The sequence below is a fragment of the Dipodomys merriami genome, unplaced genomic scaffold (genome assembly GCF_024711535.1).
Source record: "Dipodomys merriami isolate MVZ:Mamm:240054 unplaced genomic scaffold, mDipMer1.0.p SCAF_28, whole genome shotgun sequence".
NCBI classification, from domain to species: Eukaryota; Metazoa; Chordata; class Mammalia; order Rodentia; family Heteromyidae; genus Dipodomys; species Dipodomys merriami.
In genome coordinates, this window is record NW_027204270.1 from 10,858,623 (window position 1) to 10,975,287 (window position 116,665).

A 116,665-nucleotide genomic window follows, 5' to 3' on the forward strand; every position below is an offset into this window, starting at 1 on the left:
CTCAAGGGTAGTGTTCTACCACTTGAGCTACAGCGTCACTTCCGGTTTTCTGGTAGTTTATTGGAGATAAGGGTCACAGACTTTCTTGCCTGGGCTGGCTTTGAACCGTGATCCTCAGACCTCAGCCTCCTGAGTAGTTAGGATTACAGGCTTGAGCCACCAGCACCCGGCTTTTTTGAGAGTCTTATCTTCAATTAACCAGTGAAATGCCAGTCTGGAGCTGTTACTTAGGTGGTCCAGTATCAGCCTCAATCAAAAAACCAAACAGAAAAAAAGAAACAAAACCCAAACAGAAAGCTCAAAGCCTGGAGTTCAAGCCCTAGTACCAGAACAAAAACAAATAACAACATGTAGTGGAAAGAAGTATTCAGAAGTATATCATGCAGTTAATATACAAATTTTTTTCTGTGTTTTTAATTTGTATTTGTTATATATATATATAAAATATATATTATATATAAAAAATGGCTCCTTTTTCTCCCTTTTAAAAAGATCTGATGCTGCATTTGCATTTTAAAAACTTTTCTTTTCTTTTTTTTGGTTGGTTGTGGGGCTTGAACTCTGGGATGGGCGCTATCCCTCAGCTCTTCAAATCAAGGCTAGCACTCTACCGCTAGAGCCACAGCACCACTTCCGGTTTCCTAGTGGTTTTATTGGAGATGAGAGTCTCACGGACATTCCTACCCTGGCTGGCTTTGAACCATGATCCTCAGATCTCACTGAGTAGCTAGGATTACAGGCGTGAGCCACCAGCGCCCGGCAGTGTTTTTCTTAAAGTGGACCCTTCAAGTTAAATAAACTTCAGGTCTCCACAAAGCCTATATGTAATCTTGCTTTTTGCCCAGTTAGGTTGTAATTTAAAATTTGTGACTGAGTGGTAGAGTGCTTTGCTAGCATGCATAAGCCCTGGGTTCAGTACCACAGAAAGAAAAAAAGCCGGAAGTGATGCTGTGGCAAAATAAACCCAGGGACAGTGCCCAGGCCCCCAGTTCAAGCCCCAGGCCTGGCCAAAAAAAAAAAAAAAAAGTGAACTAAACCAAAAGATAATCTTGGGCAAGCCTCCCTAGTGTCTTCCAAAATTTTTCTACCATTTTTTCCTTTGTTTTTCCAAAAATTTCCAAATGCATGCACCATTTCTCCTCACATTCCTTAAGGGAGATGGGAATTGCATACTTAAACCACCTTGAAAAACGAGGGTGGTTAAGATTCTTTTTTTTTTAATTGTGAAAATACTGTACAGAGAGGTTACAAAACAGAGGGCAAGATAATGAGTACATTTCTTATCAAGCATTGTAAGCCTCCTCCTTTGTTTCCCCTTCCTATCCCTTCCCATCCCAACCCCCCACGCAATCCTCCCCCCCCACCAAAGTTGTAAAGTTCTTTTTCGACATAAGGACTTGTACATCTCGTTGTTGCAATGGGTACACCTGTATCCCTATTTAAACGATTTGTTTTTTTCCCTTCCCCTCCACAAATTATACCAACATCAAATACAGTGAAAGCAGGGGTTATACTGTGGGGGAGGGACATACAAAGCAACAAAGAAATAATCTTATAAATGTGCTAGAAACAATCACCTGAAAGAAAAAAAAAAACATTTGAATACATATCTTAGGGTTAATTTCCCTAACATCAACTTATCTGATCTTTTCTGCTTGACTCACACATATGCTAGTTATTGCAAGTAAGGGAAACCATGGGACCTATGTTTCTTTGGGCCTGGCTTACTTCACTTAATAGAATTTTTTCCAAGACTTTCCATTTCCTAACAAATGGGGCAATGTCATTCTTTCTGATGGAGGCATAGAATTCCATTGTGTATATATACCACATTTTCTTGATCCATTCATGTACTGAGGGGCATCTGGGTTGGTTCCATATCTTTCTTAGCTATAGTAAATAAGGCTGCAATAAACATAGTCGTGTTGGTAGTTTTAGTGTGGTCTTGTTTGTGAACTTTTGGGTAAATGTCCAAAAGTGGGATTGCTGGGTCATAGGGGAGCTCTATGTGGAGCCTTTTTTTTTTTTTTTGGTCCGGTCGTGGGGCCTGAACTCTGGGCCTGGGCGCTGTCCCTCAGCTCTTCAGCTCAAGGCGAGCGCTCTACCACTTGAGCCCCAGCGCCACTTCCGGCTTTTTTCTTTTTGCTTCTGTGGTGCTGAGGGCCTCATGCATGCAAGGCAAGTGCTCTACTACTGAGCCACCTTCCCAGCCCCTATGTGGAGTCTTTTGAGGAACTTCCATACTGTGGGTGGTAAGATTGTTATCTGGACAGTGGCACCAATACTCAGAGGTACTGAACGGGGCGTGGTCTAGGGCGTGGCCTACCGGCGCTAAGGAGTGGGCGTGGCTTAGACACTTCCCTGACACCACCCTCTCCCCCTCCACCCCGGCCCTACCCCGCCACAGGCTGACGCATGCGCTCAGACCATTCTGGAGGAAGGAGGCGTGGATCGTGAGGTGACCCTGGCCTCCAACTTCCGGTTCCTAGGGATGCACATCCGGGTCGTAGAAACGCCGCGGTTTCCTCCGCTCTGTTGGTTTCGCCGTGGGTCCAGACGGTTCCCCAGGGGTTTGGAGTCCGGAATTTGCGGCTTTCGGGTGAGTCCCCGCCTCGGACAGACCGGGCCTGAGCACGGCCGGTCGGGTACAGGCTGTGGGAGCTGAGTCTTAGGCAGTGGGGGTCCCTGCGCTGGGGGTCTGCCTGCAGCCCTCCTTCACTCGCCCCGCTCCAGCCCCGCGCTCTTGCCTTTTGCCTAGCCGCCGCCTCTCCATTTTCCTTCCTGCTCTCATGGTTTAACCCTCCCTTTCCTTCGATCCCCGGAGCTGTGTGTGGGGGGGGGCTCCGGGCTTCTCGGGTCGACCCACCTCGCCCTCTTTCCCTGCGAACCTGGGCCGCTCTGACGCCCACGAGCGCGTCCTCCAGCCTCGCCCCTCCGACCCCTCCCCGCTCCCGGGCCGGCCCCCGACGGGCGCCGCCGGGGCTTCGCTGCAGCGGGGCTGGCTTGGCCCAAAGCCTGTCGAGGAAGACTTCCTCGGCCCCGGGCAACTTTGGCTGTAGGCGTTGGGGTTTGGCTGAACCCTGCCAGCTTCTGTGGTTAGAGAACAACAAAGGCTCTCCCAGTTCTTCCGTGGGGCTGTTTGGGGGCTCTGTCCCCGGCGGCTAACAGGTGGCCGGGCCAGTGGGTGGCTGCACTCGTGTGGACACGTCCATTGACAGGTCAGGAAGACGACCTGTCATTTTCACGTTGTCTGTCCCAGGAGAATGGATGTGCACAGCTGTGTCAAAATGCGAAGGTTCTGGGACGTAAGCTCTGCGTTCTGCATGGGCTCTGCTGACAGGACAGTTGCCATGATCCAGGATGGCCTTTTTTGGGAAAGAATTAACCTCAGGTCGTGTGTGTGTGCGTGTGTGTGTGTGTGTGTGTGTGTGTGTGTGTGTGTGTGTGAGCGCGCGCGCGCGCCCGCGCAGTCCTGGGTCTTGAACTCAAGGCCTGGGTGCTGTCCTTGAGCTTTGTTGCAAATTGGAGGAAAGTGTCTCATGGATTTTCCAGCCCTCCTGGGTTGGCTTCAAAGCGAGATTCTCAGATCTCAGCTTCCTAAGTAGCTAGGATTGTGGGTGTGAGCCACCAGGGCACCCGGTTTAGCACAAGGTTTACCAAGTGTTTCCTTAAGCATTTTAGAGTGCTGATACAGAAATGTTTTCACCTACAGTTCACTAGTGAAACTTGAAAGTGTTTAGTTAGTTGAATGCAATAGGCAGGTGTGCAGCTCCGTTCTTGCCTTGTAAACTTTTTGTTTCTGTGCCATTTCTGGGGCTTGAATTCAGGGTCTAGTTGCTGTCCCTGAGTGTGGTTTTCCCCCCCCCCCCCCTCAAGGCTAAATTCTACCCCTTGAGCCCCACTCTGGCTATTTTTTTTTTTTTTGGTCGATCCTGGGGCTTGAACTCTGGGCCTGGGCGCTGTCCCTCAGCTCTTCAGCGCAAGGTGAGCGCTCTACCGCTTGATCCACAGCACCACTTCTGGTTTTCTGCTGGTTTACTGGAGATAAGAGTCTCACTTTCCTGCTGGGGCTGGCTTTGAACAGCGATCGTGAGATCTCAGTCTCCTGAGTGGCTAAGATTACCTGAGTGAGTCACCAGCGCCCGGCAAACTTCTGGCTATCTTTAGGTGATTAATTGAAGCCCTGACTGGCTTCAAACGTTGATTCTCAGAACTCAGCCTCTGAGTAGCTAGGCTTGCAGGCATGAGCACCCTCTACCCTGTGCACTCTAACTTAAAAAAAAAAAAAGCTTATTATTGTTGTCATCTTGATCCTGAAGCCATCTTACGGCTTTTTTTGTTTGTTTTTGGTCCCAGACACAGTTTCAAGATTTTTTTGGGGGGTGAGGGGTCAATCCTGAGGCTTAAACTTGTGGCCACAGAGCCACTTCTTGTTTTCTGGTAAGAGTCTCACTGACTTTCCTGCCAGGGCTGGCTCCAACAGTGATCCTCAGATCTCATCTTCCTGAGTAGCCAGGATAACAGGTGTGAGCCTCTGGGATTGAACTTTTGATCTGTCATTCATTGGCTCATTCGCTGACATTCTACCATCTGAGCCACACCTCTAATCCCTGAAAGCCATCTTTTTTTTTTCTCATTTGGGACTTAGAACATCTTTTAAAAATACCTTGGGAGAGTAATGTACAACATATAGAGACTAGGTTCATAATGGTAGTGCCCTAGTCAACGAATGTTGTGGTCCAAGATATCTTTTGAGGTATAGTGTTGGATCATTTTTCTCCCTTAGGTTTATGTTGTATGTGTAGCATTTGATTGCAAATGTTTTTGTATGATCCCTGCCTACAAACATGTAAGCTGTGCTCTAAAATTTAGTACTTAATGTGAAGAGAAGAAATACAGCTTTTCGTGTCTGTTTTTCCTTTGGCTGAGTTCTCCCTCGTATGATATATATGCATATGAGGTTATAGCTTAAGCCCTGGCTTATTCCAAAATTGGGCTGCTCTCTTTACCTATTTTTAGCTAAGGACTTTGGAGCTTGGCCGCATTGGTCCTAGATACCACAGATAAAGACCCTTCTGGCTGGCTTTAGGACTTTGACTAAGTGTTGAGGGAAGTCTCTTTGAAAGTTTCTTATCTGTATCTCCTCTCAGCACCTATACTGGAAACTAGCTTTTCTGTTCAATCTGACTTCATCATTTCTCCTCTTTAAAAAAGCTCAAGGACTGGGAATGTGGCTTAGTGGTAGAGTGCTTTCCTAGCATGTATGAAGCCCTGGGTTCAATTCCTCAGTACCATTTAAACAGAAGAAGTCAGAAGTGGTGCTGTGGCTCAAGTGGTAGAGTGCTAGCCTTGAGCAAATGAAGCTCAGGGACAGTGCCCAGGCTCTGGCCCCAGGACTGGCCAAAAACAAAAAAAACAAAAACTAAGCCCAAATGGTTGACTTTGGTTACTTCCTTACTTCTGTGTTACTCAAAGTTTTTTTTTTTTTTTTAAAGCTTTTGGCATTCCATACATAGACCTGTTTGGGTTGATGCAGGACAGTCATTCCATTTCATTCATTTTTAAGTCTCCATCTGTATGTAGGCATTTACATTTTGTAGTTGGAGGGAATCAAAGTTCAAAATAGGGATCATCATAAGGAAACCAGGACTTTTTTTTTTTTTTTTTTTGCTGGTCATGGGGCCTGAACTCTGAGCCTGGGTGCTGTCCCTCAGCTCTTCAGCTCAAGGCTAGCACTCTACCACTTGAGCCACAGCACCACTTCCAGCTTTTTCTGTTTATGTGGTGCTAAGGAATCGAACCCACGGTCTCATGCATGCTAGGCAATCACTCTGCCACTGAGCCACCTTCCCAGTCCCCAGTCATTTTTTTTTTTTAATATAAAGAAATTCCGCAAACATTGGGGGCACCACCTGCAATCTGAGCACTCAGGTGGCTGAGGTAAGAGAATTGAGAATTTAAAGCTAGCCTGGACTACCTAATAAGTTCAAAGCTAGCCTAGGCTACATATCGAGACCTTGTCTCAAAAAACAAACCAGCAAAAATGTACAAAGTCCTACACATGTACTTAGTGTAGTGAGTTTTAGTTCCGTCAAAGATATAGGCCTTTAGTGGGTCATTTGAATATATATTTTGGTCATAAGAATTACATAGGTTCAGGGGCTAGGAAGGTGGCTCAGTGGTAGAGTGCTTGCCTTGCATGCATGAGGCCCTAGGTTCGATTCCTCAGCACCACATAAACAGAAAAAGCACCCAGGTCCAGAGTTCAAGCCCAAAGAAAAAGAAAAGAAAGAAAAAAAATAACCGGGTAAAAGGATGAATGCAAAATTGCTTTATTAACAGTGTTTAAGTATAATTAGTGTTAAGATTAGGGTTAGGATTCACCATAAAGTTAGAGTTAAAGTTTGGAAAATAATAAGCTTTAGGATAAAATTAATACTTATGCTTTCTTGTTTTTGTTTTTGATATTTGGATCCGGTCGTGGGGCCTGAACTCTGGGCCTGGGCGCTGTCCCTCTCAGCTCTTCAGCTCAAGGCTAGCGCTCTACCACTTGAGCCACAGTGCCACTTCCGGCTTTTTTCTTTTTGCTTCTGTGGTGCTGAGGAATCGAACCCAGGGCCTCAGGCATGCAAGGTAAGCGCTCTACCACTGAGCCACCTTCCCAGCTCCACTTATGCTTTCTTACTTTTTTTTTTTCTTTTGGTACCTGTTGGGGGACTTGAACTCAGGAACGGAGCTCTGTCACACAGCTTTTTTAGTTCAAGGCTAGTAGTTGGGCTTTTTGTTGGCTAATTGAAGTTAAGAGTCTGAAGAATTTTTTCTCCCTGGTCTGGCTTCAAACCTTCATCCTTAAACCTCAGCCATGAGGATTCAGGTATAATTGGGGTTAGGGTAAGGAGTAGGTTATGTTAGGGTTTGGAAAAAGGTAATATTGAGGGCCAAACTGAAAGTGTGTTGAAGAGTTAAAAGTGGAGTAAAAGGATGCATGCCAGTTGGAGTATTTGCACTAGCATTAGTAGTCCAGTCTGGTTAGGGTTCGGGTTTGGGGTAGGTTTTTGATGAGGGTTAGGGTTGGCAGAAAGATAAGGTCTAGGGTCAAACTGAAACCCATTTTATAACTTGCCAGGCGACTCTGCACGCTAAAGTCCCTTAAGGGGGGCTTCTGGAAGCAGTGGGCTCCCTGGAGGTGGGGTCCGGCTGCTTGGGGGGACTGGCTACAGGCCGTATCCGGCCCTGACCCAGTGCTTTGCCATGTCCAACTTCCAGCAGAGTGAGAACGGCAGCCGTGGTCTTCGCAGCCCCGCTCTGCCCCACTCTTAATCGCTCCTGGTGCTTCACACTCGAGGGCCTCTGCTTCAAGGACACCAGTCAGTGTTCCCCAGCTGGGCCAACTGCGAGGACAAGCACGACCTCAATTACATCTGTGGCTCCTCCGCACAGGCGCTGGTTCGAGGACACCCAGCAGGAGTACCGCCCGCTGACCTCTGCAAAGTGGGCAGGGGTAGGCCCCAAGACCCTGCTCAGGAGCTAAGCCGGAGTTGGGCACCCAAGTGAGCGCCTGTAATCCTAGCTACTCAGGAAGCTGAGATCTGAGGATCACGGTTCAGAGCCAGCCCAGGCAGGAAAGATCATGAGACTCTTATCTCCAATAAACCACTCAGAAAACCAGACATGGCGCTGTGGCTCAAGTGGTAGAGTGCTAGCCTTGAGCTGAAGAGCTGAGGGACAGCACCCAGGCCCAGAGTTCAGGCCCCATGACCAGACCACTCCCCTCCCCCAAATGTGAATGATAGCCATTTAAAATACTATTAATCATTTTACTTTTATGTCTTTTTTATTCCCAAATAAATTTAATTATATATGGGAAAGAAGGAGGTGAATAAATTAGTTTTCTGAATATTTTGAAAACAGTTGCAAATCATGGAATCTGGTAACAAATGAAGTATTATTACCTGTAAGAATTGTCACTTGGGGGCTGGGAAGGTGGCTCAGTGGTGGAGCGCTTGCCTTGCATGCATGAGGCCCTGGGTTCGATTCCTCAGCACCACAGAAGCAAAAAGAAAAAAGCCGGAAGTGGCGCTGTGGCTCAAGTGGTAGAGCGCTAGCCTTGAGCTGAAGAGCTGAGGGACAGCGCCCAGGCCCAGAGTTCAGGCCCCACGACCGGACCCAAAAGCAAAAACAAAATATGGCTTAGGACAATTGAGAAAATGCAGTCATTCTGCACCATTACAATTTCTGTCTTCTAGATACATGATTTTAAAAATGGTAGTAGCTTAGAATCATGAGCTTGAAAATTCTTGTTCTTATACAGAGCTCTATCTTTTGAATACTTTTCTAGTTCTCATCTCTCAGTCAAAGTTTCGGGCCATTCAGTTGCCTTTCAAAAAGATTGCTTCTGTTCTTGGCATTTAGCCAAAAGTTTACAGTGCTGATTTATTCTACTGTTCTTCTGGCCTCACTCCAGGCTTTGTAAACCAAGAAAAAAGGACCGAGAAATGAGGCCGTTTGCTCATATTTGTATGTCAGGTGAATGTAACATCACAACTAAGAAATCATTAGGGTTGGGGCTGGGAAGGTGGCTCAGTGGTAGAGTGCTTGCCTTGCATGCATGAGGCCCTGGGTTCGATTCCTCAGCACCACATAAGCAGAAAAAGCTGGAAGTGGTGCTGTGGCTCAAGTGGTAGAGCACTAGCCTTGAGCTGAAGAGCTGAGGGACAGTGCCCAGGCCCAGAGTTCAGGCATCATGACTGGCAAAAAAAAAAAAAAAAGAAATCATTAGGGTTTATGATAGTAGACTGCATTTATTTATTGTCCTAGTTCAGGTTTTGTAAATATGTAAATATAACCATTTTCAGCCTGTCCTAACCATCAGAGTAAGACAGAGTCGGCCAGCATACTCTCTCTCCTATTCTTACCAATACCACCTCTTAACATAGAGTAACCATTTCCTATGTGGCTGGCACTATTTAAAGCATTTCACTTAGCTGGGTGCTGGTGGTTCACATCTGTAATCCTAGATACTTAGGAGACTGAGATCTGAGAATTGTGATTCAAAGTCAGCCCTGACAGAAAAGTCCATGAGACTCCTATTTCCAGTTAACCACCAAAAAGCAAGAAGTAGAGCTGTTGCTTAAGTGGTAGAATGTCAGCCTTGAGGGAAAAAAAAAGCCCTAAGGAAGTTGGCCCTGAGTTCTAGACCCTGAGTTTATGCCCCATTGCAAGCATAAATAAATAAATAGAGGGAAGGAGGAAGGGAAGAAAAGGAAGGAAAATAGAAGGTAGGTTGCATTAATTTATACTCACATGGAAGGCCCAAGAGAAGAATGAGAAAAGGATTTATCCCCAAACCCCGCCCCTCCCCCCCATTACTGCTAGAGAACCTAGGGCCTGGTTCATGCTAGACCACCTTTCTACCATTTGAACCAGCCAGCCCAGAAAACCTGCCTTCTTGTTACCTGGTCTATGAATTCTGGCTATTGGTGGCTATAGCAGTACATAAAATACAGTTTTACCTTGCCCAATTTGAAAGCCATTGGCATTGTAATGTTCTGTTGTGGGGCATTTAGCTGTGCTTTGTGAGCTCAGGCTATGGGGCCAGCTTGCTTGAGTTAGTCATTTACTAGATTAAGTCACCTTGGGCAAGAGGAACTTTTGGCAAGTTATTCTCTCTGCCTTAGTTTTCTGTCTATTACATGATGAAGAGAATAAATACTGCTTCTCAGATGTATGTTGAAAGAATTAGTGTATTAGAAGTACCAAGGCCAGGGACTGGGAAGGTGGCTCAGTGGTAGAGCACTTGCCTTGCATGCCTGAGGCCCTGGGTTTGATTCCTCAGCACCATATAAGCAAAAAGAAAAAAGCTGGAAGTGGCGCTGTGGCTCAAGTGGTAGAGCGCTAGCCTTGAGCTGAGGGACAGCGCCCAGGCCTACAGTTCAGGCCCCACGACTGGACCCAAAAAAAAAAAAAGAAGTACCAAGGCCAAGCACCAGTGACTCACACCTGTAATCCTAGCTACTCAGGAGGCTGAGATCTGAGGATGAGGTTTGAAACCAGCCCAGGCAGGAAAGGTCATGAGCCTCTTATCTTCAGTGAACCATTCTAAAACTGAGAGTAGAGCTGTGGATCAAAGTGGTTGTGCGCTAGCCTAGAGCAAAAGAGCTAAATACAGTGCAAAGGCCCTGAGTTCAAGCCTCATGACCAACCAAAAATAAATAAAAATAGAAGTACCAAGAACAGTCCTGACGTATAAAAAACATTCCATAAATGTTAGCTATTAGTACTGTCGATGCACATTTGGATCTCCTGGGAATATTCTTGACTACATTGAGTTCTTTATATTTGCTGAATAATAGGACATGATTGACACACAGTGTCTTAGATTGCCAAAAAGCTTGAAAACATCTTTTATTGAGGACTTTATAGAAACTTATTGTGTAGAATTTTAGGAGCAAAACCAAGTAAACGTTATCAGAACTATAGGTTCAACTCATTTCATCTCTCTCTCTCTCTCTCTCTCTCTCTCTCTCTCTCTCTCTCTGTATTTCTCTCTCTCCACTCTCCCCCACCTCACCTCTCTCTCTTTCCCCAGTCCTGGGCTTGAACTCAGGGTCTGAGCACTGTCCCTGAGCTTCTAGTGCTCAAGGCTAGCACTCTACCACTTGAGCCACAGCACCACTTCTGGTCTTTTCTGTTTATGTGGTACTGAGGAGTTGAACCAAGGGCTTCATGCATGCTAGGCAAGCACTCTACCACTAAGCCACATTCCCAGCCCTGTTTCATCTCTCATAGGAATATCTTGTTATTTGGATTTGAGAGTTTAGGGCTGGGAATAAGTGATTATACAAGTGTAATCCTAGCTACTCTAGAGGCTGAGGTCCCTCCCTCCCTCCCTCCCTCCCTCCCTCCCTCCCTCCCTCCCTCCCTCCCTCCCTCCCTCCCTTCCTTCCTTCCTTCCTCTTTCTTGCTTTCTGCCTGTATTGGGGCTTGATCTCAGGGCTTCGCTTGTCTTTTATGCTCAGGGTAGGTATTCTACTTCTTGAGTCACAGCTCCACTTATTTCTTTTTCTTGAATAAATACATTATTTATTATGTGCTAGGCACCGTTTTAAGAGCTTTGCGGGTATTAACACATTTAATCCTTACAACAAGTTCTGTGAAAGTCACTATTATTCACGTTTTGTAGAAGTGATTGAGACCTGGGAAAGTTAAATCTTTTGTCTAAGATTTCACACCACTCATTAGTAGTTAAAGCTCATATTTGAACCTAAGTAGTCTTGTTCCAGAGTTTATACTCCAAAAATACCTTATACTTGCCAAATCTGCTTTATCTGGACATGAGTCTTGTTGAAATGGGTAAAATAATGGGTTTTTTAACTTGCTTCTTTCTTTTTCTTCCTCTTTTATTTTTTCTTCTTTTGGCTGAAATAACAGCACTGAAATGATGAGGGATGATATTATTATCTTGCAGATTTTTTGGTAAGGGCAGTGCAGGGCTCTTAAGGGCTCTTAAGTGCAGGGCTTGCTATTCTGCAGCTCTAACATGTAAGCCATTCCCGTAGCCCTCTCTGCAGATTTTTGAAGAAGTGGATAAATTTGAAGAAATAAAACACTAATAAAAGAACTGAACAACTTAGGTTTTATCGTTCTTTTGACAGCTAACATATAGATGTATACATATATATATATACATATACATACATATGTATATATACGCACATATATACATATATATACACACATATTTCAAAAGATGTAATTTTATTTATTTATTTTTTTAAATTTTTTTTGGGTTTGGTTGTGGGGCCTGAAGTCTGGGCCTGGACGTTGTCCCTCAGCTCTTCAGCTCAAGGCTAGTGCTCTACCACTTGAGCCACAGCGCCACTTCCGGTTTTTTTCTTTTTGCTTATGTGGTGCTGAGGAATCGAATCCAGGGCCTCAGGCATGCAAGGCAAGCGCTCTACCACTGAGCCACCTTCCCAGCCCACAGATAAAGGAATTCTGAAGATTAAAGTTTGGAATTTTAGGGCTGGGAAGGTGGCAGGAAAGTCCATGAAACTCTAATCTCCAATAGATCATCAGAAAAAAGCCAGAAGTGGCGCTGTGGCTCAAGTGGTAGAGCACTAGCCTGAGCTGAAGAGCTGAGGGACAGTGCCCAGGCCCAGAATTCAAGCACCACAACTGACCAACAAAAAGTTGATCAGACTAGCTGGATGCCAGTGGCTTGCTCCTGTAATGTTGCCATTCAGGAGGCTGAGAACTGAGGATCACTATTCAAAGTCAGGCCTGGCAGGAAAGTCTGAGACTTTTATCTCCAATTAACCACCAAAAAGACATAAGTGGAGCTATGGTTTAAGTGGTAGAGTGCTAGCCTTGAGCAAAAAAACACTCAGGGACAAGCGCCCAGGCCCTTAGTTCAAACTCCAATACTGGCACCAAAAATATAAAAAATAAATTAAAGCACATTTATCTAATCTTTGTTACATCCTCCCTGCCTTCCTATGTCCAGACATGGGTTTGTAACCTTTCCCCACTGGGGCCAGGTACCCTCTCCAAATCCCTTGCCTAGAATGTAGTAACTAGAGACCACGGTTTTTGTAGATAAGAATTTGTTACACAAAACATTCAACAAATAGTAAATGAAGACATTATACTTTATTTCTATTTTGCTCTTTTTTTTTTTTTGGTCATGGGGCCTGACCTCTGGGCCTGGCCACTGCCCCTCACCTCTACCACTTGAGCCACAGTACCACTTCCAGCCTTTTCTACTTATGAGGAATCGAACCTAGGGCCTCATGCATGGAAGGCACGCACTATACCTCTTCCCAGCCCTATTTTGCTCTTCTTTTGTGAGTTGAAATTACATATGTTCATACTGTACATTTAGATAATACCATAATCCCATGAAAGCAAAGACATTTCAACTTAAGTAATATAGATACAAACAGGTCAAACAGGAACGTTTCACTTTCCACAATTACGAATCAGTTTCACGGTCACATGGATTATATTCTTCTGAGTTGAGGAAAACAAGCCCAGGGAAGAGAGCTGCCATGAGCTTCTGTGCGTCATGTAGTGGGAGAGAGAATGTGGCTTCTGCGGCTCTGCACATGAGCCGCACACAGATGCCCTGAGCACCAAGTGCTTCTGCCTTTACACTTTTCCCTGTGTCATCTGGACCAAGGTTGTGCCGTCTCCCCCCTGCCCCCATTACTCTATTGTTGTTTTAGAGGTGATATACAGCCGGGTTACCTTTACATATGTCAGTAATAATTACATTTCCTTCTGTATAGTATCATTGTTCCCTCATTCTCTCCATCTCCACCCATGAGTTGTAAAGTTCACTTTCATCAGTGTCCAGTGCGCTCCACTGCTGCACTTTTTCACCCTTTCTCCTCTGATTCTGTGCCCTCCCACTGATGTGCACTGGATACACCATATATAAAATAAAGAATACAGGGCTGGGAAGGTGGCTCAGTGGTAGAGCACTTGCCTTGCAAGCCTGAGGCCCTGGCTTCGATTCCTCAGCATCATATAAGCAAAAAGAAAAATGCCAGAAGTGGCGCTGTGGCTCAAGTGGTAGAGAGTGCTAGCCTTGAGCTGAAGAGCTGAGGGACAGTGCCCAGGCCCAGAGTTCAGGCCCCACGACTGGACCCTCCTCCCCCGCAAAAAAAATAAAGAATACAGAGTCATCAGATAAAAGAAGAAAACAATTTAAGAAAAAAGTCCTTTGTTTCCATATCTTTGGAGTTTGTTTTGTTATGTGTATTTTATATGCATATGAAGAGGTGCTTGGGTATTATACCTTTGTGATTTTCTCCTAAGACTATCCTCTTTTGGTCTTTCTGTATATGACTATCTAGGATGTTGTGTGTTTTATCATGTCCGTTGTGTTTTAGCTCTAACTTCCACAAATCAGGGAGAACCTGTGCTGTTTGTCTCTCTGATATTGACTTATCTCACTTAACATGATTTCTTCTAGTATCATCCATTTTCCTGCAAATGACATTATTCTTTCTAATGGGTATGTAAAATATAGGTACCACATTTTTTGGATCCACTCATCTATTGTGGGACATCCCGGTTGTTTCTATATCTTGGTACTTGTGAATAGTACAGCAGTAAACATGGTTGTGCAGATGTCCTTACCATATCTTGGTTTATGATGCTCAGGTAGAAGCCTAGGAGTCGTATGACTGAGTCAGAGGGAAGGTTTATGTTTAGTTTTTTGAGGAGCCGCCAGACTGCTTTCAAGAGTGGTTGTACATTCCCACCAGCAATTCAGTAGGGTTCCTTTTTCCCCACATCCCTGCCAGCATTTGTTGTTGGCAGAATTCAAAATGTTGGCCAGTCTAACTGGGGTAAGATTGTATTTCATGGTTCCTTTATGGCCAGGGATGATGAACATTTCCTCATGTGTTTCTTTGCCATTCTTACCTCTTCTGAGAAGTCTCTTTATTTCCCTTGCCCATTTAATACTTGGTGTATTAAGTTTGGGAGGGGTTAGTTTCTTGAGCTCCTTGTATATATTGGATATTAGGCCTTTGTCTGATGTATTGCTGGTAAAGACCTTTTCCCAATTAGTTTGCTGTCTTTCTAGTTTGGTCACTGTGTCCTTAGCTGTGTAGAAACTTCTTATTTTAATATAGTTCCACTTGTTGCGTCTCTCTCCTATCTTTTGTACTCCTGGGACTCTATTCAGAAAGTTTCTGCTGGGGCTGGGAAGGTGGCTCAGTGGTAGAGCGCTTGCCTTGCATGCCTGAGGCCCTGGATTCGATTCCTCAGCACCACATAAGCAAAAAGAAAAAAGCCAGAAGTGGCGTTGTGGCTCAAGTGGTAGAGCACTAGCCTTGAGCTGAAGAGCTGAGGGACAGCGCCCAGGCCCAGAGTTCAGGCCCCACGACCTGACCCCCACCCCAAAAAATAAATAAACAGAAAGTTTCTGCCTATACTTTTAAGTTCTGATGTCTCTCTTCTCCCTTGCAGTTGTTTTGGGTCTGATGTTGAGGTCTTTGATCTACTTTGAGTTGATGGTACATGGTGACAAGCAGGGATCCACTTGAAGTTTTCTGCATATGGTTGCCCAGTTTTCCCAGTAGCGATTGTTGAAGAGACTTTTACTGGGCTGTGCCATCTTATTGTCAGAGATTCTCATCCAGGTGTATCCCTTACTCATTCCTCTTTTTTTCCTGTTCTTATGTGTGCCCTCCACATGGATTGAATTGAACCAAAGCAGTGGTGCCACTGCACTGCTGCGGCTTTTCATTTTCTTACAGCACTCATTTGTTTCCATTGTTTCTTCAGGAAAATTCTGTAGCTTAGGTTAAACTGGGTACAGTAGTTGGGAGAATAAATGAAACAGTGGGACTTTAAAAACATAAGTTCTGGGCACTGGTGGCTCACACCTATAATCCTAGCTACTCAGGAGGCTGAGATCTGAGGATCGCAGTTCAAAGCCAGCCAAGGCAGAAAAGTTCCCATGAGGCTCTTATTTCCAGTTAACCACTCAAAAACCAGATATGAAGCTATGGCTAGTCTTGAGCAAAAAGATGCTAAGGGACAGTGCTCAGGCCCCCAGTTAAAGTCCCACGAATGACCCAAAGAAAAGGTAATATGGGAAGTTAAGGATATAGAGACGTTTTCTTCATACATTTTTCTTTTTCTTTTTCTTTTTGTGTGTGTGTTGGTTGTGGGACTTGAACTCAGATCCTGGGCATTATCCCTGAGCTTTTTTGCTCAAGGCTAGAAGTCTGCCACTTCCAGTTTTTTGAGTGGTTAATTGGAGGTAAAAGTCTCATGGGGACTTTTCTGCCCAGGCTAGCTTTGAACTATCATCCTCAGGAGATCTCAGCCTCCTGAGTAGCTAGGATTATAGGCATGAGCCATGGGTACCTGGCTCCTGGCTCCATAAGACTTATCTCCAAAAGGCTGAAAGTGGAGTTGTGACTCTAGTGGTAGGTTGCTAGCCTTAAGCAAGAAAGCTCCAAGAGGGGCTGGGAAGGTGGCTCAGTGGTAGAGCACTTGCCTTGCATGCATGAGGCCCTGGGTTCGATTCCTCAGCACCACGTAAGCAAAAAGAAAAAAGCCGGAAGTGGTGCTGTGGCTCAAGTGGTAGAGCACTAGCCTCGAGCTGAAGAGCTGAGGGACAGCGCCCAGGCCCAGAGTTCAGGCCCCACGACTGGACCCCCAAAAAAAAAAAAAAAAAGCTCCAAGACAGAATTTAGGCCCTGAGTTTAAGCCCCAGAGCTGGCACCCCCCCACTCCAAAAAAAAAAAAAAAAAAAAAGACTTGCACTATATTTAGTGAAGCTCATTTCAGAATTAAATTGGGTCCTAGTTTTACATGATTATTTTTCTTTGAGTATAACATTTAAAGCTTTACTGTACTTGTCTTTATTATTCAGGTCCAGAATTCCATTTTCCTTTAAGTTGATTTCAAGTAGACAGACTACATATGTATTTAACACACATGCCAGTTTGTCCTTTTTAAAGTGACTCAGTGTGTCAGCGTTGACAGTTATGTAAATGTTCTACATTAAAGCAGGTTAGATGCTATCGCCACTTACTGACTTGCTAGGCCAATTTGTATCATTTTAAATGTAACGCTAATCCTTAAAAAAAAAAAGTCTTATTATCTGCACATGGCTGTTGTTGTAAGATGTTGAATGCATCGGGCCCCATAGTAACCAACAGAAGTGGTTCCACGTGCTGGCTCTTGTAAGCTATTAGAAAAGTCATTGTGTATAACTCTCTTGACTTGGTGCAGCATGTCAGTTTTGAAAAGCCACGTGCAAGTGAGAGATTTGGAGATTGGAACTAACGTAGAAAGCCGGGAGTAGCAAAATATTAAAAAATTATTCTCTGATGGCCTCAATGATAACACTTTTAACAGTATAAAGGCTTTGAATCCCCCTCTTTTTTTCAAAAACAGACTGTGAAGACTGCAGAAAGAGGTTTGTAATCCCGTCGAATAAGCATAATAAAGAAATATTAGTCCTCATGGAAGAAGAGCAAGATTTACCAGAGCAACCAGTAAGTACTTTCTTTAACAATTGTAAGTTGATTGTAGAAAGGCTAACCTGAAGACAACTATTATTGAATAAGACTTAGAAGTACCAAATTAGAAATGAAAATAAGGAAAATGTTCCTTTAATAGTTTCTCTTTACAACAACATTGTTTCATGTTGTTTTGTGACAGAATTGTTTATGTAGTTCTGACTGGCCTTGAACTCTAAATTCTCCTGCCTCAGCCTCCCCATTGTTGGGATTACATTACAGGTGCACGTTGCATGTTCTTAAACTCCTATTTAACTAAGTTAATGCTAAGGAGTCTGTTTTTAAAAATCTGCAGTATGAAGTGACTATTGAAATCTGGAAATGGCATTTAAAAAAATTAGTGGCTAGTTACAGTTTTTAGAAAACAAAGCAGGACATTTGTTTACTAGATGTATATAACCATTTCTACTAGAAAAATGTTTTATTTTTAATCTAAGATTTTCTAAATGCTTTCAGTTTCTAAAGAGTAATAGTATTGAGTTAAGGCCGGGAAGTAAGGGCTTGGTATAGAAGAGTTGGGTAAAGAAAGTTGCAGAGTATAAATTTTATGCTAGTGTTGTTATGCTAGTGTTGAGGCTTGAACTTAGTACTGGGCTTGCTTGCTTACTCATGGCTGTTCTACCATTTGAATTTTGCCCTCAGCTCAGCTTTTTGCTAGTTAATCAGAGGTTAATCAATGAGCTTTTTTTTTTTTTTTTGCCTTGGTTGGCTTTGAACTGCCCTCAGGGGTAACAATGCTTGATAGGAAATGTACTCGTTACCTTACCCATGTAACTGTAACCCCTCTGTACAGTATCTTTACAATTAAAAAAAAAAAAAAGGAAAAGGAAAAAAAAAGGCCTGGATAAAGAGAGAAAAAAATTAAAAGATAATTTTATTGGGTTTTCTTTTTTCTTTTTGTCAGTTGTGGGGCCTAACTTGGCCTGGGCACTGTCCCTGGGCTCTTCAGCTCAAGGCTAGTCCTCTACCACTTGAGCCACAGCACCACTTCCAGTTTTCTGGTGGTTTATTGGAGATAAGAGTCTCACGGACTTTCCTGTTCTGGCTGTCTTTGAACCTCGATTCTCAGATCTCAGCCTCCTTAGTAATAGGATTACAGGTGTGAGCCACTGGCGCCCGGCTAATTTTATTGTTATTATTAAGGTGTTGTATGGAGGGTTTGCCCTTTTGTAAGTCAGGTAATGAGTACATTTCTTTTTTTTTTTTTTTTTTTTTGTCGGTCGTGGGGCTTGAACTCTGGGCATGGGCGCTGTCCCTCAGCTCTTCAGCTCAAGGCGAGCGCTCTACCACTTGAGCTACAGCGCCACTTCCGGTTTTCTGGTGGTTTATTGGAGATAGGAGTCTCACGGTCTCCCCTGCCCGGGCTGGCTTTGAACCGCGATCCTCAGATCTCAGCCTCCTGAGTAGCTAGGATTACAGGCGTGAGCCACCAGCGCCCGGCTACATTTCTTTTTTTGACAGTGTCACCCCTTCCTTTGCTTTCCTCCAATTTCCCCCTCCCATCCCTGCCTACAATTTACATAGTTCATTTCCCACACAGTGTATACTGAATAACATGATTGCATTTGAAGATAGCAAGAGAAATTAGGTGCCAGAAACTACCAACTAGTGCTAGTTATTGATTGATGGCTACATTTTAAGATTATTGAAAAGTCCTTTCTGTATACTTAGGAAAAAAATGTCTGTTAATTGATGGATGCCAGCACCTATTAATTGATGGTTAAAAGTTTTAAGATATAATTGGTTAAAGTGTCTGTGGTACTGGAAAGCTGGAAAAATTGTTAAGTAGCAAGAACTAATGTTACCTCTTCAGTGACTCTCACTAAGTAAGTTGCAGTCCCTCTCAGCAAGCAAGACTCTTTATCACTGAGCAGCATCCTCAGCCTCTGGGTATTTCTTATTCTTGCTCCAGTCTGCTCTTCATATTCTTTTAACATAGAGGCTGTGCAGTCAGAAGGCAGAGGGAAGATTCCTGACTTATAGAGACCATTTTTGCATTTTTTGGAAGGTCACTTATGAGAATATAAATGAAGTCTTGTTAGTGTTACTTGCTAGGAGTGCCTTTTCCTGCCAAATCTAGGTACTAACCATTTGATCTTCTGTCCTTGTGATGTGCTGTAACTAATGTATGCTGTTTGGGGCCTGAGGGCATGACTCGAGTAGTAAAATGCCAGCCTAGGAAGCTCTAGGCTGAATTCAAACTTAGCTACCACGGTGAGGGGTGGGGAGTGCATGCTGTTTATATCCTGTGTATATAAGGAATAAAATCAACGTAATAGCCTTCAGTCAATATGAAGTATTTTGTGTATGTGGGTGGATTTTTGTTGTTGTTGTTGTTTGGCTTTCTGTTCTATTTTGTTTTGTTGCTGCTATGGTTGAACCCTGGCTCCTGTTCATCCTAGGCAAGTGCTCTACCACTTGGGCTGTGCCACAAATATGTTCCTCTTTTTTTTTTTTTTTTAAAGTACTGCTGTTTGAACTTAAGGCCTTAAACTGGCAAGGCAGGCCCGTCAGCCATTCCCCTTCCTCTCCCCCCTGTTTTTAGTTGGTTTGTAAGACTGGCTCTCAATTTTGCCAAGCTACCCTGAAATTTTTGCTCCTCTTGCCTTAGTCTCCTAAGTGGCTAGAATTACAAAAATTCATTACCACATCAGGCCCAATGTCTCTTTAGCTGCACAAGTAATAAAGTACTTTGTGTATGTGTGTGCCAGTCATGGTGCTTTTACTCATGGCTTAGGTGCTGTCATGAGCTTTTTTGCTTGAGTTACTGCCCCACTTCCAGCTTTTTGGTGGTTAATTGGAGAGAAGAGTCTCACTATTGTCTGGGAAGGTAGCTCAGTGGTAGAGTGCTTGTCTTGCATGCAAGAGGCCCTGGGTTCAATTCCTCAGCACCATGTAAGCAGAAAAAGCCGGAAATGGCACTGTGGCTCAAGTGGTAGAGCACTAGCCTTGAGCTAAAGAGCTGAGGGACAGCGCCCAGGCCCAGAGTTCAGGCCCCACAACCAACCGGAAAAAAAAAAAAAAGAAAAAAAAAGAAAGAGTCTCACAATTTACCTGCCCAGACTGGCTTCAAACCTTGATCCTCAGATCTTAGCTTACTGAGTAGCTAGGATTACAGGTGTGAGCCACCAGTGCTCGGCAGTAATAAAGTCTTAGTAAAGTGTCTAGGATGTAAGTGCTTCCTATGAACAGCCAAAATCAAAATGATTAAGTAGATAATATCTTGGCTTGTTATCAGATTTTCAGTGAGTAGAAATATATATGGCTATACGCATATGGCATTATATGTGCATCTGTGTTTGTATTTCATGGACACTTAAATTTATCAATTCTCCCCCCAGTTCCTGGAAAGAAGGAAGTCATGTGATCTGTATGCAAATAGTGAAACTGGAGATTGTCATAAGTGAAATAAGTCACATTTGGAAAGATAAATACTCTTTTATTTCATATGTGAAATCTAGATTAAAAGAAAAAAATACATGAAAGTAGAAGAGAGACTATTTAGAAAGAGTAAAGAGACCAATGGGAGGGGACAAAGAAGGTATTGGAAGTGAATGTGACCAAAGGTGAAGATGTCATAATGAAACCAATCACTTTGTATACTATAAACTAGAAAGAGTGCTTTTGCAAAAACGAAAGGATGAGATGGGTGTAGGTGTCTTAACTGCTCAGGAGGCTGAGATCTGAGGATCACAGTTCAAAGCCAGCCCAGGCAGGAAAGTGCATGAAACTCTTTTTTTTTTTTTTTGGGTCCTGTTGTGGGGCCTGAACTCTGGGCCTGGGCGCTGTCCCTCAGCTCTTCAGCTCAAGACTAACACTCTACCAACTTGAGCCACAGTGCCACATCCGGCTTTTTTCTTTTAGCTTATATGGTGCTGAGGAATCGAACCCAGGGCCTCAGGCATGCAAGGCAAGCGCTCTACCACTGAGCCACCTTCCCAGCCCCATGAAAACTCTTATTAAGTTAACTAACCAGAAAGCTGTAGCTGTGGATCAAATGTTGGAGCACTAGCTTAGGAAGCGAGAGAGGGAGGGAAGGAAGGAGAGAGGGAGGAAGGGAGGAAAAGAAACAGTTATCCTTTTTTTTTGGTTGGTCGTGGGGCTTGAACTCTGGGCTTGGGCGCTGTCCCTGCACTCTTCAGCTCAAGGCGAGCACTCTACCACTTGAGCCACAGCGCCACTTCTGGTTTTCTAGTGGTTTATTGGAGATAAGAGTCTCAGGGACTTTCCTGCCTGGGCTGGCTTTGAACCTCGATCCTCAGATCTCAGCCTCCTGACTAGCTTAGGATTACAGGCGTGAGCCACCAGCGCCCGGCTTAGTTATCCTTATTTGTTAGTATGTATTAGTATGTTTTAGTCAGCCCTCTGTATCTGTGGTCCTTACCTGCAGATTTATTCATCTGTAGGCCAAAGATATTGGGCAAAAGATTTGCATTGCTATTAAACATGTACATATCTTTTCCTTCTCATATTCCCTGAACAATGCAGTATAATAAATTCCATACATTTTTACATTGTATGACAAATTATAAGGAATCTAGAGATGATTTCAAGTGTATATAAAGATGTATAAGGCTATGTGTAAATATGGTATCATTTTATATAACATCCACAGACTTTGTTATGGGTGAGGGTTCCTGAACCCAATCTCCCACATATACTGAAGGCCAACTGCATTTGAGTAACTAGATTTTAAAGACAGGTTACTGTATTGGTTCCTTCATATTTTATGTTTGCAGGTAAAAAAGGCCAAGATGCAGGAACCAGGAGAACAACCATTAAGGTATGTAAAGTTGGATTTTTTTTTTAATGATGCATTTAACTTTTTTTTCTTGTGCTCATTCGTGTGTAGGCATGGTTTGAGTTGACTAGTTATATATTTAGAAATTATTGTAGTTTATTTTCTTTCCAAATAGGATCACTTGTTTTAGAGCATGGGTCAAAGTAGTGGAGTACTTGCCTACCAAAATAGAATTGCTTGAGGCCAGGAGTTCAAGACCAGGCTAGGCAGGGCAATATAGTGAATATAGCAATATGATGGAACACTATCTTCAAAAACTAAAATTTAAAAATTTCCTTCAAGCCAGACACTGGTGTCTCACGCCTGTAATCCTAGCTACTGAGGAGGCTGAGATCTGAGGATCACAGTTCAAAGCCAGCCAGAGCAGGAAAGTCTGTGAGACTCATATCTCCAATAAACCACCAGAAAACTGGAAGTGGTGCTGTGGCTCAAGTGGTAGAGTGCTAGCCTTGAGCTGAAGAGCTGAGGGACAGCGCCCAGGCCCAGAGTTTAAGCCCCACGATGACGACGACCACCACCAAATTCTACCAAAATAGCCTTTTTTTTTTTTTGCCAGTCCTGGAGCTTGAACTCAGGCCTAACCACTGTCCCTGAGCTTTTTTAGTTCAAGGCTAGCACTTGAGCCATATCACCACCACTCCCAGCTTTTTCTGTGTATTGAGGAATCGAACCCAGGGCTTGATGCATTCTAGGCAAGCGCTGTACTGCTAAGCCATGTTCCCAGTCCCCAAACTAGCTTTTCCTCAGAATACATGGGCTGATATTTTTTCTCATGCATTCATTATTTGTTTAATGATATGTAATGAACTAATTTTGTATATCAGGCACTGTACTATATAGGGAAGATTGAGTGGTAAAAATAAAAAAGGCTTTTTTTTTTTTTTCTGTTACTAGGGCTTGGATTCAGGGCCTAGGTGCTACCCCTTAACCGTTTCATTTTTCATTCTACCACTTGAGCCCTATTTCCATTTCTACCACTTGAGCCCTATTTCCATTTCTGACTTTTTTTTCCCCTTCCTGGGCTGGCTTTGACCTGCAGCTTTCAGATCCAAACCTCCTGAGTAGCTAGGATTACAAGCATGAGCCTCTAATACCTTGTTCAAAAAATGCTAATTTCTTCAGCCAAACCTATAGTCCACAAAATAGTAAACATAAACCAAAACGTGGAAATGCAAAGAATTCTACATTTATTGCATAAAGGCATTTGGGACTCCTTAGTCATAAGCTCCACTCCTCTCCAGAAAGGAGACAGCTTCTTTTTCTCATGTGCTCTACCTTCCTTGACACCATGTTTTTTTAACCTTTCCATAGTTCTGAGCTCCTTTAAGGTGCTACCAACTAAATAAGCTAGTAACTGCATCACACGTTAACTTTAAGAATGCTCCGCCAAGGGTTGGGAAGGTGGCTCAGCCTTATATGCATGAGGCCCTGGGTTTCATTCCTCAGCACCACATAAGCAGAAAAAGGCAGAAGTGGCACTGTGGCTCAAGTGGTAGAGCACTATCCTTGAGCTGAAGAGCTGAGGGACAGCTTACAGGCCCAGAGTTCAGGCCCAACAACTGGGGGAGGGGAGAGGGGGAGAATGCTATACCAAGCTAGGTGCCAGTTGCCCTCACTTGTAATCCTACTACTCAGGAGATTAAGATCTGAGGATCATGGTTCAAAGCTAGCCTGAATAAGAAAGTCCTTGAAATGCTTATCTCTAATTAACCATCAAAAACCCAGAAGTAGATCTGTGAGTCAAGTGGTAGATCTCAAGCCTTGAGTAAAAACAACAACAAAAACTCAGAGACAGCCCTAGGCCCTAGGTTCTGGGCCCAGGACCAGCATGGGGGGGGGGGGGGTGAGGGGACGTGGAGGGGTATAGCCCAGGGACAGTGTCCAGGCCCTGAGTTCAAGCCTTAGGTCTGGAGCTTGCACACAGGAAAACACACACACACACACACACGCTCTATATGATGTCTTGCACACAGGAAAACACACACACACACACACACACATACACACACACGCACGCTCTATATGATGTCTCACACCCAGGCCCTGAGTTCAAGCCTTAGGTCTGGAGCTTGCACACAGGAAAACACACACACACGCGCGCACACACACACACACACGCTCTATATGATGTCTCACACACTTCCAGTTGAATGATATGTCATGTTTTTCTATCTCCCCCTCATCCTTTCCTCAGAAAGGACTTCAGGAATCTGCCATCACACCCCTTGCAAGCATTCTTGATTTCTTCCTCTCTTTTCAAACAATGTCATACTTGCTTATTAGCCTTATATGCTTTTTATGTAATATTATCTTCATAGCAACTGTATGAAATAGGTTCTATATCCTCATTGACAAAGAAACAGGCAAGATGAACTCCACAGACTTCTCTAGAGTCATAGAGCTAGTTGGCAGGGTGGAATATTAACTAAGCCACCCTGGCTCTATAGTTGTGCTCTTAACCACTATGCTATTCTGGTAAGAAAATGGAGAGTGGGACGTAGGAATCTCAGTGGCATGGCCCTACTATTATAGTATCTAATATAAAGGCTTGTCTTTGACATTGCTTACCTTTCAGAATTTATCTTAATTTCTGAAAGAAAGAGAGAGAGAGAGAAAGGAAGGACGGAAGGAAGGAAGGAAGGGAAGAAGGAAGGAAGGAAAAGAAGGAAAGAAGAGAGGAATAAAGAAACAAAAGAACTAAGAGCTAAGGCTGTAGTAGTTCCATGGTAGAGTACTTGCCTAGCCCTCTGTGGGTCAATTTCTGGAGGGGGCAGGGGAAAAAAGCTTTCTCAATGCTAGGTATAAAAGACTTTTAAGTGCAGGAGAAGAGTAAATTGAACCATTATTTGGGTTCAGAACCCCTGCTTAGAAGAATCACATATATAATTTTTTTTTGCGGGGGGGTGGGTCCAGTCGTGGGGACTGAACTCTGGGCCTGGGCACTGTCCCTCAGCTCTTCAGCTCAAGGCTAGCGCTCTACCACTTGAGCCACAGTGCCACTTCTGGCTTTTTTTTCTTTTTGCTTATGTGGTGCTGAGGAATCGAACTCAGGGCCTCAGGCATGCAAGGCAAGCGCTCTACCACTGAGCCATTTTCCCAGCCCCACATATATAATTTTTTAAAACTTTTTTAACAATAATTTTTATTGAGATTGATTACATAAATTTCACAAATTTCACAGAATTGTGAGATAGTGATACTTAAAGTCACAAACACATTTTAACCTTTACAAGGCAAATTGTCATTATCATTGTCTCTAATACTTGTGAATTCTATGAGCTTTGACAATATAACTATTTCTTCTACATCCGGGGATACATACATTTCTTTCCTTTTGCTTAGTGTAAGCTGTTCCCTCTTTCTCTCTTCATTCCCTCCGTCCCATTGCTGCCCTTGAGTTGCTTAGTTCGTTTTCATCCATATCCAGCAGCTGATGGGCCCCTCTGTTGTATTCCCTCTGATTCTGTGGCCTCTTATATAACCTAGCAAAAAATGGGTTTGAGCTCAGCATTTTTTGTATTGTACAAGTCTATCAGGCACTAATATGTTATTTTGCTTCTCCTAGTCAAGCAAGCAACACAGATGTCAATGATCAGAAACCAGAAACATCAAGCCTTGCTTCAAACCTTCCCATGTCAGAGGAAAGTAAGTATTGTATGCTGTGTGTGATGAAAGAGGTTTTCCTATGGCCAGGTGTTGTTCTTTTTGTGTTATTGGGATTCCGGAAGAGGTGTGTGTGTGTGTGTGTGTGTGTGTGTGTGTGTGTGTGTGTGTGTGTGTGTGTGTGTGTGTGTGTGTGTGTGTGTGTGTGTGTGTGTGTGTGTGTGTGTGTGTGTGTGTGTGTGTGTGTGTGTGTGTGTGTGTGTGTGTGTGTGTGTGTGTGTGTGTGTGTAAGGGGTGTGTGTGTGTGTGTTATTGGGATTCCGGAAGGGTGTGTGTGTGTGTGTGTGTGTGTGTGTGTATGTGTTAATATTTGTGCTCTTCTATAATAAGCTTTATTGACATAACAGCTGAAGAAAAAATTCAGATGGAATCTGCTTATCCGAGCAGTCACACATGGTGATTTTATTTTTGTTTCACAGTCAGATGTTCCAAAGGTAGTAATGCCTTACTCAAATTCAGAAAATACTTGACTACTTCTCTGGAACACCTGATATTTTTCTGCCTTTCTAATAGAACAAAGTAATCCCACGTATCAGTTTTGGCCAAGAAAGAAAAGCATTCCCTTGAGCCCAAGATTGATATTGGGCCCTGAGGGGGATTAGCTCAGGAAATTAAATTTCCATATACCACTGCCACTCTCCTGTAAAACGCTATATTTATCCATTAAACAAAAAATTGATTTTAAGCCGGGTGCCAGTGGCTCATGCCTGTAATCCTAGCTACTCATGAGACTGATATCTGAGGTTGGAGGTTCAAAGCCAGCTGGGGCAGGAAAGTCCGTGAGATTCTTATCTCCAATTAACCACCAGAAAACTAGAAGTGGCACTGTGGCTCAAGTGGTAGAGTACTTGCTTTGAGCTGAAGAGCTGAGGGACAGTGCCCAGGCCCAGAGCTTAAGTCCCACAACTGACCCCCCACCCCCCACCCCCCACCCCCCCCCAAAAAAAGGTTTTGTATTTTCTTCTTCTTTTTTTTTGGTCGGTTGTGGGGCCTGAACTCTGGGCCTAGGCGCTGTCCCTCAGCTCTTCAGCTCAAGGCTAACACTTTACCACTTGAGCCTCTGTGCCACTTCCAGGTTTTTTCTGCTTATGTGGTGCTGAGGAATCGAATCCAGTGCCTCATGCATGCAAGGCAAGCGCTCTACCACTGAGCCACCTTCTCAGCCCCTGTATTTTCTTCTTGAAGAAACATACACTTGGTATAATGTATCCACTTATTTCCTTAAATTGCTTCCACAGGACAAGTAGTCTTCCTTTAATTAAATAACTACACCTTTGTGTAGTTTATCAAACACTTTTTTTTGGGGGGAGGGTGACCATAAACTCAAAGCTTTTCACTATCACTTAGTTTTTTGTTGTTGTTGTTGTTGATTGTGGGGCTTGAATTCTGGGCCTGGGCGCTGTTCCTGAGCTCTTCAGCTCAATGCTAGTGCTCGATCACTTGAGCCACAGTGCCACCTCCGGTTTTCTAGTGGTTTATTGGAGGTAAGAGTCTCACAGACTTTCCTACCTAGGCTGGATTTGAACTGTGATCCTTAGATCTCCTGAGTAGCTAGGATTACAAGCATGAGCCACTGGTACCTGGCTCACTTAGCATTTTTTAATCAAAGCTGATACTGGGGCTTAAACTCAGAGCCTGGGTTGTTATCCTTTAGCTTTTTCATTCAAGTCTTATGCTCTCCCACTTGAGCAACAGTTCCACTTCTGGCTTTTTGATGTTTAATTGGAGATAAGAGTCTCGTGGAGGGGCTGGGAAGTTGGCTCAGTGGTAGAGCGCTTGCCTTGCATGCCTGAGGCCCTGGGTTCGATTCCTCAGCACCACATAAGCAAAAAGAAAAATGCCAGAAGTGGCGCTGTGGCTCAAGTAGTAGAGTGCTAGCCTTGAGCTGAAGAGCTGAGGGACAGCACTCAGGCCCAGAGTTCAGGCCCCACGACTGGACCCAAAAAAAAACCAAAAAACAAAAAAAAAGAGTCTCGTGGACTTGGCTTTGAACTTCAATCCTTAGATCTCAGCAACTTAATAACTAGGATTACATATGCGAGCCACCAGTGCCTGGCTTCACTTCTAGCGCTTTTCTGGTTAGTTGAAGATAAGAATCCCTTGGCCTCTGTACATCTTCTTTATAATAACAGTTGAAATTTTTTAAAAAATCCATTGGATTTGTCTACCTGGGCTGGTTTTGAACTTCAGTCCTCAGATCCTAAGCAGCTAGGATTACAGATATAAGCCTGCTTGGCTTGTGATAAGCCAAGAATAATTGAAAGAATAAATAACAGATATGTCTTGAATTCCATATATTATTTCCTAAGGTGACTTTATTCTAGAGGTTCTCATGCTTTTTGCCTAAGATACAAGAATTATCTGACATGCTTGTTAGTAATGTAGAATTCTAGCCCAACTTTGGAGATTGTTGCTTAGTACATCTTATATGGATGGGGACCTGCACTTTCTAGGAGCTATTAGGTAAGTCCTTAAACATACATAATACTGTTCATAATTGGGAAACTGCTCTAATGAATGAAATGTGTCCTGTAATTCCTTGGTTATTCCATTCAACCTCAATAAAAACATCTATTCACTAAAGTCTCATAACTTTAAATACTTCAAGATGAAGAAGTAAGTTCAGTTTTCCCAACTCCCTCGAAATACTTTTCCTTCAAAAACCCTAGTTCCCTTGATATTTATGAGTATACCTTCCCTTCCTTTCTTTTCTACATTAGTTTTGTTTTTAGACCCTGTTTTCTTCTCCATCCATACTTATTACTATTTGTGATTTTAACATTCTCAGCCTATATTATCCAGTATCTTTATAAGTCATTGCCTTATAAACTTCAAAAGTTTGTCACAAGTGTGTGTGTGTGTGTGTGTGTGTGTGTGTGTGTGTGTGTAGTTTTTGGCCAGTCTGGGGCTTGAACTCAGGGCCTGGGCACTGTCCCTGAGCTTCTTTTGCTCAAGGCTAGCACTTGAGCCACAGTGCCACCTCCAACTTTTTCTGTTTATGTGGTACTGAGGAATAAAACCCAGGATTTCAGGCATGCTAGGCCTAAGCCACATTTCCAGCCCTACTTGTAAATATTTTTGTGTGCCAGTATTGGAAATTGGACTCAACGCCTGGATGTTATCCCTTATTTTTTCCTCAAGGCTGGTGCTCTATTTGAGCCACAGCTTTACTTCTGGCTTCTTGGTGGTTAATTGGCAATAAGTCTGGGCTGGCTTTGAACCTCGATCTACTCCATCTACTTGGAAACATTTGAATTCCTTGATGAGTTTGCCTGTTAATATTTCACACCACCTGTCATGATGCTTCTGTATTGGTGCTTTCAGAAGCATTTACTAACCTTACCTCTACTATTTGAGCCACAGCTCTACTTCTGGCTTTTTGGTGGTTAGTTGGCAATAAGTTTGGGCTGGCTTTGAACCTCGATCTACTCCATTTACTTGGAAACATTTGAATTCATTGATGAGTTTGCCTGTTAATATTTCATACCACCTGTCATGGTGCTTCTGTATTGGTGCTTTCAGAAGTACTTGCTAACTTTTCCTCACTTTAAGTACTTGCCAGCAGAAAAGGAACTAACACAAAAAATTTGAATGAATTTACCTTATATTCTGTGTGGACTTCAGATCTAATTATGATCACCAGTTGTCAAAATGAATGTAGATAAATGTGATCTTCAAGTTTCCAGTGATTATTTTTAAATACATCCAACAATGGCATTAAGTAAGATTTTCTATAATTAAATAATCAGTGTTGATGTGATACTCATGAGCATGAACTGGTCCTTCATCTGCCCTAGACCAGAGTTCCCCTTTTGAATCAGGCATTCTCTCAGGGAATCTACCTAAATAAAAGATCAGTTGGTAGCTGGGCACCGATGGCTTAAGCCTGTAATCCTAGCTACTCAGAAGGCTGAGATCTGAGGAATCTGGTTCAGAGACAGCCTAGGCAGGAAAATCCATGAGACTCTTATCTCATGGATAAATGGTAGAGCACTAGCCTTGAGCTGAAAAGCTGAGGGACAGTGCCCAGGCCTAGAGTTCAAGCCCCATGATTGACAATAATTATAATAATAATAATAATAATATTTTTTTAAAGTTCTGTCCTAGTCCCTATTTACAATAGGATGGCTGCATTTATCTCTGTTGGACAAAGCATGGTGTAAGCATGTCATAATGTAACTGTTTTTACAACATGGATTGAAATAGTGCCTAGTGAGTGAGATTTAGCTAGCTGACAAACTGGAGTTTACAATATTTACCCCTGCCATAATCATGAGGATCCAACCTGTATAGCAGCTCTTCCCAGATAAAGTTCTGAAGGGTAAAGAAGTTGGAGAAGGCATTTTACTTGATGGTTCGTCAGAACCTCACATCATTTTCACAAGTCTGTCTCTTGCTTTGCCAAATTTAAAGTCTTTATATTATAAAGTAGAAAAAATAGTGTAGAAGCGTACTTGTACCTGTTCTGCCATTGGTCATACACATGGTAGCAACAGTTTTTTAGTAGGACTAGGTATGCTCCCCAAATCTGTGTATTACCTTTCACTAGAATATAGTAAGCATCTAGAGTATGAAGAAGCAGAATGTGCTTTTCTGATCTTGCTTTCTTTCTAAGTTTGCTAGTAAACACACCTGAGAGCTTAGGTTGTTGCTTCATCTATAGTTCAGATCAGTGAAAAGAGAAGATAAAAATCACTTGTTACCACCTTTCAACTCTTTCCATTTGCTCCCACCCACCATTCTTGCTTCTTTTACCATTTCCTGTAGTCTTTAACAAATCCATAAACATAAAGGTGAGGTGTTTTCTGCTACATAATCTTTTTTACTTTCTAGTATCCAAGCTGTTTTGTGTTATTTACTTTGAAAGACTATATAGTTAGATACATAATATTCCCATTTCATTTTTGACATGTTCTAACTTTTTTACTTGGTGATATTATCTTTCTTTCAGTTATGACATGCACCGATTACATCCCTCGCTCATCCAATGATTATACCTCACAAATGTATTCTGCAAAGTAAGTTGAATAATTATATCCTCTATTTTTCTCTAGGTTCATTACAAAGATATTTATTTTCACTTTTCTTTTTCTGTGTGTCCTTACTCCAGTTTTTTTATTCCCTTTAAATATAGTTTATGTTATTCTTTTAACTATATATGGTTGCCTAGAACAGATCACTGTTACAAAGGTCATTCTAAATGCATAGGCAATGGAAATGAAAAATAGTGATCAATCCTATTATAGATGGGCCTCTGATCATTCTCTTTCTCTTATCTTGACATACAAATAAATAAAAACAGCTCAAGCTGATCTCAGACTGAAATTTAGTCTATACAGTGTTCAGTTTCTTTCTTTCTTTTTTTTGTCAGTTGTGGGGCCTGAGCACTGTTGCTGAGCTCTTTGCTCAAGGTTAGCACTCTTACCACTTTGAACCACAGCTCCACTTCTCATTTTTTGATAGTTAATTGTTAAGTAAGAGTCTCATAGACTTTCCTGTCCAGGCTGGCTTTGAACTACAATCCTCAGATCTCAGCCTCCTCAGTAGCTAGGATTACAGACATGAACCACTAGCGCCTGGCTGTATTCAGTTTCTTGTTAAAGGAATGTCCTCAAAGTAGAATTGGACTTAAAAGTAGACAGACTTGGTAGGTTGAAGTCACAAAGGGGTATGTTTAAGTCTTTCAGGGTAACATCAGCATTTAAGACTAAAGGAGGTGGTTACCTCTGAGTCAGGTGCAGAACACTGTGATCCACATTTCTGCTTGTGCATTAACAAAGAGTGAGCCCATCCACACACAGACACACACAGGTGCATTCATTAGGCCAGGATATATTCTTAGGTACTTGCAAATGGAAGAGACACAAAGAAATTCGTGAGAGATACGTTATATAAAATACACTGGCATGTTTTTTTGGGTCCGGTCATGGGGCCTGAACTCTGGGCCTGGGTGCTGTCCCTCAGCTCTTCAGCTCAAGGCTAGCACTCTACCACTTGAGCCACAGTGCCACTTCCGGCTTTTTTCTTATGTGGTGCTGAGGAATCGAACCCAGGGCCTCGAGTATGCAAGGCAAGTGCTCTACCACTGAGCCACCTTCCCAGCCCCATGTTTTCTCTTTTAGTGCCCATTTATGCCTTTTGAATTTGCATTACTTAAAAAAATAAACTAATCAAGAAGTCATCACAATGAATTTTTCAAGTTCTGATGTTAACCTTGTGCCATTCTGTGTAATTTTCTTTTATGAAGTGTCTGACCTTATTATCTGGGAAGATTTTTTTTTTTTTGGATCCGGTCATGGGGCCTGAACTCTGGGCCTGTGGTGCTGAGGAATCGAACCCAGGGCCTCATGCATGCAAGGCAAGCGCTCTACCACTGAGCCACCTTCCCAGCCCCATGGGAAGATTCTTAGGTAGAAAGGTGAAACGCATGAGTGTTCCAAGCCATGTTGTGTCATTTAGTTTGAAAGCCTATTCAGTCAGGTACCCAGTTTTTTCCATTTCATTTTTGGAATGTTCTCACATTTTTGCCTAGTGATATTATCTATAAAGGTATATGGAAAAGAAGATAATAGTCTTCAGCATATCTGGATATTGGGCCATCTGAGGTCACTACTAGTTTAAATTACTCTTTTTGTTTGTTGGTCATGGGGCTTGAACTCAGGACCTAGTAGGCATTGGCCCTGAGCTTTTTCGCTGAAGGCTAGCACTCTACCATTTTGACCCAAGTGTCTCTTCCGGTTTTCTGGTGGTTAACTGGAGATAAGAGTCTCATGGAGCCGGGTGCCCGTGGCTCACGCCTGTAATCCTAGCTAAGCAGGAGGCTGAGATTTGAGGATCTTGGTTCAAAGCCCACCCGGGCAGGAAAGACCATGAGACTCCTATCTCCAATAAACCACCAGAAAATTGGAAGTGGTACTGTAGCTCAAGTGGTAGCGTGTTCTCCTTGAGCTGAAGAGCTGAGGGACAGCAGTCAGGCCCAGAGTTCAAGCCCCATGACCAAAAAAAGAAAGTCTCATGGATCTTCCTGCCCTGGCTGGCTTCAAACCATGATTCTCAGATCTCAGCCTCCTGAGTAGCTAGGATTACAGGCATGAGCTAGCAGCGTCCTTCTTTAGTTCAAATTATTAATTAATTAATTAATGTATTTATTTATTTTGGCCATTCCTGGGGCTGGAACTCAGGGTCTGGGCCCTGTCCCTGAACTTCTTTTTTTTTTTTTGGGTCCGGTCGTGGGGCCTGAACTCTGGGCCTGGGCATGTCCCTCAGCTCTAGGTTAGTGCTCTACCACTTGAACCACAGCGCCACTTCCGGCTTTTTTCTTTTTGCTTATGTGGTGCTGAGGAATCAAACCCAGGGCCTCATGCATGCAAGGCAAGTGCTCTCCCACTGAGCCACCTTCCCAGCTCCCTGAGCTTCTTTTGCTCAAGGCTATTACTTTAGTATACAGTACCACTTCCAACTTTTTCTGTTTATGTGATACTGGAGAATTGAACCCAGGGCAAGCACTATACCACTAAGCCACATTCCCAGCCCCTCAAATTATTCTTGTATAGCTTGCATAACAACTATAACCTGAACTGTTTCCCCAGATCTGGCTAATACAATCTCTGAGAATCTACTGAGATGTGAATATGTTACCTATTCCAAATTTATTTATAGTATATTTGCATACCTGGTACATTTAAGACACTTAATTATACCTTCTCTCTTAATTCAAACCCCATTATCACTTTGCATTATAATTATAATTATAGAACCATTGAGTTATAATTATTTTTTTATTTTTATTTTTTGGTCTGAACTCTTGGCCTGGGTGCTGTTCCTGAGCTTTTCAGCTCAAGATGAGAGCTCTACCACTTGAGCCACAGCACCACTCTGGTTTTCTGGTCATTAATTGGAGATAAGAGTCTCACTGACTTTCCTGCCTTGGCTGGCTTTGAGCCATGATCCTCAGATCTCAGTCTCCTAAGTAGGTAGGATTACAGGTGTGAGCCACCACCTCCTGGCTTGAATTATAATAGTTTTTTTTTTGTTTTTTGTTTTTTTTTTGTCGGTCATGGGGCTTGAACTCCAGGCCTGGGCGCTGTCCCTCAGCTCTTCAGCTCAAGGCGAGCGCTCTACCACTTGAGCTACAGCGCCACTTCCGGTTTTCTGGTGGTTTATTGGAGATAGGAGTCTCATGGTCTCTCCTGCCCGGGCTGGCTTTGAACCGCGATCCTCAGATCTCAGCCTCCTGAGTAGCTAGGATTACAGGCGTGAGCCACCAGCGCCCGGCTTATAATAGTTTTTTAACTTGGCCTTCATTTCAATTTCACCCCCTTATAATCCAGTTAAGTGCGCAATATCACATTAATCTTTATTAAGAATAGCTCTATTCTTTGGTCAGCAATCTCATTGCCCCCAGTTGTTTCGCATTTGTCTGAACTGTTTCAGCCTGACGTTCAAGGTCTTTGCTGTGCTTCTACCTCGGCTTGCTGCTTCCCTTCTCTTTAATACACTTCACTTGATATGATGTTTGCTTCTTGGCGTCCGAAGCCCTTTTTCTGTACTTTTTCCAAGGCTTTTTTCTTGTTTTAGAACTTCCTTTTCTCTCCTACTTATGTCCTTCCTATCCACTCAGTATTGTTCCTTTATTGTTCTCATTGCGCAAGATTGGAAAATAAAAACAAAAACAACCTTTTCCCATGTAAAACGCAACCCTCTATATTTTATTAGAATTTTTTTTCTTTTGTCACGGCACCACTTTGAGCTTTTTCTGTGTATATGTTACTAAGGAATCAAACCCAGGACTTTATACATGTCAGGCCAGCACTTTACCACTAAGCCACATTCTAGCCCTTTATTAGGGTTTTTATAGTACTTATAGTACCCTGTTTTTATTTTTGGTGCCATTATCTAAGTCTTAAGTACAGTACAGCATAATATACCAAATAAAATAACTGGTATATAAACATTCAGTGCAGTAAATGGACAAAACAATCAAGTTAGCTACTCTACTGTAGAGTTCCAGGGCTTCACTGCTAAATTCTAGACCTTACCTGTCTCTGAGGTGGCTGACAGTATGCTCAGACTTATTTGTTGGTTAACCTGTCTCAATTTGAAGACCTTGAGACCCACCTTACCTATGTTTTCTAGTGAGTTTGCTGCTGGCCTTTTCTCCACCAAATTCACCCTCTTTTCCAAATCCTGACGTTGAGTTAAGGGGCCCAGGAACCTGGGTGAAGGATGAGAGCCAATTGCCAAGCTTGTTCCAACCTGTTTTCTGTTACTTTAGCATTTTATTCTATATGTGGACGTAGGGCACAAATAAGTATAATAATTTATTTTATTTTGTTTTTTGTTGGTTGTGGGCACAAATAAGTATAATAATTTATTTTATTTTGTTTTTTGTTGGTTGTGGGTCTTGAACTCTGGCTCTGGGTCTGGGCACTCTCCCTGAGCTCTTCAGCTCAAGGCAAGCATTCTACCACCTGAGCCACAGGCACCACTTCTGGTTTTCTGGTGATTAATTGGAGATAAGAGTCCCATGGACTTCCCTGCTAGGCTGGCTTTGAACTGGGATCCTCAGATCTCAGCCTCCTGAATAGTTAGGATTACAGGCGTGAGCCACCAGTGCCCAGCATAAGTGTGATTTTTTTTTTTGTGGGTCGTGGGGCTTGAACTCTGGGCCTGAGCGCTGTCCCTCAGCTCTTCAGCTCAAGGCAAGCGCTCTACCACTTGAGCTACAGCACCACTTCCGATTTTCTGGTGGTTTATTGGAGATAGGAGTCTCAAGGTCTCTCCTGCCCGGGCTGGCTTTGAACCGCGATCCTCATATCTCAGCCTCCTGAGTAGCTAGGATTACAGGCGTGAGCCACCAGCGCCCGGCAAGTGTGATAATTTTTGGCTCCTGTAGTATCTTGCATATAGCCCATCACAGATGCTTGTAGGTCAATTAATGGAGGATGTTTAAGAATATTACATTCTCCATAAACTTATTCTTTAGTTGGATGACTGTAGGACCTGATCGGGAACAAAGTGTTGTACTTCCTGCCCTTGAGTTATTGGAGTGAGGGTTTATTTTGGTGGCATGAGCTACTTCACTGTTTTTTTCACTATTAAGATGCATGAAAATTTTTGTTTTCTTGAATTTTTCCAGAACTTATGCACATATCCTCTCAGTTCCTGTTTCGGAAACAGCTTACCCTGGGCAGACTCAATACCAGACTCTCCAGCAGTCTCAACCCTACACTGTCTACCCTCAGGCGACACAAACATATGGACTACCTCCTTTTGGTAAGGAATCCTATCTTGAGCAATTTTTAAGAATGTTGGTTTTATCCTCTGGAAACTTTTCTTTCCCCAGAAAGCAAACATGGCTGATAAGGATGTGTCACCCTTCACAGAGTAACAGTGGTTACTAGGTGTGTGGGAGTTTGGTACGTATCTTCCCAGCTGTGTCTTTGGTGTGTGTGATACAAAATCAGAGTTTTCTAGTACTCATTGTTCACCCAACAAAATTTAGCTATTCCAGGTACTAACTTTGAAGCTTGGTATATCTGAGTATCTGGTAAAAAAAAAAAAAAAACTTTCATTTTTATTTTTATTTTTTTTTTGGGTCCGGTCGTGGGGCCTGAACTCTGGGCCTGGGTGCTGTCCCTCAGCTCTTCAGCTCAAGGCTAGCACTCTACCACTTGAGCCACAGCGCCACTTCTGGCTTTTTTCTTTTTGCTTATGTGGTGCTGAGGAATCGAACCCAGGGCCTCAGGCATGCAAGGCAAGCGCTCTACCACTGAGCCATCTTCCCAGCCCCAAAACTTTCATTTTTGACTTGACTTACTTTGCATATGACCTGGTATTATGGTCAGGTAAACATAAAAAATATAACTGAAGGTGACCAATTTCTGCAAAAACGAAGTCTTTTAAATGTCCAGATTAAAATGCCTCATAGTTTACTCCATGTTTTTTTGGGGAGGTTCGTTCTTTGTTTTGATTAATTTTTTTCCCTTCCCTCCCTCCTCTTACACCCCAAGTTGAACAAATACAAGCTTAACCTATAAACTTACCATATGCATAGGGAGTTCTTTTCATTCATTCAGTCATCTCATTCATTCTTTTTATTCCTTTTTAAATGTAGGAACTGTAAAATCAGTGAGTTACTGGAAGTTAGTTTGAGATTCTCTGGAAATTGAATATCTTTGCTAATGTTTATATAAGTGTGTAAGTTGAGAATATATGCCACCTACTTTATTGCCCTTCTCTGTTCTCCTAGAACTAGTATCAGAAAACTGAGGATATTATTTTAAAATATACACTATATTAATAACATTTTATAGATTTTGTAGATTTTGTTTAAGCAAGTTAGGAATTAGAAAACTTTTCCAGAGAAATTACATAGATTCTGGATGTGTGAGTATTGCCTGCTTTTGGTTTCTACATTTCTGCTTTTTCTGACCCTCTTGGCTAGTACTTTAATGTTAGTGACGGCTTTCTTGCTCTTAGGTTTGTAAGTATTCTTTGACTCCTGATTGCTGTCAAAAACAAAAATTGAGGATTTTCACCCACCTCTAGTGCTGGGTGAATTGGAGATGGATCTTGGGGATTTGTTATGTCTGAACTCAGTTTATAGAATACCTAACATAATATCTCAATACCTAAGTATTATGATGTCTTTTATGATTATTCCTTTGTATTAAAAAGGAAAGGAGGGGCTGGGAAGGTGGCTCAATGGTAGAGTGCTTGCCTTGCATGCATGAGGCCCTGGGTTCGATTCCTCAGCACCACATAAGCAAAAAGAAAAAAGCTCGAAGTGGCACTGTGGCTCAAGTGGTAGAGTGCTAGCCTTGAGCTGAAGAGCTGAGGGACAGCGCCCAGGCCCAGAGTTCAGGCCCCATGACCGGACCCCCCCCAAAAAAAAAAAAAAAAAGGAAATCTTGTACAGTAAATTGATCTCTTCAAAAATTGTAGGAAACATTGTTTATATTATAAAGAAAAAAATTAAGACTTTTTTTTATCAGTTGCAGGGCCTGAACTCTGGGCCTGGGCACTGTCCCTCAGCTCTTCAGCTTAAGGCTAGCACTCTATCACTTGAGCCATAGCGCAGCTTCCAGCTTTTTCTACTTATGTGGTGCTGAGGAATCAAACCCAGGGTCTCATACATGCAAGGCAAGTGCTCTACCACTGAGCTGCCTTCCCAGCCCCAAACTAAGACTTCTTTCATCTGCTGTTGTTTAATATTTGTGGGCAAGAGAGATTTCTTCTATATCATTTGTTTGCAATTGAAATATAAACAATCACTGCCTAATTTGATTTTAAGTAATATATGAGATTTGCAATGAGAGATATATAATAAAGTAATGCATTTTTCTAGAGAAGTTATAAAAGATACTTGTAATACTTTCTAAAGTTGTTACATTTTAAGAATCTTTTTTTTTTTAGTCCTGGGGCTTGAACTCAGGGCCTGGGCATTGTCCTTGAGCTGCTTTTGCTCAAGGCTAGCACTCTACCACTTGAGTAACGGCACCACTTCCGGCTCTTTCTGCTTATGTGGTACTGAGGAATTGAACCCAGGGCCTCATGCATGCAAGGCAAGCACTCTACCACTGAGCCAACTTCCCAGCCCAAGAAAAATTTCTTTACATGTGGATTTTTTTTTTTGGGTGATATGTTCATTTAGATGTATAAAAACCCATTTCTAGCCGGGTGCTGGTGGCTCACGCCTGTAATCCTAGCTACTCTGGAGGCTGAGATCTGAGGATTGAGGTTCAAAGCCAGCCCGGGCAGGAGAGACCGTGAGACTCCTATCTCCAATAAACCACCAGAAAACTGGAAGTGGCGCTGTAGCTCAAGTGGTAGAGCGCTCGCCTTAGCTGAAGAGCTGAGGGACAGCGCCCAGGCCCATAGTTCAAGCCCCATGACCGACAAAAAAAAAAAAAAAAAAACATTTCTTGAGCCAGGTGCTGGTGGCTCACCCCTGTAATCCTAACTGCCCAGGAGGCTGAGATCTGAGGATCGCAGTTCAAAGCCAGCCCGGGCAGGAAAGTCCATGAGACTTTTATTTCCAATAAAAAACCACCAGAAAACAAAACTGGAAGTGGTGCTATGGCTCAAGTGGTAGAGCCTTGAGCTGAAGAGCTGAGGGACAGTGCCCAGGCCCAGAGTTCAAGCCCCATGACTGACAAAAAAAACCATTTCTTTGAACTCACAGCCTTGTACTTGCCAGGGAGGTGCTCATCCCACTTGAGTCATGTCCCCAACCCTCCTTTTTTTTCCCAGTCCTGAGACTTGAACTCAGGGCTGGTGCTCTACCATTTGAGCCACTTCTGACTTTGGTGGGTAATTGGAAGAGTCTCATGGACTTACCTGTCAGGCCTATGTTTGAACCACCAACGTCAGATCTCAGCACAAGTAGTGAAGATTACAGGTGTGAGTTACCAGCACTTAAGTCTTCTTTTTGAACTCAAGAATTTAGTACATTTTGTTATCTTAGTGCAGTCTACTTTCAGATTAGTCTGTTATTCAGATATAATTAGGGCTTTGAGAAAATCTCATAACTTTTTGAAGCAAGTGCACTAGTTTTTAAGTACTTCAAAGTTCATGTTACTGTCTTATTTAATCTACCAAATAGTACTTAGAGGTAAGTAATAGCATTAATCCTTTTTACAGATGTGAAATTGAGGCTAGATTAAATTAGTAGTACAAAGTCATGGTTAGTAAATATCTTGAATTAGAATCAAGCCTGGATCTGTTTATTTTCAGAGTGGTTTATAAATTTAGGTCTGCTAGCAGGGAGGCAGAACACCTTACATTGTGGTGTACAGGAAGCAGTTCAGAGCTGTAACAGAAAACCACCAAGGAAAGCGACAGCACCAAGTATCGACCCTCTACCCACTGATGTCCTTCAATGAGGGCCCTACCTTCTTCACTTCTCCTCTCTCAGTAATCCATTCATATCTTCAGTCCTACAGTGGGTTCAAGCTTGCTATTCGTCTGGGAATGTGACTTAGTGGTAGAGTGCCTAGAATGCATGAAGCCCTGGGTTCGATTCCTCAGTACAACATAAACAGAAAAAGCCAGAAGTGGCACTGTGGCTCAAGTGGTAGAGTGCTAGCCTTGAGCAAAAGTAGCTCAGGGACAGTGCCCAGGCCCTGAGTTCAAGCCCCAGGTCTGGCAAAAATAAAAAATAAAGCTTGCTACCTAGACATACGCTTTACTAATCCCTAGTCATCTTTCAATTCAATCAAGCTGATAAGAAAAATTAATAATTACAGATGGTCTCAGAATTGAATCTGAAATGTAAACACTGCCTTTTCTTAAAGATAGGGAAAAGGAAAAACAAAAGGGGGAGGAATCTAAGAAGGCTGTTAGAACTAGTCTTTATCAGAAAAGCTTATTTTTTAGAGCTTTATAATGAGCCAGGCAATGGTGGCTCAGCCCATAATCCTAGCTACTCAGGAGGCTGAGATCTAAGGATAGTTAGATGCCACCCAGGCCAGAAAATCAATGAAACACTTATCTCCAATAAACCACCAGAAAACCAGAAATGGTGCTGTGATTCAAAGGGAAAGAACACTAGCCTTGAGCAAAAAAGCTCAGGGACAGTACCCAAGCCTGAGTTCAAGCCCCACAACCAACCAAAAAAGAAAGAAAGAAAGAAAGAAAGAAAGAAAAAAAGAAAGAGTGGAGTGTGGGAAAGGTGATCTGAAAAAAATAAGTGTGAGGGAACAGGGGCTTATTTGTCTTCAGGGGTTCATATAATGTGCCCTAAGCTTCCAGTGTTCTGATTTGTTGGGTTTTGTTGGTTTGTTTTTGTTTTTGCTGGTCTTGCCATTGAACTCTGGGTCTTGGCGTTGTCCCTAAGCTCCTTTTGCTCAAGGCTAGCACTCTACCACTTGAGCTACAGCATTACTTCCAGCTTTTTCTGTGATTAATTGGAGCTAGGAGTCTCATGGACTTTCCTGCCTTGGCCGGCTTTGAACCTCGATCTTCAGCTCTCCACATTCCTGAGTAGCTAGAATTATCTGTGTGAGCCACCAGTGCCCAGCTCTGATTTGTTTTAAAATAACTTCAAGATATTATGATATGAATTAAGAATCATAAGGATCATTCCATTTCTCTGAATAATTTCACTTCTGCAAACTGATTATAGATTAAAAAAAATTACTTATCAAGATAAGCTTTGAGTTGTTATCTAAAATAGCAGAAGATTGGAACAACCTGCATATGGAATTGAAAGACATGTGTTAATTGGCAGTGGACTATAGAATGGGAAACTGGCCATTCCATTATTTTCTTTCTTTCTTTCTTTCTTTCTTTCTTTCTTTCTTTCTTTCTTTCTTTCTTTCTTTCTTTCTTTCTTTCTTTTCTTTCTTTTCTTTCTTCTTTCTCTTTCCTTCCTTCCTTCCTTCCTTCCTTCCTTCCTTCCTTTCTTTTTTTCTTTCTTTCTTTTTGATATAGGGAAATTTTTATTAGTTATCTTTTCTAAGATTTTTTTTTTGGTCAGTCTTGGGGCTTGTACTCGGCCTGAGTGTTGTCTCTGAGCTCTTCAGCTCAAGGCTAGCGCTCTACCACTTGAGCCACAGTGCCCCTTCCAGTTTTCTGGTGTTTTATTTGAGATAAGAGTTTCATGGCTTTTCCTGCCTGGTCTGGCTTTGAACCTTGATCCTCAGATCTCAGCCTCCTGAATATCTAGGATTACAGGCGTGAGACACTGGCACTCGGCTCTAAGACACTTTTGGGGGGTGGTCAGTCATGGGGTTTGAACTCTAGGCCTGGGCACTGTCCCTGAGCTCTTCAGCTCAAGGCAAGTACTCTACCAATTTGAGCCACAGCACCATTTTGGTTTTTGGTGGTTAATTGGAGATAAGAGTCTCACAGACTTTCCTGCCCAGGCTGGCTTTAAACTGCTATATCTCAGCCTCTTAATAGCTAAGATTACAGGTGTGAACCACTGGCACCTGTTTTTTGTTTTGTTTTATTTTTTTGCCAATCCTGGGGCTTGAACTCAAGGCCTGAGTGCTGTCTCTGAGCCTCTTGTTGTTCAAGGCTAGTATTCTACCACTTGAGCCACTTTACACTTCCAGTATTACTGTTTTTGTGTGTGTTCCAGTACTAGGGCTTGAACTCTCTAGATCAGTGTTTTTGCTCAAGGATGGTGCTCTACCACTTGAACCACAACTTTACCTCCGTCTTTTTTGGTGATTAATTGGAAACCAAAGTCTTAGAGACTTTTCTGTCTGGGCTGGGTTCAGATCTGGATCCTCAGATCTCATACTCCTGTGTAGCTAGGATTACAGGCATGAGCCACCGGCACCCTGCAAAAATGTGGATTTTTAACAATAGAGATGTGATCTCAGTTACCACTGAACTGCTTGCAAAGCAAAGTTTCAATATGTATAGGTTTCAGTTAACATTCTTATGCAAAAGTGAAAATTGCCTGTATATTTTCTGTTTGGAGAGACTGATTCCTCCCCCTCCCTTCTCACCCCCTCTCCCTCCCTCCCCGCCTCCAGTCCTAGGGCTTGACCTCTGGGCCTGGGCACTGTCCCTGAGGTTTTTTTTTTTTTAGTAAGTTTTTTGTGTGTGTGTGAAAATACCGTACAGAGGGGTTACAATTACATGAGCAAGGTAATGAGTACATTTCTTATCAAGCACTGTTGCCTCCTCCTTTGTTTCCCCTTGTCCCTGAGCTTTTGCTCAAGTCAAACGCTCTACCACTTGAGCCACAGTACTATGCTGGCTTTTTATTTTTTTATTTTATTTATTAATTTTTTTTGGGGGGTGGGGTCCAGTTGTGGGGCCTGAACTCTGGGCCTGGGCGCTGTTCCTCATCTCTTCAGCTCAAGGCTAGCGCTCTACCACTTGAGCCACAGCGCCACTTCTGGCTTTTTCCTTTTTGTTTATGTGGTGCTGAGGAATCCAACCCAGGGCCTCATGCATGCAAGGCCAAGCACTCTACCACTGAGCCACCTTCCCAGCCCCTATGCTGGCTTTTTAAGGTAGTTTTTTGGAGACAAGAGTGCCATGGTTTTTCCTGTTCTGTCTAGCTTCAAACCACAGTCCTCAGATCTCAACCTTCTGAGTAGCTAGGATTACAGGCATATAAGCCACCTGTGCCCAGCTGATTTTCTTTCTTTCTTTTTTTTTTTTTTTGTGTCGGGTCCTGGGTGCTGTCCTTCAGTTCTTCAACTCAAGGCTAGTGTTCTACTACTTGAGCCACAGCGCCACTTCCGGCTTTTTCTGCTTAGTGGTGCTGAGGAATCAAACCCAGGGCCTCATGCATGCAAGGCAAGCACTCTACTACTGAGCCATCTTCCCAGCCCTTTTTTTTTTTTTAAATCAAGAAAATAATTCAGAGTCAAAGGCAAAGGAAGCTGAGATTGGAGGATCTCAGCTCAAAGCCAGCCTGGCAAGAAAGTTTATGAGACTTTTATCTCTAAATTAACCACCAAAATGCAAGAAGTGGAGCCATGGCTTAATTGGTAGAAACTAGTCTTGAGCAGAAAAAAGCTCAAAGATTATACCCAGGCCCTGAGTTTAAGTCCCAGGGCTGGCACCGCCCCCCCCCCCCAAAAAAAAAATTCAGATTAAGTTACTTAGCATATATGTATGATATCTCATGTATTGAATAAACAAACCCAAGATATTTCTTCACATCTTTTTCTTTTTTGTCAGTCGTGGGGCTTGAACTCTGGACCTGTGTGCTGTCCCTGAGCTCTTCCTTTTAAGGCTAGCACTCTACCACAGTGCCACTTCCGGCTTCTTCTGTTTATGTGGTATTGAGGAATTGAACCCAGGGCTTCATGCATGATAGGCAAGCACTTTACCACTGAGCTACCTTCCCAGCCCCTTCACATTTTTATCTAGTAATCTAGAAAACTAGTACATCTAGTAAACTAATTTCTATAAAGATCCACACTATTCTGGTAAGTATTACTATAAATTGAGTGATCAGATTAATTTGGGTAGAGTTTCTGGTAAAAACAATATCCTGGGGCTGTAGGACGACAACACTCAAGAATAGATTTCCTTTCCTATTGGAAGACCAAGTATTTGCTCCATAGCAGAATTGGTGCTTAAAAGAGTTCAAGAACTAGCTGTGATAATACATGTCTTAAATCTCAGCACTGAGAGGACCAAGGCAAGAGAATCTTGAGTTCAGTGCCAGGTTGGGCTACATAGCAAGACCGTATCTCAAAAAACTACTAGAGAAGTTTTGTATTTGCAGGCATAGAGCCATGGACTAAGTCAAGAAAATCAAGATTTGACTTCCTTGTTTGCTGTGGTCAGTCCTGCTTTAGAGTCATATTATTTGGCAGCTGTTATTCCAGACAGGGTACCTTTAGAAGATATTTACATGCAGGGCCACAGTGATGCTAGACAAGGTGTTCATGCTGCCTTCTGCTCCTGTAGTCCTCATAAAATAGGTGCATGTTAAATATTTGTGTTTCTGGCCAGAAGAAATCTTCAAAACTAGCTAGTCTCTTGTTTATCTTGATAATTATATGCTTTTAAGAGAGACCTTAAGTTTTGGCCTTGTATGAGTAAAAAATAAATATGAACCGACACAGTGATGTATTTGAAGGTAGCCTGGGCTACATAGTGAGACTCCTAAATTAATGAATCATAAATGTTAAAAAATAAAACTAAACATTCTCACCTGATGTGTTATTAATGAGATATGGCTTTAATATAATGTAACAATAAACATGTTCACAAAATTAATACATCAGGATCAAAACCTACTTAGGAAAATAAGCCACATTGATGACAATGAATCTGTAAGTTTTTGTAACATGAAATGGTAATTTACTTGGATGTGGGGAAGTAATGCAGAACTGCCCAAGTTATGGCATTAATAGTCAATTTTTTTTTTTTGGTCCATCATAGGGCTTGAACTCTGGGCCTGGGCGATGTCCCTCAGCTCTTCAGCTCAAGGCGAGCGCTCTACCACTTGAGCTACAGCGCCACTTCCGGTTTTCTGGTGGTTTATTGGAGATAGGAGTCTCACGGTCTCTCCTGCCCGGGCTGGCTTTGAACCGCGATCCTCAGATCTCAGCCTCCTGAGTAGCTAGGATTACAGGCGTGAGCCACCAGCGCCCGGCTTTAGTCAATTTTTTTTTATCATAGATATTTAAAAATGAATATTCTCAGCTTGGTTGTTTTTTTTTTTTGGGGGGGGGTGCAGTCGAGGGGCTTGAATTCTGGGCCTGGGTGCCGTCCCTCAGCTCTTCAGCTCAAGGCTAGCGCTCCATCACTTGAGCCACAGCGCCACTTCTGGCTTTTTTCTTTTTGCTTATGTGGTGCTGAGGAATCGAACACAGGGCCTCAGGCATGCAAGGCAAGCGCTCTACCACTGAGCCACCTTCCCAGCCTATTCTCAGTTTTTTATTGTTGAAAATCAAACATAGCAAGTACCTTAGTGCTAGCTAAACTGAGTTAATCATTTAGCACACACACATTTTATTTATTTATTTATTTATTTTTGGTGATGGGGCTTGAACTCTAGGCCTGGGCGCTGTCCCTCAGTTCTTCAGCTCAAGGAGAGCACTCTGCCACTTGAGCTACAGCGCCACTTCTGGTTTTCTGGTGCATAATTGGAGATAAGAGTCTCATAGGTTTTTCTGCTCTGGCTGTCTTTGAACTGTGATCCTCAGATCTCAGCCTCCCGAGTAGCTAGGATTACAGGTATGAGCCACCGGTGCCCAGCTCTGGACTGACATTCAACCTCGATACTCAGATCTAAAAGTGGCTAGAATTACAGGCATGAGCCAGGAACTGGCCTCTTACCCAGTTCTTTTTTTTTTTTTTTCCCTGTCGGTCATGTGGCTTGAACTCTGGGCCTGAGCGCTGTCCCTCAGCTCTTCAGCTCAAGGCTGCCATTCTACCACTTGAGCTACAGTGCACTTACAGTTTTCTGGTGGTTTATTGGAGATAAGAGTCTCCTGACTTTCCTACCTAGGCTGGCTTTGAACTGCGATCCTCAGATCTCAGCCTCCTGAGTAGCTAGGTTTACAAGCATAATCCTGGCACCTGGCTTCATTTAACATATTTAAGTTATCATGAACTTCACAGAAGAGCAACTTCTTAACTCATAACATGTTATTATTCCTCCACCTCTACAAATAACTTATTTTATGTGTTTAATAGAATATGTTTAAAAGAATATGATAATTCCTTTCTTATGCACCATAGCCCATGGTCAGCCTAAGATTTTAAATCTCCCTTTACTCTTCTTAGATTCACTTAACAACAGATGTGGCAAATGTTGCATTGCACCAAGATACCCTACCCAGATGTAAGGAGGCAGAGGTTCTCATTATCAATGTGTTATATATTTTTACTGCATATATTCAGTGACCATAGATTTTTTTTTAACAGAAGAGTAAGGAAAATTAATGTTAAATTTGAAGCCATGTTTAACATTAATGTTGATTCTGTGGAACGTGTTTGATGGATGAACCTTATTGTATATAATAATCAGCTTTAGCTACACTGATCCAGCAAATAGGCACACAGAATGCAGTATAGAAGTAGAAAATAAAGGATTCTAAAACCTTGACTTTTGCATAGTTAAAACTGTAACAAAAACTATTCTGGTGTATATAGCTCATGCTTATAATTCTAGTTACTCAGGAGGCTGAGATCTGAGAATCATAGTTCACGTTCTAGCCTAGGTAGACAAATCTGTAAGGCTTTATATCTCCCAAGAGCTGGGGGGGAAGAGGGGAGCGGGCGTTGGGGAGTTGGATATAAAGGCAAGGCTCAGCCATGAGGGAAAAAGCTGACTGAGAACAAGAGGACCTAAGCTCAAGTCCCTGACTGAGTTCAAGCCCCAGTACTGCGCGCGCGCGCACACACACACACACACACACACACACAAAATTATGCATTCATAAATATTTCACTCAAAGGATATCCTTAAGTTCTTGTACAAAAGCACAATCTTTGTTTAAACTTTCCTACTTTCTTGAAAATTAATAGGGAACTACACTTAGAGGTGGGAAAATGTGAGGAAGTGACATCACAGAGAAAGAAAAGTGATCTAGGAATCTAAAAATCGCAACTATAATTCAGTTCTGTTTAGTACTGAGCAGATGTCTTTATAAATCATAGTATCTTTTTTTTTTTTTTTTTTTTTTGTCGGTCGTGGGGCTTGAACTCTGGGCCTGGGCGCTGTCCCTCAGCTCTTCAGCTCAAGGCGAGCGCTCTACCACTTGAGCTACAGCGCCACTTCCATAAATCATAGTATCTTCTATAGCTGTGTCTGTAATATATACCACAGCATTGTTGATCTTTGAAACAATAATTCTGAGATGTAAAGATCTATTCACTATTTCCTTCCTCCTAAGCAGGTGGGAAAGGATATAAATACATTTGGGGAAGACTGTCACTCAGGAGCATTATGATAAAATAAAAAGTGAACAACTAGGATGTTTATCAGTGTGAGATAGATTTGTGTTCTGACATGCAAAGATACTTCTTAGCTGTACTATGTAGAAAAGCAAATTATGAATAGTTTGTGAATTTCATGTTTTTATTACAAAGAAGGATCAGTAAATATGTAGAAATCTGGATGACTTATGAAAACCACTAATAGTAGTTAACTCTGGATGGTAGAATTATATATAACTATCTTTTCTAAGCTATGTAGTTTTACAATATAAGCAGGAATTTCTTTCCTAATCAGAAGCAACAAAGACTATAAGGTAAATCACCTTAAGAAAACAGAAGTATTTAATACATTTTAGAAAACTATGGGGCTGGGAAGGTGGCTCAGTAGTAGAGTGCTTGCCTTGCATGCCTGAGGCCCTCGGTTCGATTCCTCAGCACCATATAAGCAAAAAGAAAAAAGCCGGAAGTGGTACTGTGGCTCAAGTGGTAGAGCGCTAGCCTTGAGCTAAACAGCTGAGGGACAGCGCCCAGGCCAAGAGTGCAGGCCCCACGACCAGACACCCCAAAAAAAGAGAAAACTATGGTACCAATTTATGGTAAGTGTCTTATGAACTATTGTGGACTGTGTTCAACCATGTCAGGTTGGATGGACACTTTGTCACTGTACATGAGCACCACACACTCTCTGGGACACATTCTCCAGTGTGGTGAAAATAATCTTTCTGAATCCTAGTCTTTCATTCCGACCACTGAAATGAACTTCATATATGCCACTATTGGAGTTCTTAGTCAAGATTTTTGTTTCTATAGCCCCATTTCCTAATTGAAAATGTATTTGCTTGTGATGCATTATAATTGGGAGAATCAATAATTTTCTCTTACAAGCAATATTTAGATTTTAACCCTACTGGCTGATATTTGAAAGCATAACCATGCTCCTCAGTCCCAGTGTGTTGTTTGTAATTGGTCCAATTTATCTGATTCAGGTGCATTGTGGCCAGGTATGAAACCTGAAAGTGGTTTAATTCAGACTCCATCTCCAAGCCAGCACAGTGTTCTTACCTGCACTACAGGGTTAACCACAAGCCAGCCAAGCCCAGCACATTATTCTTATCCCATTCAAGGTAAATAGGCATGGTTGTGTGTGTGTTTTAATTATTACTGGGTTTTTTTGTTTTTAATCGACCTGTATCTCCAAACAAATTGGATAATACAGGAGCTCTGACTGCTAAAATAGAAAGGGGCCATGATATGCATTTGTGCATGCCTTTTGTGTTAGGCAAACCAGAATCAAAGGGTATGTTTTATAAGTCATTCTGGCTTTGAATGTGAGCTGTTTAATAGATTTGAAGCCTTTCCTTTTGCATGTTGGTTTCCAGAAAAGCTCTTTGCTTTTTGTGCTGGTCAGCTCTCAGTGGAATTCTGTCCTATAAATGAGCAGACTCCATGGGTCAGAATTGTGCTGACTTCTTTTATGTGAATTATTGGAGTGGCATGTGAGATGTGATGCTTTTCTGCTGTGGTTTTGTCATACCTGCCGCCGTTCATTTACTACTTTCTGTTGAGAGCATTTGTTTCTCTTGCTCAAAAAGTTCATTGCTTTTTTAGCCTGGTGGCTCATGCCTGTAATCCTAGCTACTCAGGAGTTTGAGATCTGAGGATCACAGTTCAAAGCCAGCTCAGACAGGAAATTCTGGGAGACTCTTACCTCCAACTAACCATTAAAAAAAAAAAAAAAAAGCCAGATCTGTGGCTCACGTAGTAGAGTGCTAGCTTTAGCAGAAAAGCTCAAGGACAATACTGAGGCCCTGAATTCAAGCCTCTGGACCTATAACAACAAAAATAAATAAAGGTTCATTATTTTTAAAAAGTTTATTATTAAGCTATGGCTATGGAAGAGTACTTGCCTCAAAACAGTAACAACAACAAAAAGGTTGTGGTTGTTTCTATTTCATGACGAAAAGCAAATTTAGTGCAGTGTCTATAGAAACTGAGAAGTAGCGTCTGTGTGCCTGAATTCTTGTGTGCCCCCCTCTCATTTTTTTGTTTGTTTGTTTGTTTTGTTTTGTTTTGTCGGTCATGGGGCTTGAACTCTGGGCCTAGGAGCTGTCCCTCAGCTCTTCAGCTCAAGGCGAGCGCTCTACCACTTGAGCTACAGCGCCATTTCCGGTTTTCTAGTGGTTTATTGGAGATAGGAGTTTCACGGTCTTTCCTGCCCGGGCTGGCTTTGAACTGCGATTCTCAGATCTCAGCCTCCTGAGTAGCTAGGATTGTTTTGTTTTTTTGTTGGTTGTGGGGCTTGAACTCTGGGCCTGGGAACTATACCTGAGCTTTTCAGCTTAAGACTAGCGCTCTACCACTTGAGCCACAGCCACTTCTGGCTTTTTCTGCTTATGTGGTGCTGAGGAATTGAACCCAGGGCCTCATGCATGCAAGGCAAGCACTCTACTACTGAGCCACCTTCCTAGCCCCTCTCCTTTTTTTTTTTTTTTTTTTTACAGTATTTAAGCATTAATTTTTAGAGAACAGACACTAGAGTATGAATATAGACACCTAAAACTTGTATCTTAAGATACAAACTTCTTTGATGTAAATTAAAAGATTTTGTTTTTGATCCACTGAAAACATAAATGCTTACTTTGTTCTTATGACTTGGATCTGAGCTTGCTTTACTTCCCCTTTTGTTATATTCTTTCTGGGTCCCCTCCCTCTTCTCTCTTTCTAAAATGAGAACAAACCAGGAGGGAAAAACCCTCTCCCTCTCCCTCTCCCTCTCCCTCTCCCTCTCCCTCTCCCTCTCCCTCTCCCTCTCCCTCTCCCTCTCCCTCTCCCTCTCCCTCTCCCTCTCCCTCTCCGTCTCCGTCTCCCTCTCCCTCTCCCTCTCCCTCTCCCTCTTCCTCTCCCTCTCCCCCTCCCTCTCCCTCTCCCTCTCCCTCTCCCTCTCCCTCTCCCTCTCCCTCTCCCTTTCCCTCTCCCTCTCCCCCTCCCTCTCCTCTCTCTCCTTTCTTTTCTCCCCTCTCTCCTCTCCCTCTTCTCCCTGCCCTGCCCTTTTCTCCCTCCCCCTCTCTCTCTCTTCCCCCCCTCTCTCTGGGGTGGGGGGAAAGATAGGTCTTACTCGCTTAACTTAGGCAGACCTTGAACTCATGAATTCTTCTACCTCAAACCACCTGAAAAGCTAGTCAGTAGGTGCATGCCCCCATTCCTGGCTTTCCTTTCATTGTTATAAAGTATTTCTTATGGTTAATCAGCTTACAGGTGGAACCACAAGCAGTGTATTAGGCAGGTGTGTCCTTGATGACTCTGCCTAGGTTGTAAGAAGAGAAAGGATTCTCTTCTTTCTTAGTAATAACCTTCACTATGGTATCCATCTACTCAGGCTCTTGCACTACTGTGTGTGTGTGTGTGTGTGCGCGCATCTGTGTGCATGTGTGCGTGCATGTGCATGCACATGCGTGCATGTTCTAGGACTTAAACTCAGGGACTCGCACTCTTGCTCTGCTTTTTCCATTCTCAGCTGACACCATATGTAAGGTAAAGTCTATCTCAATAAGTTGTTGTGTTTAAGAAAGTAAGCCCCTAGAATTCTCTTAATACTTCTGGAGTAGAGTACCATAGAAAAGAAAGTCCATGGGGATGGGAATATGGCTCAGTGGTAGAGTGCTTGCCTAGCATGCATGAAGCCCTAGGTTGGATTCCTCAGTACCATATACACAGAAAAAATTGGAAGTGACGCTGTGGATCAAGTGGTAGAGCACTTTCCTTGAGCACAGAGAGGCTCAAGGACAGTGCCCAGGCCCTGAGTTCAAGCCCCAGGACTGACCAAAAAAAAAAAAAAAGAAGAAGGAAGGAAGGAAGGAAGGAAGGAAGGAAGGAAGGAAGGAAAAGTCCTCGAGGATGGTCAAGAAATTAGTTTCTTAGCTCAGCCACTGATTGGAGGGAAGGGCACTGATGAAGAATTGGCAGGTGCAAGTTGTCATCTGTATCATCCTCTGCTAGCTTCCTGATTCTGAACAAGCTACTTTAAGTCTTCCATGCTCCAAGGTTCTTCCTCAGAAATCTGGGGCTGTAGTAACAGCAGTAACAGCTTCCCTATGACGTCTCCTAAGCATCATACCCTTGGGGAAAGGATGAAACCTTCTTTCTCTGATTTTTCCCAGGACACTTTGTGCTGTAGTTTTTTTCCCTAGTCCTGTACTCAGGCAGGTTTTCTTACTGTCTTTGCCTGTGGAAGACTTGTTGCTGATGGAATAGGTAATCTGTTACATCTCCCTAATGGTGAATGCTGTAGGTGTATATGGCTGCAGACTGCAGTAGGGACCATGTCTAAGTCTGTTTATAATAAGAAAAAAAATGTCTTATAATATTACATGTTCCACCTGAAAACAAAGTCCTTGTGGTATTTACTGTCATTGAGGGTTTGGGTAAAACCCTTGTGATACTATGGTAGTTCAAGGGGCTGGGAAGGTGGCTCAGTGGTAGAGTGTTTGCCTTGCATGCATGAGGCCCTGGGTTCGATTCCTTTGCACCACATAAGCAAAAAGAAAAAAGCTGGAAGTGGTGCTGTGGCTCAAGTGGTAGAGCGCTGAAGAGCTGAACTGCTGAGGGACAGCGCCCAGGCCCAGAGTTCAGGCTCCATGACCGGACCCAAAAAAACAAAAAAACAAACTATGGTAGTTCAAGAGGACAGAGGCATGGCTCAGGTGATAGAGCACTAGCCAGTGAGCAAAAGCATCAGCTACTGAATTTGACTCCTGGTCTCAGACAGAGAGAGAAAGCAGTTAAAGTAGCTTACAACGTACGTTTTTAGCTAACCATACTGTATTTCATATTTAATATTTTCTGAGCTTTGTATATATGTGTGTACGCATGTGTATGCACATGTACCAATATCATGTCTTAAAACTCAGGAACTCCCTCTCTTGCTCAGCTTGCTTGCTCATGGCTGGTGAGCCACACCTCCAGTCCAGCATTTTTCAGGTTAATTAGAGATAGAGTCTTTAGGACTTTTCTGCCTGCACTGGCTTTGAACCTCAATCCTCCAATGTCAGCCTTCTTTGTAGCCAGGATTAGAAGTACAGACTTGACCACTGGTGCCAACCAGCTATCTGTGTTTTTGATCTACATTAATAATCTATTTGAGTATAGACCAAGAAGTAATTCTAAGAACTTTAGAATTTGGAGAACTATGTGCTAATTACATCAGAAAAGGCATAATTTGGGGCAATAAACAGTATGACAGTGTAGGATTTGCCAGAGCTCTACTAATTGTTGCCAGGTCACTCTGCAGGTGAGTGGTTTTCAACTTCTAGGGTAGATAAGGGATAAATTTGATTTAGTTCTGACTTCATTATCATGGTTAGAATGAGCTGTGAGAGTTTCTTTTAGGACTTGAGTAGGAAGGGCTGAAAACAGCAAGATATTTGAAGTGTTTTGTTTCTAATCAAGTCTTAGTTGAAGTAATTATTTCTTTTACTGATGTTGCTTATCTCCTTGAAGACATATTCATCTAAAACTATTCATTTTCAGTTTTTAAGCCTTTTACGTAGTGTCTTTAACTAATATCTGTCAATATTCTCAATCTTGTAGCTTCAAGCCCAAATGCCAGCCTGATTTCCACTTCACCCACAATTGCCAATGTTCCAGCAGCAGCAGTTGCCAGCATCTCAAACCAGGTATTCAGTTCATCCTGTTTGGTATGGGTCATCTGGCTTCTTGCTCTCTTCTTGCCATGGTCAGTTTGTCCATCTGAGAAGCAACCAGGAATAATATGGAACATGAAGGCTGCTCTCAGTACTAGGACCTCAGATAGCTTCTTTGGCAGCCACTCCGTTTCTTTGTTCTCTGCTAAGCTTGCTTACCCCTATCTGCCACTTACCTACTATGTTTACCTCCTGCTCTGCCCCCACTAGAGTGTTCACTCCATGGACGGTAAGGAGGTAGTCTTTATTTTGTTCACTTACAGAGCTCAGAAAAACATCAGGCTCTTTCATAGACCACTCTATAAACATTCATGGAATAAGTAAATATTACTTTTTTTTATTGTGAGCATACTGTACAGAGGGGTTACAATTACATGGGCAAGATAATGAGTACATTTCTTATCAAGCATTGTGGCCTCCTTGGTTTCCTCTTCCCATCCATTCCCATCCCCCCACCCCCCCTGTGCGCCACCCCCCCCCCATCCTCCCCGCCCTAAATATTACTTCTACTTTAAATCCATTCATTCCTATGTGATTTCTTTGTTGTTGTTGTTTTTTGTCTTTTGTTTTTTTGCTTGGTTGTGGGACTTGAACTCTGGGCCTGGGCGCTGTCCTTCAGCTCTTCAGCTCAAGGCTAGCATTCTACCACTTGAGCCACAGCACCACTTCCAGTTTTTCTAGTGGTTTATTGGAGATAAGAGTCTCACGGACTTTCCTGTCCAGGCTGGCTTTGAACTGCGATCCTCAGATCTCAGCCTCCTGAGTAACTAGGATTACAGGCGTGAGCCAGATTTCTCTGTGGTCTGTTTTTGGTGGTGGTGGTGAGGTGGTTTGGAAGTTTGAACTTTTGGTGGTGGTGGTGAGGTGGTTTGGAAGTTTGAACTGAGGACCTTGCACTTGTGAGGCAGTCTCCTTTCCACTTGCGTTGTGGTTACACTTATCTAGTCTGGTCCTGATCACTGCTCTCTTAACTCTGTGCTATTTACATAAGTTCAACATATCTAAAATCAGACTTCTTTTTTTTTTTTTTTTATTTGGTGCCTGTATTAGGGCTTGAACTCTGGTACTGGGCACTGTCCCTCAGCTCTTCAGCTCAAGGCTAGCGCTCTACCACTTGAGCCACAGCACCACTTCCAGCTTTTTTTTCTTTTTGCTTATGTGGTGCTGAGGAATCAAACACAGGACCTCATGCGCATGCAAGACAAGCACTCTACCACTGAGCCACCTTCCCAGCCCCATTTTTTTTTAACCTAGAGCAATCATCTTTCTTATATCTTTACCCTTTTTACTTTTGCTCTCATTTCCCATATCATGATTTTCCCCCTTTTAATCTTGAATTAAATAGTTAACAGTACATGTCATCTCTTTTTCTACCTGTGTTTGTCCATTCTTTAAAGCATTATCTGGTTACCTTTTTTGTTTTTTTCTTTTTGTCCGTTGTGGGGCTTGAACTCAGGGCCTGGCTTCTGTCTCCTAGATTTTTCTTTTCTTTTTTTTTTTTTTTTTTTGGGTCCGGTCGTGGGGCCTGAACTCTGGGCCTGGGCACTGTCCCTCAGCTCTTCAGCTCAAGGCTAGCACTCTACCACTTGAGCCACAGCGCCACTTCCGGCTTTTTTCTTATGTGGTGCTGAAGAATCGAACCCAGGGCCTCAAGCATGCAAGGCAAGTGCTCTACCACTGAGCCACCTTCCCAGCCCTGTCTCCTAGATTTTTCACTCAAGACTAGCACTCTACTACATTGAGCCACAGCACCACTTCCAGTTTTCTGCTGGTTAACTGAAGATAAGAGTCTCACAGACTTTCTTTCCCATGCTGGCTTCAAACTATGATCCTCAGATCTCAGCCTCCTGAGTAGCTAGGGTTATATAAGTGAGCCACCGGTGCCCAACTTGTAAATGTTATATCTTATCAAGCCATTTGTCTGTTCAGAATCTTTTACTGTTTTTATTTGTTGATTTGAACTTGAGAATCCCTGTTTACACACACACACACACACACACACGCACCCACAATTGCCTAGAGAACTCCATTCATAGTACTTAACCATTTATTCTGTCCTGTAGAGGTGGTTTGTTTTATCTGCAGCCTTACTGTGAAACCTTTGCAGGGTCACTCATGTTCATCCTCCTCTGCCTGTTAACCCCCAGTCTGTGAGGATGTCTTCCCCAGTTGTCTTCCAGTGTTTTTCACTCATTCCACACATAATTTGTTGGAAATCATTTTATCTTCTTTCCTGCTAGATGTTTAGCTCGTTGAGTTTTGCTAATGTGGCTATTCTTTTCTTCAATAGTTTCTCCTGTCTGCACACAATTACACACACTATGCGTTATATTGATAATAGATGCTCAATGATTATTTATAAAAAATGGTTCTACTGCCAGGCACTGGTGGCTCACTCCTGTAATCCTAGCTACTCAGGAGGCTAAGATCTGAGGATCGCTGTTCAAAGCCAGCCCAGGCAGGAAAGTCTGTGAGACTTTTTTTTTTTTTTTGGTCCAGTCGTGGGGCCTGAACTCTGGGCCTGGGCGCTGTCCCTCAGCTCTTCAGCTCAAGGCTAGCACTCTACCACTTGAGCCACAGCGCCACTTCTGGCTTTTTTCTTTCTGCTTATGTGGTGCTGAGGAATCAAACCCAGGGCCTGGAGCATGCAAGGCAAGCACTCTACCACTGAGCCACCTTCCCAGCCCCTCCGTGAGACTCTTATCTCCAATAAACCACTAGAAAACCGGAAGTCGCACTGTGGCTCAAGAGGTAGAGCACTTGCCTTGAGCTAAAGAGCACAGGGACAGCACCCAGGCCCAAAGTTCAAGCCCCATGACCGACCCCGCCCCCCCCCCCCCAAAAAAAAAATGGTTCTAGGTTGGGCACTGGTGGCTCATGCCTGTAATCCTAACTACTCAGGAGGCTGAGATCTGAGAATTGGCGTTCAAAGCCAGCCTGGGCAGGAAAGTCCATGAGACTCTTATCTTCAATTAGCCACCAGAAAATCAGAAGTGGCACTGTAGCTCAAGTGGTAGAGTGCTCACCTTGAGCTAAGAGCTAAGGGACTGCGCCCAGGCCCAAAGTTCAGGCCCCATGACTGGCCAAAAAAAACAATGTTTCTAGACCACAAGCATCTGCCTACATGTCACTAATATCAAGTGCATATTGTTCTGTGTGGCATGCTCACTTCTAGCATTATTAAGGTTCGATTAACAGATCAGCTGCACAGAGTGTACACATTGAACGTTTGGATAAATTTTAGCGTATATGTACTTGTGAAACTACCAAAAGTTTCCTTCCAATATCTTAGGGAAACTTTAATTTTGAATAAAATTTGGTTATTCTTTAAAAAAATCACTTTGTCAACTTGGAAACTTTAATGCAGTATATGGGTTTTTTGTTGTTTTATTTGATTTTTGAGATTGGGTCTTGCTTATAGCCAAGATTGACTTGAATTCAGTGTGTAGCTCAGTCTCCCTCCCAACTCCTGATCCTCCTGCCTTCTCTAGATTCATCCCGCTATAGCCCAGGAGGATATGTACTTTTTTCTTTTACATATAAGTTCACTTGTTCTTAGAAGCGCTACCCTCAAATGTCAAGTACAGAAGCTTTACTTCAAAACCTGCAGAAACTTAATACTAAGATTGGTGGTAGGGCAGGGAGCTGATAGACTAGGAGACAGGACACTGGATGTGTGCGTGACTGGACACAGGACTCTTCGTAGCCTTTCCCTCATCCCAAAGACAGCTGAGATATCTCCTCTGGACCCAGGTTTCCACAGACTGCATTTTGAAAAGCATTATGTTTATTGGATCACTATTATATAGGTAGATGAGAAGCCATATTACTATTTTAGGAAAATAATCCTTGATTAGAAGGAAAAGAAACCTTCTGAGTTGAAATTATGCTTGTTCTTCTCTCTCAGAATCTTGTTTTCCTCCCTTATTCCCTTTGGCCTACAGGACTATCCCACCTACACTATCCTTGGTCAGAATCAGTACCAGACCTGCTACCCCAGCTCCAGCTTTGGAGTTACGGGTCAGACTAACAGTGATGTTGAGAGTACCACATACCAGGCAGAGAAGCCTAGTGTCATGGTACCTGCCCCAGCAGCACAGAGACTATCCTCCGGTAAGTACTGCAGCTCAGAAAACAATGTGTCCAGTTAATGGTGAAGATGATTTTGTTCTAGTATAAGTCACCGTGACCACGCTGTTGGCTTTTTCCTCCTGTGTAAAGGGCATTGAAATGTTGGACACAGGCTCTCATGAGTCACTAATGATGGATATCTACCTGATGCTGAGAACAGAGAAGTACTAACAATGAAAAGATTGATTGCATTTCTCATCCCTGCCCTGCCCTCCCTGTAGAGGTAACATGCTTATCACAAGGAGTTTCAGAATTTGGGCATATTTTCTAAAAGTCAAAGGATTCTAGTCTTAGTCCAGGCATGTTAACAGCAATAAATTATGATGTCCATATTAAAAATCTCTGATATACGGCCGGGAAGGTGGCTCAGTGGTAGAGCGCTTGCCTTGCATGCCTGAGGCCCTGGGTTTGATTCCTCAGCACCACATAAGCAAAAAGAAAAAAGCCAGAAGTGGCACTGTGGCTCAAGTTGTAGAGCGCTAGCCTTGAGCTGAAGAGCTGAGGAACAGCACCCAGGCCCAGAGTTCAGGCCCCACGACTGGACCCAAAAAAAATCTCTGATTTATACACAAATTGACTAAATGTATAAACATACTTTTTTTTTCTTGCTGGTCCTGGGGCTTGAACTCTTGGCCTGGGCACTCTCTAAGCTGCTTTTGTTCAAGGCTAGCGCTCTACCATTTTAGCTACAGCACCACTCCCAGATTTTTCTTAGTAGTTTGTTCAAGATAAGAGTCTTAGGGACTTTGCTACCTGGACTGGCTTCAGACTCAGGCCTCAGATCTCAGCCACCTGAGTAGCTAGGATTACAGGCGTGAGCCACTGGCACCTGGCATACTTTTTTTTTTTTCCTTTTTTCTTTTTCTGCTTTTTTGTCGGTTGTGGGGCTTGACCTCTGGGCTGGGCACTGTCCCTCAGCTCAAGGTGAGCTCTACCACTTGAGCCACAGCTCCACTTCCAGTTTTCTGGTGGTTTATTAGAGATGAGTCTGACAGACTTTCCTGCTCAGGCTGGCTTTGGACTGTGATCCTCAGATCTCAGCTTCCTTAGTAGCTAGGATTATAGGCATGAGCCACGGACACCTAGCCCAGTATACCTTTAATACCTATATTTAATGACAAGTTGGTGGTTTAGCCATGCATTGTGGTACCTTCCTGTAATCCTTATACTCAGGAGACTGACGTAGGAAGATCAAGAATTAAAGCTGTCATGTTGGGCACTGATGGCTCACATCTGTAATCCTAGTAACTCAGGAGGCTGAGATCTGAGGATCTTGGTTCAAAACCAGCCCAGGAAGGAAAGTTCATGAGACTTTGTTTGTTTGTTTGTTTTTTAATCAGTAGTGGGGCTTGAATTCTGGGCCTAGGCACTGTCCCTAAGCTCTTGAGCTCAAGGTGAGTGCTCTACTACTTGAGCCACAGTGCCACTTCCAGTTTTCTGGTGGTTTTTTGGAGATAAGGCTGGCTTTGTACAGCGATCCTCAAATCTCAGCCTCCTGAGTAGCTAGGATTACAGGCATGAGCCACCAGTGCCCAGCTTAAGTTATCTCCAATTAACTACCAGAAAGTGGTGCTGTGGCTCAAGTGGTAGAGCACTTGCCTAGAGCTGAAGAGCTCAGGGACAGTGCCCAGGCCCAGAGTTCAAGCCCCATGACCAACCAGGAAAAAAAAAAATTCAAGCTGTCATAAAATTAAAGAGAAAGCAACAACAACAAAAAAATCCCTTTGGGAAGTGGCGCTGTGGCACAAGTGGTACAGCGCTAGCCTTGAGCTGAAGAGCTGAGGGACAACGCCTGTGCCGAGTTCAAGCCCCAGGACCGACCCAAAAAAAAAAATCCCTTTGTACATGTAGTGACAGTAATAGGATGTTAGCCACTGCTGGTGCTCAATACTTACATTTACATTCCCAAATTGTTTACAGTGAGTTTACTTTTCCACACTGTATCCTCTTCCTGCTGTGCTCCTCATAGCCAGTGAATGTTTATAACATATATGTCACTTTTCTTTTCAGGAGACCCCTCCACAAGCCCAGCTTTGGCCCAGAACACACCAAGTAAAGATGCTGATGATCAATCCAGGAAAAACATGACTGGCAAAAACCGAGGCAAGAGGAAAGCTGATACCAGCTCTTCTCAGGACAGTGAGCTAGAAGTATGGAAAGAAACCCATTTGGGTTACCTACTTTGTTTTTCTTCACTTCTTAAGTTGATCAGACATGAGTTTGTAAAACTCATGGAGATAATGTGGATCTGTGTTTTATCACCTTTCATTCCTAAACAAAAGAAAACAGAAGCTGGGTACTGGTGGCTCACACCTGTAATCCTAGCTACTCAGGACGCTGAGTTCTGAGGGTAATTGTTTAAAGCCAGCCTGGGCAGAAAAGTCCCTGTGAGACTTTTTTTTTTTTCCTGTGAGATTTTTATCTCCAATTAACCACTCAAAAACAGGAAATGACACTGTGGCTCAAAGTGGTAGATTTCTGGCCTTGAGCAAAAGAGCTCAAGGACAGTGCCCAGGCCCTGAGTTCAAGCTCAAACAAACAAAACAAAACCTGAATTGAGCCAGGCACTGGTGGCTCACTCCTATAATCCTACCTACTCAGGAGGCTGAGAGCTGAGTATCTCAGTTCAAAGCCAGCCCGGTCAGGAAAGTTTGTGAGACTTATCTCCAATTAACCACCAGAAAAAAAAAAAAAAAAAAAGTCTCATGGACATTCCTGCCCAGGCTGGCACCAAATTACAATCCTCAGATCTCAGCCTCCTGAGTAATTAAGATTACACATGTGAGCGACCAGAACACAGTTCCCATATTCTTTTTTGATATCTATCACCAAAACATTGAAAAAGTTTTGCTGAATTTCAGTATTTTAACAGAAAGAACCAACTATTCTCTATAGTTAAGAAAATAGGAAAGAGGGGGCTGGGAAGGTGGCCCAGTGGTAGACTACGTGACTTGCATGCATGAGGCCCTGGGTTCGATTCCTCAGCACCACATAAGCAAAAAGAAAAAAGCCGGAAGTGGAGCTGTAGCTCAAGTGGTAGAGCTCTGGCCTTGAGCTGAAGAGCTGAGGGACAGCGCCCAGGCCCAGAGTTCAGGCCCCACAACCAGACCCCCTCCCCCCCCAAAAAAAAGAGAGAGAATAGAAAGACAGCAGAGGGAGCCACTCCATTTAGAAATCTAAAAGGAAAATGGAAAATGCAATGACTAGAATATACCCAGCATTCTGGATACTTCTTTTTTTTTTTTTTTTTTTTTTTTGGGGGGGGGTCCGGTCATGGGGCCTGAACTCTGGGCTTGGGCGCTGTCCATCAGCTCTTTAGCTCAAGGTGAGCACTTTACCACTTGAGCCACAGTGCCACTTCCAGCTTTTTTCTTTTTGCTTATGTGGTGCTGAGAAATCAAACCCAGGGCCTCAGGCATGCAAGGCAAGCGCTCTATCACTGAGCCACCTTCCCAGCCCTCTAGATACTTCTTAAGTAGATGGGCACTGATTTATTCTGTCCTTTAAGCACTATGGGAATTTATAATAGATGTACACTGACTTCATTTTTTCGGGGGGAGGGGGTAGTCATGGAGCCTGAACTCTGGGCCTGGGCACTGTACCTCTGCTCTTCAGCTCTCTAGCACTCTACCACTTGAGCCACAGCACCACTTCTGGCTTTTTCTGCTTATGTGGTGCTAAGGAATGGAACCCAGGGCCTCATGCATGCAAGTCACGCAGTCTACCACTGGGCCACCTTCCCAGCCTTCTGATTTCATTATTTAAAAGACTAACAAGACAAAAAAATTCTAGTACTATATAATATATATTAGCCTTTTATATTTTTCATTTTTGATAATATTTATAAAAGGAAAAAAATTTTAATTGAGTGTACTGGGCTGGGAATGTGGCTTAGAGGTAGAGTGTTTGCCTTGCATGCATGAAGTCCTGAGTTCAATTCCTCAGTTCCTCAGTACCACATAAACAGAAAAAGCCAGAAATGGGGCTGTGGCTCAAGTGGCAGAGTGTTAGCCTTAAGCAAAAGAAGCTCAGACACAGTGCCAGGCCCTGAGTTCAAGCCCCAGGACTGGCAAAAAAATAAAAATAAAAATGAGTGTACTTGGGGCTAGGAAGGTGGCTCAGTGGTAGAGCGCTTGCCTTGCATGCATGAGCAAAAAGAAAAAAAGCCGGAAATGGTGCTGTGGCTCAAATGGTAGAGCACTAGCCTTGAGCTGAAGAGCTGAGGGACAGCGCCCAGGCCCAGAGTTCAGGCCCTATGACCGGACCAAAAAAAAAAAGAGTACTTAGATATGGGTAAATTAAAACTGTGTCTACAGCTTTTCTTCTCCACCCCCTTTTTTTTTGAGTTGGTCCTGGGGCTTGAACTTAGGGCCTAGTTGCTGTCCCTGAGCTTTTTCACTCAAGGCTAGCACTCAATCACTTGAGCCATAGCTCCACTTCTAGGTTTTTTAGTGGTTAATTGGAGATAAGAATCTTACGAACTTCCTGCCAAGACTGGCTTTGAACCACAGTCCTGTTTATAGCCTGAGTAGCTAGGATTACATGTTGGAGATAAGAGTCTCACATGGGCTGGGAATGTAATGGTAGAGTGCTTGCTTAGCATGCATGAAGCCCTGGGTTCCATTCCTTAGTACCACATAGACAGAAAAAGGCAGAAGTGGTGCTGTGGCTCAAGTGGTAGAGTGGTAGCCTTGAATTGAATTGCAGAGGGATGGGTGCCCAAGCCCAAAGTTCAAGCCCCAGGACTGACAGGGGAAAAAAAAAAAAAGATATTTTCTTTCTTTCTCTCCCCCCAACCCCCCGGCTCCCCCCAATTTGGTGTTGGTGCTGAGGGTTGAACTCAGGAACTTTTACTCCTGTTTGGCTTTTTCCCTCAAGACTTGCATTTTACCACTCATATCAAGATATTTTCTAATTTTATTTGTGATTTGTTCTTTGATCTATTGGTTATTTAATATTGACTTGCTTAACTCCCACATTTGTGAATTTTTCAGTTTTCCTTCTATTTCTGGCTTCCTATTTCATTGTGCTTGGAGGATACTCATTATTTTTTGTTTTTCTCTCTCAGCGGGTATTTCTTTGGGACTTGGACGAAACCATCATCATCTTCCATTCCCTACTTACTGGATCCTACGCCCAGAAATATGGAAAGGTAATCTCAGTCTTCTTCATTGTAACTGTGTTTCCACTTGATGCCCTGTGAAAAGACTAGTTTTTAGAAATGAAAGTCTTGAACATTTTAAGTGTTCATATAATCTTTGGGATAATCCTAGATTCTTATTAATACAAGTACGATTACAATAATAGTTGCATTATTGTGGATCATTGTTACTTTGACTTAGAACCAAAGTAATTTTGAAATTTTTGAAAATCAGAAAACTAATGCTAAGTATCAAATTCAAGCAGTTTTCTCTTTTACTGTCTTTTAGGACCCAACAGTAGTGATTGGCTCAGGTTTAACAATGGAAGAAATGATTTTTGAAGTGGCTGATACACATCTGTTTTTCAATGACTTAGAGGTAAGCCCTTTAAATTGTTTCAGTGATTCAGTGAGGTGTGTTGCTCAGGTACTATTTAGACCTATGCTTATAAGATAAGACCTGGTTAGACCAGATAGGGATTGAAAGACTAGTGGCCACAAGTGTGTAAGATCCTGGAAGATAGTGTCCCAGCCTGATCACCATAGCCTGAGGGCTTAGTTTTCTCCAGAATTTGTTTTTAATTAGCTTATTTGGAAGTGATGTAGCATTAGAAGAAATAGAAACCCATCAATGTTTTGCATGTTTTTATATATATATATATATATATATATATATATATATATATATATACACACACATACATATATATATGTTTTAATATATGTAAAATGTTTTTTGATATATTTACATATTTGATAATATAGAGAATGTTTTGATATATATCAATGGAATCAATATTCCAATTTATTATGATATTAAATAACATTTGAAGGGTTTGGTTATTGGTACCGTTAATTATATTTTAACTATTCTTTGGTTTTACCTTCTTTAAAGTTTGTCCTTTGATTTGTCCAGTCGGTAAACAATTGTTCTAACTTGTTGTTTTCATTGGTGTTTTGGAGGTGAAGTCCGATGTATCCTAGTCTGGCCTTCAATTCAACATCCTCCTGTGTCAGCTTACACACACACACACACACACACACACACACACACACACACACTCTCTCTCTCTCACACACACACTCTCACACACACACACACACACACTCTCTCTCTCTCTCTCTCTCTCTCTCTCTTTCTCTCTCTCATTTTTTTTCTCTCTCTCTCGTTTTTTGGTATCATTCCTGGGGTTGAACTCAGGTCTTCAGTGCTGTACCTGAGCTTTTGTGCTCAAGGTTAATTTTCTGCCACTTGAGCCACTTCCAGCTTTTTGGTTGTTAATTGAGGTAAGTCTCACAGACTCAAATCCCAGGCTTGCTTTGAACCTCAATCTTCAGATCTCAGCCTCCTGAATAGGTAGGATTATAGGTGTGAGCACCAGCACCCAGGTCTCAGTGTATTTTTTTACTTATTTTCCATGTATAAGGACTTGATAATGCAGAATTGTTTTAAAAGACAGATGCAATGAAAATCAAGAAACACTAAGAACTTCTTGCTGAAAACTTTTGGCTGTGACATTTGGGTTCACCTTCAAGTTGAACAGGGTACTGTGGAAGGAACGCGTGTCCAGAGTCAGAAGACCAGTGTTGAGTCTCAAGTTTGGAAAGTGATGTTCATCCTGGGCCTAAGTTAAATGGTCATTTGGGCAGGAAACAAGTACAATATCAGTTATTATGAGCCGGGTGCTGGTGGCTCACACCTGTAATCCTAGCTACTCAGGAGGCTGAGATCTGAGGATCACGGTTCAAAGCCAGCCCGGGCAGAAGTGACCGTGAGACTCCTATCTCCAATAAACCACCAGAAAACCAGAAGTGGCACTGTAGCTCAAGTGGTAGAGCGCTCGCCTTGAGCTGAAGAGCTGAGGGACAGCACCCAGGCCCAGAGTTCAAGCCCCACGACCAACAAAAAAAAAAAAAAATCAGTTATTCTGGTTGGGGAATGGTTTGCTAGAAAGTATGAGGGCAGATTTCACTTCATCTCTTTAAATGCTGAACTGTGTACTGTATGTATTAACTAGCTTTTAAAAATAGTCAAGATTGCCAGACATTGGTGGCTCATGCCTGTAATCCTAGCTACTCAGGAGACTAATATCTGAGGATCACAGTTCAAAGCTAGCACGAGCAGGAAAGTCTATGAGACTCTTACCTCCCATTAACCACCAGAAAGCCAAATGTGGTGCTGAGGCTCAATTGGTAGAACGCTCGCCTTGAGCTGAAGAACTGAGGGACAGTGCCCAGGCCCAGAGTTTAAGCCCCACGACTGACCAAAAATAAGTCAAGATTTTAGTTATGGGCATGGCTGAAGTGGTAGTGCACTTACAACTTAGCAAGGACAAAGTGCCAAGTTCAAACTCCACTACCATCAAATAAACAAAATAACACACAAAGCAATCCTCTTTCTCTTTAAATACACTCTTATTCCCCTCAAAAGACATTTCTTCAGAAAATTTAATTAATAAGACTATATACTCCAGTGTTTTCTAAACTCTTTAATGCTTTATTACCTCAACTTCATATGTTGATGAATTAAGATGGCTTAACTTTAATTCAACAAATATTTACTAAAATCTACTCTGCACCAGTAATTACTGCCAAATTATATTTGTAATGATTTTTTAGACATAGTCCTCACTGAAGACTAAAAGCTCTGTGAAGAATTTCACCTGAATGTATTTACTCCTCACCCCACCCTGAGGTCAGTGGTTCTTAACTTCAGAGGGCATAAGAGTCACCTGAGGAGCTGCTTAAAAATGGATCCTCTAAGCTGGGTGCTGGTGGCTCACGCCTGTAATCCTAGCTACTCAGGAGGCTGAGATCTGAGTATCACAGTTCAAAGCCAGCCCGGGCAGGAAAGGCCATGAGACTCTTATCTCCAATTAACTACCAGAAAACTGGATGTGGTGCTGTGGCTCAAGTGGTAGAGCACCAGCCTTGAGCTGAGGAGCTGAGAGACAGTGCCCAGGCCCAGAGTTCAAGCCCCACAACCTACAAAAAAAAAAAAAGCATCCTCTAGAACTTGACTCACAGAGGTTCTGATTCATGTAGCTCTGGGATTGACTCAGGAATATTCGGTCTTTATAAACTCCCTCAGAGGATTTTGATGCAAATGCCCAGTGGAGTACCCAAAGGAGTACTTCCATTAGAGTTAGGCAGTGGTGGCATTTTATGTAGTGAGCCCTTGGTAGAAAAAGCTTTGGATTCAAAGCAGAAGACATAAGTTTATTGTAGTCTCTTCCTGCCACTTACTAATTGTATGATCTAAGGAAATCACTTTACCTCCCTTTGAGGACATGAGGAGATTGACTTAGGTAAGCTCCTCTCCCATTTCTCAGTTTCAGTGCAGGCATTTCTATTTTAATCACTCTCAGTTGTAATACTATATTCTGCCAACATCTATTTCATCTACAAAAACTAACTGTACATACTATGTGAGGACACTAGACTAGACTAGAAGGACACAGAGGAGACCTATGATATGGGTCCTGCTCTAAGAGTCTACAATGTAGTAAGGTTTACATCCTAGTATACGACAAGAACATATCTGCAGTATAAGAGAGGTCTCTTCCCCAAGTGCTGTTTACATAAGACAAGAATTCAGAGAGGACCTAATTTTAAAAGGTTTCATGAGGACTTTAGGGTGTGGACCAGGCTTAAAGGAAGTTGGACAACAGTGGGGTGATAGTGAATGATCCACACACAGGAGAGACTGGAAGGTATTCCATTGTGCTGTTATTATGGCCATTTTGCAATATGTCATTTTGATGACCACAAACACTTCTCCCTGGACTAAAATGGTAGTTTTTCTTTTAACAGGAGTGTGACCAGGTACATGTGGAAGATGTGGCTTCTGATGATAATGGCCAGGATTTGAGGTGATAAACACAACAGTCTCTTGAACATCTACCTGTTATATGCAATATACTGCCTGGGTTCAAAGGAAAGGAAAGATGAAGAAGCTCACAGCCTATTAGAGGAGGCAGAAACCCTTAACCATGACATAGGGTGTGAGGTGATGATGGGGAAGAGAGAAGAAAGCGTTCTGCGGGTAATGGACAGGTGGTGCCACCACTGGAGAGGCTGTGTCTGTGGAATAGCATGTGAGTCAGGCCTCAAGAACACAGCATGGTAGAGTGAGCACACGTCATTCCCAAGTAAAAGATCTGCTGGTTTCTCTTTAGACAGACTTTTTTCACTAAGAGAAAATGTGTTTCTAACTATGTAGTTTATTATTATTCGTTTATTCGTGATACTGGGCTTGAATTCAGGGCCTCACATTTGCTCTATCATTTGAACCACACCTTTTTGTTGTTGTTGTTGCTGTTGTCAGTTGTAGGGCTTTGAACTTGGGGCCTTTCTCACTCAGGGCTGGCAGTCTACCACTTTGATCTGTGGCTCCACTTCCAGTTTTCTGGTGGTTAACAAGTCTCAGGGACTTTCTTTCTGGGCTGGCTTTAAACCAGATCTCAGACCTCAGCCTCTGTGTAGCTAGGATTATAGGTGTAAGCCACCAGTGTCCAGCATAAGAGCACTACTTTTATGAGACTTTATAGGAAAATGTCTAGTGTAAAGCAGTTTATAATGCATTCTGAACCCCAGTTTGTTTTATTTTCTCACCTGTTTTGTGTTTAGCAATTTTGTTGAGAATCTCACAGTGTGTTGAGCTCAGACTTTATTGCATCAAGTTGTCTCTCTAGCTTTATTAATACTTAAAAACTATTCCCAACTAACTATATTAGTTACCTGCTGAACAACAAATTACCTCCAAAATTAGTAGCTTAAAACTATTAAAATATTTCTTATCTCAGTTTCTCTAGATTAGGAACTTTGAAAGCAGCTTAGTTAGGTAGGTCTCTGGAGTGAAGTCAAGTTGACTGGAGCTCAACTTAAATGGAGTCTAGAGGCAGGAGGACTTGTTTCCATCCCCTCACCTGCGACTGAGCACAGGAGGCTCAGTTCATTACCAGCTGTACCTCTCATTGGGTGTGTCCTCAAGTGATAGCTCCAGAGACAGCAACAGAAGCCTACCACTGTCACTTTTGCCACATTGTGTTTATATTCTAAAGGTAGCTAATTCCAAAGGGGAACAGATATATATATATATATTTTTTTTTGATTGGTTGGTTGTGGCGCTTGAACTCTGGGCCTGGGCACTGTCCATCAGCTCTTCAGCTCAAGCCTAGTGCTCTACCACTTGAGCCACAGCGACACTTCAGGCTTTTTCTGTTTATGTGGTGCTGAGGAATCGAACCTAAGGCCTCATGCATGCAAGGCAAGCACTCTACCACTGAGCTACCACCTGCCCAGCCCTTGTGGACATATTTTGAAGTAAATAGTTATTAGCTACCCATAAGCCTGATAAACTAGTCAACAGATAACTGAAGAAATACATCTGTGGGGTGGGTAGTGCACTGCCCTGGCACTTGTGAGGCCCTGGGTTCAATCCACAGTGCCAAAAACAAAAAAAAGGAGGAAAATAAGAAAAAGAAAACATGTGGCATTATCTGGCCATTATTAGCATTTGGGATTATTTTCTTCCATTACTTTATTTTAACATTTCTCCTTTTCATGAAGTTGTAACCATCAACTTTATATTCTGCCTTTTTTCATTGTACTGCTGTCTGGCATTAATGAAAAGAAATCAACCTAGGGGATTCTGGGACTTAAATTATTTCTACTTCCCTTCCTCCCAAGTCCTTTCTTTCTCTTTTATTTTTCTGTTTCTGTTTCATTCCTTAGTGCTAGTGGCTGAACCCAGGGTTTCATGAGTGCTAGGCAGATCTACCCCACATGCCCCTTTCTTTCTTTGATGGAAGTAATAGGGGTGAAATAAGAGGACTAATTAGAGAAAACTCTGACATACAAAGATTAGGTAGAAGACTCTTAAAATCATTCACCTTGTTTATCAAATACAAGGATCAGGACTAAGAGAATCTCAGGAACATTCAATAAAAACTTCATGAGCGCTGGGAATGTGGCTTAGTGGTAGAATGCTAGTCTTGAGCAAACGAAGGATAAGGACGGGCCCTGAGCCCCAGGACTGACAAACAAAAAACCCTCATGATTTTAATTTCCTTATTTCCTCTCTCCCCAGCAACTATAGTTTCTCCACAGATGGTTTCAGTGGCTCAGGAGGCAGTGGTAGCCATGGTTCCTCTGTGGGTGTTCAGGGAGGTGTGGACTGGATGAGGAAACTGGCTTTCCGCTACCGAAAAGTGAGAGAAATCTATGATAAGCATAAAAGCAACGTGGGTGGTAAGTGCCACAGGACCAGTGGAATTCTCTGTTGTCTTCCTAAATTTTTGCTTGTTTCCCAGTGCATCTGTAGATTCCTGCCAGCAACTGCATGTGGAATTATGCCATAGTAACATATTATTAACTCTATTTAAAAAAAAAAAAAAAAAGCCGGGCACTGGTAGCTCACACTTACAATCCTAGCTACCCAGGAGCCTGAGATCTGAGGATCACCATTCAAAGCCAGCCCGGGCAAGAAAATCCAGGAGACTATTATCTCCAGTTAACCACTCAGAAAACCAGAAGTGGCACTGTGGCTCAAGTGGTAGAGTGCTAGTCTTGAGCTGAAGAGCTCAAGGACAGCACCCAGGCCCAGAGATCAAGTCCCATGACCGACAGGGGGCTGGGGGGGTGGGGAACAGAGCTGGGAAGGTGGCTTAGTGGTAGAGTGCTTGCCTAGCATGCATGAAGCCCTGGGTTTGATTCCTCAGTACCACATAAACAGAAAAGGCCAGAAGTGGTGCTGTGGCTCATACGGTAGGGTGATAGCCTTGAGTGAAAGAAGCTCAGTGATAGTGCCCAAGCCCTGAGTCAAGCCAAGCCCAAGGACTGGCCAAAAACAAAAACAAAAAACATAGGGACCTGATCAAAACCCTTCTGGGAAAAAGTTCTGCACTTTTGGTAAACAGTAGAACAGAGTAGTGGGAGCTCTGCATTACCCATCGCTCTTAGCATGACTTTGGAAAGCTTTCTTGCTCTATTGAGACAAATACCATTTTTCTTTTCTTTTCTTTTTTTCTTTTTTGGTGCAGTTACCCAGGCTAGAACCCTTGGCTTTTGTTTTTTGCTCACAACTGGCACTCTGCCACCATAGCCATGCCTCCACTTAGAGATAAGAGTCTAGAGGAAGAAGCTGAGCTATGGCTTAAGTGGTTGAACTCTAGCCTTGAACAAGAGCAAAACAACCTAAGGGACAGCACCCAGCCCGAAGTTAAAGCTCCAAGACTGGCACCAAAAGGAAAACAAGAGGATTTGTCTCTCCATGATTCTCAGATCTCAGCCACCTGAGTAGCTAGGATTATAAGAGGAAGCCTTGACCCCTGTGACATATTCTTTTTTTGGTCAGTTGTGGGGTTTGAACTTAAGGCCTCAGTGCTGTCCCTGAGCTCCTTTGCTCAAGGCTAGCTAGCACTCTTCCACTTGGAGCCATAGCTCCACTTGCAGTTTTCTGGTGGTTACTTGGAAATAGAGCCTCATGAACTTTCCTGCCCAGGCTGGCTTTGAACCTCAATCTTCAGATCTCTGCCTCCTGAGTAGCTAGGATTACAGGAGTGAGCCACCAGTGGCCAGCTTCTTTAGAAAGAGATTACCAACTCAGAAGTCTCCCAGCTGTAACCCATATTTCTTCCTGTGGGTTTCTAAGGTGGTGCTGCTCAAGTGTGGTCCAGCAGTATGCAAAGAACACTTGTTGGTGGGGAAAGGAGGAGCTTCGACCAGTCACATTACATTGTATATACTAGCTTATCTCCTTGTTACCATGTTATTACCATGCCTCTACACAACATTTTTGGTGAAGAAAATCAAAATGACATTAGAGTAACACTACTCAAAGGTTTCCCCAGGAAGAGGAATTAACTCAGGGACTAAGGTTATTAATAAATTGAATTTGTAAATTGCTTCCTAGATATCAGCAAGTATAATGTTGCCAAATGATACATGTCTGCTTTTAATCCCAAAGGCCTCCTCAGTCCCCAGAGAAAGGAAGCCCTGCAGAGATTAAGAGCAGAAATTGAAGTTTTGACCGATTCCTGGTTAGGAACTGCACTAAAATCCTTGCTTCTCATTCAGTCCAGGTATGGCAGTGGTTCTGTGGACTCTCATCCTCTCAGAGACACACTCTTTCCTGTCCTAGTCCAGGCTAGGCTGGTTGGCTGCACAGTAAGGTTTGAGAGTAAAGGTATGAGGTGTTTAAGTGATTCATGGAATATATAGATTAGGTCATGTTAACAGCACACCTTAGAGTTTTAAGACAATATTTAATCATTTGAGCCCCTCTTTCTCTCCTCTTTTTACTCTCAAACTAAACTTAATAACCCATAATCTCTAGCCCAGGAGATAGAGAATCAAAGAAAAAGTGAGCAATGTAACTACAGAAAGCTCTAAGAATGTAACTAGAACAGTCAGGAAGGCAAAAATCAAAAGAAAAGGAGTAGGAAGTTAAAGGGGAAAATGGTAAGCTGGGCGCCAGTAACTCACACCTAATCCTAGCTACTCAGGAGGCTGAGATCTGAGGATTGCAGTTCAAGGCCAGCCTGGGCAGGAAAGTCCATGAGATTCTTACCTCTAATAAACCACCAGAAAACCAGATGTGGCTCTGTGGCTCAAGTGTAGAGCACTAGCCTTGAGCTAAAGAGCTGTGGGACAGCGCCCAAGCCTAGAGTTCAAGCCCCATGACTCTCCTTAAGATGCATTGTATGCATAAATAGACATATGCAATTAATTGGTGCTAATTTTTATTTTAAAAAGATAAGGAGATTTCAGCTTGACTCTTAGGCTAGAAAATAAATGCAGCCATATTTGTAATTGCTTCCCCCCCCCCCCCAAGCATGAATTCCATGTCTACAATCTGATCAGAAATAAAACTGAAGGGCTGGGAAGGTGGCTCAGTGGTAGAGCACTTACCTTGCATGCTCAAGGCCCTGGGTTCGATTCCTCAGCACCACATAAGAAAAAAGCTGGAAGTGGCGCTGTGGCTCAAGTGGTAGAGTGCTAGCCTTGAGCTGAAGAGCTGAGGGACAGCGCCCAGGCCCAGAGTTCAGGCCCCACGACCGGACCCAAAAAAAGAAGAAAATAAATAAAACTGAAGCTGGGCACCAGTGGCTCACACCTGTAATCCTAGCTACTCAGGAGCCTGAGATCTGAGGATTGAGGTTCAAAGACAGCTGGGGCAGCAAAGTCCATGAGACTCTTATCTCCAGAAAACTGGAAGTGGCACTGTGGCTGAAATGGTAGAGCACTGGCCTTGACTGAAGAGCTGAGGGACAGCACCTGCCCAGAGTTCAAGCCCCATGACTGACCAAAAAAAAAAAAAAGAAAGAAAACTGACACTGAAGGTAGATACCTTGTACAGAAAAGGACTTGGACAATTAATGAATCTTATAGAATGATTGTTATTATGTGAAGAACCCAGAGAACCTAAATTAAATCTCAGCTAAAGGCTGAATTGCATTTCCATTAACTAGAATATTTTTCCCGTAACAAAGAACTCTTCATTTTTATTTGCTAATAAATTGCATAGTCAGAAGGAAGTAAGGCATGAGTTTAAGTGGTTGCTATGTGTCCACAGAGCAGGATATCTGCCCTGGTATAGAAAACAAAACTCAGTAGTAAAACTAATAACTGAACATTGGGACTGAACAACAATACCAGGTTCTTTGTGCTTAATTTTAGTAATTAGATCCCAAGAGTGGGCCAATTTGATTTCTATCTCTTAGGTTGATTCAGTTTCACATTTTTTTTCCCTTTCCTTCTAGGAAGAACTGTGTGAATGTTCTTATCACTACCACCCAGCTAGTTCCAGCCCTGGCCAAAGTTCTCCTGTATGGGCTAGGAGAAATATTTCCTATTGAAAACATCTATAGCGCTACCAAAATTGGTATGGATTCTTTATTTTTCTTCTCCTCCTCCCTCCTTGTCTCTCTTCCTTCCTTTCCTCTCCTCCCCACCCCCTATTTTTTTTGTTGGTAGTGGGGGTTGAACTCTGGGTCTGGGTCTGGGTGCTGGTCCTGAGCTCTTTTTACTCAAGGCTAATGCTGTACCACTTTGAGCCACAGCGACACTTCCAGTTTTCTGGTGGTTAATTGGAGATAAGGATCACATGGACTTTCCTGCCTGGGCTGGCTTTGAACCCCAATCCTCAGATCTCAGCCTCCTGAGTACTTAGGATTGTAGGTGTAAGCCACTGGCACCTGGCTCCAAAATCAGTCCACTCCTCATCACTATTACAGTAAAACTGTAGTCAGACATGTGTCCTTGCCAGCTTTGCTGTTACACAGTTTATGGCTATACCATTTGGCCAACATGATATTTCTGATGAAAGAGCTAGAAGAACATATTTCTAGCTTAAACATCTATTTTTGACTCGTTTCTAGTTTTTTCTTTTCTCAGAGAGTTTGTAGTGTGATAGCACTATACACCTACAAGCCCAGCACTTGGGAGGCAGAGGCAGGAAGATCTCAGGTTCAAGGCGTATCAGTCTGGGCTATATAGCTTAGGCCAGTCTGAGCTATGTAGCATGACCATGTCCTTTTTTTTTTTTTTTTTTTTTTTTTTTTTTACTTACCTATACCTGTTAGGATGCTAATATTTAAGATACTAAACTTTAAAATAACAAAAAATTAGGTCAAGCGGTATAGCGCTCACCTTGAACTGAGCTGAAGAGCACAAGGACAGCGCCCAAGCCCAGAGTGTAGCCCCATATCTGACAAAAAGAAAAAAGTAGACCAGCATATAACCCAGCAGTCCCACTTCTGGGTATATATCCAGAAGAATTGGTTTCCAAATTTTTGAGTCATATCCTGCTACTCAGAACAGAGTCTCAAAGAGGTAATTACACATCCGTGCTCACAGCAGCCTTACAATAGCCAAGAGATGGGAGAAGCCCAAGTGTGTGTCAGTAGATGAACATGGGATCCATCTAGGGAACTCTGCCTACAAAAAGGAAAGAAATCCTCTCACTTGCTACCACACAGATGAACCCTGAACCTTATGCCAAGCTAAATGAGACCGCGCCAAAAAAAAATAAGATCATATGAGGCTACTTATGAAAGGTCCCTGGAGTGGTGAAATATATAGAAACAGAAATAGAATGGTGGTTACCAGGAAGTGGGACAGGGTTATTAGGTACAGGATTTCAATTTCCCAAGAAGAAAAAGTTCTGGAGGTCTATTTTGTAACCATTTCCACAAAAAGTATAAGAGGCCAGAGCAAGAATATGTAAGGAGAGTAGAACAGTAAGAATCAGGGTTAGAGAGGCTAAAGGAGGTGGTGGGAGACCCTGGGGGCCTCACAGAATGAAAGACTTTTGTAAGGTTTTGATTGGAAGATCGGCATGATCTGATCCAAACCTTCAATGGATCAGTTTCATGGCATGTGCTATCTTGAGGACAGTTAGGAGGCATTGTAATACTTTAGCTGGGGGAACTATGAACGCAGAGCTGACAAGAGCTACCTTTACAGAAGCTATGGCCCAGGCAGGAGGTAGGATACAGCCGAGACAAAATCCTGGCATGGAACCTACCTTCAGGCAGTGGTCCAGGACAGGTGCATTGTCCAGTGGAAGGGAAGCAGAAGTGTACATTCCAGATATCAGGAAAAGCAAAATTTGAATTCTCAAAATAAAACACAGGAGTGTCTATAATTTTCAATATCTTTGTACAAGACATAGATGATTTTTTTTTTATTTTTTTTTTTTTTTGCCGGTCATGAGGCCTGAACTGTGGGCCTGGGCGCTGTCCCTCAGCTCTTCAGCTCAAGGCTAGCGCTCTACCACTTGAGCCACAGCGCCACTTCTGGCTTTTTTTTCTTTTTGCTTATGTGGTGCTGAAGAATCTAACCCAGGGCCTCATGCATGCAAGGCAATCGCTCTACCACTGAGCCACCTTCCCAGCCCCAGAAGATATTTTTTTAAAAAAAGAATAGTCATTGGGTTTGGTAAACTGCTTGTGTCCTCCTGAGAAGGAGTGCTTACAGTGACAGTTGACAACTGATAACTGCTGATAACTCTCTCAGCCTCTTCACACTCGCAGAAGAGATGCTCCAGAACACAATAAGTCACTATTAGCTGAGTTACTTCATGTTTGAACTAAATTAGGTTTCATTTGTGAGACTGATGTGAATTTACCCAGCAATAGCAATTAAATGTGCCAGAGAAATGCAATGCATGACTGCTATTACAAATATCAGCACTGAAGCACCCGTATGCATCCAAGTCCAGCCTTTTATTTATTTATTTATTTATTTATTTATTTATTTATTTTTCCAGTCCTGGGCTTGAACTCGGGGCCTGGGCACTGTCCCTGAGCTTCTTTTTTTTCTTTCTTTTTTCTTTTTTTTTTTTTTTTTTTGGGGGGGGGGTCTGGTCGTGGGGCCTGAACTCAGGGCCTGGGCGCTGTCCCTCAGCTCTTCAGCTCAAGGCTAGCGCTCTACCACTTGAACTACAGTGCCACTTCCGGCTTTTTTCTTTTTGCTTATGTGGTACTGAGGAATTGAACCCAGGGCCTCATGCATGCAAGGCAAGTGCTCTACCACTGAGCCACCTTCCCAGCCCTCCCTGAGCTTCTTTTGCTCAAAGCTAGCTCTCTAAGCACTTGAGCCACAGTGCCACTTCTGGCTTTTTTTCTGTTTATGTAGTACCAAGGAACCGAACCCAGGGCTTCATGCATGCTAGGTAAGCACTTTACCACTAAACCACATTCCCAGTATGAGCCTTTTATTTAAAAGGACCAGAATGACTTTCACTCATCTGGTCAAATCACTACTAAATAACCCCATGCTACTGATCACATATATGGCATATATATGCACACTGGAGGGAAACCAGGAGGACCACAGAACTAGAGAGAACCAGGGAAAAACATACAACAGCGGGACCCATCAGCTGCACTGGACATTGATCAAAATGAACCAAGCAACTCAATGGCAGCGATGGGAGGGAGGGAACAAGTAGGAAAGAGGGAAGAGCTGATGCTGCAAAACAAAAGAAATGTACATACCACCCAATGTGGAAGAAAGAACTGTATTGCAAAGCTCATGGAACTCAAATGTTATAGACCACGATAGACAATTTGCCCCATGAAAATTAGAATGTGTTTGTGACTAAGCATCACTATCCCACAATACTATGAAATTTGGGAAATTATGTAATCAGTTAATCACAATAAAGAATTTGAAAAAAATAAAAAATGATTGGACCAGAATGGACAGTGTCTGGTCCAGGAGACAGTCACGGGGCCCATGAGCTAGGATGTAGGAGAGGTAGAGCTATTCAGATATGCCTAGAGGATGAATGATGTTTAGAGATGAATGCTGAGATGGAGGTGTTTGTCATTTACGGTCTGTCTTTGTACATAGTAAGTACCACCACCTTCCACCAGATGGCAGTCAGGCATCTTGAGAAAAGCACCCTGGTGCTAAGTCATTGGATCTGGCAAGAAGAAAGAGAAGGTTAAAGTAGCAGGAAGAAGAGGAACTAAATTAGGAATCTGCCTAACTGAAGACACAGGGAAATAAATGCCAAAATGGTAGCTCAGGAACAGTTCCCAGACCCAGGCCCTGAGTTCAAGCCCCAGGACTGACAAAAAAAAAAAAAGATGGTTCACACCTGTTATCCTAGCTACTCAGGAGGCTAAGATCTGAGGATCACATTCAAAGCCAGCCCAGGCAGGAAAGTCTGTAAGATTCTTATCTCCAATTAACCACTAGAAAACCTTAAGTGGAGCTGTGGCTCAAGTAGTAGAGTGCTAGCTTTGAGCAGAAAAGCTCAGAAACAGCACCGAGGCCCTGATCAGATTCAAGCCCCTTGACTCACCAAAACAAAAATGGAAATGGTGAAGAAACAGCAAGGATGCAATTTCCTTTTATTTATGCAAATAATACTTTCCTACAGAGAGATGCTCTGAGCATGTTTTAGATACTTGAATTTGATAGCCTGGCATGTTTCTCAGAACTGTGATGGACTTACATCACTCATTTCCCAAGGCCAGTTTTAATGCTGCAATCTCTCAGTTCAGTAAATGTGGAAATTCCAGATGAGACAATTACTGTATCTGTTGGCCAGATTTTTTTGCTTGTGCTCTGGAGTTCCCCCTACCACTTTCTATTGCTCCACCAAGAAAAAGATATACAAGGCTTGTGCCCAAAACCATTGCTAGAAAATCATGAGTTATAGACATGGCTTTTTTCCATATTTTCTTTTTTTTTTCTTTTTTGTCAGTCCTGAGGCTTGAACTTAGGGTCTGGGCGCTGTCCCTGAGCTGCTTATGCTTAAGGCTAGACTCTACCACATGAACCACAATGCCACTTCCAGCTTTTTATGTGTACATAGTACTGAGGAATCGAACCCAGGGCTTCATGCAAGCTAGGCAAGCACTCTACCACTAAGCCACATTCTCAGCCCTCCATATTTTATTTCTAATAAGAAACTGGGGCCCTATGCTTCCACTTCTTCCCATTTTAAAACATTTCACACCATGAAGGGCTGGGAAGAAAAAGCCAGAAGTGGCGCTGTGGCTCAAGCGCTAGAGCACTAGCCTTGAGCCGAAGAGCTGAGGGACAGAGCCCAGGCCCAGAGTTCAGGCCCCACGACCGACAAAAAAAAAAAAAAAAAAATTTTTCCCCCGTGAAAACCATTCTTCATAGCACAATGGTCAGGGCCCCAGGTCAAATCTCGCTGCTGGCTTGCTTGTGACCTGAGGCAAGCCACTAAACCTATGCAGTCCACTGTCCTCTGTAAAGAGGGGAATGGTATCTGTCTCATGAATTATTTTGAGAATTAAGTGAGGGAGTAAATAAGAAAACGCTTTGTGGATGCACAGGAAGAGAGAGGTGCCATTGACTGCTCACACAGCCTCAGCCCCATGACCTCCCATTTTGAAATTCCCTCACACCATTTGGAGACTTCACCTGGACTGAAGGTTAAAATAAATTATAGTGGCTAGGAATGTGTCTTACTGGTAGAGTGCTTGCCTAGCCTGCCTGAAGCCTTAGTTTCGATTCCTCAGTACCACATACACAGAAAAAGCCAGAAGTAGAGCTGTGGCTCAAGTGGTAGAGCGCTAGCCTTGAGCAAAAGCAGCTCAGGGACAGTGCCCAGGTCTTGAGTTCCAGTCCCAGGACTGGCAAAGTAAAAAATAAAAACAGTCATAATGGCACACATTCACTTGCTCTGCCCAAGCCTATTAGCTCCAATAGGATCTCTGACTCCTGCCCAGAACTCCCTACCAGACTGCGTGGTCTGCCACTTGTTTCCGTCCAAGCACGGGTAGATGAATTCAGCAGCAGTCTGCATCTTTGGTGTTGAAAAACAGTAGGGAAGAAACTGCTAATAACAAATTTCTTCTCCTCAGGTAAAGAGAGCTGCTTTGAGAGAATTGTGTCACGATTTGGAAAGAAAGTCACATATGTAGTGATTGGAGATGGACGAGATGAAGAAATTGCAGCCAAACAGGTAACCGTGGTGAAGAAAAGAGTATGTGCGCTGTGAGCAATTCAAAAAACAGTAAAACAAAATGGTAAAACTCAGTTTGTTGTGCAACTCAGATGTTTGGGCAACTGTAGTGTTTTCTTTCCTTCACTTCCTTTTCTTCTCCCATTCTTTCATTTTTTTTTCTTTCTTCTTTTTTTTTTTTTTTTTTTTTTTTTTGTGCAGTCCTGTGGCTTCAATTCACCGTTCCCTAGGTTTTGTGCTCAAGACTAGCATTCTGCACTTTGAGCCACAACTCCACTTCCAGGCTTCCAGCATTTTTGGAAGCTAATTGGAGATAAGGTTCTTACGTGCTTTCCTGCTCAAGCTGGCTTCAAACTGCAATCCTCAGATCATAGTTTCTGGGTAGCTAGGATTACAAGCATGAGCCTGGGTCCCATTTTTTGCTTTTTGTTTTTGTCAGTCATAGGGCTTGAACTCAAGACCTGGGCACTATCCCTAAGCTTTTGCTCAAGGTTAGTGCTCTACCACTTTGAGCTACAACACCACTTACAATTTTCTGGTGGTTAATTGGAGATAAGAGTCTCATGGACTTTCCTGCCCTGACTCACTGAACTGCAGTCCTCAGATTTCAGCCTCCTGAACAGTTAGGATTACAGACATGAGCCACCAATGCCCAGCTCTGTTTTTCTTTAAGGAATGAGAAAGGTAATTTTCCCCTCAGATGCAGCTTTCCCAGTACAAAGTTAGCTCCTCTCCTAGCCCCTCCTTCCTGCCACTCAGGAATCTTCAAAGCATCCCTCCTAGTTACATGGATTTCATCTTTAATCCTGATGTGGGCTCCGCCATTGCCTTTATTCAAGGTGACCATCAAGAGCGTAAGGCTTGATTACGGAAAGGAATCATTCTTTTCTGGGCTTCAGACTAGAAGTGGTAATGGGGAGGATATCAATGGAGAGTTTTTTTGTTTGTTTTGGTTTTGGTTTTGGTTGGTCATGGGGCCTGAACTCGGCCTGGGCGCTGTCCCTCTAGCCCTCTACCACTTTAGCCATAGCGCCATTTCTGGCTTTTTTCTGCTTATGTGGTGCTGAGGAATTGAACCCAGGGCCTCATGCATGCAAGGCAAGCACTCTACCGTTGAGCCACCTTCCCAGCCCAGAGAGTTGTTTTTGTAATGAAAATCCTTCCTACTGGTAACCCCATCACTATACAGGTCCCAGCTGGACACTGGTGGCTCATGCCTGTAATTCTGGCTACTCAGGAGGCTGAGATGTGAGGGTCATGGTTCAAAGCCAGCCCAGGCAGGAAAGTCCGGGAGACTCTTACCTCCAATTAAATTAACCACCAGAAAACCGGAAGTGGCACTATGGCTCAAATGGAAGAGCACTCACCATGAGCTGAAGAGTTGAGGGACAGCGCCCAGGTCCCAGCTCCAGGTCATTCCTTCTGAATGCAGGAAAGGAAACAGATGATGGAAGTCTTTGGCTAGAATCTAAAGTCAGGCAGGTTCATTTAGGTGCGGTGGCTGTGCATGTCTGCCATGCCTGCTACTCTGGAGGCAGAGAAAAGAGGATCACTTGAGCTTAGAAGTTTGGGATCAACCTGAGCAACATAAAGAGACTCCATTTTTTAAAAAGTAAAATAAAATCAGACAAGTTCAAAGCCCATGCATTTACTAGCTGTGTGGCTTTAGGCAATTTACTTGTCCTCTTTGCATTCCCTCATCTGTAGATAGATCTGTATAGAGTTCTGTGTGTGTCACCCCAGTTTATTTATTTATTTATTTATTTTGCCAGTCCTGGGGCTTGAACTCTGGGCCTGGGCGCTGTCCATCAACTCTTCAGCTCAAGGCGAACGCTCTACCACTTGAGCCACAGCGCCACTTCCAGTTTTCTGGTGATATATTGGAGATAAGAGTCTTCCGGACTTTCCTGCCTGGGCTGGCTTTGAACCATCTCAGCCTCCTGAGTAACCAGGATTACAGGCATGAACCATCAGCATCCAGCTAATAGTCATTTTATCTAAGACATTTCATTTGATCCTGAAGATCTTATGTAATCACTAGGACAGGTCTCATGAAAGTACAGTTACCCCTGAAACCTAATCAGAACTTCTCACAGTTGTACAAAACGTTCATACATTCAACTTATTTCTTCCTGATTGACAGTCCTGAGAGTTGGGCCCTGTGATAGAGTTACTAGCCTGTGCTCTGGGAGGGGTCTGTGGAGGATGGGGCTGAGCAAATAAAAGCGCCCAGGAGGAGTTGGGCTCACCAGCTGTCCCCCTCTCTTGCAGCACAACATGCCCTTCTGGAGGATCACAAACCACGGAGACCTAGTGTCCCTTCACCAGGCTTTGGAGCTTGACTTCCTCTAAGAACTGGAATGGGGGACTTCCTGTGGGCTCCTTTCTCTCCTGAAGGGAGCCAGAAGCAACTGGGAACTTCCTTACTTTCTCTCCTCTGTCTCTGTCTCTGTCTGGCTGTCTAGCTGTCTCTCCTTCTCTCTCCTCTCCTCCTCCCCTCCCTCTCTGGAATGCTGGCGAGAACACAATCAAAACCAACAACTGCAACTTTTGCCAAGAGTGAGCACAGCCTGTGTCCAGCCTCACGCACACTAGACAGGGCGGGGGTGGGGGGGGAGGGAACATCACCTTTCTGCAGCTGCACAAAAGGGAATTCTCGGGGTCCGATTGTACTCTCAGTCCCCGAGCAGGTGGCACTGCTGCCCCTTGTGGTAAGGGGCAGTGCAGCGGCGTTTGGGAGGCCGTCCCCTACCGCCTTTAGGGGATGCCGTGTGTAGAGGGAGGGTCTGCTCTCTGACGCAGGTTCCCCTGTTCTGTCAAGAAAGAGGCGTGGAGGCTTCCATACAAACAGTCGCTGAAGGAGCCGAAACCCTCGGTGGCGGCACTTCCTCCTCTGCCCCTCAGATGGCTCGCGCCATGGTGGGCGCTGGGCACTGGTGAACCTTAGGCTTTGGCACCGCATCCTAGAGCCTCAGCCCCCTCTCAGTCCTGCTTCCCCTTAAACTACATGGCACAACCCTGAAACCTCTTTCCTTAGACAGTAAATTTGAAGCCGTCTGGTGGACTCTGACTTAGAAACTCCATCCCAGGAGGCTTAGCCATCAAACTGGAGACGAGGGACACAGGCTTCTTAGGAATTTCATCTGCTTTGGCTCTTGAGACCAGAAGATTCCAATTATTCCTCCTGCAGAGAAGCCCTCTCCTGCCGGACACTCTCCTTCAGCCTCTTTCCGACCCCTCCTGGATCCCTCCCCGCCCTCAGAGCCTCTCATCCACTGCACCCGGCTCCAGCTCCAGCCAGGCCCTGCCCAAGCGGGTAAAGAGGTCAACTCAAGCCTAAGCACAAGCTCCTAGCTACTTCCTGGAGGAGGCCCTTCACCTGCAGGGTATCCTAGGCGGGAATTTACCCAGATCTCTGCCAGGAACCTAATTTCCTATGGGACACCCTACTTTCAAATCCCTATCTGAGGTGGGAAAGCAGAAAGACTTCCTTGATTTAAATGAGAGCACTAGTTCCTCTGTTTCATGCCTGAAATACAGAGCCAGGTGCGAGCTCACCCCGCAGCCTGATCCCTGCCAGCTTGGTGTTGGTCCCAGCCCTCATCCTGCCTCCTAGCCTACCTGTGTTTCCATGGATGCCCTCTCTCTCCAGGATTACCCGCACACCTGCTCAGAAGGTTTGAACTTCCCCGTAGCAGCCTTGGGCCTCAGAAGGAGGTCCTTGAAGCAACCCCCGCTGAAATCTCAGGTCCTCAGATGCTGTGTACCCATTCCCACAGATGTCGAAGCACAAGGCGGCAAGATTCTTTCCAACACGGGCTCACACAGCTGCTGCCCAGGCTTAGAGCTGGCAGGAAGCACTTCATGGTCTAAGGTTTAAGAAGAGGCTTCCATCACTTAGATGCCTTGGCCTCTTTCTCCGGATGGGAGTGCGAGCAGGGAGGGATTCTGAGGCCAGCCTTCCCGGTCTGTCCACAGCTGCTGCCCACATGCTGCCCTGCCTTGTTGGAAAGCTCTGGGCCCTCCGCTCACTTCCACGGTAGCTGTTGGCTTCTGGTCTGGACAAAGGCCCCCCACTGGGTCTGGGCCTCACCCTGCGCAGGCTGCTCGCCCTAGCAGTCACCCTCTACTCTGGGAGAGTTCTTTATTCCTAGAGTATGGCCTTTTCCTCTTACTCTCACTGCCCAGCTTAGCTCTTTCCAAGAGGAAATTAGACTTGGCCAGTGAGAAGTGGCGAGAAGTTCTGAACGGAGCAGCCTCTGCTTTCTGGTGGCCGCCGTCCTCATGTAGAGGACAGATGAGAAGCAGGCGCTTCTAGGTCATCCTCGCCAAGAGTGATCGTCCAGGGGTCACTGCCCTTGCTCCCCTCCCCGCCCAAGGACCTGGAAGGGAAGGAAAAGTTGCTGGAGGCTCCGGCCTGACCCTTCTACAAGGCAGGACCCCCCTTCCCACAAGAGGGAGTGCACTGAAGCTAGCCTCACGGGGACCTGCCCCGCCTGGCACTGTTCCGGAAGGATATGGGGCATCTCTCAGTGGGAGCTGTTTCTGTGGTGGCTCTGGAGCCATTGGTGACCTGGGGTTAGAGGTGGTGTGACTTTCGAATGTAAAACTAACTGTGCCTTAGCATCACCCTGTCCGATGGGGCAGCTGGTGATGTCCAGGAGAGGGGACCCCTGCTCCACATTTAGATACCCATTTGGGCTTTTGTTTGATTTGGGGTGTTTCTGTCTTCTGCCCTGCAAGTTAAGGGGCAAAGCTAGAGTCCCCATACTTGCGGCTTGTTCGGTTTCCACAGTGTCGGGTAGGATGTGATGGGCGAACTCAGCTACAGGATGTGGAGCTTCTAATTGCACACTACCTTGCCTGGAGAGCGGAGCCCCAGGCAGAGCAGGGCTCCGCTGTCCTCCCTGAGAGCCTGGGCTAGACCCAGCAGTGGCGAACTTGAGCCCCTCTTTTCCTCCCCAGGGAGCAGTTAGGGCCCCCTCTCGAGCAGGCTTGTGTTTTTCCTAAACTGCTTTTCATTTTCATCTGGAAATTAGAACTCAGCAGATATGTATGTTGAAGAAGCCAACTCGGAATTCTGAGATTCTCAAGTAATCACAAGTGTAGGTGTGTGGCAGCGTCATCAGCAGCTCCGCCTCACCCCCACCCCCACCCCCACCCCCGCCTCGCAGCTGCTCCAGCTGCTCCCCACGCACCCGCAGGAGCCATCCCATTGAGTTGGCTAAGATTTCTACTCCACACCCAGCTCTCCCTCTGGACTTCACATGCCTCTTAGCAGGAAAGGCATTGGTCATTGGTCAGATTGGATATATTTATGTGACTGCGGGCATTTGTGGCTGTAGAATCCTTGACCATAATGTTATATGTAATGGGAACTATCTTATAAACTTGAAAAAAATAAAGTTTTTATTTTCTATATAGACTTTCCTGTGTCTTTTTTTTTTTTTTTTTTTTGGTTGGTTCTGGGGCCTGAACTTTGGGCGCTGTCCCTCAGCTCTTCAGCTCAAGGCTAGCGCTCTACCACTTGAGCCACAGCGCCACTTCCGGCTTTTTTTTCTTTTTATGTGGTGCTGAGGAATCGAACCCAGCGCCTCTGGCATGCAAAGCATGCACTCTACCACTGAGCCACCTTCCCAGCCCCTCCTGTCTTTTCTGAATAAGATTATTCCCATTGTCCCATGTGTTGGCACTAATCATGCTTGATCAAGATAAAGCGTTCAGGGAAAGATATCACCCTTTCAATAACTGGGTCCTTAATTTTATTTAAAAAAGTAATTTAACCCAGCATCAGTGGCTCACACCTCTAATCCTAGCTATTCAGTAGGCTGAGGATCTGAGGATCACAGTTCAAAGCTAGCCCAGGCAGGAAAGTCCCTGAGAGTCTTAGCTCCAATAGACCACCAGAAAACTAGAAGTGAGGCTTTGGCTCAAGTGGTAGGGTGCTAACTTTGAGCTAAAGAGCTAAAGGACAGCACCCAGGCCCAGAGTTTAAGCCCCACGACCGACAAAAAAGTAACTTAAAAAACTGCCACCGGGTGCCAGTGGCTCACACCTGTAATCCTAGCTACTCATGAGGCTGAGATCTGAGGATCACCATTCAAAGCCAGCCTGTGCAGAAAAGTCCATGAGACTCTTCAGTAAACCACCAGAAAACCAGAAGTGGCGCTGTGCCTCAAAGTGTTAGAGCACCGGCTTTGAACTAGCCTTGAGCAAAAAGAGCTCAGGGACAGTGCTCAGGCCCAGAGTTAAGGCCCCATAACCAACAACAACAAAACTAAAGCAGCCTTGTACCAGTGGCTCATTGTCTCTAATTCTAACTACTCAGGAGATTGAGAACTAAGAATCACAGTTCAAAGCCAGCAGGAAAGTCCCAAAACTTATCTCCAATTAACCACCAAAAAGCCAGAAGTGGAGCTGTGGTTCAAGTGGTAGAGATGGTAGTGCTAGCCTCAAGTGAAAAAGCTCAGGGCTGGGAAGGTGGCTCAGTGGTAGAGCGCCTGCCTTGCATGCATGAGGCCCTGGGTTTGATTCCTCAGCACCACACAAGCAAAAAGAAAAAAGCCAGAAGTGGCGCTGTGACTCAAGTGGTAGAGCATTAGCCTTGAGCTGAAGAGCTGAGGGACAGCGCCCAGGCCCAGAATTCAGGCCCTACGACCGGACCCAAAAAAAAAAGTGAAAAAGCTCAGGGACAGCACCCAGGCCCTGAATTCAAGCCCTAGGACCAGCTCTCTTGTGCACTCGCGTGTGCTCTCTCTCCACATACACATACATGAAAATGAATTTTAATTTGCAAGGGAATATTTCATATTTCTGAATTATTTCTAAAATACATTGCTTTTTTAGGTTAGAACTGGAATAATTCCTGTCATATGTGCTAAACTTTATTAAAAAGAAGCCAATTTTTCTTTCTTTTCCTTTCTTTTTTTTTTGGTTGGTTGTGGGCGCTGACCCTCAGCTCTTCAGCTCAAGGCTAGCACTCTGCCACTTGAGCCACAGCGCCACTTCCAGCTTTTTCTGCTTATGTGGTGCTGAGGAATCAAACCCAGGGCCTCATGCATGCAAGGCAAACATTCTGCCACTGAGCCATCTTCCCAGCCCCCCAATTTGTCTTTTTGGTAATAATTAGAGATGTCTCACTGTCTTTCCTGCCCAGGCTGGCTTTGAACCATGATGCTCAGACCTCAGCCTTCTGAGTAGCTAAGATTACAGATGTTAGCCACGGCTCCAGGCTTTTGGATTTCCTCAGGTGGGAAATGGGGAGTTGTCTAAAATGTTGGCTCATCTTTTGGGACACATGGCTTCTCCTTGAACCTGCCTCGTCTTTGCATATGACAAGAAGAAAAACTAATTACTTGACTTAGATTGGTGAAACTCGTAAGACATCTCAAGCCATGTGGCGCACTAAGCCCAATCAAGCCTACCCTCCAGGTCTCAACTCTTGCGTGAGAGAAAACGGCAATGAACTCAGGTTGTATATGTTTAAATGTATTCAGTTAAAAGAATTTTGAACGAGGTATTTTATGAGAAGATATTTTTGGTTTGCTTTTCAATGGTACTAGGATTTGAACAGTAGGGTTATGCTTACTAGGCTGGTGCTCTGCCACTTAAGCCAAACCCCCAGCATTTTTTGCTTTTTCAGATGAGGTCTTGTATTTTTGTCTGGGGGTAGCTGACCTTAGACAACAATCCTCCTACTTATTTCCTGCATAACTGGGATTATGGGCATAGTGCATCACAGCCATCTTATTTATTAAGATGCAATCTCATTAACTTTTTGACCAAGCTGGCCTTGACTCATGATCCTCCCAAACCCTGCCTCCAGTGGTTGGGAATTACAGGCATGAACCACTTTACCTGGCCAAGGGGAGGATTATTTTAATGGCCTTTTCTGTTAACAGTGAGTTGCTGGTTTTAGTACGTAATATTATAATACATTAAATGTTACACTATTCATTGTATCTCCACTAAAGAGCAGAACTGAGTATCCCCAGTTGTGGATCCCATACCTGGTAACAGAAACCTTCTGTCCTTTCGTCTGTCTCCAAACCACACACCTCCCAGACCAGCAAAAGGTTCTACAGAACCATCATGGAAGTGACATCCCATAAGCACCTCACCATCTAACCTCTGAAGAGCTCCTAGCAGAGGCCTTCCTCCACCTGCTCCTACAGATGCTATGGCTGCTAGCGGCAGAGCTGGGGTCCAGCCAGCCCTCGTGCCAGCTCAGCAGCTCCTAAACCTTGGAAAACAAAGTTAGAAGTGGCACCACACCAGCCCTCTTCTCTCCCAGGTGCCTTTGCCCATCATAAAGAACTACATGTCCCCACTCCTTTCCAAAAGGTATTAATGACACAGTCTAGTGTGGAAGATTTCCCAGGGTTTTAATCACAGCCCAGTAACACTGTGGAAAGCAGCATGTGTCCTCACTTGATACACACCGGCAGTACACACTCTGCCATATACTCGCTGAGGTAGAGATACGCTGGCTAGAAAGGAAAATACTCAATGGGCTCTGCATGGCCAGACCGCACAGGTCCACAAGGCACTGAGAGGCGGCCCCGGAGAGCAGGGACAAAGGCTGAGGCTGCTGCACAGACTCAGGCAGCTGGCGGGGCCGCCCGCAGCTGGGTACCCACGGCCGCCTGCCTGTGAGGTGCCACCCAGGACTGGTTGAGGCAGGAAGAAAATGGCACTCGGGCAGCAGCTGGTCCCAAGGTGAGAAAATACGTTCTGGGTACAGAAGCTCTCAGGAAGCACTTGTTGAGTGAATGGGGTACAGAAGGGAAGAATTCTGGAGAACACTCTCCAGGGGCCTCAGCGCCTTCTAGCCTGGGATCCGGGAACCGAGGCAGGGGGACAGCCCCGCCACCAATTGCTTTGGAGGTGGGAATGCATCAGTGGGCAGCTTTGGGGGCACCGGCTCTACCCAGTGTCATGTCCCGGCCTGCCTGGGCCGAGCTGCCCGTGGCTGGGTGCCAGGTGACCTCAAAGGGCCCCGTTCACATCTCCCTTCCCGAGCACAGCAGCCTCAGCCCTGGCCTTGGGGAAAAAGTTCCGCGCCAGCTGACTCGCACGCCTGTTCCGGGGCAACAGGCCGTGTTCGGGAGGGAGGAGACCCCGGGCGCCGTCCACCCCATCGGGCTCCCAGTGACAGCTGGGGTGCAGCCAGCGGTAATAGATGAGGCGCAGAGCCACGCCCAGCAGGAAGCTGGCTCCTCCCACGGGCAGCCACAGCTGCAGGGGGGCCGCACCGGGCAGCCAGGCGCTCTGGGTCACCCAGGTGAGCACCAGCAGGACACTGTCACTCAGGAGGAACGTCAGGTGGATGGTGGCCCGGCCCCGGGTGTGGCCCTCGGACACGTTGAACCAGGAGAAATAGAGGATGGTGGCCACAGTGGCCCGGTACAGCCACTCAGAGCTGGGCTCTGGCATGAAGTCTGTGCCCTGCAGCCAGACCCAGAGCAGCAGCACCAGCCACAGGCCCAGGAAGTGCAGCGCCACGTAGTGGGGGAAGAGGGCGGAAAACAGGGCCACGGCCAGGACTCGGGGCCACAGCAGCAGCAGATTCCACACGAAGTAGACGGCAGAGGAGCCCACGCCCAGGCGGGGCTTGGCGGGAAGGCAGGTGCGCAGGGCCCGGTGGTAGTCCAGCAGTGCCCAGGAGATGCCCACAAAGGAGGTGCAAATGCCAACCCCTACAAGAAGACGACAGAGTTGAGTCTTAAGGCCCCATCATTTTTCCTTTCCCAGGAAAGCCCAAGCTTCCTCAGGTCTGAAACGCAGCCGTCTGGGTTCTCTTCGTGTCAAAAAGGAGACGCGCAATCCCGTGGGAGGCGCAGGTCTCCAGCCGCGGGCTGTCCTGGGGCTAGGAGGGATGACGGCCCTGCCCTGTGTCACCCCCTCTCCCCCATCCCCGTCAGCCCGACCCATGGTCCCGATTTTCCAAGATCCAGAAGTGAGAGGGGGTGGGAGGTGCCAGCACTGGGGCTTGAACTCGGGGCTTGGTCCCCTTGCTTAGCTTTCTTGCTCAAGGCTAGTCCTTTACCGCTTGAGCCACCCATCCAGTTCTGGCTCTTTGCTGGTTAACTGGAGCTAGGAGTTCCATGGATGTGTCTGCTTGGATTGGCTTTGCCTCTCAATCCTCAGGTATCAGCCTCATGAGTAACTAGAATTGCAGGTGTGAACCACTGACTCCAGGCTATGATGGGGTCTTATCCCTCCCTCCGGGATGTCCACCTGGACTAGAAGACGCCTCAGGGAGGATGGACGCGGCGCTGGAGTGACTCTAACGTGCATCTTCCCTGCCCATCCATCCAACAGAGGTGTCCTGTTGCGCCCCCAGGGCCCACTCCCAGGCCACCACCCTCTTTTAACCACCTCTACTCTCCAGGTGACAAGGCTGGTGTCCCAGCCTTCCCAGCAGGCTGAAGTTTCTGGACTTAACCTTTGCCAGAACTGTGAGGTCAGCCAGAAGCTCATGTTCCCCTTCCCCGAGCGCCACCCCGCAAGCCTCCCCATCCTGACCCCACCACATCCACTCCACAGTGCCAGGGTGTTCCTGTAACACCTCCTCCGTTCCACCTCGAATCTCACCACACAGTAATCCAGGATGCTAGAACACAAGATTCTGCTCACCTGGGGTCCCCTGGCAGCCCAGTACCTGGTAGTAAATGTCTGCTAAAAAAAAAACATCCACAAACATTGAAGCTGTACGCCCATCATCCTAGCTACTCAGCAGGCTGAGATCTGAGGATCAGGGTTTGAAGCCACCCCAGGCAGAAGGATCCATGAAACTCTTACTTCCAATTAACCAGCAAGAACGTGGAAATGCAGGCATGTCTCAAGTGGTAGAGTGCCAGTCTTGAGCAAAAAAAAAAGCCAAGTGACAGCTCAAGGCCCTGAGTTCAAGCCCTAGTACCAGCACAAAATTTGAAGGAGGAGCTGGGCAACGGTTGCTCACACCTATAATCCTAGCTTCTCAGGAGGCTGAGATCTGGGGATGGTGGTTCAAAGCCAGCCCAGACTCCTCTCCAATTAACCACCAGACAACTAGAAGTACTGTGGGTCAAAGTGGTAGAGTGCGAGCCCTGAGTGAAAAAGCTCAGAGACAGTGCTCATGCCCGGAGTTCAAGCCTCAGGACCTACAAAAAAACCGATGAAGAAGGGCTGAGGGTGGGACTCAGGTGATAGAGCCCCTGCCAAATCCTGAGCAAAAATCCCAGTAGTGCCCAAAAAACCCACTCAGGTCTCCCTGGGCCACTGTAGTGTGGACACGTGCTTCCCTGACAGCTCAGAAGCAAGTACCCAGTGGGTTCCAGCAGCTCCACTTCCTACAGCTCTGCTTAACGTGCAGTGGAGGACACTCCAGCCTGGGTCCCACTGACGGAGAACAGGGTGGAGGCTGGAGTGTTGGCAGCAGAGGGCTTGAGGTCAACAAGGCTGGGCATAGCAAAGCTCGCCTGAACCCTGAATCAGGAGTGTGGGAGAGCCTCGCTCGGCCTCTAAAAGTCACTTAACTCCTCTTTCCCAGAAACCCCTCTGGAGCCGAGACTCCTCACCGTGCAAACCTCCCCTGTGGTGTCTGAGGTCCTGCAAGCCGCTGCCTCTGCCCCTCCCTGTGAGCACACTTACTAAAACTACTGGATTTCCAGGAAGCCATCAGGCAGGGCAGGAGCCCTCAGTCCCTGCCACGTCCCCAGCACAGCCACAAGCAAAGAAAAGATGCTCCATAAAACCTAAGCATCTCAAGTGGATACTGATATAAAAGTGAAGGCCCAGGACCAGCACACACGCACGCACGCGCACACACACACACACACACGTTAGCAGGAAGCAGCTGACCCGGGAGGGGGGCACTCACACTGGTAGTACTCAGCTCGGCCACTCTGCAGCACGATGGCCAGCACCAGCGTAAGCTGTGGGGTAGATTCCAGGAAGGTCTCGAAGAGGCGCAGCATGCTGATGTCCAGGGAGAGGAAGTCGGAGTAGGCCAGGTCGAACTCGGAGGGCGCCTCCTGCCGCCATGCCAGCAGCCCCTGCCGCAACCCCTGCAGGCACCTAGGCAGCGCACATACCCAGGAGACGGATGAGGGCCTGCCTCACGGCATGGAGCCGACCAGCTCCCATCCCAGCTTACCCACACGGCAATGGGGCCTTGGGCAAGCCGCCTCACCTTGCTGTTCCCTCATCTATAAAGTGGGGCAAATCCACCTGCTTCTCCTGCTGGTCCAGCACTGTCCCAAGCCCTCATAACCCTGATCCATTCATTTTACACTTAGGGGAAAGGCACTGGAAGCTAGTGGGGGCTGAGGACTGAGCCCAAAGGCAGGCCACAAAGCTGGCCTGCAGTAGTTGCTATTTTACCTTGAGTTTCCTGGGCACCCATGGACAGAGGGAGCCATGGATGCCTCTGAACTCAGGCAAGTGGGGGGTCGGACTGTGTTTGAAGAAGAGCAGGCTGGCCATGGACAGGACAGACAGAGGCAGGCGTTCCATTAGGAGGCTGCTGAATTCAGGCACCAATGGCTCATATCCATTAGCCTAGCTACTTGGGAGGCTGAGATCAGAAAGATTGCAGTTCTAGGTTCCAATCAAAAAGCTTCATGAGATTCCATCTGAACTGAAAAAGCTGGGAGTGGGGAAGGGGTGTGTGTACCTGTCATCCCCAGAGGGAAGCATAAATAGGAGGATCCAGATGGACCAGACAAAAACCAAGCAAGACCTTATCTCAAAAACAGCTAGAGGGGGCTGGGATTGTGGCTCAGTGGTAGAGCGCTTGCCTAGCATGCAAGAGGCCCTGGGTTCAATTCCTCAGCACCACATAAATAGAAAAAGCCAGAAGTGGCACTGTGGCTCAAGTGGTAGAGCGCTAGCCTTGAGCTGAAGAGCTGAGGGACAGCGCCCAGGCCGAGTTCAAGCCCCATGACCGACCAAAACAAAAAACAATAACAAAAAAAAACATCTAGAGCTAAAGGAGCCAGAGAGAGGCATGGCTCAGGGATAGAGTGTCTCCATAGCAAACATGAAGCCCTGAGTTCAAATCCTAGTACTGCCAAAGCAAAGAGTGTGAGGGAACAGCTCTGGGAGAATGAGAACCTGCCCCAGAAAGATGAAGATGGAGACTGTACAGAGAGAGGGGAGCCTGGAGGTTGAGCAGGGCAGGCTTGTGGAGGGGGTCCAAGTAGTAGTGGAAGCACCATGTCCCCCACCCCCAAGAAATGACATCACTTGGCTCTTAGGAGGAAAGCCTGGTCACTCAGTCATTCATCACTGACTGTCACTTCCCTATCAGGGATGGCCTAATAATATAGAGTCCCATTGGGACTTTCCTTTTTTTTTTATTTATTTTTTATTGTGAAAATACTGTACAGAGGGGTTACAATTACATGGGCAAGATAATGAGTACATTTCTTATCAGGGACTTTCCTTTGATGAAGCTCTTCTTCCCAACAGGGTCCCCCAACAGGGACCAGTCGAATGCAAGAACAGAGACCATGTTTTTCCAACCCAAGGCCCAGCAGAAACGTAAGGGAAGATGCAAGGCCCACAGAGGCTTTTCCAAACTCTCACAACTGTGCCTCTCACCCTCATCTGGGTTTTAGTGATATCTGCACAGCCTCTCAAGCAAATAGCAACATGAAACTGCTAGAGACTCTACAGACCCTTGTCAAGGCCAGATCTGGAAAGTTTGAAAAGATGAGTTCCAGCTGAGCGCAAGTGGATGAGATCTGTGGACCCAGGTTCAAAGCCAGCCTGGGTAGTCAAATCCAAGATACTCTTCCCTCCAATTATCCAGCAAAAAGCCAAAAGTGAAAGTGAACTCAAGTGGTACAGCAAGAGCCTTGAGCAAAACCAAGCAAGAACACAGGGCCCCTGAGTTCAAGCCCCAGTATTGGCATGCATGCACGCAGGCACGCGCACATACATACACACACACAAAGGGAGGTTCCATTCCTGGCACCAGTGGCTTACACCTATAATCCTAGCTGTAATCTTAGCTACTGAAGAGGCTAAGATCTGAGGACTGAAGACTGAAGTCAGCCCAGGCAGGAAAGTCCATGAGACTCTTACCTCCAATTAACCACCAAAAAGCTGGAAGAGGAGCGGTGGCCCAAATGGGCCTTGAGCACAAAAGCTCAGGGACAGCCCAGGCCCTGAGTTAAAGCCCCATGATTGGCATACAAAGCAATGGTAATAATAACAATAACAATAATAATAGAACAAAAGGAAAAAAGAAAAGAGGAAAAGCTCCATAGCAGATTCTGGCTCCCGTCATCCCATACCAGGCCACAGAACTATGGCCCTTGCTTTCAGCTCCCTCCTCCCTACAGGACCCTGCTAGTTCTGAAAGGAGCACTGTCACTCGGTCTCTCTCCATCCTCTTGCTGTCTGGGGATGGGAATCATGAATACAGTGAGAACATAACTACAAAAGGAAGAGCCCTGTCCTGGGGTCATGGCTTGAAAGCCCAGGTAATCGTGAAGTAGGCAAACATTTGTTGAATGTTTACTCTGTGACTGACAATTTAAAGTCATTTCCTTTAGCTACTCAACAGAAGCCCAGACTATTACTAACCCCACTGGAGCCCTGAGGAAACTGAGAGCTGGAGGGGTCATGACTTACCCAAGGCCCCACCCAGGACTAAAAACTCCAGTGGGGACAGTCCTCCACCAACTGTGTATGGACACTTTTTCACTCCGTCCTTCTCCCCGCTCTACATGACTTTTTTTTTTTTCCTGCCAGTCCTGGGGCTTGAACTCAGGGCCTGGACACTGTCCCTGAGATGCTTTTGCTCAAGGCTAGCACTCTACCACTTCATCCACAGTGCTACTTCTGGCTTTTTTTTCTTTTTCCTGCTTATGTGGTACTGAAGAATCAAACCCAGGTCTTCGTGCATGCTAGGCAAACATTCTATCACTAAGCCACACTCCCAGCCCTCTACATGGCTTTTTGATGTGTGTGTCCCAGTACTGGGGCTTGAACTAGGGCCTGGACATATCCCTTAACTTTTTTTGCTCAGGACTGGCATTCTACCACATGAGCCACAACTCTGCTTGCAGCTTTTTGCTGGCTAATTGGAAATCAAGGTCTCATGGACTTTCCTGCTCAGGTTGGCTGGGAAAGGTGATTCTCAGATCTCAGTCCTCTGAGAAGCCAGGATTACAGGGATGAGCTACAGGTGCCTGGCTCTACAGATGGTTTATACAGGGAGGGAAACAAGGCTGGGACAATTGTAGAACGATCAAAAATGACAAAGCTAGGGTTGGATCACGGAGAAGTCTCACATCAAAGTCCCTAAACTCCTCTTCCTTCTCTGGGCCTCAGTCTCTTCCCCTGGGATTCTCTTGGGGGCAAAGGTCGGGGCACGCCCTGGGAGGTGCGATGCCCTAGGGCTAGGTTTTCTCGGCAGCCAGCTCCATGCCTCGCCTGCCAGGTAGGTGTCAGTCCGGTGCCTCCCCGGTCCCGGGGCCCAGGCGCGGGGCGGCGCCCCCCCCCCTCACCTGTACAGGTAGCCGAGCTGGAGGAGGTGCAGCAGCGCCAGGCAGCGGCCGGGGGGCTGCGGGCCGTGCAGGCCGGCGGGGTCGGCGCGCAGCCAGAGCCAGCTGAAGAGCTGCAGGGCGCCCGAGGCCAGGCCGAGCAGCGCCAGCACCAGCGCCGCCCACAGGTAGCGGCCGTCCCGCGCGTACTGACCCGCGGCCCACAGGTCGGCGCCCAGATCCAGCAGGAAGGCGGCAATGCCCAGCACGCCCAGCACCAGGTCCCGCAGGAGAGCGGCCCGGGGGGACCAGGGCATGGCCCGTCAGGTCCTCCGAGAGCCCCCAGGCTTCCCCTCCGAGCCTCGGGCCCGCCCTCGAGCCGGGGGTCGCCCGGGCGGGAAGGGGGCGGGAGCAGCCGCGGAGGGGCGGGGCAGGAAGGGGGCGGGAGCAGCCGGGAGCCGCGAGGTAGGAAATGGGCGGGAGCAGCCAGGGAGGGGCGGGGCAGGAAGGGGGCGGGAGCAGCCGGGAGCCGCGAGGTAGGAAATGGGCGGGAGCAGCCAGGGAGGGGCGGGGCAGGAAGGGGGCGGGAGCAGCCGGGAGCCGCGAGGTAGGAAATGGGCGGGAGCAGCCGAGGAGGGGCGGGGCAGGAAGGGGGCGGGGCAGCCGGGGAGGGGCGGGGCAGGAAGGGGGCGGGGCAGCCGGGGAGGGGCGGGACCTGCAAGAGCCGGACTTGCCTGCCCCGCGCGGCCTCGGGAGGGGCGGAGTCGCCCCAGTGCCCGGCCTCCCACTCCAGCGATTAGGAGGCTGGGTCCTAGTCCCCAGGATGTGGCCCTGCCACCTGCCCCTGGGAGCTCCTGATCCAGCCAACGGCGCCTCGGAGGCCCGCAGGCTTCCACGGGCCTAATTTTACTCCCAAGCCCCCGAGGCCCCTGGAGAGAAAGGGCTGAAGGTCAGACACCGCTGGACCAACGGTGGCTCCGAGGGGACATAACACCCAGAGCGCCGGGTTTACAGAACGCACCGCAGGTTCCTTTCACTACGCGGGCAGTGAGCAGCAGGCGCACCCCCATGTGGGGAGGAAGGACGTTTTGTAATGGGAAATGAGTTCTTTTGCCATCATGTACGTATTAAAAGGAATAATGCAAGAAGTACCCTAGGCATTGTGGGTAAAAAGAGGTTGGGACATCATCGCCTGCTCCAGCGGTCGCAGCCCAGCTTCGGGGAGTTAAGACCAGCTCTCAGTGGGTTGACCCGGCCTCATCTTACCAAGAGGAAGATGAGTGCCAGGCGAAGGCGTCCAAGGTCACCGCCAGGCTCACCAGCACTGCTAGCCCTGGCGCAAGGGCGGCCCCTGAGGCACGCAGGCAGGAGGTGTAGGCGGGGAAGGCCACCTGCTGCATGGCACACACGTGCTCCGTGCGGCAGCCCCCCTCGCAGGGCCCGGTGTCATAGCTGACAGAGTTGTAGACGTAGTAGCGCTGTAGCATGTCCTGGTCACTGCCGATTCGGCTCAGCGCCTCTTGCATGGACCGAGCACTGGCATCGGGCACCTGGTAGGCCTCTGTCAGCCGGTACTCAAGCTCCCAGCTCGGGGTCTGCTGTGTGTTGGCCAGGCTCAAGTTCATGAAGTAGGTCACCATATCCTACAGCAGACACAGGAAGCCAGCCAGAAGTTAGCTGTTGTCCCACACCAAATCCTGTACCTACATTTGTCTCAGATTTGAACTCAGGGCCTCACATTTGCCAGGCAGAGACTCTACCACTTGAGCTAGATTCCCTCATCACCACAGGTTCAAAGCCAGCCTAAGCAGAAAAGTCTGTGAAATTCCATTGCCAACTAACCAGCAATGGGAGACTGGAGATTATGTCAAGTGGTAGAATGCCAGTCATGAATAAGAAAGCCAAATAAGGCCAGGCGCCAGTGGCTCAGGCCTGTAATCCTAGCTACTCAGGAGCCTGAGATCTGAGGATCATAGTTCAAAGCCAGCCTGGGCAGGAAAGACCATGAGACGCTCATCTCCAATGAACCACCAGAAAACCAGAAGTGGTGCTATGACTCGAGTGGAAGAGCGCTTGTCTTGAGCTAAAGAGCTGAGGGACAGCACCCAGGTCCAGAGTTCAAGTCACACAACCAACAAAAAAAAGAAAGAAAGAAAGCCAATTAAGAGCAAGAGTACAGCCTTAGTAGCTTCCTTTATTCTTCTCTTCCTGTCACACACACCCCCATTCCCACACCAGGGTACCAGCAAATCCTGGCTACTCTGCCCCTGAAACACCTCCAGGACCAAACACTTCTCACCACCACTCTATTCTAAACCGCCATCACCTCAAAGCTAGTTTACTGCCACACTGTACCTGTCCCTCTGCCCTTTGCCCTAGCAGCACAGCAGATAATGGTGATTTTCTAAAACTGTGTCAGAATATTTCCTGCTTCTGTCCCAAACCCTCCAAATCCAGAGTCCTCCCCCACAGTGCACAAGTGCTGACCTTGTTCCACCCACTTTCCATGTGCTTTCCATGTGGTCACCGAGCCACCAGGTCCTTTGACTTGCACTTCCCTCCACCTTCCCCAGACACCCATCAGCCTAGCTCAGAACCAAGTGTCTCCTTCCCTGTCTGGGACTGTCCCTGTCCCACATAGCACACATCCCTTAATCATCACCAACCTATCTTTCCACTCTGCTTTTTCTCCTTAACCCCTCTCTTTGTTCCACATTTGATTTTGCTTATTTGTTTAGTGTCTCTCCTGTAAGAATGGAAGGTCCAGGAAAGCATTATTTTGTCCGTGTGTATAATTCCTGAGTTTAGAACAGAGCCTGGCCTATTTCAATGCTTTAATAAATGAAGGGTGTGTGTGTGTGTGTGTGTGTGTGTGCGCGTGCGTGCGTGCGTGCGTGCGTGCGTGCGTGCGCGCGCGCACGCGCGCTGCTCCGGGAACTTGAACTCAGGGCCTGGGCACTGTCCCTGACCTTCTTTTGCTCAAAGCTCATGTTGTACCACTTGAACCACAGCTCCACTTTGGGCTTTTTGATGGTTAATTGGAGACAAGAGTCTCACTCATGGACTTTCCTGTCTGGGCTGACTATGAACTGCAGCCCTCATACCTCAGCCTCTTGAGTAGCTAGGATTACAGGCGTGAGCCACCAGTGTCCAGCTTGAAGAAACAGTATTTCTCCAGCTGGGAATGTGGCTTAGTGGTAGAGTGTTTGCCTCACAGGCATGAAGCCCTGGCTTTGATTCCTCAGTACCACATAAACAGAAAAGGCTGGAAGGGCGCTAGCCTTAAGCTGAAGAACTGAGGGACAGTGCCTAGGCCCAAAGTTAAAGCCCCATGACTGACAAAAAAAAAAAAAGAGAAAGAAAGAAGAAAGAAAGAAAGAAAGAAAGAAAGAAAGAAAGAAAGAAAGAAAGAAAGAAAGAAAGAAAGAAAGAAAGGAAAAAGAAGAGAAAGAAAGAGAAAAGAAAAGGCTGGAAGTAGCGCTGTGGCTCAAGTAATAGAGTGCTAGCCTTGAATAAAATGAAGCTCAATGACAGTGCCTACGTTCTGAGTTCAAGCCCCAGGACTGGCCAAAAAAAAAGGGAAAAAATGTAATTTTGACAAGCACAGCACATCCTGGGAGGCAAGCAATTACTCTGTGAGTTGGCAGTTTGAGCCTAGTCAGTGGATGGAAAGAACTAGATAAGAAATTTAAGGTCTGGGGGCTGGGAAGGTGGCTCAGTGGTAGAGTGCTTGCCTTGCATGCATGAGGTCCTGGGTTCGATTCCTCAGCACCACATAAGCAGAAAAAGTCATTAAAAAATAAATAAAAATCACTTAAATACATTCAAAGGAAATATTTAAGACAATAATAAATGGAGGAGAATAAAGAAATGAGGTGTTTTAAAAAAGAAAAAAAAAAGAAAGAAATTTAAGGTCTGGGCTGGGAAGGTGGCTCAGTGGTAGAGCGCTTGCCTTGCATGCATGAGGCCCTGGGTTCGATTCCTCAGCAGAAAAAAAAAGCAGGAAAAAAAAAAAAAAAGGCCAGAAGTGGTGCTGTGGCTCAAATGATAGAGCATTTGCCTTGAGCTGAAGAGCTGAGGGACAGCGCCCAGGCCCAGAGTTCAGGTCCCACGACCGGACCAAAAAAAAAAAAGAAATTTAAGGTCAGCTGGGTGCCGGTGGCTCACACCTGTCATCCTAGCTACTCAGGAGGCTGAGATCTGAGGATTGCAGTTCAAAGCCAGCCCGGGCAGGAAAGCCCGTGAAACTCTAATCTCCAATAAACCACCAGAAAACCAAAAGTGGAGCTGGAGCTCAAGTGGTAGAGCGCTAGCCTTGAGCGGAAGAGCTGAGGGACAGCGCCCAGGCCCAGAGTTCAAGGCCCACGACTGACAAAAAAAGAAAAAAAAATTTAAGGTCAAACTCTCAGGAGCCTTGACTTGTGGTCCAAGGAGATGGGACTCTACCTGGGGGCACGGGGAAGGCACTGAAGGTTTGCGCACAGGAGAGAGGCAGGATGAGGGCAGGGCTTTCTAAAGATCCAGCCCTCTGTAGGGTGTAGCACATGGGCCACAGCAGGGCAGGTGGAGGTAGGAGACCAAGTAGGAGGCTGTGGCAATGATGCAGGTACACGACTTGGGGGAGAACTGTCCGATGTGGTAGCCGGTGGCTCTGAGCCTGAGCCTGAGCAAGGTGGAAGGAATGTGGCCTGGCTCCATCATCAGCTGAGAGTTCAGGAAGGGGGGGTGACACCTTTAGCTCCCTCCCTTCTCCTCTGGCCGCAGGGGACCCAGGCTCCTGACCTGCACATTTAGTGTGTCTCGGTCGTACTCGATCACCCGGATGCCTGGATTGTTGGCCCCATTGACAACTCCAGGTAACGTGGTTTTCCACGGAGTGACCCCAGGTGTGAGGAACATGACACTCACGGGAGCACCTTTAAGGAGAAAGGTAGCAAGGCTCAGGGAGGCTGGGCATTGGAGGCCAGCAGGAGCCAGGCGCCCTCCATCTCCTACCTGCATCATCATAGAACATCCGAAAGCTGTCGGTGTGGTGGTGCCCAAAGAACTGTCCAGCTATGACGCGGTGGAACCTGCGGACCAGCTGCAGGTAGGCCACATTGAAGTCCTCCCGGAACCAGGCCTTGTTCCGTGTCTTCTCAAAGAAGCCTGGAGGCACGTGGCCAATAATGTACACCTGACAGGAAACGGGGCAGAGGAGCAGAGTTCAGAGATGTCCTCCCTCCTCCCTGCTCTCAAAGCCTGGCCATGCTCCTTCCCGCAGGCTCAAATCATCTCCTCCCTCCAAACCCAGATCTAACAGCACCTCCTCCATGAAGCCTTCCTGACCCCTCAAAGACCGGGCTTGGAGAGCGCAGGTCATTCTTGCATGGTTGTGGAGCATAAGCTGTGATTATATGATCTTGCCTTACATTCCCTGAGTCACTTGGCTAGCAGGACCAGGCACTTGGCCACCATTGCAGAAGGCAAAACAGAGTGGGATTTGAAGTATGAGCTCATCTGCACACTGGTGGCTCATACCTGGCCTTTCCTGCCCAAGCTGGCTTTGAACCACAATCCTCAGCTCTCAGCCTCCTGAGTAGCTGGGATTACAGGTGTGAGCCACCATACTTGGCTAGATTTTTTTTTTTTTTTTTTAGTCAGCTGTGGGGCTTGAACTCAAAGCCTGGGCACTGTCTCTGAGCATTTTCTCTCCAGGGTAGCATTCTAGTACTCTGAGCCACAGAACCTCTTCCAGTTTTTCTGATGGTTCATTAACTCCTCAGGCTGGCTTTGAACCATGATCCTCAGATCTCAGGCTCCTGAGTAGCTAGGATTACAGGCAGGAGCCACTGGCACCTGGCGCTTTTTTTCCTCCTCACGTTTAATTGGAGATAGGCATCTCACAGACCTTCCTGCCCTGGCTGGCTTCAAACCTCCATCCTCAGATCTGACCTTCCAGAGTGGCTAGGATTACAGGCATGAGCCACCGATGCCTGACTTTCATAGGGATCTTAGAAGGGAAGGAGCCACTTCCAGTGCTCCTTGTGCTCCCAGTGCTCCTCTGCCTGGCCCTGTAGAACCCTGGAGGATGTGAGCAGGGGCGAGGGAGTGGATGTGTTCGTGCTGAATGGAGACTTGTCCTCAAAGTACCTAGAAAGGGAGGAGGAAGAAGCAGGCGCCCTCACCATCTCCCCAGCTTGGGATGCATTGCTCAACACCTCTTCCAGCCACTGGAACTGCCGGGCCGGGTCAGCCATGCCAGCTGTCTGTTGGTTGTTGCTGTAGTATAGATTGGTATTGAGAACCACAGCTCTCCCTGCCCTGCTGAGACCCGGCAGCTTCTCAGAATAGAAGGCACCTGTGATGGCACAACCAGAGAGAGCCTGAAGGTGGTCTTTGTCCTGCCCACCTCTCTCCACCTCCCTGCCAAGCCCACAGCCTTCCTCCCCTTCCTTCCCACAGGAAGGCTGCCAGGCTTCCTGGGTTCAAGTCCTGGCTCCGTTGCTCTTTAGCTGTGCCCCTTGGAAAAGTGACTTCACTACACCCTGCTATTTCCTCATCTGTATAATGGAAATAAGAATGGAATGTGTTTGTATATCCAGGCCCATTGTGAACCGCCCTCCATGCAGGAACTGGCCCGGGGTGTGTGCAGAGAAGAGAAAAGAGTCAGGTATACCTGGGGCTGGCTATGCCTACAGACTATTGAGGTGTTTTTTATTTTTATTTTTGGCAGTCTTAGGGCTTGAACCCTGGACCTGGGGGTGCTGTCCTTAAGCTTTTGGGATCGAGGCTAGCACTCTATCACTTAAACCACAGCTCCACTTCCAGCTTTTTATAGTTAATTGGAGATAAGAGTCTCACAGATTTTTCTGCTAGGTCTAGCTTTGAACCAAGATCCTCAGATCTCAGAAACCTGAGTAGCTAGGATTACAGGTATGAATCAGGTCTTTAGCACCCAGCTTAGACTAGCCATTTTTTCAGTGGTTTTTGTTTTGTTTTGTTTTTTATCATGGGACTTGAACTATGGGCCTGGGCACTGTCCCTGAGCTTTTCAGCTCAAGGTGAGCACTCTACCACTTAAGCCACAGCGCTCTGGTTTTCTGGTTTTACTTCTGGTTTTCTGGTGGTTTATTGGAGATAAGACTCTCATGGACTTTTCTGCCTGGGCTGGCTTTGAATCGCGATCCTCAGATCTCAGCCTCCTGAGTAGCTAGGCTTACAGGCATGAGCCACCAGCGCTCAGTAGACTAGTAATTGTTAAATAGGAGTATTTGACGATGTCTAGAGAAGTGTGTGTGTGTGTGTGTGTGTGTGTGTGTGTGTGTGTGTGTGTGTGTGTGTGTGTGTGTGTGTGTGTGTGTGTGTGTGTGTGTGTGTGTGTGTGTGTGTGTGTGTGTGTGTGTGTAGTACATGTGGGGCCTGAGGCTAGAACTCAGGGCCTGGAAACAGTCTCTTGAGCTTTTTATTTTCCCTCAAGGTTAGCACTCTACTACTTGAGCCACAGTTCTACGTCTGGCTTTTCTGATGCTTAATAGGAAATAAGAGTCATAGATTTTCTTTTTTTGGGGGGGGGGGGTCTGGTCGTGGGGCCATTTTTTTAGAGTTTTTTGTTTTGTTTTGTTTTTTATCATGGGCCTTGAACTCTGGGCCTGGGCACTGTCCCTCAGCTCTTCAGCTCAAGGCTAGCGCTCTACCACTTGAGTCACAGCGCCACTTCCGGCTTTTTTTCTTTTTTGCTTATATGGTGCTGAGGAATCGAACCCAGGGCCTCTGGCATGCAAGGCAAGCGCTTTACCACTGAGCCACCTTCCCAGCCCAAGAGTCATAGATTTTCATACCCAGGCTAGCTTCGAACCACAATCCTCAGATCTCAGCCTCCTGAGTAGCTAGGCATGAGCACGAGCCACTGGTGTCTGGCTGGGATTTGTTGTTGTTGTTGTCGTCACAATAGGAAGTGTTACACTGGCATCTAATGAAAAGAGACCTGAGATGATGCCAAGCTTCCTATAACACATAGGGGCTCCCAGGAGAAAACAATTACCACATTAGATGATCGGTAGCAGTGAGATTCAAGCTGGCTTGAGATGAAGGCCCCTGCTTTTCCCTAGGACTGCTGCAGTCTGCTGTCACGCTGAGGACGGTGACTGGCACACAGTAACTGCTCAGTAGATACTGTTTTGGGAAGCTAGGCACTGGCGACTCATATCTGAAATCCTAGTTACTCAGGAGGCTGAGATCTGAGGATCATGGTTCAAAGCCTGCTCACACAGAAGAAGACTATGACACTCATATCCAAATAACCAGCAAAAAGTTAGAAATAGGGGCTGGGAATGTGGCTTAGTGGTACAGTGCTTCCCTAGCATTCATGAAACCCTGGGTTCAATTCCTCAGTACCACATAAACAGAAAAAGCCAGAAGTGGCGCTGTGGCTCAAGTGGTAGAGTGCTAGACTTGAGCAAAAGAAGTTCAGGAACAGTGCCCAGGCCCTGAGTTCAAACCTCAGGACTTGGGTTTGGGGGAGGGGGCGGAGTTAGAAGTAGAGGCATGCCTCAATTGGTAGAGCACTGGCCCTTGAGCAGAGAAATCTAAGTAGGAGCTCACGGCTCCAAGTTCAAGCCCCAGTACTGGCATAATTTTACACTCACTGGTTTCTATTCCTTAACAGTGCTCAGGGTTCAGAACATAGGCCTCAGATTCTGTCCTAGATTCTGTTCTCAAGCCTGCCTTTGCCAAGTGACTGTGTCTCAGTCTGCTAATGTGTGAACTGGAAATAAATACCTGTACTGATTTTAAGGGGTTGGGAAAATGAGATCAAAATCTGACACATAGTATGTGCTCCAATGTCAGTGATACCTTCTTTGAAGAGAGCAATGGATTCATTACTAAGCCACGGTCGCCATAGTTCTGCAACTTGATTGTAGATATTGTTGCTCCCTGCTGGGAACTGGTTTTTAGGGTGAAAGTCGTGGTTTCCCAAAGCAGCATAGACTTTAGTGTCTGGGAAGAAAAGAAGAAATATTCAGAAACGATTCCAAAGCACTTGGTAGGTGTCACGTTCTCTTGCAGCCGACCAGCACAGCCAGCAGGGAAGAGCGATAAATCAGATGAGGGAAATGCAATAAGTACAAAACCACATCTGATTGCATCTGTCTGGCTGAGCTTTGCCTGGGGAGGAAAAGCAGTGAGTTGCCTGGTCTGGTCCCTAACCCCTTTCCTCGCAAGAAATTTCCTGGTCAGGGAGGAGACCTCAGCTTGTGATAAGGAAACTAGGGATTTGTTGGCATTTCAGCCATTTGGTAATTCAGGGTCCTCTACTTTTGTCAATTGCACATCCATCTTCTGGACTGGGAAAGTGGCTTAGTGGTAGAGTGCTTGCCTAGCATGCATGAGGCTCTGGGTTCCATTCCTCAGTACCACATAAACAGAAAAGGCCAGAAGTGGCACTGTGGCTCAAGTGTTAGCCTTGAGCAAGAAAGCTCAGGTACAGCACCCAGGCCCTGAGTTCAAGCCCCTGGACTGGCAAAACAATAACAAAAAGAAAACAACAACAAAAATAGATCCATCTTCTGGGGTTGGTGTGTCTGGCTCATTTTTGAGTTTTATTCTTTTTTTTTTTTTTTTGGCAGGGGGGTCGTGGGGCTTGAACTCTGAGCCTGTGCACTATCCCTCAGCTCTTCAGCTCAAGCCTTTTGCTCTACCACTTGAGCCACAGTGCCACTTCTAGCTTTTCCTGCTTATGTGGGTGCTGAGGAATGGAACCAGGTCCTCATGCATGCAAGGCAAGCAGTCTACCACTGAGCCACCTTCCCAGCCCCAGTTTTATTCATTCCTACAGCCAGTAAATCTTGTCTACTGAACACCTACTGTGTGCCAGTGCATAGAGCTTGGAACCAGGTTTGCAGGCCCAGTTCCAGGGGTCTGGCAGTATACTAGGTTGTCAGGTAGTGGGTGATCAGAGGTAAGGGCTGTCACAAGAAGGGAAGGGCTGTTTCCTGTGGAGTATGGGTATCAGGGGAGGGCTCCCCGAGGAAGCAGCCTGTGTCTGAGACCACAAAGTACAGGGGAACTCAGCCGACTCATCGCCTCTTTGTGAACCACTTCATTCCTGCTTTCATTTTAGCCTCTGTATCTGGCAGGTAGTAGATGGTCAATAAATAATGGACAATAAACAAAAATATCTTGCCAAAAAAGATTACATGCCTGTAATCCTAGCTACTCAGGAGACTGAGATTTAGAGGATCATGGTTGAAGCCAGCCAGGGCAGAAAAGTCCATAAGACTCTCCAAAATAACCATCAAAAAAAAACCATGGCAGCCCAGCGCTGGTGGCTCACGCCTGTAATCCTAGCTACTCAGGAGGCTGAGATCTGAGGATCGCGGTTCAAAGCCAGCCCGGGCAGGAGAGGCCTTGAGACTCCTATCTCCAATAAACCACCACAAAACCGGAAGTGGCGCTGTAACTCAAGTGGTAGAGCGCTCGCCTTGAGCTGAAGAGCTGAGGGACAGCGCCCAGGCCCAGAGTTCAAGCCCCACGACTGACAAAAAAAAAACATGGCGGGGCTGGGAAGGTGGCTCAGTGGTAGAACACTTGCCTTGATGCCTGAGGCCCTGGGTTCGATTCCTCAGCACCACATAAGCAAAAAGAAAAAAGCCAGAAGTGGTGCTGTGGCTCAAGTGGTAGAGCGCTAGCCTTGAGCTGAAGAGCTGAGGGACAGCGCCCATGCCCAGAGTTCAGGCCCCACGACCGCACCCAAAAAACAAAAACAAAAAACATGGCTAAGCCAGGTGCTGGTGGCTCGGCTGTAATCCAAGCTACTCAGGAGGCTGAGATCTGAGAATTGCAGTTCAAAGCTAGCACGGGCAGGAAGGTCCATGAGACTCATATTTCCAATTAACCGTCAGAAAGCCAGAAGTGGAGCTGTGGCTCAAAGTGCTAGCACTAATCTTGAGAGAAAAAGAACTCAGGGACAGCACCCAGACCTTGAGTTCAAGCCCTATGACTGACCAAAAAAAGCAAGGCTGGAGACATGGATCAAATGGTAGTACTAGTGAAGCAAGCAGGCCAAACCACTACTATGCTGTGAAGTTACAGCCTGGTATGCAAGGGAAAGGAGGGAAGGGGAGGGGAGGGGAAAGAAGGGAAGGGGAGGGGAGGGGAAAGGAGGGGAGCAGAGTGGTTGGTACATCCCAGAGAGTAACTGAACCAGTATGGAAGGCTGGAGGCTGGAGGCTGGAGCCGAGTTTCCAGCAGAGAATTCGTTCTAACAAGCCCTCTGTGTTGTACAAACTACAAGAACTGGGAACTTTGCAATCTCTACCTAAGTGGGAAAGCACTGTGTATTATGTATTGTTCCATTTTTGTCTTAGCAATACATAAAACAATGATACATCTTACAGCATCTTGGCTATTGGGAAATTCTTGGCTATTGGGAAATAAATGTGTCAACATGTCACAGACTACAAAACCTTATCATTCACATGTATGTGTACAGTCATGGTGAATAAAGCATTTTCCTACCGACCATGTCACTTTAATTCCAGAAATCCTGTATAGAGCAGAGGAAAGAAGCTCCAAGCTAGATCTGGGTTTGAATCCCTCCCTAGGAAGTGACTGGCTGGGAGCTGTAGTTCCTCATCTATACTTTTTCTTTGGTCTTGGGGTCTTGAACTCTGGGCCTGGCTACTGTCCCTGAGTTCTTCAGCTCAAGGTGAGCACTCTACCACTTGAGCTACAGCGCAACTTCCTGTTTTCTGGTGGCTAATTCGAGATAAGAGTCTCACGGATTTTCCTTCTGGGCTGGCTTTGAACCAAGATCCTCAGATCTCAGCCTCCTGAGTAGCTAGGATTATAAAGTGTGAGCCATTGTGGCCTGGCTTCTTGTCTATACTTTGTAGGTGATAACAAGGATGAGCATGAGGCCCGGTGCCCTCTGCTGGAGAAAGAAGCAATGAGACTAACTGGGTGGGACATGCTGGGCAGAGTTGGTGCAGCAGGGAGCCTCCTGGAATCCTTTTCATACCATTGCAGGTGGGGTGGTAGGGATCGGTGGGTAAGAACCAAGCTCAAACCAGGAGTCAATATTCTACATTGGCCACCTGACCTAAACCACCTAACTGGTTACAGCTCGTCTGTAATTTTCTTTCTTTCTTTCTTTCTTTCTTTCTTTCTTTCTTTCTTTCTTTCTTTCTTTCTTTTTCAAATAAAAGTTTTTATTGTGAAAATACCATACAGAGGGGTGACAATTACATGAGCAATGTAATGAGTACATTTCTTATCAAGCATTGCATTGCCTCCTCCTTTGTTTTTCCCCTACCATCCCTTCCCTTCCATCTCTACAACTACACTCTCCCCTTCCCTCCTGTAATTTTCATGACAAAGAATGAACTTAAGAACTGTGCCCATGACACAGCACTTTATATTTACAGTTATTCATGTTGCTATTATTTTTACTGCTATTACTTCACAACTATGGTCTTTTAACAGAGCAGATGTACTAGAACTGAAGTGGGGAGGGGGGCTGATGGGAGCTCTTTCGGTCCCCGGCTGGCTTCTCCCACTTTGTGTTTGGCCCAGCTCACTTAAAACTATTTCAGCCAGGCACTGGTGGCTCATAGTTAAAATCCTAGGTACTTGGGAGGCTGAGATCTGAGGATTGAGTTCAAAACCAGCTGGGGCAGGAAAGTCCAAGACACTCCAATTAATCAAATGAAGCACCAAGTAGAACAGTGGTCCAAGTGGTAAAACGCCAGCCTTGAGCATAGATGCTCAGGGACAGTGCCCAGGCCCTGAGTCCAAGCCCCAGGACCAGCACACACATACACAAAAGACCATCAGATGGACACAACCCTCCTCTCCATGTTGTCTCCCACAGAACAGCACCCTCCTGAGCCCTGCCCCAGAGGCCCTCGCAGCCTCAGCTGGAAGGCAGAATCTCCCAGGGGCCCTGACAGTTAGGATGGTTTGAGGACAGCTTGTGCTAAACCAGTACGCAAGCACTATGTGTGCACCCCTGTACATCTGGGGATGCCTGGGTGTAATGATAGACTCTGTGGGAAAGGTGGTAAACAGAGACATTGAAACAGCATTGCCTTTGGTGGAAGTCTAAGTGTCCACAGGCCTGTGAGCTGTTGTGGCCCAAAGGAAAAGTAAGGAACCAGCCGGGCACCAGTGGTTTATGTTTAATCCTAGCTACTCAGGAAGCTGAGATCTAAGGATCGAGGTTCAAAGCCAGCCCGGGCAGGAAAGTTCATGAGACTCATCACCAATAAACCATGAGAAAACTGGCAATGGCACTGTGGCCAAAGTGGTAGAATGTTTGCCTTGAGCTGAAGAGCTCAAGACAGCGCCCAGGCCCAGAGTTCAAGCCCCATGACCAACAAAACAAAAAGAAAAGGAATCAGCTGTACCAAATCTGAGACCTAGGCAGCAGCCATCCTTGTCAGTGGATGGAGTGTGGACTCCAGTCACCCTGCTGGCACAAGCCAGGCCTGCTTGAGTTCAGGGACAGGTGTAGACTTACCCGGAAACACCTCCCTGATGAGGGTGGTCAGGAGCTGCACAATCCTCAGCACCGCCTCCTCTCCCAGGCTCTCGTTGGGCACATGAGGTGTGTCATCCCTGCAAAACACCACCATGCCCATTGGAATGGGCAAGGCAGGAAGGGACAGCTCCGCAGAGAGGCGCTGGAGACCTGGGCCTCGCAAGCCCACACGTGTGGGCATGGAGCGACTGGACTGGAGTCAGATCAGAGAGTTCAAACCCAGCTTCCGCCAACTATCTGCCTGCTGTGGGGCTCCTTGACTAAGTCTCTATACACTCATCTGTAAAACAGGAAATAATATGTACCTACAGCTAGAGAATTTGTAAAACGTCCTATAAAGGAGAAAAAATTATGTATGTATATATAATGTAGTAATAACAATCATTATTAATATTTTTTAATATTTTTGTTTTTTCGTTCAGGTGGTAGTAGGGGGGGTGGTTTTTTGGAGGGTTTTTTTTGGTTGTTGTTGGTGGTGGTTGTGGGGCTTGAACTCTTGGCCTGGGCACTGTCCCTGAGCTCTTCAGCTCAAGGCAGGTGCTCTACCACTTGAGCCACAGTGCTACTTCTAGTTTTCTGGTGGTTAATTGGAGATAAGAGTCTCATGGAAGCCAGACACCAGTGGCTCATGCCTGTAATTCTAGCTACTCAGGAGGCTGAGATCTGAGGATTGCGGTTCAAAGACAGCCCAGGCAGGAAAGTCCATGAAACTCTTATCTCCAATAAACCACCAGAAAACCAGAAGTGGCACTGTAGCTCAAGTGGTAGAGTGCTAGCTTTAAGCTGAAGATCTGAGGGACAGTACTCAGGCCCAGAGTTCAAGCCTTATGACTGACAAAAAAAAAAAAAAAAGTCTCATGGACATTCCTGCCCGGGCTGGCTTTGAACAGCAATCCTCAGATCTCAGCCTCCTGAGTAGCTAGGATTACAATGTGAGCCACCAGCACCTGGCTTCTGTGAAACTCTTATCTCCAACTAACTGCAAAAAGCCAGAAGTGAAGTTGTAGTTCAAGTGTTAGAATTTTAACCTTGAGGGGGCTGGGAAGTTGGCTCAGTGGTAGAGTGCTTGCCTTTTAGGCATAAGGCTCTGGTTTCAACTCCTTAGTACCACATAAGCAGAAAAAGCTAGAAGTGGCGCAGTGGCTGAAGTAGTAGAACACTAACCTTGAACTGAAGAGCTGAGGGACAGCACCCAGGCCCAGAGTTCAGGCCCCACAACCAGCAAAAAAAAAAAAAAAAAAAAAAATTAACCTTGAGCTTTTGAGCAAAAAGCTTAAGGACAGCACCACGTGTTCAAGGCCTACAATGGGCATGTGTGTGTGTGTGTGTATGAGCGTACGATGGTATAACTTTTTTTTTCCTTGATGGTATGGTGAATTAAACTCAAAGGCCTATACTTGCTAGATATGGGTATTACCACTTGAGCCAGGCCACCAGCCCTGTGTGTGTCTGTGTGTGTACCGGTACTGGGGCTTAAACACAGGGCTTGCCCTCTCACTAGACTTTTATACTTAAAGCTAGCTCTCAAGCACTTGAACCATAGCTTTATTTCTGGCTTTTAGGGTTAACTGGGGATAAGAGTCTCATAGACTATTCTGCCTGGGCTGGTTTCAAACTGCAATTCTCAGATCTCAGCCTCTTAAGTAGCTAAGATTATAGATATGAGTCACTGGCACTTGACTTCAATTTTTTTTTTTCTTTGTCAGTTATGAACTGTGTGCTGGGGCGCTATCCCTGAGCTCTTTTGCTCAAAGCCAGCATTCTACCACTTGAGCCATAGTGCCACTTCCAGTTTTATGGTGGTTCATTGGAGATAAGAGTCTCTGGACTTTCCTGCCAAGGCTGAATTCGAACTGTGATCCTTAGCCTCTTGAGTAACTAGGATTATAGGCATGAGCCACCAGCAGCTGGTATGCCTTTAATTTTAATTTTTTAAATGAGTTGGTTTACTTTTAAGATGATACAGAATGCAAGAGTAGAACAAAGAGCAGACTCTGGCAGGAACTTAGGCTGGATTTACTTGATATTTACAGCTGAGGTAGCAATGGCTGACACAATGGCTGACAAACTAGAGACTGAGCCACTGTAGGATTTTTTTTTAAAGGTTGTTCTTAATGTTCAGAGTCCTAGACATTCTATCTTTAGGTGGCAGAAATGTTACAACAGGCAATCCAGATGTTGAATGGGAATGGAATCAAGGGTCACCATCATCTCAGGGACAAGGAACAGCTTACTTTTTGCCAGACTTCTTCATTCCACCTGTGGCGAGGGGCCCCTTCCCCGTGGCCTTCGCTTTCAGCTCCTCGAGTTTCTTCTGCTCCTCTTTCTGTTTCTACTTGAAGGCCTTGTCTTCCTCATCCATCTGCTTGGCCTGCTTCTTGGGCTGCTTCAGGGGCTTCTTCTTGCCACCTTCGCAGCCAGACATGATGCCAGCAGAGCCTTCGCCCAGACCCTCTTTATTTTTAACTTGGTAAAGAAGCTAATTTGTGTGTGTGTGTGTGTGTGTGTGTGTGTGTGTGTGTGTGTGTGTGTGTGTGTGTGTGTGTGTGTGTGTGTGTGTGTGTGTGTGTGTGTGTGTGTGTGTGTGTGTGTGTGTGTGTGTGTGTGTGTGTGTGTGTGTGTGTGTACTGGTCCTGGGTCTTGTCCTTGAGCTCTTTTGCTCTAGGCTAACACTCTTCTACTTGAGCCACAGCTCCACTTCCAGCTTTTTTGTTGGACATAAACTAACTATTTAGTTCATGGTTTTGAAGGCTAGAAGTCGAAGGCACATGATGTGGTTTCTGGTGAGGGCCCTCTTGGTTGAAGCACATCATAGTAGAAGTGTGCACATATCTCTCTAGTATTATTATTATTATTGTTGTTGTTATTTGGGAAAGGAAGCTCTAGTCTCATCTGCACCCCCAGGGAGCTCAGCCAGGGCCGTCTAGGGCCCTCATGGAATCAGTCATCATCACTTTCCTTAGTAGTTAGTCTTTCCCCTCCCCCCGCCGCCCCTTGGAGTGTTACTCCCAAGTCTGAGCACCTTCCAGTCTTCCTCATCAGATCCTTTGGCTCACAACTTCCTGCCGGAAGTCCTCTCCATCCTGCTGCACAGGTCAGAGTCTCTGACCCAATGGCCAAAGACTTGTCTCTATTACCTTTTTTCTTTGGGGAGCAGGGGGGTTGGTCATGGGGCTTGAACTCAGGGCCTGACTGTGGTCTCTGAGCTTTTTTTGCTCAAGGATAGTCCTCTACCACTTTGAGCCACAGTGATACTTCTACTTCCAGTTTTTGGGTGGTTAATTGGAAATAAGAGTCTCATGGACTTTCCTGCCCGGGCTTTGAACTGCGATGCTCAGACCTCAGCCTCCTGAGTAGCTAGGATTGCAACAGGCATGCACCACCAGCACCTGGCCTCTATGGCCTTCTTGAAGGCAAGTCTGCACCTCTGCATCCTCTACCCCGGTGGTAGCCTGTGACAGGAGGCCTGTCAAGTGAGGGAGGAAGCAAGTACTTGGGAAAGGTAAAGGTCCCCAGTATCCTTGGAGAAGCAGAAACTGAGTCTCTGAGGCCAGGCAGTGCTAGCAGCACCAAACCATGAACACTCTTTAGGGCCATTGTGCAGCCTAGGAGTGGCTAGCAGCTGTCCAGAGGGACACTGAGTACACACTGGGCCATGTTGCTTCTGGTTCCTTCTTCCCTGCCTGCATTTGGGCAAGTGGCTCAGGGTCCATCCCCAGCTTAATTAAACCTTCAAGCCCTCTGCTCGCTCGCATCCCCGGCATCCCCGGCCTTGGCTGCTGCAGCCATAGACACAGGTCACGTGCCATCTTGGAGACTCACCAGGGATGCCTGGACAAGTGACAAAGGGCCGATGTGAGAGTCAGGAGACACATGAGTTACAGCCTGGCACAGCAGGTCACCAGGGAAGAGGGACTTCAGTAAGGGCTGCTCTTACCCCGTCCAGAGAATGAAGTCTGGCTTCGGCTCAATCTCCTTCATGGCATAGATGGAGGAGTTGATGAGGGTCCAGGGAGAGTCACAGAGATAATCACCCCAGGGCCCCGCACTGGGCACGGGCTGGGAGCCGGCTGATGGGCACACCTGGAGCGGATCTTTGGTCACTGTGTAGTTGGGGTCGAGGTGTAAGTCAGAGATGTGCCAGAACTTCCCTAGAGGGAAAAGAAACAGTCAGTGCTGGTGCCCCTCAGCCTACATGAGGAGTGGATCTGGAGGATCCTGGGCTCGGAACAAGGCATTGCCCAGGGAAAACCAAGGTTTCCTCTGGGAACCCAAGTTCAAGGAGGGTCCACAGCTTGCCTTGGCCAGGGAGGGGGCATGGATCTATGACCTCTATGACCTCTATGACCTTTGGCTATGTCTTTTCTATTGCCCAGGACAGCTCCCCAGCAGCAGCACGAGGCATGGAGCCTCAGGAGTCTCAAGACTCTTTGAGTCTTGATGTTCTTGGTTTCAAGCAAAGACAAGAGACTTGTAGAGGTGAATCACTTCTTTAGAGCCATACGAGTTGTGTGAACTATATTGCTCCCTGAGCCCATCTCTAAAGCCAGACTCTATCATACATAGTGAAATATAGGAAAATCTGATCTGAAGGGCAGATGCTGTGTCTCACATCTGTAATCAAAGCTACTTGTGGGGGGGGGGGTAAATTGTGAGGATTAGCTGAGTGTCCGTGGTTCAGCACTGCAATCCTAGCTACTCAGGGGGCTAAGATCTGAGGTTCATGGTTCAAAGCCAGCCCGGGCAGGAAGGTCCAATAAACTACTTAAAAAAGATGGAAGTAGGGCTGGGAAGGTGGCTCAGTGGTAGAGCACTCGCCTTGTAAGCACGAGGCCCTGGGTTCGATTCCTCAGCACCACATAAGCAAAAAGAAAAAAGCTGGAAGTGGTTCTGTGGCTCAAGTGGTAGAGGGCTAGCCTTGAGCTGAAGAGCTGAGGGACAGTGCCCAGGCCCAGAGTTCAGGCCCCACGACCAGACCAAAAAAAAAAAAAAAAAAAAAAAAGATGGAAGTAGGTGCTGGGAAGGTGGCTCAGTGGTAGAGCACTTGCCTTGCATGCATGAAGCCCTGGGTTCGATTCCTCAGTACCACATAAGCAGAAAAAAAAGCTGGAAGTGGCATTGTGGCTCAAGTGGTGGTAGAGCGCTAGCCTTGAGCTGAAGAGCTGAGGGACAGTGCCCAGGCACTGAGTTCAAGCCCCAGGACTGGCAAAAAAAGAAGAAGAAAAAGCATAAATAGAAAGATCACAGTCCCAGGCTGGTCCAGATAAAAATGTAAGACCCTAACTGAAAAATAGCCTAACACAGAAAGGGCTGAAATATAGCTGAGCCATTGAGTTCAAGTGCAAGGTACTAAGTTCAAACCCCAGTATCACCAAAACTAAAATCTGACTTTGAACCATGGTTGGGAGGCTGAGGCAGGAGGATCAAAATTCAAGGCCATCCTGGACTGGACTGTAGAGCAAAATCCAGCATAGTAAGGCTAGCCTGGGAAGACTTGGGATCTGAAAAACATGTACAGGTGGGCTGGGAAGGTGGCTCAGTGGTAGAGTGCTTGCCTTGCATGCATGAGGCCCTGGGTTTGATTCCTCAGCACCACATAAGCAGAAAAAAAGCCAGAAGAAGCACTGCTACTTAAGTCTACGGCACTAGCCTTGAGCTGAAGAGCTGAGGGTCAGGGCCCAGGCCCAGAGTTCAGCCCCCATGACCCACTAAATAAATGAATAAATAAATTTACCTCAGCTTTAAAAGTATAGATGTGCAAACATTCCAGCAAGCTTGGAGGAAAAGAGAAAAGTTAGCACCTATAACCCCCACCATTCCAAGAAGACATGTGGAGGGACATAGATTTCACAGCAGCAGATAAAGGCCACTTCCCAGCCATGTGGTCTCGTGTTCTTCATCCTCAAAATGGGCATCATGACCATGGTAGCTGTTTTACAGGGACTACCAAATCAAATGAAGCCAGGCTGGTAGGGCCTGCCTCTAGTCTCAGCAACTCAAGAAGCTATGGCAGGAGGACATTTCAGTCCAGAAATTCAAGGCCAGCCTGGGCAACACAGGAGAGCCTAAATCTAAACATTAAATTAAATTAAATTTAAAAAAATTAAATTACTCTGTGTGTGTATGGTGTGGTGGTGGTGGTGGTGGTGGTGGTGGTGGTGGTGGTGGTGGTGGTGGTGGTGGTGGTGGTGGTGTGTGTGTGTGTGTGTGTGTGTGTGTGTGTGTGTGTGTGTGTGTGTGTGTGTGTGTGTGTGTGTGTGTGTGTGTGTGTGTCTGTTAGTATTTGACCTTGAACTCAGGGTATCACACACTGGCTTGCGTTTCTGTTCAAGGCTGGTACTCTACCACTTGAGCCACACCTCTGACAGGTGGAGGGCAGAGGCAGCCGAGAAAGCCACTTCCTTAAACACCTGTCCCAATTAGACAGCACCTTTCCCAATCATCCTTTGGGGGCACTAGCCCAAAACTGCTCAAACTTGCAAAACAAGTTATGTGCTAAAAGTTCCTGCTGACCCTGGCCATATAAACCCTGCTACAACCAGACTCTGCACAACCTCTCTGATCTGGACCAGGGAGTTTGCCGGGGAGTATACCCCAATAAACTTTTTTTTTTTTTTTTTTGGTCTGGTCGTGTGGCCTGAACTCTGGGCCTGGGTGCTGTCCCTTAGTTTTTTCACTCAAGGCTAGCATTGTATCACTTGAGCCACAGCCCCATTTCTGGCTATTTGATGGCTACATGGAAATTAGAATCTCTCAGATTTGTCTCCTTGGGCTGGCTTTGAACCCTGATCCCCAGATCTCGGCCTCCACAGCAGTTAGGATTACAGGCATGAGCCATCGGCATCTAGAAGTGAGCATTCTGTTATAAACAGAATATAGTTGAACAGCTGGGGATCATTTCCTGCCTCAGTACATAGCTGTTTCCCTGATGCTTTATTTTCCTATACACAATGGAGATGAGATAAGGTATGATAACTACTGGTAGTGAGTGGCACATTCTAAGTGTTCTTTTTCTTGCTCCTCATTTTGTGTATTGTCTAGCTATATCTTATTCAGATATAGCTCTTTTTGTTTTTAAACTGGGGATCAGATCCGTAGTACTTGGTAGGCAAGTGCTTTGCCACTGAGCTACATCCCAGCCCCAGTATAGTTTTCTTATTAGCTATGTTTCAGGACTCAAATGCTATTTCATTATTCAAATGTTATTTCAATTAACAAATGCTATGACAACCCTGGCCCAGTGTGGCCCCTACTTAAACTCTATGAAAGGCTCACGCAGCCTGCCTAAGCTGTTCCCTCTGTCTCAGCGGCTCCCTCTGGGAGCAGCTCCAGCTCCAACCTGAGTTCACAGGACAAAACAAAGACACCTCCGGTGTTCCTGGGGCCCTACCTGTTTCAGCCGTGGTGACTCCCCAGTGGGCCAGGAAAATCAGCCATGGGAACAGCCTCATCCTGGGCTCCCAGATGCCACGGGTTCCCCAGTGGTGTTTACCGCAGGCCTGTCTGTATCTGTAGCCAGCCATGTGTCTGAGAACTTCCCCTCTGCTCCCGGCTCCGGATTGTCTAGGGCTTCTGGCATCTCTTGCTTTTCCTCTTTTGCCCAGCAGGGTGTGACCTGGGCCGGGCCCAGATTAGGTGCCAGTCAGCACTGAAGGGAGATCTTTGCCCTCTTTGATAGAAGCCACACCTGTCTAGCCAGATGCTGTGGGTTAGGAAAATAAGACATCTCTGTTTTGTTTTTGTTAGCCCATAGCTCAGCATGCTCCTTTCCTAGGCAACACACTAGGCCCATGTAGTAAAGGCAGTAAATAATCAACCCCCTTTACCTTGGGATGGCGCTTCTCTGGGGCAGCTACTACCATAGAAGGCAGCAAGAGCCCCTTAGAGTGACCTTCAGGTCTGGGCAGCTGCAGAACCCCTTATCATCTACTACTTGGGCATCAGCCATAAATCCTAGTCCACCATGATGAAGCCCCGATCCTCACGTCCACACCAGTGTCTCCACCTCCTAAACCTCTTGGATTATATAGGTCACTCAGACAATAGCTGGTACTTCTCTCTTGTGAGAAGGGGGCTTGGAAGTCCCTTTACTGGCAATAAAAACTTTTCTTTGTGTTTTGTGTCTAACAGTTTTATTTTGTTTTTGTTTTTGTTTGCCAGTCCTGGGACCAGAATTCAGGACCTGGGCACTGTCCCTGAGCTTCTTTTGCTCAAGGCTAGCCCTCTATCACTTGAGCCACAGTGCCACTTCTGACCTTTTCTGTTTATGTGGTACTGAGGAATTGAATCTAGGGCCTCATGCATGCAAGGCAAGTGCTCTACCACTGAGCCACCTTCCCAGCCCCTAGTATTTTTTTTGGGGGGGGGTCCAGTCATGGGGCCTGAACTCTGGGCCTGGGCACTGTCCCTCAGTTCTTCAGCTCAAGGTTAGTGCTCTACCATTGAGCCACAGCACCACTCCCGGCTTTTTTGTTTTTGCTTATGTGGTGCTGAGGAACCGAACCCAGGGCCTCAGGCATGCAAGGCAAGAGCTCTACCACTGAGCAACCTTCCCAGCCCCCCCTAGTTATTTTTTTTTTAATCAAGTCTTGCAGTTTTGGAATCAGGTCAGTCTAAACCAGCAATCTCCCATGTACACCTCCCACAAATCTGGAATGAGGATACCAGACCCAGTTTATGGATTGAGATGGGATCTCACTAATTTTTCCCCAGGCCTCTGGAATTACAGGCATGCATGATATGATTGGCCAAGAGTCTAATCCTTTAGAGATATTTTGGTCAAATGACACAACCTCTGTGATTTGCTTTAAAATAATGGAATAGAACTGGAGGCCATTTTGTGAAACCAGCAACTATAAACCCCAGGGAACTCACTAAACTTCAGTCACTGAGTAACAAATACCCACTTTCTGATTACTGTTCCAGCACACCAACAAATCTGAATGAAATAGCTGGCCTTGGCCATCAAAGAAACTTCAGCTGGGTGCTGGTGGCTCATGTCTATAATCCTAGCTATGTAGGAGGCTGAGATCTGAGGATTGCTGTTCCAAGAGCCAGCCTATTCAGGAAAATCTGTGAGTCTTATTTCAAATTAACAACCAAAAAGCAGGACTGGGAAGGTGGCTCAGTGGTAGAGTGCTTGCCTTTCATCATGAGGCCCTGGGTTCGATTCTTCAACACCACATAAGCAGAAAAAGCCAGAAGTGGCGCTGTGGCTCAAGTGGTAGAGCGCTAGCCTTGAGCTGAAGAGCTGAGGGACAGAGCCTAGGCCCAGAATTCAGGCCCACAACCGCCAAAACAAAACAAAACAAAACAAAACAAACAAAAAAGCAGAAAGTTTAGCTGTACCTCAAGTGGTAGAGTACCAGCCAGCTTTGAATGAAAAAGATTAGCTAGGCTCTGAGATCAAGCCCAATATCAGTACCAAGCAGGGGCAGGGGGATGGAAAGCTGGGCACCCTTGGTTCAAGCTTGTAATCCTAGCTACACAGGAGGCTGCTGTGTAGTAGAGTGCTAGACTTGAGCAACGAAGCTCAGGGATAGCGCCCAGGCCTGGAGTTCAAGCCCCAGGAAAGAAGAAAGAAAGACAGAAAGGAAGGAAGAAAGGAAGGAAGGGAGAGAGGGAGGAAAAGAAGGGAGGAAGGAAGGAAATGAAGGAAGGAGGTCAGGTCTGGCTGGAGCCATATTGGCCACATGGTGGATGATAGGGTCTGGCATCTTGTCTTCATGCTGGGGGAAGGGAATACCCCTGACATCACCTGCCTCCCAGGTGATGGGTGTGCCCGGATCCCTGGAGACCAAGGTGGGAACTTGGCTGATAAGTTACTGAATCTGTTAGTCCAGTGCCTGGGACTGGGAATTTCCTGAAGATCTGCCCTCTGCGCTGACCTATTTAGGCCCAGACCAGCCTACCAGCCAAGACTCTATGCCACGTGTCTCTGTGATCGTGTCCTGTGTCCTGTCTCCTGGCTCATCTCCAGTCATCATGGCATCCCAATTCAGCTCTGAATTGGCTTGTTTTTGTTATTTCTTTCCTCTTCAGCATGTTTCCTAGCTGTGTTATGTGTATTTGAGTGCTGCAGGCCTTTGTAACAACTGTCAGCCTGCAGCCTGTTAACTGTATAATAAAGACTCCAATATTCTATATTTTAAAATGTGACTTCTGGGATGATTCACCTTACAATAGAAGGAAGGAGGAAGGAAATTATTTTCTTCAAAAAAAATTATTATTATTATTTGGTCCGAGGAAAGGTAAGTGCCCTCCTGTTCCCCAGCCTCCCTCAGCCCGGGAAACAATCAGACACAGAGGGCAGTCAAGTCAAGCAGGAAGAAACTCACTTATTAACACAAA

The 116,665-nt window shown here is 45.5% G+C and overlaps 3 protein-coding genes, 1 non-coding gene and 1 pseudogene across 7 annotated transcripts; 2 read left to right on the forward strand and 3 right to left on the reverse strand.

The window, feature by feature from the left end:
- The first annotated feature begins 2,502 nt into the window (after nt 1-2,502).
- On the forward strand, nt 2,503-82,733 carry Eya3 (EYA transcriptional coactivator and phosphatase 3). 4 transcript variants are annotated; one of them, XM_070037500.1, is made up of 18 exons: nt 2,503-2,599; nt 16,927-17,027; nt 21,791-21,834; nt 25,418-25,497; nt 30,467-30,533; nt 35,654-35,790; nt 47,874-48,011; nt 52,474-52,559; nt 56,531-56,699; nt 58,728-58,867; nt 61,786-61,869; nt 62,147-62,236; nt 65,671-65,729; nt 67,949-68,109; nt 69,827-69,941; nt 71,622-71,743; nt 77,214-77,314; nt 79,586-82,733. In XM_070037500.1, the coding sequence occupies exons 2-18, from the start codon at nt 16,995-16,997 to the stop codon at nt 79,664-79,666; spliced, it is 1,707 nt and encodes a 568-aa protein (XP_069893601.1). In that variant the 5' UTR covers nt 2,503-2,599; nt 16,927-16,994; the 3' UTR covers nt 79,667-82,733. The 4 variants fall into 4 exon arrangements, with proteins under 4 accessions (XP_069893601.1, XP_069893603.1, XP_069893602.1 ...); XM_070037502.1 differs by lacking the exon at nt 47,874-48,011; XM_070037501.1 differs by lacking the exon at nt 2,503-2,599 and having other exon boundaries at nt 16,958-17,027; nt 21,783-21,834.
- Nucleotides 82,734-84,786: 2,053 nt separating this feature from the next.
- Xkr8 (XK related 8) lies at nt 84,787-93,160 on the reverse strand. Its single transcript, XM_070037504.1, has 3 exons — nt 92,818-93,160; nt 89,178-89,374; nt 84,787-87,012 (listed from the first exon to the last, which is right to left on the reverse strand). The coding sequence occupies exons 1-3, from the start codon at nt 93,108-93,110 to the stop codon at nt 86,303-86,305; spliced, it is 1,200 nt and encodes a 399-aa protein (XP_069893605.1). The 5' UTR covers nt 93,111-93,160; the 3' UTR covers nt 84,787-86,302.
- Trnaa-agc (transfer RNA alanine (anticodon AGC)) lies at nt 90,066-90,139 on the forward strand. The gene has a single exon. It is a non-coding gene; the product is annotated as a tRNA-Ala (tRNA).
- A 308-nt stretch (nt 93,161-93,468) lies between the features above and the next one.
- On the reverse strand, nt 93,469-113,874 carry Smpdl3b (sphingomyelin phosphodiesterase acid like 3B). The gene is made up of 8 exons (XM_070036965.1): nt 113,706-113,874; nt 110,253-110,466; nt 106,295-106,392; nt 101,629-101,772; nt 98,961-99,133; nt 97,789-97,969; nt 97,576-97,709; nt 93,469-94,436 (listed from the first exon to the last, which is right to left on the reverse strand). Exons 1-8 carry the CDS (start codon nt 113,836-113,838, stop codon nt 94,056-94,058), a joined length of 1,458 nt encoding a protein of 485 aa, XP_069893066.1. The 5' UTR covers nt 113,839-113,874; the 3' UTR covers nt 93,469-94,055.
- Nucleotides 108,546-108,740, reverse strand: LOC138837975 (translation machinery-associated protein 7-like; annotated as a pseudogene).
- Nucleotides 113,875-116,665: the final 2,791 nt, after the last annotated feature.

What these genes read in the sequence shown, in the direction of transcription:
- Eya3 (XM_070037500.1), top strand. Translation starts at nt 16,995, where the DNA reads ATGGAAGAAGAGCAAGATTTACCAGAGCAACCA. An exon ending in TTATTCTTATCCCATTCAAG is followed by an intron (nt 48,012 to 52,473) that starts GTAAATAGGCAT and finishes TCAATCTTGTAG; the next exon opens with CTTCAAGCCCAAATGCCAGC. An exon ending in AGCACAGAGACTATCCTCCG is followed by an intron (nt 56,700 to 58,727) that starts GTAAGTACTGCA and finishes TTTTCTTTTCAG; the next exon opens with GAGACCCCTCCACAAGCCCA.
- Xkr8 (XM_070037504.1), bottom strand. Translation starts at nt 93,110, where the DNA reads ATGCCCTGGTCCCCCCGGGCCGCTCTCCTGCGGGACCTGGTGCTGGGC. An exon ending in CAGCTCGGCTACCTGTACAG is followed by an intron (nt 89,375 to 92,817) that starts GTGAGGGGGGGG and finishes TGCGCTGCCTAG; the next exon opens with GTGCCTGCAGGGGTTGCGGC. An exon ending in CCGAGCTGAGTACTACCAGT is followed by an intron (nt 87,013 to 89,177) that starts GTGAGTGCCCCC and finishes GTCTTCTTGTAG; the next exon opens with GGGTTGGCATTTGCACCTCC.
- Smpdl3b (XM_070036965.1), bottom strand. Translation starts at nt 113,838, where the DNA reads ATGGCTGGCTACAGATACAGACAGGCCTGCGGTAAACACCACTGGGGA. An exon ending in GACTTCATTCTCTGGACGGG is followed by an intron (nt 106,393 to 110,252) that starts GTAAGAGCAGCC and finishes GGTGTTTTGCAG; the next exon opens with GGATGACACACCTCATGTGC. An exon ending in CATCAGGGAGGTGTTTCCGG is followed by an intron (nt 101,773 to 106,294) that starts GTAAGTCTACAC and finishes TTTTCTTCCCAG; the next exon opens with ACACTAAAGTCTATGCTGCT.